This window comes from Neltuma alba, unplaced genomic scaffold, assembly GCF_004799145.2.
Source record: "Neltuma alba isolate B1F8T4 unplaced genomic scaffold, ASM479914v2 tig00010901_pilon, whole genome shotgun sequence".
Taxonomy (NCBI): domain Eukaryota; kingdom Viridiplantae; phylum Streptophyta; class Magnoliopsida; order Fabales; family Fabaceae; genus Neltuma; species Neltuma alba.
The window spans coordinates 1,032,472-1,176,650 of record NW_021635684.1 but is presented as its reverse complement, the minus strand read 5'-3'; the positions used below and the strand labels follow the sequence as shown (position 1 = coordinate 1,176,650).

Genomic DNA, 144,179 nt, shown 5'->3' with positions numbered 1-144,179 from the left:
ACTGAACCCATGAGCTAGTACTGACCCACGTAACTAGTAGCTCAACACAATAAACTCACTAATCAAGTGATGTGAACTGGCCAAAATTCACAGAGCACAAGATTGAACCATGGGTTCTCCTTCTAGTCCGCTAATGGCGTGTCATACGCCCTACAACACACGAAAGGCCCAAAGGATCAACCAGTGTACATCTGGCATCCTACTACCTTATTACCTCTATAATATGTGCAAAATTCACCCCCTTATTTCCTCTTTAATATGCCTCCCATCAATCAATATTCACCATCCTCTCTCATATTTATACTCATGAGATTTATAAAATAATCATTTACTAGTAACATAATAACTTTCACCTTTACCAAAATTAAAATTTTTAAATTTCAATCATCAACATCAATTCTCAAAACCATTTCTCAATAAATTCATGTTCCACATGACAAGTTTATAAATTCATAAAGTCATGACTATTTTTTAATAACAGGAAGTATCTCAAGGCAATTTCAACAATAATATACTTCATTACTCAAATCATAGCCCAATAGCATTTCAAGAATCTCATGTAATTCCAAACCACTTACAAACATCCTACAAGCATACATAACAAATGGAAAGTGGTTACCTTTCACCAAAGCTATAAAAAGGATTACTATAAAGTCAACCCTATGCTCAAACCAATAATCCAATAATTAATTTATACAATTAATATAACCACATATTAATATAAGCTAATTAATTAATTAAGCTTATATATATTATTTCAACTTCTAATTTTATTTTATTTAATTTAATTTTTATTCTAAATTGCCACAACTCTCATAATCCAAGATTAACTATTTTAGAATTAATTTATAATTTCTAATAAGCCAAATCATGCATTTACATCCTCCAGATTATTTAGTTTAATAAAAAAGAATTTTGAAAAATTTCTAAATATGAAATTATTATATTTTAAATTCTAAAAAATCTGATTTGAAGTTTAAATCTCAAAAACAAACCATCAAAAATTCAATAGTACTTCATTTTTGGCCAACATAGGGAAACATAGGGAGGGAAGGTTTTGCTCTTGAGTCAAAGGGAAAAGGAAGAAAAAAAGGAAGAAGGGAACCAAGTCATTTTGAAGGCAACATGCAAGGTAAGTTAAAAATTCTTTTAAGGGATTAATTGCCTTGATTAGTGATTGATTTAGATTTAATTTGATGAAGAAAAATAACTAAAAACCCTATGATATCTTACTGCCCAAAATGGTATAAGTCTTGATATAAATGATCAAATGGTGGCCTAGGGATTAAAGGATAGAAAAAGGTTGAAAACTTATACTGAGACTTAGGGTTTGTTTGGTTGGAGGGGAGAGGAGGGGAGGGAAAATGAGCCCCTCCCCTCATTTGGTTAAAAATTTTGGAGGGGAGGGGAGCTAAAATGTCCCCTCCCTTCCCCTCCCTCCCCCCATTTTAGCTCCCTTCCAAATTGGGGGTTTTTGGAGGGGAGCCAAATTTTTGGACCATTATACCCTTATAGAATTTTTAATATTCCACTTCTACCCATAAAATATATTATTATAATATTTATTTTAAATGAAAAATATATTATCCTAAGTAAAAAATAAAAAAAATACATTATTATAATTAAAAATATATTATAAAAAATTATTTAAAATAAAAAGTTATTTAATAAAAAATTATAATATTATAAAATTAATTGTTTTTTAATAAATATATTATTTATTAAATATATTTTAAAGCTGAAAGAAAAGATAGCCTAAAGAAAATAAAATTTTATTTTTCTTAGAGCATATAAAATTTGTTAATTTGATTATTTTAAATATATTATTATATTAATTAGAATAAAAAATTACTGTACCAATTTTTTAATACAATATTAACATGATAAGACTAAATTTTTATTAAATTATATAATTTAAATTAAGATGTAAATTAATTTATATAATATATCAATAAAAAACATAAACTAATATGTAAGGGTAAAATGGTAAATTGATTATTACTATCCCTCCCCTCCCCTCCTTGAACCAAACAAGGGATCATTAAATATCCTCCCCTCCCTTCCATTTTAATCAAACCAAACAAGATGAGGATAAAACCTCCCCTCCCCTCCCTCCCCTACCCTCCCCTCAAACCAAACAGGCCCTTAGAATGCCCCTATTGTTTATTTGATAGGCATTGTCTATTGGCAAGAAAAGCTGCATGGATAAAAGAAAGGAAGAATGAGTCAAGATTGAAAGAGGTAGCAAGAACTTACAACTTGGATGTTAACTTGCATTATTTGTTTGGTTGCTATATGTATGTATGCCATGAGGTGGTTGAGCTAGATATGATGTGATGTATTGAACTCCTTGCATTTGATACCTTGACAATATGCATAGTTGAGTTATGGAATGGTATGATGATGTGCTCCCTTTTCATTGCATAATGATGAAAATGATAATGAATGAGAATGTGCATGAGAACAATGATTGATCTATGTGTAGCATGACATAACATTGTATTGTTAGCATTTTTATTGTGGTTTATTGCTATTGAGATTTCTATAAAATCCCCTTCTATATTTAAAATGATACAACTAAGTGGCTAGCTCACCAAGAAGCAAAGGCAAAGAAATGAAGATGCCACGAAGAGTTCAGGCAATGCTATAGAGTTGTGAACCTTTGCCTTAGTTTATGTATAATTGAAATGATTATGGATGAAAGTATAAAGTGGTAACCTTGCTATATATAACTTATGTTCATATTATGATATGGATGGATATGTATGATGGATAAGGTTATATGATTGTCTATGGCTCAAAATGTCTTAGAAAAGACAGTAAGAGAGGATAGTAATTAACTTGAAATACCATAATATAGTGAGCATGATTTTTTAGGCAAATGAATGAATTTGACCATGACATTGGTCAGGCTAAGAGTGGTCATCCTAAGCTTCAAGTAAAGTGGTAGACCACTTAATTTGGAGTTATCTATGAAAAGTTATGAATTTTAGAAATTATAGCAGGAATCTAAAAGGTAAAGTTTTGACTAAATGAACAGTAAATTTTGGCGAATTAATTGTGTGAATTGAGATGGTTTAAGTCCATATTTATATTTGTCCTATGTAGACAATTGAAATAGCTTCAAATAGAAATAGGAACCACTTTGTTTTGAGTTTTGTAGAATTAGTTATGAATTTTTGAATTTGGTTTAAATTTTAAGGTTACTTTATGAATAATAATCCAAGTAGAGAGTTTTTGAAAACTTGATTTTCTAATCTTAAGACCATGAAATGTTATTCTTTTTGCTTCTATTTGATAACTTATATGGTACAAAAGAGAGAAGTTACTCTTTCTTTTACAAATCCTTTCCTTATAAACTCATCCACTTATCACTAAATTTCTCTAATTTCCTCAAGATTGGCTCTATAAGTAAAGAAGTTTCAAGAATAAAATTAGTCCTATGAACAGTCCCTCTCAAGGGTGGAAGCCTATCAGTATCCCCTCTGAGAATAAATCACCAAATTCCTGTGACAACAACATAACACCAAAGGACAAAGAGGGGTTAAGATTGTTAGTGGAAAAATAAGTATTCTTGCATACAAGCACCAAGACTTGCTCACTTAGCAATGCTCTCTTAACCTTATTTTATTTTTCAGAAAATAAACTCTATCTTTTTTCTACTTTTCTCATTTTCTTTCTTTTTATTTTCTCTCTCTTTATTTTCTTTCTTTACCATCCTCTCTTTTTGTCTCAACTCATTCATTTTTTTGCACTCTCGGTCAATCCCCACATGATCCCCATAAGCTTCTTTTATACTAAAAGGCTTTAATACAATGATTTTTTTTCTATTGAATCGTATAGGATATCAATTGTTGTAACAGTTATGATAAGCTTTACTATCAAATTGCCATAACCTTCCAAGTAAGAGATGTCTAGCAAGCATTGGAACTACATCATATAGAACTTCAACATGCTAGTTTCTAATAGGAAAAGAAACCAAAACCTGCTTAGTGACTTTGGCCTTAGCACTATCATTCAACCATTACAATTTATAAGGCTTAAGATGCTTCATAGTAAAGCTCTGATACCACTTGATATAAGGGAACATACGGACTAGCTAGAATCAAGTAACAAACAAACGGATGATCTAGATAGGATCTTAAGAGAATTTGTCTCTTACAACTCTAACCATGAAGACATCACAAGATTGATCAATTCCTTGATACTATCAAGTATTTAGATAAAAATACAGGGATACAAGCAAAATCCATACAAAGAGAAATAAACTCAATTCTCATACATCTAAATATGAAATTCAAGTACAAAAATGTAGCCTATACATAGGCAACTATAAAACACTCTAAAATTAGCATCCTAAGACATAAATGGTAGGTGATGAGAGCCTTCGTCATTCACCTTGGGGTTCCCAATAAAAAATAAATTCAAGCAATACAATATAGTGCAAAACTCGGGTTGTTTCACTTTAAGCAGCCTTTATTTGAAATCCTAAGCAAACTAAGTATCAAAAATAAAGAATTGACTTGGAAAAGAGATTGATTTTCTTTTTAACTAACCACTTGGCAAAATTTAAAAGGATGCAAAATAAGTAAATAATTTTTAGATTTTTAGTTTATAAAATAGATATGAATGAAATAAACAAAGAGAATTAACAAGTGACAAAAAATTGGAAAAGCAATCCTCTAGCACAATAATTAAGGCTATCATTACTTTAATGAATTTGGGAGTTAGCTAAATTCAAAAGACTCTAAGGGTCACTCTTTAGACTTGGTTTAATTAGAATAATCAAACACCAAGCCACCTTGCATATTAATTACTCACAATTAAACTGTTTCAGCACAATTAGCCAAAGAGAATCAAAGAAAAGCAATTAACATTTTTAGTCCAATAACCAAGCCACCTCGAATTACCACTGAATATTCACAATAATTTCAAAACACAGTCTAACCAAGTACAATGTAAAGAAATTAAAGTTAATCACAGCATAATGTCAAATGCTAATCAAAGACTCCAACAACTACAACCAATCTCAATACAAATATAAGTCATCATAACACAATCAAATATTGTAAAATTCATTCTAAGACTTAGAAATCACAATTACAATAAAAGAAGTAAAGATTGGAAGAGCTGAAACTCTCCTTTGAAGCTCTAAGTTCAAGCCATAACCATTGCTCTGGACAATTGGAAGGATTTAGCTACTCCTAAGCATCACTACAGCTCGACCAAAATTCCAATTCGGTTCAGCCATAAAAAACAATGAAGATGGAGTCTGGAGGTGCAATTTCGTCATGGAAGCCCACCGTTTTCTGGTCTCTTCTTTTTCTCTGCCGTCATTGATCTGTCTCTAGCTTGCCCCTGCTGATTCTAGACAGAGGAGAAGAAGAAGATGAAGATGATGGTGATGAAGGGGGGTTCTGCCATGCTGTCGCGCCTCTGTTCACTCACACTCCGGTTCACTATTGCTGAATCCCCTTCTGTCGTCGCCCCCTTGTGCTTTCTTTCTATTTTTTTTCCCTTGCCGTCAGCTCACGCCTCTCTGCTCACCCCCGTCTCCCTTCATGCCTCTTTGTTGAAGATGATAATGATTTAAATAATTTAGGGCAGGTAGTAAAGTTTTACTACTTGACCCTCTTATTATTACTTTTTTTTTTATTTCATGTATTTCTTTCCCTTTTTTCTTTTTTTTAATTTTTAATTCTTCAACAAACTTGCAACCAAAATTAAAGAATAAGGTAGCATTAATTGTCCCTAAAAATCAATCAATCACAATTATAACAATTTTACCCCTATTATGCACTAATTCAAGTTAAAGCACTCTAATATAAATTATGCACAAATAATGCAATTAAGGACCAATAATAATGACAAAAACCTACCAAAAATATATAAAAGTGCATGTAAAAACATAGGTTTGTCAGTAGGGATGATGCCTCATTAATGATTATTTGACTATGGAAGTCACCTTTTGTTACATAGAGATAAAAGGAAATGAGTTAAACTTCAAGAACAAGTCTACTATCTAAAAATAAGAAACTAAAGCAAAAAATAATCTTTTGGAGCAATCCTTGACCAAAAAGCCTTATTGAAAGCAAATAAAAAAGAAAAAGTTCCTAAAAGCAAATTTAAGTCCTAACTATTGCATAATGATACCTTTTGATGTTCCTTAAAGGTTCTTAGATGTCACTTTTGCTCCTCCTCCAAGGCATATGCTTGTCACGAGCCTTGTACATTATCTTGTTTGGCTTCTAATAATGTGATCACTATTCTTAGACTCTTTTTAGACTCACTAAAATGTGCTTCCTCCAAATAAATAAGCTCTAACTCTTTTAGCTCTCTTATTAAACAATTTATGCCTCCTTTATAGTTTTGATCCTTACTCTTGTGATTAGGCATCTAATGCCTTGTAATAAATCTTTTAAAATGTTGGACTTCAGTCTATCTGTTTGGGCTTCTTGATCTTTCTTTGAAGCTTGATTTTGATCACACCATGCTCGTCTATCATTCAAGGTTCGTCTTCTCAAGTTATGCTGTATTATTTCTCACGCAATCAATTTTGAACTCACTTCTGACTTTTTAATGCTTTATCATGTTTGGATGATCATATACTTTCTTTGTATTAATGTGCTATAAGTTTGTTTGAATTGTTTTTAATAATTTAAATCATTTGCTAGTCTTTTAATTTTTGATTATTTATAACTTAGTGTTAACATATAAAGAAAAGGGAAAAAAAGTATAATTCTGGCGGGTTTGTCAGTTGGCCCGCAAACCCATTTTGGTGGGTTAGGGTTGGCTGAAAACTAACTTGCCAGTACATGAGCCTTTTCAACCTACACAAAGTAACTCATAACCTATGGGTTGGCCCGTATTACCAATCATATCCAAGTAGAGGAAGAAAGGGCTAGTTAGTCCAAAGAAAGTGCCATTTTATGGGCATGGCTAAATATTCAGGATGATGGTTAATTAATGTGTTAAAGTGCGAATTTGTCTATGAAGTTTTCACTTAGGAGTACTGGACATCTAGAATTTTTTTTGAATGCAAATTTGTCATGAAAGTTTAAAATCATAATAATATTACCCCATACCATTGAAAAGATTAACTGTCAATGTTGCTATTTTAATAATCAAATTACTTTTTAATGGTGAGGCCAATATTATTATGATTTTAAATCTTCAGGACAAATTTGCAGCCAAAAAGAATTTTGGGTATCCAACACTTTTGAGTGAAAATGTCCAGAGTAAATGTACACCTTAACCCTTAATTAATTAAGTATTTTATTTACCATGCATGAGCTGTAAAGTAGTGGATCAATGGAGGGCAAATGAACGAGTTGGATCCTGAAATTTGGTAGATACAAAGTATACATCCTAATTAATGAAAAATCATTTAATAATGTTTATGTTTAAATTAAAAAAAATGATAGAGACAGTAATGATGTGTAACATTCAAGAAGGCTTAGATAAAATCTTGGGAAAAATGGTAAAAAAAAAAAAATTCATGTTTGAAAATTTAATTGGCTAAAAGGTATTCGTGAGTGTAATATGTCATCTGCTATAAAATATATTGTAGATAACAAAAGATATGTTGCACTCACGATCATATTTACATATCCTTAAATTCAGGTCCTTTTAGCTAATTAAATTTTCAAACAGGGATTTTTAAGTAAAATTCAAGGGGATTGTGAATTAACATTTGAGTATGTAACCAAAAATGTTTTCAAATTTAAATATCGTAAGAATTCAAATTAAGGATTACTTTTCAAATTATGCTTTTACTCAAAGTGTAGCATAATATTTTATTTAAAATTTTGAAATGATTAATTTAATTCGAATAAACCACAGTTTAGATAAATTTTTAATAGTTAATTTTGAAAATAAATAGATAAACATGCCTGCATGGATCTTTTGTGGCTAAATTTGATTGGGAATCTGATAAGTGTATTAAAAAAATGTAGGGACTAAACTGACCAAGCGCCAGTAATTTTAAATTATATTAAAATTTAAATTTATAGTTTATAAACTTAACAAATCTCTTTTAAGGATTAGGGATGTAATATATTATGCTATTTTTAAGAGTTATATATAGTAAATGGTAATATAATTTTTACATTAATTGGAAGATTTTCTTTTTTATCTCTAATGAACTACACATTTCAATATATCAAAAAATGAATAAGATATTACATCTGCACAGCAGAAATTCCTTCAATATCGATTATAATTCAACTTCAATAGCTTTATATATTAATTTATACCTTTGAGCTAATAAATATTAATTGAGTTTATTCAAAAAATATATAAAAATTTTGAAAAATTAGAATGAGGGACATAAAAATTATATTTATTACTATTAAAAAAATCTAATTATTTAGAATCATATATTAAAATATAAATTTATAAATACTAAATTCTCCCTAATTAATTAGGATATTTTCAAGGGGAGGGGTCAATGAGTATTTATTAATTTGGTTCTTAGCATGTGGATTCAGCCAAGATAATTAATCCAATCTCTTTTTCCTTCGGATTTATCTCTGTTTTATGCATCCTGCTGTTTGGGGAACTAGAAAGTTTTCCCTAGAAAATTTCATAGATGTGATAAATAAATTTGGAATCGCTCGACTATTGATGGTGACTTCTCAATTTATCTAATATTATTTTTTTCAATATAAGGAAGAAGACGGATTTTTTACTGGGGGCAATTTTGTATTTTCAAATTTAACCAATAAATATTATTTCCTCTAAGTCCTTCTCGCTAATTTTCTCTAAAATATTTCCCTTATCAAAAGAATTCAAATATACCGATAAGTGTGTGTGTGTATTAAAAAATAATATTCTGAGTTTGATTCATTCATTTTTATTTATCTATTCTTTCGAGGGCACCTTACTATTCTATTTTGTTTTATCTCCTTACAAATCAAACCCCATCCTTTATCTTTTGTCAAGATCTTGCAGGTTTTAAAATTTTAATCATTATCATTATCCTAATTCTTCTACCCGTCTGGGCCTCTACTGATGCTTTATAAATTTAGCTCTCCCCAGCCCCACAGATTTTTTTTTTTTTAATTATTATCTCTGTCAGTCTGTAAGCGTTAAGTTTCAAGCGCTCCCAATAAGTGTTTGTTTTAGTTTTGAATTTGCATTCTCTTTCTTAAGGTGGTAAGACCGTTTATATCATCATGGACATAATGTCGAATGCTTATCATGTTGAGTTCAATTTGATAAGAGTTTATCCAATGGACACAATCATTCCTTCCTCTCCTAACTATGTCCCGATTGATCCTCCTCCGAGTGATGATCGATATTTCAATATCAGAGTTACCGAGATAAACTGTCAATGGCGGGAAGCTAATTTTATTGGACATTATAGCAGTATATATGATATCTTCAATTTGTCAAAGATGTCCATGGGGCCAATGATAACGCCAATTATTGAGACTATTCTTTTTGATTATTTTTGTATGGTTGTTCACATCTCCAGCTCCTTCACAAGAACGATCTTAGATCTTGTACAAAACATGGCTGATGTAACCCACAAAGACCACAGGACTTTGTACCTGGGTATGGATATTAATGTTGACGCTTATTATGAAAATTATTATATTGATCAAGGCATGGAAGCATTTATGGAATGGCATAATCCTCCAAGTGAATTATCTGTTCAGAGATTGGAAAGAGTAGAGGTTAATGAACAAAAAGGGTTAACTCATTGTACGATTTGTTTGGAAGATTTTAGAGTCGATAATATAGAAGTTGTTCGTATGCCTTGCTCGCATGTATTTCATGAAAGTTGTATTTTTAATTGGTTGCTGCGTAAGAATAATTGTCCCTTATGTCACTTTCAATTATCTTCTCAGGACAGTTCGTTAATAAAAATTACTTAGTTCACCCCCCCAACAATTTAGTGAATTACTTTGTCGATTTCTTTATGGATTCCTACGTAGCCGTTGCCCGTATATAATTGTATTATTTTTTTCCTTGATAGTTTTATATAATACGCAGATAAAATCCGTGAGAAAATACTTTCTCACAAGTTTTCTCACAGCATAACCCTGTGACAAGTCCCTCAAAAGCAATAAGTGCTTTGTTTTGTTTTAACAATCCACTCAACATAAATGATGTTCAAATAAACAAAATAAACATTTCTCCAACCAAATAATCAAAATAAAACCAGTTTAAATTTCATAAATTTCATTGAAGCATTACAGTTCTAAATATCAAAAGTATCATAGTTGTCATAAAGACAAGTAATAGTATTATAAGGTTATAATTCATATTTTAACGCGCAAAAATTTAGCTAAAGCTTGAGGTTAATGTTAGCTTGGCCGGCAACATCCAGCTAGCTTGTAAATTTCTTTTTCTTTGTTCATTTAAAAACGAAAAGAAGAAAAGAGCATAGCATAAAATAAGATGAAAATAGATCAAGTCAAGCCAGACTTTAATTTGTCAAATAAGCTTGAACTTGTAACAAGAGTCTAAAGCCTAAATCTGCATAAAAACTTTTTTCAGACTCAAGTTTAAGCCTTTGAAAGGCTTAGTGGGCCTGAAGTCATCTTAAAAGTTTATTTACAATATAGACATTTAAAAAAACCTATGTTTCAGGCTTTGAAGATTGCAAATAGGCTTTTGAGCCGAATAGAGCCTATGCAGATGTAGACTTAGTATACTTCGAAGCGTACATATTTTAGTATATATTAATAAAATAAATTTTTAAAAAAATTAATTAGGCTAAGCCCACATCTGTGTAAGCTTTATTAGGCCAAACTTGAAATTAAAAAACCTAGCATATTTACTTTAAAAGAGCTCTAAATAGGTCTTAAGCCTAGCTTATTTGCCAAACAGGCCAGCTAAACTAGGGCTCAGTCAGGCTAGGCTGTAGACCCTAATTTCCATGCCTTAAGAACGAAAAACAGAAATGAGATTACTTAGATTCAACCAAAGAAAATAGGATTCGTTTCTTACAATAATAAAAAAATAAAAGGGATTCCTCTCACTTAGATTCAACCAAAGAAAGCCTGTAAGCATGAATGATTATGCCACATGTAAGGCTGGAATCCATGAAGATAGTAAGAACATGACAATGGTACGAACATTATACCAACTTTACTTTATCTTATCTATAAAGGAAATAGCTTATGTCTTCTGTGCTTTCTCGTCCTAGACTGTGCGTTTTGCTACTTCTCTCTAGAAACCAATTTACTTTTTGGCTTCAATTTTAAGTGACGGGAAACTTATGCTGCCTTTGGTTTTTAATATAAAAGCTACATAATAAATTTGTAATATTAAAAAAATTAGTTAAGTTAGTTATTTGTACCAGTATTGGCTTTTCTGAATTATCTTATTTAATTATGTGCATTAGAACTATCTCTTAGTGAGAATCTCCTTAATATGTACAATCAATAGAGTATTTTGGGAAAAAATTATAAATTTGAGAGATAAAGTTAACGGATTCTTATATTTAAGATCAAATTCAACCTCCAACTAGCTCTTATATTAAGAAAGTTTGGATCTCGCATGACTTACACACATTGGTGTACATCGCCCATGGGACCCTTCTTTAACTTCTTTAGAGCATTCTCCACCGCCACAAGCTTCCTTGCTTGTTTTTTCCCTCGGGACAACTCCTCATGTTCTTGTTCAGTTTTTAGTTTTCACCCATGGGATCCTTAAATTATCCATAATATTTTTTATATTTTCCATTTTTTCTTGAAATTTTCTGAAAATTTGAACATATTTTTCATAATGATCCTTCACGATCTTAAACTTTTCAAAATTATGCTTTTGCTCCAATTGGGGATTAAACCTACATGATGTCTTATTTGTATTTTTATTTTATTTTATTTGGCACTTATCCAAATTTTGTTCTCATGTTTTACTTAGGAAGGCCGAATATCACAATAATCGTGTGAATGAACAATTTTTGAAAGTAACAAATTTTACACAATAACATGACATATTACAAAGATTGAAATGATGATACATTGAACACAGAACAATAAACATAATAAAAGAAAGGGCAAACTAGATGTCAATACTTTCAATCTTATTTATATAATAGTTGGTGATAAACCTATATTTTTTCTATGATATTTTATATCTTTTAACGGGTTTTTATCAACTAAAATGAGCTAAATTGCAGTTGTTATGATTGATTTAAATTGGGGATTAATTTTATTATAATAGAGCCAAAAATGGGGTAATTTTGTCACATTTTTACGTTAGCTCTTAAATAATTTATTTTGGAGCTTCATGATATTACATATTGTTAAATTATTTTGTAGGCCCAAATCGAATTTAGAATTACTATATCTGTGGGAGATCATTATATGCATTTTAACATTAAAGATTGTATGAACATAATTCATTGTTTGGTGTTAGTGTTGTTGATGCCTTGATTGATGATGCTTCTAGTGAACATGGGTTATCTCTTACACATACTCATGCTAATGGTTATATGCTACCCCCCATTTCTTCACCCCATTCTTCTCCCTTCCCCATTTATGGTGATGACGTGAAGTACTCCATAGTTGCTCATATGGATTATACTCTTTTCATACCATGTACTTATAAGGTTACCACATTAGATATTGCTCTTGTTTCTAACTTAATTTGGCTTCAGAAAGCTACTGTGGGTGTTAATGTTGCAGGAACCACTGAAAATACTGAGAACTCATTTGAACTTACAATGTAATTGATCACGGAGATCAAGTCCATGCAAGAAATTATAACAGCTCTTGCCCATTCCAAAGCCAACAGGAAGAAGAATAAGAAGCAAAAGAAAGCCATACTTGTTGAATTCATCTTGCAAGCTAATCCTGGCTCATCTAGTGACTCTGATAGATAGTGTTGAAGCAGAAAGGGTAGAGTCTCAAGAAACAAAGACAAAAGAAAGAAAGTATAGACTCACATCTTTTGACATTAGCCACCTTATTGGCCATCTCCAAATACTTGACATTCCTATTGATGACCCAAAGTTCAAAAAAGATGAAGGAGCAAAATCATTGACTATTGATGAGTCAGTTTGGGTCTAGTTCTCTAAATTTGAGACCCCAGACCATGAGAAGAAAGCAAGATGTATTGGACCTGTGGTATCACTTCTAATTGTCCATATGAAAAGAAAGCAGTGGTAAAGATTGCTAAAGGTAGCAGATGTGAGTGAAGTTGGACTGGCTCTGACTTTACTATTCGAGATATAAGCCTCCATAACTCATTACCTTGTCCCCTTCCTTCCCTTGATTCTTTTTGCTTGGATTGGATTTGAGTGAAAATTATACCAATGAGGTGAGTAAAACACTATTATTCTCTCTCATTTGTTTATTTTCATGGTTGATTGCATACTTAGCTGAACCTTTGCATTGATTGTAACTATGAATTTTGCTAACTTGTTGGATATCATTGATTGGACTATTATATTTCTTTCATGAATTTGTTTGACTTCTTAATTGTTTGTAGTGCGTGACAATTGGTTTTATTGTGATTGATTCTATTGGCTAGGAGTGCAAAAGTCTAAGTGTGGGAGAGTTGATAAACCTATATTTTCACCATGATATTTTATATCTTTTCAAGGGTTTTTATCAACTAAAATAAGCTAAATTGCAGTTGTTATGATTAATTTAAATTGGAGATTGATTTTATTAAAATAGTGACTTGGTTGTCATTGACTCTACCTGCCAGTGGATAGAAGTGAGTTAGAGTCTCAGACAATGACTTCTTTAGCCTCAAACGCCCGTCGTTAGCAAACTTATTTTCAATATTGGGATAGGAAAATAGAATTCGAGAGTGCATTACAGGAGCAAGCTGGTCAATGAAAGACAGCTTAAAAGTTCTGAGGTTCTGGGGTGTCCCAGAAGATGGCTTTATGCATGACTTCCTTGGACACAAACTCAACCTTCATCTTGTGGCCTAACACTCGTTTGAATTTTGTAATGGCTTAAAATCTCAAGGCTCTAATTCCTTTGCATGTACACTGATATAATCATATATATACTAGCGAGCCAGCCAGTTTAATGGATTAATTTATCTTGTAACTGTTGGTTTAATAAGTCACAGGAGTACGCGCGAAATGAATGAACTAATTTAAAAATGACGAGTCAAATATATTTACACATGTGAAAGAATATAACGGGCAGGATTTTGATGAGAAGAAGTAATTATAAAGTCCAGTAGATAGATTCTAAAGAGGTTCGGTGAATTAAAAATAGCTGAAGAATAGTACAGCTCAGGCATGCGACTCGCGAGGGGTGTGTGTGTGTGTGAAATGGCCAATCAGATTCAATCTTGCACCAGAAGTGTTGGTTATGATCGACTAGAAGTGAGATTTCTAAGATCATTTGGTGCCTTAGAATAGCAGAAAAGAACTATAGTTCAGGTCACGACATAAGTTAGCCACAGGCACCAGGCAAAAGCCGACGCAATACTTGGGTGTATGACTGCGAATGTCATGATGGTGCTTTTTCCCATGCGAATGGTAGAGTGGCCTGCGGAGGAGTAATAAAACCCAGCGATAAAATTGTCCGAGAAGCGTTCGTCCTCCGAGTGGAAGAAGAAGATGAGCTAACGGCAGAACTCTGGGACATCTTAATGGGACTCAGAAGAGCCTGGGATAACGGCCATCGAAATTTAATCGTGCCGTGTGACTATAGGGAAGCAATTACGTTATCTCGTACGCCTGTAAAAGACCTGCATGAGGACCGCAAACTCATTACTGAAATTCAGAGTATATTAAACGGGGTCTGGTGCGAGATGTTTCAGCACATTGACAGGCATCTAAACCAAAGGGCTGACGCGTTGGCTAAAAAGGCTCTCAACATTGGTATTGGCTGCAATCTGGGAGGTTTTCAAAGGGATTGTGGACCCTGAGTAGTTTGCTGGCTTTGTTTTTCTTTTCTTTCCCTTGTATTGAAAAAAAAAAAAAAAAAAAGCTTAGTACACATGCTAACAAAAACGAGGAGAAATATGGGGAAAATAGAAAGAAGAAACTTACTTTATGCTTATTAGTTCTTAACATAGTATTAAAACCTTGCCCAGCTGAGGCAATCAAATGTACATATTGCTAAACCAGTTCCCTGATCAAGAATTTGAAATGGGTCAAGCGGGTTGGATTTTATATTCTTTTTCTCTCCTTGTCGTGGCGAAAATTAATGCTTTTCATTTAAGTATCACTCTTTTTAGGGTTACATATAAATATTTTTATATTTTTAATTAAATTAAATTATTTTAATTATGATTGGGTTGACTAACCTAATAACCAATCTAATTTCCAATAACTTTGATGGCGTGGAATAGTAAAATTATTGTTGGGTTAATTAGGTGGAAGGATTACGCTATTTAAATAATGAAATGACATGTCTCGATACAGTTTACTCCATATTTTAAATTATAAGAATTATGTCAATTATATCCTAGCATATACAAACTGCCATACACATCCCCATTCGCGGAATGAACTTTCCCATTAGAATAAAGTAGAATTTAACGCCACCAGCCTAATAAGATACATATGATTGGAATTCAACTCTAATTCCTTTCTTCTTCTTTTTCTTTTTTTTTTTTCCCTCCTCTGAACTCTAATTCCTTTCTCTACATTGGTAATTGTCATCAACCAAAGATATATGATTAGTCATGTTAGATATGAATGAAAGAACTTTTAAGAAGGAAAATGAAGAGAGAATTTCATAATTAACATGTTTGTCACCCATTATTTAACTTACCAAGAAATTGACCCTCGTAGAAGATTAGTGAGTCCCTTTTACTTGATTGAGCTAAAAAAAATGTGCTTCTTATTAAAAACAAAAAAAGATAATGCATTGTTAATTTTGCCAGCAGTTATAAAATTCTTAATCCTTTTTCATCTCTTTCATTAAAATACTTTAATTATTAAATTTTTTATAAATATTTAAATGTTGTTACTCTTAAAAATATTGGCCTCCTATTTTATGTTTAGTTAGTACGCATGATTTTGAAAACTCAACACGAGTATTTTTAATGAGGATCATTCATATCACTTGGTCACTTTTAATCCTTCCTTTCCTTTCTTAATTACTTCCTTTCAAAAATTCCAATGCAAGAATTTCTTTCTACTTACCAAACATGTGTGGGTGTGTAATATGTTTAACCCAAAAATAATTTTTTTCCATAGAAGCACCTTCCTCCCCTCTTCCCCCTTCAATTCCCCTGAAAACTGGTTTCACCCTACTGAATACTACATATGTTCAATGATAAATTGAAAGGGTTTAGATAAATTATATATGGTTATCATGTGAAAATCTTTATATAGGGTATATTGTTATAAAATAAACGAAATACAAGGAATTGAGATGAGAGATATATAGAAGATATATAAGAGAATTGGAGGAGGAATATGAAGTAATCTTTTATTGATTTCGAGCTTACAATCACTTGGTACATATCTACTATTTATAGGCCACAAGTCCTTAAATTCTTTTCAAGAGTAACTTAAATATGCTTAGACGTGGGGTGTTCTCACCATTTTTGAGGGATTTGTGACGAGGTCTGGTGCACGTCGATGCAAACTAGGCAAAGAGACAAGGTTGAGGGTAAGTTTTGGTATGGTGTTCTATATAAGAGATCCATTTTCTGTTAGATTTAAGGTTTTGATGATAACAAGTTAAGTTATTTCTGGTTTAGTAAGTTGATTGATCACCTAATCGATCAAAGGTTAATCGATCATGTATCAGATAAACTGTCTTTGTATTTTAGTAACTTAGCACTAAGTTTGATCGATAACATGATAGATAATTCAAAATTTATGAGTTGATTGATAATTGATAACACTGTTCAACGTAAAAGCTTACAGAAAATTATCGATAAATTGATTGATAATTTAGTGTTTGATTAACTGACAGAAAAAGCAACAGAATCTTGGTAAGTGTTTAGCGATCACCTGATCAATCAACTAATTATTGATGAGAACATAGATAAATGGTAAAGTCTTCCTACTTATTTTATATTCTATTTAATTCACCATTTATCGATCACTTTATCAATTAGACCTTAATTGATAATCTGTTCAAACATTGCATGATAACTTACTGGTTTATTGATAATATGTTCTGTTTAAGTATTCTGTCAAGATCTTTAATCGATCAATTGATCGATTATCAATTACATTCACTGCACATATCTGTTTTGAGCTATTTTCATATTACCTAATTGATCATTCATTTATCGATAAAATGATCGATCATCCAAACCTTTGTATCTCCTTTTCACATAACATGATCAATCAAAGTCTTTTTCCTAATCTTTTTTAAAAACAAATTTCAACAACCATTTATCGATCACATAATCGATTAATCATTAATCGATCACTTACTCGATCATCATCTATTCTATAACTTCACTGTGAAAATCTCTTTGAAATCTTTTATTGATCTTTTTTCCTATCAACCATTTATCGATAAAGTATTTGATCAACACACTTTGAAAATATATTTCACTCATCTTTATTAATAATATGATTGATCAATCAGTTTTTGATCATTGAACCAATTCATTTCATAACAACCTTTCACGATGATCTTTCTAAATTTCCTATCTCTTTACCTTTAAGCTTTTCTCAGCCTTCTTTTTAGACTTAAATCTCTATTGAAAGAATTCTAAGGCAAACATAACTTAAAGAGTTTATTCTTGCATAATCTATTTAGAGCTCACTGTATTTATGTTTCATCATTTATCGATCATGTGTTCGATCATCTGTTGATCCATAAATCTACTTGATAAATGTATATACCTATTTTAATTCTTTTTCCTAGTATTTAATTGATAACCTGATCGATCAACTATTCATCGATCAAGACATCGATCAAGCAGGTTCAGATTACATTTGAAATATCTGATGATTGATTCTATGCTCTCCAAACTATTATATCAATATCAATGATCATCATTTATTCTGTTATCTTTACAAAATTTCTTCAAAAAGAAGACTTACTTGTATCAAAGTTTTTTTTCATATTACAAAGCTCAATGGTTATTTAGTAGCCCTTAACCTACAGTGTCAGAAGCATTAATGGCGAACTACTATTGTATCTGCCGAACACATACAAGCGATCTTCTAACAGCTAAAAGGTCTTCAGTCTAACAGATAATTAAACTTATCTAACTATAAAAGGCACGAAGGGCATTGAATGAAGTATTGAATACGCGAGGTACCATCTGTCGAGAAATTTATTGTTGCATTCAACACCCTGTTTTTTACTGAGCTTTAGTGTTTAATATTCATGTACTTTGTAAGAGAGTTTGATACACCTTTCTTTACTCATTTTCTGAGAGTAACTCAAGATTGTAGCCTTACAGGTAGTAAGGGGGAGTGATTGAGAAAACCACTTACTGTACTGAGGTACCAAGAGCTTGTTTAATCTTAGAAAACATAGTGGAAATCTCTGAGGTGTTCTGAGGACTGGACATAGGTCAAGAGGTTAAGACCGAACCAGTATAAACTTTGTGTCTTCGTTCCTCAATACATCAAGAAGCTACCACTAACATTTGGTATCAGAGAAGATCTCTTCATTTAAAGACTTAATCGTTTGAAGAGAGATCCTATGGCAAGTTTCAGAGACAACATGCTACCCGAAGGTTATTCAACATCAAAACCGCCAGGCTTCAATGGAGAAAACTATACTTTTTAGAAGATGAGGATGAAGATCATTATCAAAGCTACTGAGTATGGGTTATGGAACGTGATCGAGCATGGCAACTATGTTCCAATGAAAACGGTTGATAATCAGTAAGTTCCTAAGAGTCTTGGGGAATTCGATGAAGAAGATAAGAGGCTGGTGCTGTTGAACGATAAAGCCATCAACATGTTGATTTTTGCCTTAACCCAAAAAGAATACTTCTGAGTTTCTAGTTTGGAAACTGTAAAGGAAATATGAGAGGCACTGGAGATTGCGCACAAGGGGACAACCGGTGTAAAATAAAGTAGAATAACACTCTCACCACAAAATTCGAATTATTCAGAACGAAGGATGGAGAGAGCATTCGGGACATAGAAGTTACATTCTCACACCTCATCAATCACCTCACTACACTGGGCAAGAAGTACAGTCAAGAAGACCAAGTGTGGAAAATACTAAGTAGTCTCACGAAGGAATGGGAGCCGAAGGTGACAGCTATTGAGGAGACAAAGGGAAAATCAATCAGCTCTATTGCGATACTATTTGGAAGCTTAGCAGAATATGAAAGCAAACCGTACAAGAAGGAGATGAATGAGAAAAATTGTAAGGGCATCGCTCTTAAGATGCAGGAGAGTGAAGATAATGATGAAGGGGACCTAGAGGATGATGAAATGGGTCTCATAGTTAGAAGATACAAAAAGTTCTATAGCAACAAAGTTGGAAGGAGATTCCAATAAAAACGCAAAGCTTCCGCATCTCAAAACAAGCCCAAAGATTTGATCATCTGCTTCAAATGCAAGAAGCCAAGACACATCAAAGCAGAGTGTCCTCAATTGTCCAAGATAAAGGACAAAGACAAAAAGAAAGAAAAGTTCAGGAAGAAGAAGGCCTTTGTAATGTCAATCTGGGGAGATGGCTCTTCAGAAAAAGAAGACAGCGATGACAAAAAAATAGCTAATATCTGTCTCGTGGTGCAAGAAGACAAAGATTCAGAGACAGATGAGGTAATCACTTCTGAATCCTCTTATGATGAATTACAATCTGAATATAATACATTACATTCAAAACTAATAAGAATTACAAAGGAGTTGGTAAGCTCTAAAAAGAAGATAAAACTTCTGGAGGAATGACAAGCAAAGCAGATAGACACCACACCTTCAGTTTGTATAGAATGTGAGTAGAACAAAAAGAAAGTCAAGGAGCTCACTAAAACTCTAGAGAAATTTACTAGGAGTAGTGAAATGCTCAAAGTGATTCTGGGAGCCCAACGATGCTCGATGGATAAATCAGGAATAAGATATGATCCTACTCAAGATAAGAGGAAAAAAGAGAAGAAAAGTGGTGGTCAGTCATATCTTACATTCTTTAGAAATACTGTTCATTCTTCTAATCCTTTTGCATTATGTTTTTATTGCAACTGTAAAGGTCATACAACCTGTTCTTGTCATCACAAGAAGAAAGGGACTTATGGGACATTAAAACAGGTGCCCAAAGGTACTTATGTACCTAGGACAAACAATACTAACTAAAAAAGACCCAAGAAGGTATGGGTACCTAAAATGTGATTTTTCTATTGCAGGCATGTCTTAAAGTGTCTAGAACAAACAAGTGGTACACCAACAGTGGAAGCTCCAGACACATAACGGGTGATACTGAGGAGTTCTCATCATTTAAACCAAAAAAAGGAGGCAAAGTGAGCTTGGGTAGAAATCAGTCTAGGAGAATTGCTAGAATTGAAGATATAGGAAGTGACAAGGGAATGAAAGTTAAAGACGCCTACTACGTTGAAGGCCTATGTCACAACCTACTCAGTGTCAGTCAGAGTACTGACAAAAACAATTGGGTGATCTTCGATTCAGAGGAATGCTTAATTATCAGCAAAGAACGAAGAGTTGAAAGTAAAGCTGAGAGCTCCAAGAAATGATAACTTCTATAGTATTCAAATTGATTCCAAACTTTCTAAAAGCTATTTTGTTAGCAAAAATGAGGAAAGTTGGCTTTGGCATAAACGTCTTGCTCATGTTAATATGAATTAGCTTTCAAAATTAACGAAAAGGGATTTAGTTATTGGTTTACCCAAAATTCAATTTGAACATGATATTCTTTGCGATGCCTGTTAGAAGGGTAAACAAACAAAGTCATTGTTTAAATCAAAGAAGACAGTCTCAACTGAAAGACCACTCCAAATGCTTCACATGGATTTGGTTGGTCTATTAAGAGTCAAGAGTTTTGGTAGAAACCTATATACTTTTGTGACAGTTGATGACTATTCGAGATTTACCTAGACTCTATTTCTTTCCTCTAAAGATGAGACATTTAGTGCATTCATCATTTTTGCTAAAACAAGTCCAAAATAAGAAAAGTATTTCTATTATGTCAATCAGGACTGATCATGGAGGAGAATTCGAGAACAATGAGTTTGCGGACTATTGTGATGAGTATGGAATTGACCACAACTTCTCAGTATCGAGAACTTCTTAAAAGAATGAAGTTGTAGAAAGAAAGAACAAAATACTCACGGAGATGGCTAGAGCAATGCTGAATGAAAAAGGAATCTATTAAGTGCTTTGGGCAAAAGCTATAAGCACGGCTTGTTATATCTCCAATAGAGCTTACATCAGAACACTACTCGGGAAGACTTCGTATGAGCTATACAAAGGGAGGAAGCCTAACTTCGCTCATCTAAAGATCTTTAGGAGCAAATGCTACATTCACAACAACAACAACAAAAATCTCAGTAAATTCGATCCTAAAGCTAATGAAGGACTATTTCTTGGTTATTCTAACCGTAGTAAAGCCTATAGAGTTTTCAACAAACAAACTTTTACTATTAAAGAGTCAATACATGTTGTATTTCTTGAAACTGAGTCGATTTCGAAACCTCTAGATGATGACGCTGAGGTCATTTAAAGTTTTGAAAAACTAAATTTGAATAAATCTTCAAACAAAGTGTCTTCAGAAGAAACTTTAGAAAATAAAGATGATTCAAATGAACTCTTTTCTCAAGAAAACCTAGAACAACCTAAGGCTTGAAGGTATAGCAGAAACCATCCTCTAGAACAAGTCATTGGTGAAGTCAATGAAGGGGTCAAAACCAAGAGACAAGTGTTCAATAAAGTGTGTTTCTCTGTATTTATTTCATATATTGAACCAACCAATATTGACAAAGCTTTATCTGATGAATTCTAGATAGTAGCAATGCAGGAAGAGCTGAACCAATTTGAGAGGAATTAAGTTTGGGATTTGGTACCTCGATATAATGACCATCTAGTGATAGGCACCAAATAGGTATTCAAAAATAAGCTCGATGAGTCTATGGAAATTGTTAGAAACAAAGCCAGATTAGTGGCTAAAGGCTATAATCAGGAAAAAGGTATTGATTATAAGGAAACATATGCTCCAGTAGCTAGATTGGAAGCTATACGAGTACTCTTAGCCTTTGCTTGCATAAAAGATTTTAAACTATATCAAACGGGTGTTAAAAGTGCATTTTTGAATGGTTATATTATGGAAGAAGTTTTCATTGAACAACCTCCTGGTTTTGAAGATCCAAATTTCCTTGATCATGTTTACAAACTGAAAAAGGCTTTATATGGTTTAAAACAAGCACCTAGAGCATGGTATGAACGACTTAGCAATTTTCTGATAGAAAAAAGTTTTGAAAGAGGCAAAATGGATGCTACACTTTTTATCAAAAGAAATAGAAAAGAACTGTTAATTATTCAAATTTATGTGGATGATATTATATTTAGAGCTACTAATGAGGATCTGTGCCAAGAGTTTGCTAAGTTAATGCAGGGTGAATTCGAGATGTCAATGATGGGAGAATTGAACTTCTTCCTGGGATTGCAAATCAAGCAGAAGAAAAATGAAATATTCATATCCCAAACAAAATATCTTAAAGAGCTGCTAAAGAAATATGGGTTGGAAAATGCAAAAAGTGTAAACACTCCTATGAGTTCAACCATCTTACTGGACACAGACGAGAAAGGCAAAGACGTGAATCTGACCAAATATAGAGAAATGATTGGGTCACTACTCTACCTCACGACAAGTAGACCAGACATTCAATTTAGTGTGGGAATGTGTGAAAGATACTAATCAGCTCCCAAGCAATCACATAAAGAAGCCGTCAAGAGAATCCTTAGATATCTTGTCAGAATACCAAATTTGGGAATATGATATCCAAAAAAAGGAGTAGAATATCTAATGGGATACTCAGATACTGATCATAGAGGTTATAAAATATATAGGAAAAGTACTAGTAGACAATGTCAATTTTTGGGAGTTTGCCTTGTCTTGTAGTTGAGCAAAAAGCAAAACACTGTGGCGGTATCCTCGACAGAATCAGAATATGTCGCTACTACCAACTGTTGTACTCAGATCTTATTGTTAAAGCAACAATTATAAGATTTGGGAATCAACTTAAAGGAAATTCCAATCTTGTGTGACAATACAAGCATAATAAGTTTGTCTAAGAATCCAGTTCATAATACCCGAAAGAAGCACATTGATGTTCGACATCACTTCATTTGGGACCACGTCTAAAAGAAAGACGTGAAGGTAGAATTTATTCCCACTGAATATCAAATAGTAGACATATTCACAAAGCCTCTTGATCAACAGAAATTCAATTATTTCAGAAGAGAATTGAGAATGGTAAATCCCAATGAGTTGTAAGAAATCTCACATTACTTCTTCAGTTTGAGCATTTGGATTTAATGTTTTGATGATTAGAAGACTAGATTAAGCATTAGAGTGGATAGAAATTTGTTTTGCAGGAAGCTCTGTTTGGACGCTGGAAAACAGAGGTGAACAGAGTATTGTGTGATCGATGAAGGCATCAATAATTATGTATTAAAGATGGCATAATTTATTGATCACCTGATCAATAAACCCAGATTTTGGATCAGCTGATCGATAAACAAGGCATATGGAATTGACCAGAGATGATAGGAGGAGAATTATCAATAAGCTTGATGCACTATCTCCCTTCAACCCTTTGAGCGAAATGCGGCAAAAGGAAAGATTAATCACTCAATTATCAATCAACTCATCGATCAATAACAGAATGGAACTGATGGTCAAATTATTCAAATGGGTGAGAATTATTGATAAATTGTTAATCGATCAAATGATCGATAAACCAAATTAGGTATGACTTTTACTTAATATTTATAGATAATGTGATCGATTATTCATTGTTTGATGACTTGATTGATAATTGCTTTCAGTGTTCTTGTTTGTTCTTCATATTTATCAAACACGTGATTTATTATGATTGATCGATAACTTGATCGATCATTTTTAAGTTTATAATGTTTAGAATTTGAAAAACCCTATCAGTTTTTAGAACCCTAACTCAATAAACCGTTCTTCCCTATTTCACGTAACAGTAAAAAATCCACTGTTCCATTAAATTGCCCACTCTATTTCACTTGAAATCACTCCTTAAGCCCTCTCGATCACTACCAAACTCTTCAAACACTTAAATCATTGAACAATCTCTCAGAATCCTTTCATGTAATGAGAAATGATGGGAGTCAAACAAGCAAGATGTGACCGAGAAGAAAGCACTGAGAAACAAGCACAGTCCAAGGAGATTAATCCTTTAACCATAAAGAAGAGGTACAGACTGAAGGTGAGACAAGAACCTTTAAAGAAAAGAGGGGTGCTTAAAATCAGAGAGAGCCAAGCTAAAAGCAGTGAACAACCCACACCACAGAGGAGGTCCCCACTGTCAAAATCCAAATTGCCAGTAGTAACTAAGGAATCTGAGACTGAGTCTGATGAAGAGGTCTTAGTTTAGAAAGCTGTGGACACTACCTTAAGCATTCCCATACCTAGGCAATCAAGACACAAGAAACAGAGAGCACGTGAAGGTGTGTCTCAACAACCTCTTGCCCAAGGTATTCCCTATGAACCATCTGAATTTTTAGTTGGGAATCTGGATAGGGATGTCAATATGATTAAGTACAAGGCTGATTTTGCCACTCGGAAGCTGTGTCTTGTGGTCTTTGTAAATTTGGAGAGTCTAAAGAACAATGAGAAAATACGGTTGGACCTACGCAACCCCCTATAGTACTATGCTAATTGGTTAAGCATTAGTGGGGAGTACTGTCCTGAAGTGGTAAAGAGATTCTATTGTAATATGGAGTCTGTTGAGGAGTATGATGAACAAGATAATCTAGTAAGTGATTATCTCACTACTACAAATTTATTAATATTTGACACATAATACTTGACGATTGAAAAAATAAGGGAAAATTGAGGAGAAGGACCTAAAAAAATTAGTATTTATGGAGAGGGATCTTAAAAATTGTAATTAATTTGAAGGACCAAAAATTAAAATATGAATTTATAATTACGAAATTATCCCTAGCCAAATCCCTACATTATCTCCAAGACCCATCTCAATATTTGACTATCAGTTATCAATTGAAATATAAATTTATAATTACTAAATTGCCCCCCATTAAAATTAAAAACTAAATACAGCAATTAACTAAAAATAGAGTCCTATTTTTCAGTCATTCATATCTACATCTACTAGCCTTTCATTCTAATATGGCTGGAAAAATTTCCAGCTTGCGCAACTGTGATTTTGCCCCTCATTCCGATGTGGTTGGAAAAATTATTAGTCAAGTTTAGGTTACAAAGGGGTACTATTTACTTGATTTTCATATTTTGGTTAACACAAAGAACTATATTTATATTCATCTAAGAAGCTTTGTATAGGTAGTGTGATTGTGTTCATATGTATGTATGGTTGGGATTGAATGAAGGTACAAATATATACTTTTATATTCATCCAAAAAGTCTTTATATAGAGGCCATGAGAAAATTAGAAAACATTCGGTACAAATAAACTAAAGGAGAGAAAGTAATGTTCAGAATATACATACCGTCTAATAAATAGTCTGCTAGTAAAAACTTTGGGTGCATCAAAAAGAGATACAGAGAGAGAGATAGAGAAATCAAGTTCAATTGATAATTAACTGTTAAATTGAAATAGGAGGGTGTTGGAGATAACATAGGGATTTGATAAGGGATAATTTGGTAATTGTAAAATTTTATTTTAATTTTTGGTCTTTCAAATTAATTACAATTTTTAAGATCCCTCTTAATAAATACTAATTTTTTTAGGTCCTTCTCCCTAATTTTCCCAAAAAATAAAAGTCAAATATGATGAGGCGGAGATGTAAGTAATAATTATTTGACGGTTACAATATCAAACCGTCAAATATTGGATAAGCAAACTTGACGGTTAAATATAAAAACCGTTAAATATTTATATGCGAGTATTTATTAAATGGTTCTTGTTATTAACCGACAAGTTTCGTCACTCTTCTTTTAACCCTCTTTGCCGTGTTATTTCATTCATTCCTTCTCAATCACTGATCGGCCCCTCATTCCCTTCTTCACTTTCACTCAACCCTCTCGCCTTAGGTCTCATAAGTTCTTGACGAATCTCCTGCTGCCGACTCTTGCGCTTAGCTTCTTTGGTCATGTTCTCATCAGATTCATTTTTCGCTCAGCCGTGGGTTGCCATTCTTCATTTGTTCAGTCTTTCTTCCTCCTCGTTCTTCCTTTGCATTTGTCTTCCATTGTTTTCAGTCGTTGGTCTCCCTTCCTTTTTATTAAGGTTTGTTTTTCATTGTTTTGATTGTTTTCATATTTCTCTTTTGTTCATACTCCTCAATGAGATCAAAACGCAAACACTAGCGAATCCCAATCTCTATTGTCTTAGGTGCACAGTGTCGCCAAGAAACCCACTCCACTACTACCAACAAAGCTCACCTTACCTCTGTCTAAGCAGTAATGATGAACTATCAACTTCTCAAAATTGAACCCAAGGAACTGCAACTTTTATGTGAGTATATGATTTCTGGGTTGTTTAAAGTCATTCATTCTATATATGTTTATTTTTAATAGCGATATTGGTTTTGTGTAGACTGGTGGGAATAGAAAAAATTGAGAGAAGAGAGTAAGGTTAAAGGAAGATGCAAGGAAAACTGATAGAAAATTGGAGGCAAAGTTGGAGAGAGAGGAGACCATGAAAGAGAGTGAAAGAGACATGAAGGAGGATATAGAGAGAGATAGTGTGAGAGTGAGATTGAGAGGCTGAGAAATAGAAATAAACAGAGTTGAAAGAAATAAAGGCACAGAGGCGTGTGAGCTTTAAAAGTAACATTAAACTATTTAGAACATTGAGCTTGTCTTTCATGAAGGTAAAGGAGCAAAAAAAAAAAAAGCCAATCATGTTTAATATTTTTGCCCAAGTGTTGGGTGAATGCCTGAATGAGGCACACTTGTTTATATTGTATTTCTTTGAGTACAAAGAATATAAGCATTGCCTTTACTCTTATATTATCCTGTATCTTTCATTACTTAGCCCTCCTTGACCGGCTTGCTGGCTATTATTAATATCATAACCAATATTGGCTATGGGTTTGATGTTTGGACCTTGTTAATACTCAAGATTGAATGATTTGGGTTATAACCTTTGCTTGTTTGCTTGCTCTGTATTCTTATCTAATTTTTCTACTGAGGTTGTAACATGTTTGAAACAAGAGATAATCAACTTTTTTAATCTAGCTGCAACATGTTTCATCACCTTACTTTTGGCCTTCTTTCACTGCTTCACTACCATACTTAGCATCAATGTAATTATGAATATTGGCTATGGGTTTAATGCTTGGACCTTGATAGCAGTAGCACTCTTAGGTATAGAATAATATCAACCAAATATGATGTTGCTTTGAAAGTCCAAGCAGGTCTATATATGCAGCCAATTGATGATCATATATAAATGACCGTGCAACTATAATTGGATCTTCTAATATTAATAGGAGTTTGCTAGGTTCAAGAGACTCTGAAATATTATTCATATTTGAGGCATTGCTAAACTTCTTGTTTTCAGTGCTTTGTAATAGGTTTCCATGAGGAGCAGCAAATTACTTTGAGTCTTATTCATACACACACACACACATAATCCGCATTGGAGTGGTAATTGAAGACAAAGAGCATGTCAATTCATTGATGAATGGAAAACCATGGAAGGTTGGGAAACTTTTTAACCTCGGTTGCTTCTTATGGTCTGAGCACGCACCTTGGTCTAAATACTGAAGGGTTAAATAAAATTAGGGATCTAGTAGTAGATACAAGCTCTTTTTACAGTGTCTTCTTTTGTTGCCAATAAATCTATGATTTTATCACTAATGAAATTGCAGGTTCCTTCACTCAACTAATTTTGTGCGTCTTAGAACATTCCCCCCTTTTCTGCTGTAACTTATGTTCAGTAACTTAAACCAGTTGATTCATTTATTATTTATTATTTTGACAGCTTCAACCCAGGAATTATAAGCTTGAAGCAATTGCTAGCGGGAACAATTTGAAGGTAATTGAAAGACGACGTGCAGCGGAAACTAAATTTTAAAACTTCAATCCCTTGCTCGGATCTACCGATTGTGTTTAAGTCAAGTAGTAAGAAGCATTACCTTCGATGTTCGATTTCTTGGTGGCTCGGTGATTTCGCCGTTCAGGATGCCTCTGCTCGCGTCCTTCGTCGTTCGAAGTCGACAACTCCGGTCGGCCTCCTCTACTGGTATCCACACGAATAGCTCTCCAGTCACGAACCGCGTGCTAGCGCCTCTTTGTCCGTCTAGGGTTTTTTTTCAGAGAATCCGTCCACTCTTATCTATTTTAGGCCGTCTCTTATCTGCAAGTGCTTTCACCCTCACACACAAAACCCTAGCTCCTAGTCTCAAATATATAGGATGCTATAGGTATTATGAATGATATTTAATTTCGAAATTAATCCTAAATTAATTCTAAAATTAATGCAATATCAAATATTGCCTAATCAGATAAGAGAACAATTAAATAAATACGGTTTATATTAAATCCGTCTCACAGATTTAATTCACCTATTTATTTAATTCAAAATAAAGATATGACAGAATTAATTTACATAGATCTAATTTATCCTTATAAATTAAATCTAACAATTAATATCTCTTATATTTATATAATATGTATATATATATACGAATTTATATATATATACACGTCCACCCTATATTATTCATTGAATCTGGATATATCTTAGATTCAATGAATCCGGATATCATAACTCGTGTTGGGCTATTTTGTGTGCGACCTTGTAGGCCAATATGAAGTTGGCAGTAGGCCATTAACTATAATGACTCACAAGTCGTAAGCGGTCTCTAGCAAGACATCACGACTACCCAAATCATATGAGGATCGTTGAACGATGTAACCTTTCATACAACCATATGACGTCCCTTTTGTCACACGACATTTTGGTCATGGATGAGGCATGGAGAATGTCATCCTCCTATTCATGACCGTTACTTTCTCGATCCCTGAGTAGCTGAGTATAGAAATGGAACTACCTTTCCATTATAGTATGGCCATACATTTCTCAGACTCACTCATCGAGGGGCCCAGTAATATCTCTCTACGAATGTGAGGGACAAATTCCATCTTGACCATTCACATTCCTCCGCATGAAAAACCACTAAGCCTGAACATAGTCTTTATGATCACTCGGTCAAAAGTGACTTTTGACTAGGTCAAAGTCGAGCGTTTCTCATGTAGGAATCCATGATGATCTCAGGTCAAAGGGCACAGTGACATGGTTTGTATATGAGAGAAGCTTATGACTTAACCCATGCAGCTCTCTCATAGCGGGTCGGTCCAACACCTTGTACTCTTACATGTGCCTATGACTTTAATTTATATCTCTATATATCTTTAAAGTCATACTGGTCTTATTTCATCTTTGCTCCCACATAGATGACCGACCAGGGACATTTAGGATAAATCATGAGTTATTCAAGGATGGTTATCACAGTAAACATGCAAATAATATGATAACGTAATTAATAAATTCATAAATCAACAATGCTCATAACATAATGATTGGCCCCTAGGGCACAATTTCCAACACAATTTTGCTGTTTCGCAACAAGAGGAAAGCATTGAGGCATCTTTACAGTGTACAATAAAGGCATTGAAAATATAGTGACAATGTTCTTCAAGATGGTGGAATTTTTTTAATAAAATTTCTTTTTATATAGGGAGTGTTCAAGTGATATTTTTTTTTTGTATAGGGAGTGCGTGCTCTGATTAATTTCTTAAATTGTACTATGCTTATTTATAATTTATTAAATGTATTGGATTTTGAATTTCATAAATATAATTTTTATAGTGTTATTCTCCTGTTAGCATTCAAATTAATTATATTGTGCATTATAATAAATATTAACAGTAAAAATAAATAAAAACAAATAATAAAAATAACTATATATAATAAAAAAATTAAAGCCACCTCATTTGACGGTTCTTTATTAAGAACAGTCAAATAAGGTGTGAAATAAGGTGTGACTTTTCACTCCTTATTTGACGGTTCTTAACAAAGAACCGTCAAATAAGGTGACAGAATATTTGATGGTTTGGAACCGTCAAATATTTTGCTCTGAGAATATATGACGGGTTCTTATTTGACGGTTCAAAACGGTCAAATATAGATAAAAATAACCGTCAAATATTAACAATTTTGTAGTAGTGTCTCCAGACAAAATCTAGAGGTAGAACTTTCATACTCACTCCTGTTAAGTTGAATGAGCTTCTGGGGACTCAAGATCATGTGAGAGGAGGTGATATAAATGACATAAAGGCGCAGAGTGACAATTATCCTAGCAAGCTGAACTTCCCTCCTAAGCAAATGTGTGATTATTATAGAATAATCCACTACATTTACTCAAGGAGCATAGTTAACAAATTTGGCAGTTCCTCCTACCAGAACCAGGACGATTACCTCCTTTTGGCCAAAATCATCAATGGAGAAAAGATTAACATAGGAGCACTAATTACAGTGAGATAAAGGACTTTGTTCTCAACAAGTCCAAGTCTACACCTATTCCATATCCTTAATTGGCCACCTATTTATTTCAGGTGCACAAAATTACACCACTGGAGCTTGGAGAAGTCAAAGTGAAGGTATCCACTTTTGGCATCAATCAACTCAATAAGATGAGGATATCAGTGCCATTTAGATCCTTACAGAAACGACACAAAAAGAAAAGGGGAAACAGCCAGTTGCTAGCACCTCTAGAGCCCAAGATGAGGCTGAATCCACTACAGCTCCCTCTCACACTTCTAGACCATCATTTTTAGGAAACATAATTAAGGAGATGTTCTAAGCAGAACTTCAAGACTTTGAGAGAAGAGTGTATGCCACTTCCAAGGACTATGGGGAAATATCATATAGGAAATTTGAGGGTCTATACACTATATTAGATCTACACCATCAAGTCATGGAAGTCCTGGAAAAGGAGGTCTCCCAAAAATTTCACCTTATGGAAAAAGAGATCAAAGAACTCAAAGGAATGGTCGCCTCTCTCTGCACAAACTTCTATACTCCTCGCACTTCTTTCAGTTTTGAGGACCTTCTTCTTTCTCATCCACCCTCTCCTCCTTACCCTGATCCTAAACCACCATCCTCTCCTATCCCTACCTCTCCTACTTCTGTTTCTCCTTCTGTTCCACATACATCCTCTCCTTCTTCTCATTCTACCATTTAGCCATTGTTCCAGTTCCTTAGCCTAGTCCTTCCATTTCTCTACCACCTATTTCTCAAGCTCTCTCTCCTATTTCTTAGCTTCCTCCTCTACCTATTCCTCTCACCTTGCCTACTTTGCTTTTCCTTCCACTTCCTCTGATGCTGACAAAAAGGGGGAGAAGAACAATTCTGGTTAGTTTTACTATTTTACTTATGTTTTAAATTTACTGCCTTGTTTATATAATTGTACAACTAATTCTGTATTTTAACAGTTTGATGATTTTCTATAACTGCTTCTGTATTCTGACAATTTGGTGATTTTTTGGGGTATTGAATTTTTCTGTTCATCATTTTATTCTTCTGCTATTTCTTTTCTTTCTTACTTATGCATTTCTATCAAATTTTTAATTTTTTCACATTTGGTTCAATTGAAAATTTATCTGATAGAATATGTTGCTCTTTGTTAAACTTTACACCTATGTTTTGTCATCATCAAAAAGGAGGAGAATGTTAGATTTAAGGTTTTGATGATAACAAGTTAAGTTATTTCTAGTTTAGTAAGTTGATCGATCACCTGATTGATCAAAGGTTAATCGATCATGTATCAGATAAACTGTCTCTATATTTTAGTAACTTAGCACTAATTTTGATCGATAATATGATAGATAATTCAAAATTTATGAGTTGATCAATCAATTGATCAATCATTGATAACACTGTTCAACACAAAAGCTTGGAGAAAATTATCGATCAACTGATCGATAATTTAGTGTTCGATCAACTGACAAAAAAAGCCACAGAATCTTAGTAAGTGTTTATCGATCAACTAGTTATCGATGAGAACACTAATAAATGGTAAAGTCTTCCTACTTATTTTATATTCTATTTAATTCACCATTTATCAATTACTTTATCGATCAGACCTTAATCGATAACCTATTCAAACATTGCATGATAACTTACTGGCATATTGATAATATGTTTTGTTTAAATATTCTGTCAAGATCTTTAATCGACCAATTGATTGATCAATCATTTATCGATCAAATGATTGATCATTAATTACATTCACTGCACATATCTGTTTTGAGCTATTTTCAGATTACCTAATCGATCATTCATTTATCGATAAAATGATCAATCATCCAGACCTCTGCATCTCCTTTTCACATAACATGATCGATCAAAGTCTCTTTCCTGATCTTTTCAAAAAAAATTTCAACAACCATTTATTGATCACATAATTAATTAATCATTAATCGATCACTTACTCGATCATCATCTATTTTGTGACTTTACTGTGAAAATTTCTTTGAAATCTTTGATCGATCTTTTTTCCTATCAACTGTTTATCGATAAAGTATTCGATCAACACACTTTGAACATATATTTCACTCATACTTAGCTTTATCGATAATATGATCAGTCAAACAGTTTTCAATCATTTGTTCGATCATTAAACCAATTCATTTCATAACAACTTTTCATGATAATCTTTCTAAATCTTCTATCTCTTTACCTTTAAGCTTTTCTCAGCCTTCTTCTTAGACTTAAATCTCTATTGAAAGAATTCTAAGGCAAACATAACTTAAAGAGTTTATTCTTGCATAATCTATTTAGAGCTCACTGTATTTATGTTTCATCATTTATCGATCATGTGTTCGATCATCTGTTGATCCATAATCTACTTGATAAATATATATACCTGTTTTAATTCTTTTTCCTAGTATTTAATCGATAACCTAATCAATCAACCATTCATCGATCAAGACATCGATCAAGTTCAAATTACATTTGAAATATCTGATGATTGATTCTATGCTCTCCAAACTATCATATCAATATCAATGATCATCATTTATTCTGTTATCTTTACAAAATTTCTTCAAAAAGAAGACTTACTTGTATCAAACTTTTTTTCAGATTACGAAGCTCAATGGTTATTTAGTAGCCTTTAACCTACCGTGTCAGAAGCATTAATGGCGAACTACCATTATAACTGCCAAACACACGCAAGCGATCTTCCAATGACTAGAAGCTCTTCAATCTAACAGATAATTAAACTTCTCTAACTATAAAAGGTGCGAAGGGCATTGAATGAAGTATTAAATATGCGAGCTATCATCTATCAAGAAATTTACTGTTGCATTCAACACCCTGTTTTTTACTGAGCTTTAGTGTTTAATATTCATTTACTCTATAAGAGAGTTTGACACACCTTTCTTTACTCATTTTCTGAGAGTAACTCAAGAGTGTGAACTCTTAAGGGGATTGTAGCCTTACACGTAGTAAGGGGAAGTGATTGAGAAAACCACTTACTGTACTGAGGCACCAAGAGCTCGTTTAATCTTGGAAAACATAGTGGAAATCTCAGAGGTGTTTTGAGGACTGGACATAGATTAATCGGTTAAGACCGAATCAGTATAAACTCTGTGTCTTTGTTCCTCGGTGAAATCTTCCTAACTCAATCTCCTCTGTTTAATTTGGTTTACTGTTTTATTACGTCAAATTTTTATACCTCACCCAATTCACCTCCCTCTTGGGTGAAGCTACTACTAACATTTTTGTGGGCTCTGTTCTACTACTTCTATGCTTTCTTGCTGCCGTCTGTGTATTAAGTTTGTAATGTTGAACCTTTCTCTCTTCTATGCTACTTATATGATAACAGAGTCACTACCAGGTTAATAGCGTGACACATGGCATTTGTCAAGCTAGAGGATTCTACGGTATTCCAAAAGGGACACATGTCATATGGTTTATATTTTCCCATTTTTGTAAAACCTTGAATTTCCTGCGCACTACTCCCATGGTATATGATATATCTACTTCGAACTTCCAAATATTTGCTTAATTATTAACTTCCATAAATATTTAAAGACTCCCATGATATCCGATATAAATTTTCAAACTCAAAGGTAAAATCTTAATAATTATCTCAGAAATTTTCAAATAACTTCCATACATATTTAAACACTCCCATGATATCCGATATAAATTCAAATTTAAATATTTGCTTAATAATTAGCTTCCATAAATATTTAAAGACTCCCATAATATAATATCCGATATAAATTTTCAAATTCCCATATAAAATCCTAATAATTATCTTAGAAATTTTCAAATAACTTCCATAAATATTTAAACACTCTCATGATATCCGATATAAATTTTCAAACTCCCAAATAAAATCCTAATAATTATCCTAGAAATTTTTGAATAACTTCCATAGATATTTAAAAGAGTTGCTTAAATATGCTCAGATGTGGGGTGTTCTAACCTTTTTTTAGGGATTTATGACGAGCTCCGCTGCACATCGATGCACTATGGGCAAACTGGGCAAAGAGACAAGGTTGAGGGTAAGCTTTGGTGTGGTTTTCTATAAAAGAGATCTATTTTCATGGGCTCTATTCCACTGCTTCTGTGCTTTCTTACTGCCCTCTATGTATTAAGTCTGTAACATTGAATCTTCCCCTCTTCTTTGCTACTGTGGCCTATACCATGTTCGATGTTGCACGTGCGATTAATCCGGCCAAGATGTATTGGCATATTCATGTGCGTATTGTTCGATTGTGGAAGATAAGTATTGTCACAACTTACTTTATTACCCAATTTTACATCAAGTGTGAGTATTTGGAACCATTTCTCAAGTTATTAAGTTTAAGAAATTTGAATTTTTAATTTTCTTTTCTATGATTACTATTCATTGTAACTTTAGATTTTTCCAAACTTTGAAAAATCATAACTAATTCTAGAAAAATTGAAATGACATGATTCTAAGTCCTACTTGAAGCTTGTAATGAGATCTTTAAGGGAAAAATAGTTTGAGCATGAATCCAGCTCATGTGCGCCCAGTTTCAACGTCAAGATGTACTCTTCATTTGGTTATTTTTTCTATTTTTTAAACTTTATGCCCAATTTCAAAAGGGCATAACTCTTCGTACAAAACTCCAAATTTCATAAAATACCACTCATTTTAAAGCTAAAATATAATCTATTAGACTGTCAAGTTTTAGCTCCAAATTCCATCATTTACTCAAATTTTTGCATGGTCAAAATTTTGTCCTTACAAAGTCAACTTTTATCCTTTTCATGCCAAAACTTAACCAATGAAACCACAACCATTCCAACATGGTTTAGCCACAAATTATAGCATATAATAAGTCATTCTTCATAATTTACAATTTTTAAAAGTCATCCAACACATAGTCATAAATTTTACAAAACTTGTACATAATGTTCAACATAAATTCAATATAAATTCATAACATATTTCCTTCATAGAAATACCACTTCCTTAGCTTGGTCACATCACTTAAGAGTCCTATTGGATGTTTATACATAGAGAGGAATGAGATTTCATAGAAATCTCAGTAGTAATGAATCATAATCATTATGCTTATCATGCTATACAAAAATGTGACATGCTACATTGAAGCTAAAAATATCATGCAATATTTCATGTGCATTTTTTTTTTTTGCTATAGGAAGAGAGCAACAACCATGCAAGCCATTGAATTATTTCCACATAACATATTACCAATGCATATTTGACACAGAATTCCACACATAATCACATAATTTGCTCAATCATATCATGACAATATAAACTAAATAACACATACACATTTAAACAAGTAAGAATGCAATCAAATTATGAGTTCAATGCTACCTGTTGATTAACTACACAATTCAGCCTCCTTAGGAAATTGGTGCTCCTCTTTGTTTTCTTGTACAATTCCTATCAATCCAAGTATAAACACATTTCAAATTACTAATAATTAAAGCATAAACACCATTGCTCAACAATAAACTCAATTATGCCCATTTTTCCTTGATTTTTGACAAATTATTTTCTCTTTGTTTGAATCAATCTCTTAGGCCATTTCGACACAATTTTTTATGTAGAATCAAAATATCAAATTAGATTTAACAACATTACACTCCTTCCCCTTCAAACTGATTTGGCCAAATAGTATGCTTTGAAATTCCAAAATTTTTATTTTTGATTCTAATGATTTTAAACACTTTTTCTTGGTATTTTCCTACACAAAACCACCTTTTAAACTCATTAGAATCATCAATTCACATTGAAACAATTTCTAGCTTCAAAAATTCATGGCGACTAAGTAGGGTGCATAAAACCCTAACTTTGGTTTTCTTCCAAAATTCAATCCAAACATCAATTAAACATACTATTCCAAACTCATATTCATGATTTCTATCTTTCCTAATGCCTTCTCAACTGTACCAAAATTGGAAAGCATAAAGACTTAGACTTTGTGATGAAATTTCAATAAAACAACTCTTAAATCTAACCAAAATCAAGCTCAGACATACCTTAATGGATCCTTGCTTGAAGCTTGATAATTTTCCTTTGATTTGGAAGGTTTTAGGTGCTGTTTTAAGGGTAAGATTTTGGTTGGATAGAATTTTCTCTCTTTTTCTCTATTTTGGCCAAATTCGTATAATTAGAAGGGTATTTATAGAGCTCAAGATCTAACCATAACCCCTACAAAATGGCACCATTTTTTTCCATATAAGAGGACATGTGTCCCTCTTCTTATGTCTCAAATTTCAACTCATGCTAAGTGGCCCTTTTTTTTCATTTTTCTTTTAGATTTTGGGTTTAAATTAGGCTTAAACTCTCTCTATATAACAGAGCAAGGCTGCATGAAATTTTTGGGCTTTCTTGGCCCAATATGAAGCCCAAAACTAATTAGAAAAGAAGAATGTGGCCCAATCACAATTATCAATTTCTAACCAAAACTCACTATTTTGGTTCCTATTTTCACAAATAGTTTTAGGCCTCCAAAAAATTCATTTCTCCCTTCTGAAAATTTTTGAAATTTATCTCAACATATAACTATTTATTTTGAATTTTCTCTAAAATCAGGCTTTACTGGTAAGATTTTAGTAATAAACGTTTTAAAATTAATTCTTGCACTTTAGGGCATGCAAATAAATTTATAAACTCAAATAAATTCTCAAATAATTTTTTTCATATTTTTTTAGAATTATTGAGGCCTCCATATATTTAAAATAATTGTTTCGGTCTAATTTTTCACTATTTTTCCCAAAAACCTCTCTTTATAGAAAATTCTGTAATAATTTATTTTTATGCCATTTCTACCTTCAGGGCCTCAAATAAGGTTCTAAAAATTTTAATTTACCTTTTTACTATTTTTTGTGAATTTTTAGGAATTTTTCTCAAATTTTGTCATTTTACCGTTCCTCGACTGATAATTTCAAAAATATCAGTCCAAATAAAAGTTAGATCGCAACCCAAGAGATGTTCCACTTCTGAGTCTACTTTACCACTTGACTCTCTATCTAATTTATTATTCACATACCCAGGGTCAAATTTAGCAAGATGTGACAAGTATCAATGATTCTTCTCGGGATACAGCCTCCGTGGAGATGATCTTGCGAGACCCGGAGGTTTCTGAAGTGATTTTATTATATATTTGTTGTTCTGGGTTACTCTCACTTCTTTTGTTTATGATAGGGTAATAATATCCATGTAACGATGAAACCTACTTTTGTGGGTCGCCACTCATAGTACTTGGAGGAGGGTAACACTATTATTATTTACTACTTTAATGTCAGCTGTAATACCGGTTCATGTAGGACCATAGAGCATGCCTATAGGATTAACATTTTTTATGAATCTCTGTCAGACCATTTGTTGATGATGGGAGAGTAGGCATGTATGGATTTGCTCTTCGTTCCTTCACCCAAATTCTTAATCCTCAGTTCGATAACTATTATTTAGTAGGTAAGCATAGAGTTCTACCACTTAAGTTGGATGGCTGTGGTTTGGGCGATGTCTATAAGTTTTGTTTATGCCAATCAACCTTTCTTGTAGAAGTCATTGGAAATTTGACTGGCTTGAGTGAGATCAAGCCGTGCATGGTGAATGGTTAAAGCCAGCAATAGATTGATATATCTCTCATTGATGAAGAGTGGGTCTAGCATGGTTTGGTCTATTGTTATATTAATATGTAGTACCCTTTTTTGTTAGATGCAAGGTTAAATTTTTCTATTTTGTTTTGCTAAGTGATTTTATAGGATGGAGCGGCTGGAGTGCACTTTATGAGGGAGGTTTGCTAAGGAAGTGGTGGATTTTATGGGGAAGTATCAAGTTGGGCCTGTTATTGTGATAATCTAGTCTTGTAAAGCTAGAAAATTTAGCGATTAGCAATATAAGTTCTCATAGTTCTATCTTATTCCTTATACCTTCCATATGGGATGTTGAAAGTTGTTTTGTTATTGTGTTTTCTATAGGTGAGACCAAAGCTATCCAACTAAATGTTTCCCTCATGTTTGCTTAACAATCTAGATATTTTAGAGGCTGCGTATTTTATCAACAAGTATGTTGCTGGCATTATTATAGTAGCTATGTTTGAAACTTCACATGTGGTGGCTTATTAACTTAGATTCAAATTGTTTGTAGACTATGAGCTATTGGGATTGATATGGACCATAAATCAGAATGACTGGCATCGTATTCAACACTAACTATATTCACCTTTTGAAATTGATGGTGTTAACAGGGCGTCTTCAAGTGTAGGAACTTGAGGTGACAGTGTTGGCTGATTTAGTGGACTTATGTGCAGACCATGAGTGGATTATGTGCAGACCATGAGTGGACTTACCTTGCATGCAAGCGTTGCAATAACAAGGCTTCTTTAGATGGCCATAGGTATTTCTGTGAGAAATGCGAGATGGTGGTTAAGTTTGTTATTCCTAGGTAAGTCTTAATAGTCTAGCAATAGAGGTGATCATCATTTGGATGTCCCTATGGTCATGGCCTCTTTATATAGTTTGTTGGTCTTTTTCTGCTAGATGCATGGTCACAGTAGAAGTCATAGATGACTCCAGATCACGTCACTTTTTGATCTTTGATCTGAGCTCAAGGAGCGTGCCTACCAATAGAATGTAAGATTTCTCATAATATTACTGTTCCTCAATGGGGAGGTTTTTGAGTTGCCTGTTGTGATCCAATCTTTGATATGTTCTAAGTGTTGACTTGGCTTTATGTGACTAAATATAGCTTGGGAATGTTCTTCCTGAAGATGTGGTCAAAAGGATTGTTAGGCGGTAGTATCTTTTTAAGGTTAAGGTTCTATTAGACTATGTAGGTGGGTCATCATTTTCATGCTAGATTATGCATATGACTGATGATGGAGATGTCATAGATGCATATCTTGCTTCTTTGAATGACAGCCACGATGGCTTTGCCTATAATCCCGACAGTGCTGTTAAGGAGTAAGTTTGCTATCATAGCTCATGTCGCTTATCATTGTGCTTTTCTCTATATAACTTGAAGAGTTAACCCTTTTAGAAGTTCTTTCAAGATGCAGATTTGTCAATGTTGGATTCGTAGGGTACCAGCTCATTAGTGGTCAGTGGTAGTGACAAGAGTGTTAATACTATGATAACCTATAAGATAGATGTGGATGAGGTTGCTGGGGACCCATAGCCTTCGGCTAAGAAGAAGCTCAAATTTGTTGTGGAGGAGTAGAAGCTGTGAAGGTTTCGCTTATGCAGTCCAGGGATATTAAGTTATGTTAGCCATGGGGTGTTTTATTTGTGTTTTGGCTTATGTGTCATTTTTTAGTTTGTTTGTGTCTTAGTCTAATGCTGTTTACTGTCTATTAGTTTGGTTTTTATTCTTTGTTTGTTTTAGTGTCTTTATAGGGAACTAATGTATTTTACTTTTATTCAATACATCTATATTAATGGGTTTCTTATTAATGAATTTTGAGCATACCTGGAATCTACAACGATATCAGATAGCCACGCAGAGGTCCGATCATGGTGATAAAGTCGGATCAGTGTTTCACAGTAAATACACCAAGGGAGAAAGAGAGCAGCCAAAGAAAAAAAGAATGAACCACATACTGTGAATTGAAGGAGGGAATCAATGAATATTCATGCGGCAGTTTTTTGATTATAACTACCTCCACTTATTCACATTTCTCATAACCATGCAATTAAAAAATAAGAAGGGGAAAATCATAACTAAAGACCCATATTTCTTGTTATTTTCACTAGAACCCCAAACTTAATGGGCTTAGGTCCAATCTACTAAGGATGAACTGGCCTATTTTCCTACATCTCCTACTCACACTTGGTGGATTAGATGCTGTGGGTCTAGTCTCTCTCTCTCCCCCTTTAATTTCATACTTAGTGCTTTGTTGTGACCGCGTAGACATGACATCTTTACTGAGGAGCCTGCATTAGAAATCTTTTTATAGGATTAGCACAAGTCACCCTCTCCTTCATGTAGCTTGAATTTTAAAGTTGTGCCTCAGATGTCCTAGATTTACCTGTATACACTTTTAATGGCAAATCTAATCCCTTTCGAGTCAATACTTGACTCCGATCACCTTTCTCGTATGTCTAGTGCCCACACTTATGACAACAAAAATGTCACAAGGGACATTCACAGACATTAGCATAGATGTGTATATTGTAGTTAATCTTCCTTTCGCCCAAACATCACTTTGATATGAATTAGTCGCTTTCCCAGCATAATACCTTAGATCGCATCTATCATGGCCCTAGGACACATGCCAAAGTAGCAGTCACTGAAACATATCTTTGTGATAGTGTCAAAGTCAAAGGACACCAACGGGAGGATAATTCTTCCCTGGGACTCACACAGCAATGAAGCAGGGATCATTTACTGGCTTCCCTTTTGTGGTTCTCTCAGCACATGTGGTATGAAACACATGCTAGAGTGTTACCCTTTCACAATAAGAGCGCATGTCATTTATCATTAACACTGTACAGACTTAAGTCTAGATATACTCAGTATCTAAATCCAAATTTTTTAGCTCTGCTCATATCGACAACGTCGACGTTGAAGAGTTTGTTATCTAGCTACAGGTATTATGGAAGTGGGATTCCAAACTTTGATCCAACTTTATCAACGTGGATCTCATCTTGACTTGCTACACTTTAGTCAAGGCGACATAAATTTTGTATTTCTTCCCTACCATATCAGCATTCTTTGCTGCTTTACTGGTAAACACAAATGTTTCATCTTTGCTCACTCTACCTGAGTGTCAAAGGCGGTTGTCGGTGTGAGAGAGCCAACCTTTTTGACCTATACGACATACTAGACATTGTATACTTTCAGACAGCCGCATAAAGTGATGATAGAAAGATATAATTTCATTAATGAGGTTTACATATTACACTTTACGCATGCCAAGGGCTTGCACATGTTCTTTAAAAACTTTTTTGCCTATTGGCTTTGTCAGGGGATCTACTACTATACATTTGGTTGAAATGTATTGTACAGTAACAATGTTTTGTGCTATATAATCTCTAACAAAATTATACTTGATGTCAATGTGCTTGGTCTTACTGTGATACTTAGGATCTTTAGTATAGGCTATGGCTACAGTATTGTCACAGTGTACTACTACCAGATTGGTACTCTTGTTTCCAAATCCAAGGTGTTCTATAAACCTTTTTAGCCATAAAGCCTCTTGCACTGCTGTGGTGCATGCCACAAACTCAGCTTCTATTGAATGTAAGGCAATGCACGTTTGCTTCTTGCTGCTCCAACATATAGCACCATTGTTTAGCAAGAACGCATAACCTAAAGTTGACCTTTGTTCTTCTTCATCTCTGCTTACATCAGCATCGGAGTATCCAACAAGGCACAGGTCGCTTCCTTCGTAGCACAGTGCATAATTAAAAGTGCCCTTTAAGTATCTCAAGATCCTCTTCACTGCTTTCTAATGCTTTTTACCGGGGTTAGATTAGAATCTGCTTACCAGTCCCACTGCATAACAAATGTTTGGTCCTCTACACATCATTATGTACATCAGACTGCCAACAACATTGGCATATGAAACTTTTTCCATCTTTTTTTTTGCCAGACTCGGTTTTGGGACACATGTTAGGACTCAAAGCCACTCCAGTAGCAACAAGGGTACTCATGGGATTGCAGTCTGTCATGTTAAATCGCTCAAGAATCTTGTTGATGTAATTCTCTTGTGAAAGAGAGAGGATTCATTTTGAACGATTTCTTTAGATCTTAACTCCAAGTATATACTCTGCTTCGCCCATATCTTTCATCTCAAAATTCAACGAAAGCCATTCTTTAATAGCCACCATTGAATCTAGACTATTTTTGGCCAATAGTATATCATCCACATATAAGGATAATATAACAAAATTACCCTCAAACCGCTTAATGTAGACGCAGTGGTCTTCCTCTATCATCTGGAAGTCATATGAGGTTATTGCTTTGTGAAACCTCAAATACCACTGTCTGGATGATTGTTTCAATCTATAAATGGATTTTTAAGTTTACAAACTTTGTTCTCCTTTCCTTTTTCAATGAAACCTAATAGTTGTTTCATATAGATTTTTTTAATCTAGATCACCATTTAGGAATACGGTTTTTACATCCATTTGATGTAATTCTAGGTCTAAACTGTTTACTATTGCCAGACTAAGTCTAATAGAGTTGAAACACACAACAGGTGAGAATGTATCTTCATAATCTATGCCTTCCTGTTGTGTGTATCCCTTTGCCACTAATCGAGCCTTATATTTGTCAATTGATCTATCCACTTTTCTTTTAATATTGAGAACCCACTTGTTCCCAATGGCTTTATGCCCTTTTAAAGGATCAACTAACACCCAAACTTTGTTCTTTTTCATTGAGTCCATTTCTTCTTCCATCGCTTTCATCCATTCCTCCTTCGCAAGACTTGACAAGGTTTCTTGTATAGAACGGGGCTCCTTATCCCCTCCTGGAGTAACTAAGAAAGATTCGCCTTCAATTTGAAAGTGTCTTTTGGGAATACTTTCCTTGTTACTCCTTCTGACGGGAGCTACTTGTTTGTCTTTCTTTCTTTGTTCAGGTCTCGGTGTTGACCTTTCTTGACTCTCACTCAGATTGACACACCTAGACAATTCTAGTTTGTCAATATGTTTTGCATTGTCTTGTTTTTGTGTCTCATAAAGAGAAATAGTGTGGTCAATATCTCCTCTATCAGGAAATTCAGTCTCAATGAACGTTACATCTCTTGATTCTATTTCAGTCACCATTCCATCTTCATTTTCACCTATGAAAACGTATCCCTTTGATTGTTCAGAGTACCTTATGAAGATACATTTCTTTCCTCTAGGACCTAATTTTCCATACTTATAGGAACCGTTATGGATATACGCCACTGACCCCCAGGGTCTTAGGATGCTCAAATCTGGTTTGCGTTTTGTCCATAACTCGTAGGTTGTGGAAGTGACTGATTTTAAGGGCACACAGTTAAGTATGAAGATTGCCGTTAACAGAGCTTCACCCCAATATGAAATTGGCAAGTTTGCTTGGGCCATCATAGACCTAACCATGTCCAAAAGAGTTCAGTTTCTTCTTTCATCAACTCTATTTTGTTGTAGAGTGCCAAGGATAGTCAGTTGTCTAATTATCCCTTTCACTACACAGAGCTGTTTGAACTGTTCAGATAAGTATTCACGACCTCAATCAGTGCGTAATGCTTTAATTTCATTGTCCATTTGATTCTCTACCTCGTTATGTATCGTTTAAAGCACTCAAGAGCTTTAGACTTATGCAAGATCAAATAGACATGACCATATCATGAAAAATCATCAATAAAGGTAATAAAATACCAAGCTCCATGTCTCACCCTCACACCCATTGGATTACATATGTCAGAATGAATTAATTGCAATGGATTTTTAGCTCTTGTTCTCTTATCAAAAGGCTTTCTTGTTGCCTTACCAGTGAGACAATTCTCACATAGTGACATTTCCATATTCAGAATGGCACCTAACAACCCTTCTTTGGCTAATTTAATCATTCTATTTTGACTAATGTTCCTAGTCTAGCATGCTAGGTGTTTATGTCAACATTACTCGAAGAAATAGCAAAGCATTCATTATGATTAAAATCACCAACAATATCCAAAACAAAGAACTTTTTAAACAAGAAGACTAAACCACCAATGACTGAGTTGCTTAAAATGTCTGTAACTTTACCATGAAAGTTTACATCAAACCCAAACTCTAAAAGGCATAAAACAGAAACCAAGTTTCATTGGATGTTGGGAGCGTGAAGTACATCATGGAGTATCAAGGTCTTCCCACCATGCAAAGTAAATTTGCAGGTACCTAGACCTTTAACCTCGATCCTCACGTTGTTCCCAATGTAAAGCCACTTGTTTTGATACGGTAATTGGTAGTACTCGATAAAGGATCCTTGATCCCTGGTTACGTGGTCTGTGGAGCCTAAGTCTATAATCCAAGAAGAAGAAAAAGGTTTTGCTAGTAAAACAGTGCTAGAAGCATATGAAACATATGAATTCACATAATTCACTAATACCTTTTCCCTCTCAGTCTGTTTTGAACAGTCACATGTGAAATGGCCTATTCTCTAGCAGGCTAAGTATTTAACCTTTTTTAGGTCTAGCTTCTTCTTCCCACCTTTCTTTCCCTTCTTCTTGAATTGCTTCTTTCCCTTTTTGGGTTAAGGACCACTATTCTTCCCTTTCTTTTGGAACTTCTTGCCCTTCTTGGAATCAGGCCTTGATTGAGAAGTGCCAACATCCTCAGTGTAATAAGCTTGTCCAAAGGTCTTGTAAGCCTCTAAATGTTCATCCTCTAGCTCCAAGTGCTTAGTTATATCGTTAAAAGTAACGATGTTTTCATTATGGGTCATATTAACCTTCATATGCTCCCAACTAGCTAGGAGCGATCTAATAATAGCCTGCACCTGCTATTCATCAGACAGAACATGTCCAGCTTCCTTAAGTTCTCTGATCATGTTGCCTATTTCCCTCAGATGTTGCTTTATAGGATTGTTTGGCTTGAGTTTGTAGGTGTCAAACTTAATCATTAACCTCCTTAGTTTACTAATAGAAGTACCACCAAACTTATCCTTCAATGCTATCCACATAGCTTGTGCAGTTTTGTGCCTCTCAAATTTGCACATTATGTCATCAGCCATTGCACTCAGAAGTGTGATTCTTGCTATGCTGTTTTTCTTCTTCCAAGCTTGGCAAGCTTCATGGTCTCTCCTATGTTGGGCTGTGTTCCCAGCTTCAGGTTCAACTATAGTAGTTGTTAGAGGTTCAATAGCATCTTATTCCTCTAAGATATATTGGACCTTTCGGTACCAAATATCCCAGTTATCCCTATTAAGCTTTTCCCCTTTATTAAGCTCAGCAATTATGTTCTTGGTTGCCATTTTCAATTCTGTGACAAATTTATCCCACATTATTCTACGTTCTCTCTAAAAGAGAGACGTACCATAAAACATTTCAGTTATACAATGTCATGTACTTATAATGTTCTTGATCAGAAAATAATAACACTACAAGATCCATGATCAAGAGCGTATGTTTGTATCTCCCATCACACAGATACAAGCAATAATCATTATGCTCTATCAAGAATTCTATATAAGTACTTCTATGACTCTTAGAAGTTTTATCTCCTAAAAGCTCCCACTTACAAAAAGCATGCATATATTATTCACAAAATAATCATTTAACAATAATTTAAGTAATTAAATGAAATAAGACACTTAGTCTGTTTACAATGCATGAAACCAAAAGCTTAACATAACAAATATTAATCAAGCAAATACAAATATTACATCATTTGATATGAATATGGTCATCAAGCATTACTTTCCTCAGTTTCTTAAGTTTGCGTGTTTTGGTCATAAAGGAGGATAATAAATCTATAGTCCAAATCCAGTAAAACTTCCTCATGGGTTTTCCTTTAGGTTCGCCTCTAACCCTTATTGCTCTTATGTATTCCATTATGACTTTAAGGTAGAATTTGGTATTCTTCTCATCAGTCATGTATTGGACGTAACTGGCAAGCATACCATTGATGCCTTTTATGTTTGTCAATTTGGCTGCATCTCTTTTAGCTATACTCATAGAACTCCATCATTAAAGACCAAGTGAGGTTCGGCACGGAGGGGTTCAATAGGGAATAAAGTTTCCGACTCAGGTCCAGAATCCATTAACTCCTTCGGGTCTTCTTGAGGAACCTCTTTAGGGTCCTCCTCAGGTTCATATTCTAGAACTCCATCATCCATGTATGAGTATTCCAATAAACCATGTTCGATATTTTTAGTGCTATCAGAAGCCTCTTGCTTCATTTTCACCTAAAACAAAATAATATAAATTATTTTGAATATTCTGAAATTTTTATTCGTATAAAAATACCAGAAAAAGCATTGAACTACTCACAAAAGGATCCTTAATTGTCTCAAAAATTAGCAAATTATATATCAAAATGAAGACCTTGATTTTAGGGATTTTTAGAGACAAATCGCACCTTAAACAAAGCTCCCACACACCTACACGGGCCCTTAGAAGAATAAATACTACAAAAATAAAAAGAATTTTTGAAGCCCACTTGTGGGCACAATGCCTGTACTCCACGCACCGCCATGGAGCACCTTCTGTATCACATGCCGTTCCGGCAGCCTCCACATGTCGCCACCTTTTTGGAGGTGATGTCCACGTATGAAGGGGGTACGCCACGTGGCGGCACGCGCGTCATGTGGCAGTCGTGGGGTTTTTGTTTTTTATTTTAAAAATTCCCTTTTTTATTAAATTTTTTTTATAATGGATTTGGACTGGTGACTGGTTGGGCTCGGTCCAGCTTTGGCCCAACCGGTTCCCTCCACCCATTATTTTTTAATGGACCGGTTTTTTTTACCAGAAAACCTTTTTTTTTTTTGCAGTGATCAAAACGATGCTGTTTTGATCACTATTCACTGTCTTCTACCTCCAGTTGGGTCAACCCGACCTAGCTAGAGCAATGGGTCAGGTCTGACAGACCCATTGGACCCAGAATCTACTCTCCTCCATATCTCTGCCGTCTGGTGTCTATTTTTTTGTGCATTTTATATTGTTTTCTTCGTTTTCATCCTCTACACAATGGGATAGGTTTTGGGGGCTAAAAAATTGATTTTAAGCATACCCAAAAATAAAAAGAGGATGCGGCCGAAAAAACGTTTTAAAAAACATTGAGTTCATAGAGGCAAAGACCAACCGAGTATGTCTAGTCACAATTATAAGACACAGAAAACTATTATACTAAAAATAAAGTAGAGGATTTGCATAATATATAATGAAGCAAATCACAGAACCAAATTATCCAATGGAGAAGTAAGAAAAATAAAATGCAAGCTTCATACACAGATAGAGCAATAGAAAAATGTAAGCCACAGATAACTAGGCTCTGATACCAATAATGGATTTCAGGCATACCTAGAATCTACAATGATATCAGATAGCCACGCGAAGGTTTGATCACGGTGATGGAGTTGGATCAGTGTTTCACGGCGAATACACCAAGAGAGAAAGAGAGCAGTCAAAGAAAAAAAGAATGAACCACACACTGCGAATTAAAAGAAGGAATCAATGAATATTTGTGCGGTAGTTTTTTGAGTATAACTACCTCCACTTATCCACAATTCAAAAACAAGAAGGGGAAAATCGCAACTAAAGACCCAGATTTCTTGTTATTTTCACTAGAACCCCAAACTTAATGGGCTTGGGTCCAATCTACTAAAGGTGGACTGGTTTATTTTCCTATGCTTATGATATCTTGTAGCTTTTTCTAGTTGTGCGAGTTCGTGGCTCTATTTGTAGTTTAAAATGGGGTCAATCATGGAAGTTAAATAACTAACAAGAAAAAGTAAAATTGACGATTAAAAAATCTATACAAATTGAAATTTAAATATTAATGGAAGTTAAAGTTGAAAATTTTAAATATTAATGGAAGCCAAAATTGAAATTTAAATATTAATTAATGGAAGTTAATTTAAAATTTTGAAATTTAAATATTTATGGAACTTATTTGAAATTTTCTAAGATAATTATTAAGATTTTATTTGGGAGTTTGAAAATTTATATCGGATATTATGGGAATGTTTAACTATTTATGGAGGTTAATTATTAAGTTTTTATTTGGGAGTTTGAATCACATATATTGGATATCATTTATCCTTTTTTTTATCTACCTTCCCATGATCTCTGCTTATTTCTATTATAACTATTTTGGAAGTTATCCGTGAATTTGCATATTCCTACTTATTCCCACTATTTATCTCTTTTTTGTGGTAAAATCGGTTAGTTATCTCTTAATGCATTATTTTTATTTAAATTCTTTTAGTTGAATTGTTAGGATGAATTGTTTATTTATATTTTTAGTTGAATTGTTCAGATGTATTGTTTATATCCTATAATGTATTGTTTATTCTACTTAAAAGATATTCAGAATATTTTATTTTGTATCTTTATTTTATTTTTGATTTTTCTAAATTTAAGATTGCATAATTTTTTGTAACTACCTTCCTATTATCTAACTTTATGTCTAAATATAATTATTTTGAAAATATTTTGTTTTATATCTTTATTTTATTTTCCACAATTTGAATTAAGATTTTTGTACCTACCTTCCCATGATCTTTGCTTATTTCTCTTATAACTATTTTGATAAGGTATTTGTTTAATTTTCTGCATTCCAAATTTTAGATACAACTTAACCACGTTGGCCGATCGAGCAAGGGTCAGGCTTCATTATTTCCGAGTGATGGTGCGAGGTAGACTCCGAGTTGTTGGGTTGACATAGACAAAAAGCCAGAACGACTGGCACCACATTCAACACTAACTATGGCACAGAAAGAGTGGGCTTTAAATTTTAATCTTAGATACTGATGGTAAAGCTACTAATAGAACAAATAATGTTGTTTACAAAGAGGTTTTCCATAATATTTATGTTTAGATTATAGCAGTATTGTTGACATCATCTCATTAGTTAGACTCTGGGCGCCTTTGTTTATTCATATTGGGAATGGATTGAGTTATCTATTTTATCGTAACTATCATATACCAAGAGATATTGGAATATATATTTGGTGCATATTACTCTGAATGCGCTATTGATGCGTGGGGTTCTAAACTAGTTTTATATAAGTTCAGATGCATCGTATTTTTTGGCAATTTGTTAAACAAAATTTTAAAGTAATAAGATTAAAACCCTTGACCGGTAATTCTTTTGGCTTTATTATTATTATTATTATTGCTATTGCCGTTCCTGTTGTTTTTTTCATTTTGCTGATTACATATGTCTGTAACATGATGTGATAAGATTTAATAATTTATTATGTAAAATGGGTTAAATGAGTCCACTTGATTAGGAATTCTATTTGAAATGTATTGAGTACGATGTTTAATTCTGCATTGGTTTATTTTGATTTTGCTGTTAAATAATCCATCACATAACAACAGGATACACAATTTATAGGCCTTATTCAACTCTCAACGATTTCCCATGTTTGTAGCATAATAATGTAACACTTAATAATTTCACTATTTACATAGGTTAAATGAGTTATTTAATTAGAAATTATGTTTAAACTCATCAATGCGTTTTAATTAAAATATTACATTATCCAAGCATTTAAATGGATTTATATGCATTTCAGTTAGGATCTCATTATTTTGTTAGGATTTTGTGTTATTGGAGTCTGAATGTCTAGATTATGTGCATTAGTTTATTAGATTAGTGGACTTGAAATTCTGCCTATACATTTAAAAAAAACTAAATCACAATTACAAATATTTACAAATCACAATCATTTGAAAGGATCAAGCACTATACATTAGACCATCTAAAACGTGGAGTCGACCATGGATTATGTATAGTCAAATCATAAAACTATCCGTATTTCTTGTAATCCTGATTTCACTGTGATGATACACTGATAGATGCAGGCCTTCTCTCATAGCCAACCAAGTAACTATATTATAGAAAATGTGTAATGCACCCTTCATTACCTGTATGTATTTTGTGATTATAGTTGCTGTAAGAAAATTAGAGGAAAAACTGACATTCTTAAATGGCATGATCAGTAGTGCATTAAAATTCAAAAATATTTGAAAGCATTTTTTATTATTGGAGATCAACATCGATTGTGGTTGCACTCTACAAAAACTAAAACACACACAAGATTCACCCAAGCTAAGATACTCATCAAAAAGTAGAGAGAGAGACACCAGCAAGAGTGCCACTATCTCTCCATGTCCCATATCACCAAAATTGCTCTCAACAAAACACCACAGTCGTAAATCAATGCTTTTCAAACTAATATAGCTCTCAGCAAACTCATTGCAATATCCTTGGGGAAAGATCAATTAGATGTGTCAATTTATGTGCGTAGAGAGACTTGCACTAAGAAAATCAAAAGAAAAGAAATAGGATAAATAGTTTTACTCACAATATTGACCGAGGGGAAGAAATCCGGTTCAACCTCTTCTTTCTTTTCCTCAGATACGACCCAATCATCCATTCTCTCCTTAACCATATAGCCAGCGAGCCCAAGCCACAAGATATTTACGAAGGTGAGAGAGAGAGAGAGAACATGAATGGAGTTGTCGCCATCGAGAGATAGGGAGGCAGTGACACCGAGAAGGATAGAGACACAACAATCTAGGAAGCTTTGACGCTTGGGTGAAAGAAGAGGGAAACATCGAGTACGGTGGAACGTTGACGTCATCGTCGTGCAAGCAGACAGCTCTGGGGCTGCAAGATTAGAGCTTCCCTGCGGCTGAACCTCCAAGACAAAGCGAGAAAGTTGGAAATTGCTGTCAACCGCGCCTTTAGAGGGTGAGAAAAGAGAAGCTTTCTGCTATAGTTTGAAACTGCTGTAAACCCTCTTCAGTGCAAACCATCAAGCAAACAATAACGTACAAACCCCTATCGATATAATGCTTGCCACAGTCCCTAGTGATATAAGAAGCCCGAGTCCATCCCAAAATTGGCGCTGGTAAAGAATGATATGCGTGCCATGTTGAAAGGGGAAAACGACTGCAACCTGTCTCCATCAGAACGGGTAACTGCTACAATGAAAACACGGGTAACCGTTGGAAGCACTCACACTAAGGGCCTGTTTGGTTTGAGGGGAGGGGAGGGTAGGGAAGGGGAGGGGAGGTTTTATCCTCACCATATACCAGGCTTCATATACAGATAGAACATCTGAAAAAATATAGGCTCTGATACCAATAATGACTTTCGGGCATACCTGGAGTGTCTCAAGCCTCTTCAGATAGCCACACAGGGGTCCGATTATGGTAGGAACTCAGATCTTGATACACAGCAAATACACTAAGGGGAAGATGAAGAACAGAGAACGGAGGGAGGAGTCTGGAGAAAAAGAAAAACGTTGTCGCACAACTGATCCTTCAATTACGAATTTAACTTCATGTTTTTGAAAATGAAAAACTGCCTCCTCCGTAACTGCCTCCTCTGTCCAACCTTTCCCTCCTTTTTGCAAATTATATAAAAAGGAAAAAATTGCAGTTAGAGACCCACAAGTTTTGCTATTCATATCAGGACCCCAAATGTCAATAGGCTTGGGTCCAATCCACCAAGGATGGACTAACTCATTTTCTTACAGGATAGAAAAATAAAATTGGAGCGTGAGCTACAGGAGCAAGCTAATTCATGAAAGACATCTTAAAAGTTCCAAGGTTTTGGGGTGTTGGAGAAGATGGCTTTATGGCTTGTTTGGACACCAATTCAACCTTCATCTTTTGTGGCTTGATAAAACTTGTTTGAGTTTTGCAATGGCACAAAATCTCAGTGCACCAACCCTTCAATTAATAAGCATCCTGAAATATCAATATATAGTTAGAGTGCCATTGGTCTTATGATCTAGTGGCATGAAAGCTCCCCTATAAATAGGAGATTGTGGGTCCAGTCTCACTTATAACCTTATGCCGTGCCAATTTAATTTTTAAAAAAAAAAAAGTAGTTAGAGTGTGTACTCAATATGCATATCTTCTTCTTCTTTTTTGCCAGAGAGTACTCAATATGCATATCAATGTCAATGACATTGCGAAATTCAAACTTTTACAAAGACAACTATAACGTCATTAATTAGAGTACTAAATCTGTTGTTAATAGATAGATAGAGTTATCTCAGTACGTACTATAACCCCTTCTTGAATTATGAAATATCATTAATGTCATTTGAGATAAGTAGAAAAAAAGGAAAAGGACTACTATACCACGTTTGTTATTACCTTCCCCTACCACCTTTCTACCAATCATTTTCTTGTATGCTCTCTCCTATACTCTTTCCTTATATACCCGAAACCAAGAATCACATCTATGAATGACACAATCAAATACTATTCTTTTATTACCTGCACTTTAAATATGCATATCCCAGGAAGTGTATCAGCTCTCCCATACCACCTTTCCATCAATCACATTCTTTTATGCTCTCTTCTATACTCCTCCCTTCTATATGCGAAACCAAGACTCGCATCTATTAATGGCACAATCAAATCCTCTTCTTTTATTAGTACTTTAAATATGCATATCCCAATAAGTGTGTCAGATCATAATTCATTAATTAATCCCTCCCTTACTTTATATAAAAGACAATTAACCGAATCATGTTGATAGAAAGTAGGTTAAAATTAGTTTTAGGTACTAAAATATAACTTATTTTCCAAAACACCTTTATCTATGGAAAAATGGGTGGGATAGAGAATGAATAGAAAAAGAACTAAGAGAGAATGAATGGGAAAAAGATATGAGAGAGACATGTAATTAATTGAGAGTAAAAATGAAAAAGAAATGCAATCACAAAAAAAAAAAAAAAAACTTTTAGCGATGACTGTCACTACTTGCGTGGACTTATATTTTGCCCATTGAACTAACTTGTAATCATTCCCTATATACTTGTTGAATTGGATTTGTGGTTACCTAGTCCATGTGACTAACCTCGTAGTTTATTATTATTTTCCAGGCGAGGTTTTAAATGGGTTGCATTTAAGGACTGCTATAGAGGTTTAGGCTTGCATTGCGCCTTGTAAACCCTCCTTTGTTTAGTTATTTAGTGTTGACTTTATATGTTCCCACCTAACTCTACGAAAAAAAATGTAAATATATGTCGGTTAAATTTTGCTAGAATGGCAGCTTACCCAAAATGGGGGTGAATTTGTTGACATTGAAAAATTTCAAGCTAAATTTAAATTGCAACAAGTTAAACAAGAACAAGTTAGAAGGATTTCAACAAAGAAGTTAAGAGAAGAGCAGGACATAGGTGAATTATACGGGTTTGGGCTCCTAGTTAACCTTTGTCAAGTCTCTAGAGCACTTGAGTTTTTCACTATAACATCCAAGACTGAATAGGCTTTTGTGCCTTAGTACGCTAGGCAATTTGATCACTCGCTCCCCCTTACTACTCGTAAGAGTACATTCTATAACACCCCAAATTTTAAGGCTTTGAAAAATAGGGGGTTAATATAATCTTTGGTCCCTCAAGTTTGTCCTTATTTTAGTTTTGGTCCTTGAAGAAGCAAAATGATCCAAGTTTTTTTTGGTTTATAAGGACCAATGTTAAAAATGAAAAAAAAAAAGAAGAAGTTAAGGGACCAAAACTTATAGTTTGAAATTTACGAGATCAAAATCAAAATAAGGGTAAACTTGAGGGACTAAGGTTTGAATTGACCCAAAAATAGGCTATTAAAGAAGTATCAAATTCAAAGAAATTATTTTAAGGATTAGAGCCTCAAAATTATTTTATTGGCCAACAAAAAGACTTTTTTGTGATGAAATTTTAAAGACATTAAGGAGAAAAGAAAGTATTTTGCCTAAGAAGATTTGGGGAACATTATGGAATGTTATTTTGAAAATATAAAAATTTGATAGAGAGGTTTATTTCCTAAAAAAAAACACTTAAATAATTTTAAAGCTAATTTCTAGAGATAAGGGCCTATTTTTCCTAAAAATTAAAAAAAAAGTTAGAGGTCAATTTTTGAGCCAAGATTTTTACGATAAGCATTTTGTAAGGTAAATAAGTTCATTGAGGAACAAAATCCTTATAAAGTATTAGGGATTAATTTTCAGAACTTATTTGGTAAGTTCAGCACCACTAAAAAGAGGGGTAAAAATGTAATTTCACTACCTCGAGTTCAAAAATGAAATTGAAGCCAGGGTTAAGCCAAAAACTAAAGCCAAAAATGTGCTGCCATTACTAAGAAGATTAGGCTTCACATTTTGTAAAGATTTGGCCCAATAAATGCTTAAAATTTAGGCTTATGGGATTAGCTTCCATATGTGAGAGACCAAGTTAAATAACTCTCTCCATCCACTTAACCATCTTACCTTTACTCTCATTCCTCATTTTTTATCAATAGAAGAAAAGTTTAGAGTGAGGGAGAGTTTAGACCAAGAAAAAGAAGAGGGAATGAGGAAGAACCAGAATACTCAAAATTTTACATGCAAACTTGAATCTAGATAGAAGTGTATCACACCTTACTTTTATACCACATATTATCTTAAATGGAACCATTTTGGATCATTTGTTATGGCCTTAAGTTGGAAAAAGTTGAACTTTAAAATTTCTTAAATTCGAATTACTATTCATTGTAACCCTTACAAAGGCCAAATTTTGAAAATTCATAATTACTTTTAGAAAAATCAAAACAAGATGGTTCCTAGTTTTATGGAAAGCTCTTGACATGCTCTATAAAGAAAAATTACTAATTGGCATCCAGAACTTATGCATCAATCCTAGATTTCATTCAAAGTGGTACTATTTATTTAGTCTTTTTCAAATTTTCAGGATTTATGCCTAATTTTGGAAGGGTATAACTTTCTGTGCAAAACTCTAAATTTGATGAAATATCACTTGTTTTAAATCTAAAAATATGATCTATAAAACTACCAAGTTTCAATTCAAAATTCAACATATTGCACAAAATTTTGTTGGTCAAATTTGGCCCTTAAAAAGTCAACTTTCATCCCTTTTTCATACACTTCTTGGTTTCTCTTTTCTTTTCCTTTCACATAACATTCCTAATCATATGACACATACTTAAATATGATTCCTTAATCAATTGCTCACATATAAGCATCCCCAATCTTTAATACAATGTTCCAACATAATTCATAAATATATATAGCAATACATAACAATGTGTAATAATTACAAAGCATAACTTCAATAACATTAAGCTCAATCATCCTCCAAAATAAATCCCTTTCCTTTCTCCTTACTTGATCCAACCCCTAGTGGGTGAATAGTGGATTATAAAGAAATGAGATTTCATAGAAATCTTAGTGGGAATGAATCATAATCATTTTGTTGATCAAGTTTTGCATAATACATTACGTTACAATACTCGAGAACATTTTCAAGTCACATGTCATGCGTTATGCTATGAGATAAAACAAGCTCATAATCATGTTGGCATATCATTATGCATGTGGCCAAAGCATATCAATTATCATAAAATCGACCATTACCATAACATAATTCAATCAACATAAAAACAAGCAACATAAACACATTAAGCAAGCAAGATAAACAATCAAATTATAGATTCAATGCTATCTCTTATACTTGAACCAATTCGGTTTCTTGAAGGTTTAGTGTTCTCCTTGGTTCTTCTCCATAAAGCCTATTAATTCAAGCATAATTACAAGCTACATTAACAACCATTCAAGTTTGAACACAAACACTTAGCCTTAAACCTTATTAAATCCCCCTTTTCTTTGATTTTTGACATAATTATTCCTCTTTTGATTCCAATAATCTCTTAGCTCACTCTTATATAATTTTTTATGTAAAATCCAAATATCTATTTAGATTTATCAAAATCACACTCATTTCCTTTCAATTAGACTTGGCCGAATAGGGGGTATTATGTTCTAAAATTTTTATTTTTGATTCCAATGATTTTAAAAACTTTTTCTTGGTGTTTCCCTACACCAAAAACACATTTTAAACTCATTAGAATCATCAAATTACATTGAAACAAACTCCTACACCAAGAACACAAGGTGGCCGAATTGTATACATAAAACCCCTAACTTGGTTTTCTTCCAAAAATCCATTCAAACATCACTTAAACATGATAATTCTAACTCATTTTCAAGGCTTCTATCCTTCCCTAAGTCGTGCTTCACTTGACCGAATTAGATAGCATAGAACCTTAAGATTATGTCATGAAATTTTAACCAAAACAAGATTGAATCTTAACCAAAACAAAGCTCAAACATACCCTGATGAATCCTTGACTAAAGCTTGGTATTTCCTCCCTCAATTGCACTAATTAAGACTCATTTTCAGGTTCAAGAAATCAATTTGGCAGCACCTCCCCAAGGTTTTCCAATTTAACAGAATTTTGAATATTTTAGGGGGTATTTATAGAGCAAAAATCTGACCTCTCCCCTCTTCCATTTAGACGTGTGATTTGGCCACCTAAGAGGCCACTTGGCTATAATCAAATACTCCAAATTTTCTGATCATGTCATGTGTAAAATTCTAAGAATATTCCATTGATTTTTATATGAAAATTGGGCTTAAATCTATTTAAATATTGGGCCATGGACTTGCACAAATTTTTAGGCTTTCTTGGCCCAATGTGGGGCCCACTTTTGGGCTAAAATGGTCCAAAAAGGATGGCCTACCATTTAAATATTAATTCCAACCAATATGGAAGTTTATCGGTTACTATTCACTTGCAACTTTTCATAATTTTTCTAGGCCTCCAAAATCACATTTTTCTTCATAAAAAAAATCCTATTTTAATATACAAATACAATATGGAAAATTTTACAATTTTTCTCCACCTTTAACTATTTATTTTGAATTTCCTCCGAATAGGACCTTATCGTTAAGCCTTTTGGAAATAAATTCCATAAAATTAATTCCCATACTTTTAGGGCTTGAAACCAGTTTTATAAATTCAATCAAATATTTAGATAATTATTCTATATTTTTTTTGGAATTATTGAGGCCTCTAAATATTTAAAATAATTGTTTTTCTCCAATTTCCACTATTTTTTTTTGAAAAATCTCTGTTTTTGAGAAATTCCATAATAAACTATTTTCATACCATTTTGACCTTTAGGGCCTCTATTGAAGTTTCAAAACCTCTAATTTACCTTTTTACCATTGATTTGACCAGTTTTACTGTATTAATTCATGTCCAATTATATGTTTTTAGAGGAATTAGTTGGTTTAAAATGCATGTTTTGATGTGAATTGTAGTAATCTATAATTGTAGATTTAAATTCTCATTAAGCACTTTGTAGGGGCAAAACTATCAAATTGTGCATCATTTTAATTAATCATCATTTACAAAATTGATTTGGATAATACAAGTACTTAAATTGATTTTTAGGTGAAGGGTCAAGCGAAAAATATCTCCAAAGGACCTAAGTTCTAGGAAATTGCAGTTAAGGCCCAACAAATTGCAGGAATTCCAGAAAAGGCCCAACTAAATGCAGCTGTTCGTTTTGACCATTTAGTCGAGATGAAATGTATGTTTGGTCACGATAAAAAAGATGCTAACACAGAATCATGTTTTAAACCTCAAATTACAATTTTGGGAAGAATATACCATAAGAGCCAACCGCCATTCGCCATTCAGACACTCCCATTTTCGTCTTCTAGGGTTCTTCAAGGGTTTTTTGGGATTCTACTATTGATTCCCACCAATTTTCACCTCTTTCCCACATCATTCCATCAGTTTTCTACATCATCAATCATCCACCTTCATTTGTTATGGCTGGTGCTGTGATTTCAGAGCTTGGAGGAGCTATTTCTGAGGTCATTAGAGGCTAGAACGTTTTGCCCTGAGGAGTTTTAATGAGGGCCTAAGCTTGGGACTTAATTTAGGGAGTTTTACTTCATCTTTTCCATTACTTTAATAACATTTCAGTTGTTCTTAGTTAGAAATTCTGTGTTGTTATTACAGTTAAACTTCAATATTATTATCTTGTTATTCATGCCTTGGTATTCGTTTTGTAATGAGAATTATGTATTTAGTCTTGTGAATTTGATTGGTTTCAATCCAAGTTCGGTTTTGATTAATTGTGGTACCTTGCTAGCAAAATTGGTTATTGTGTTCAAGTTGTTGTTACCATTGCATTAGTCTCACCAAGTGTTCATTCATGAAGGTTGTTAGTTTTGTTGTGAGTCTTTAGGTCAAAGGTTTCATTAACATACTAATTTACCTAAGTTTAGAAGGTTTTCTAAACTAGCTAAGATTGGTTTTAAAGTAAACTCCCAACACATTTTGAAGTAATGAAGGCTTAATCAATTCTCCAAGGAGCATATTATCAATTAAGTTTACAACTTATCCTTTTGATTGTTTTCTTCTTCACTAAAAGGAAAAAAAAGACCAAAAAGACTTTTCTACTTCCTTTTTGATTTCATTGGAATTTAATTTAGTTTTAAATCTCCTAATTTTATCTTTCTGCACGGTTTTGTCACTAAGATTGCATAGGAACAAGTCAGGCTCCTCGAAATGAACACGACCTGGATTGTGCCTCTATAGTGCATTCTTATCCGAAACTAATTGTTTTTGAGAGCCCATAACAACTAAGACTTCATCAACCATTTTTCAAGAATTTTTTGGAATTTTTTCCAAAATTTTTCATTTTGCCCTTCATGGACCAATAGTTTCAAAAATATTGATTCGAACCCTATCCAGATTTTATGTTATGCCTAGCTTCATTGGCCAATCAACCTTCCATATTGGCCCTTGACTTAATTTTTTATATCTATTGCCAGGGTTAATTTTTATAGGATGTGAAATTTCCTCCCCCATTAGATAAATTTCGTCCTCGAAATTTAAATATATCTTAAATAAAGAGCTCTGAGTAATTGCTCTTCATGTCGTCTGCCTTTTCCCCATGTTCCTTCCTCTTGTGTTGAACCTTTCCAGATCACCTTTGACCATTGAAATGGTCTTATTTTGCAGTTGCTTAATTCGTCGATCCATGATCTTTACTTTGAAAGTCAAGTTGTCTTGCAGCACGATATCTTCATATTCCAAAATGTGAGAGGGATCTGGCTGGTACTTATTCAATTAGAAACATAGAAGACATCATGTATCTGATCAAGATTAGGGGATAGGGCCAATTCATAAGCTACTGGCTTAACTTTTAACAAAATTTGGAAGGGTCTTGGGCATTAACTATTTCGCCTTAAGGGTTTGACCCATTCCGATGGTTAGCATCTCTAACCACAACCTTTAATAGCTTCCTTCTTATGTCTGCATAGCTTTTCCACCTATTTTGTGATGTTGAGAATCTTTGTCGATTCATCTTTATTTATCCTCAAGCTTGATTTATCATCCTTGAATTGTAAACTCTTCTTAGCTTAGTTCACTACAGTGGTGATCGGCACTTCCTGCCATATAAGGCTTCACACAAAGCCATCTGTATGGTGGAATAGTAACCATTATCACAAGTAACGTGTGCCGTTAATGGCTATGTTAGCACATTCAGTCATCCTTCTCTTTACCTTAAAGGTCTATTTTCTTTCTTTTACCTTCTTAGTTCACAATTAGCTTGCTTGAATGCACATTGTCTAGGAATTATAGCTTTTGGCCTGATCGACAACAATGGTATCCGTGAAAAAGTCAAAGGTACTCTCTCTGTACTAGTTAACCATTGGAAGGGACTTTTATATCTTAAACTCATCCCTGGTCATCCCGTTATCAAACCTAAAGAGGAATCACCCTCAAGGCTTAATATGTCATCTCATGCTCATACCTCGAGAGGTATCACCCTCTCAGCTTAGCATCTTCCCTTTAGGCTTGGTCTAATGTGACCTTGGGATCTACTATGCTCCATTGTAAACCTCTTCAGGATTTACTTTGACCTAGGAATATCATCCTTGTCATCCTTATTGTCGTCATCATCACCACCATTATTTGCCATATTAAGATCTCTAGGAGATCCTGGACCACAAGACTAAGTAATAAAATAAGTCACCTCCACTCCATGGATAACTTAACTGATCATTCCCCAAGATTGATCACAAGCACCAATATTGTCTTCTTAGACCTTACTTAGTACTTCTTGTCAACTTCAAAATTCTTAGCCTTTCCTTATTTCCTTAACCCTTAAGTTTAGCTACTTTAGGTCACTTTTCCTTTGTGATATCTCTTGACTCTTCAGGCACTAGCTCATTTGTAAAGCTTATTAGCTTGTCATCATGTCAATATTGATATGCCTTGCCTTAGGACTTTGTAGTCCTTACTGCCTCTTATCAATTCTAAATAATATTAGGAGAGGATGTATATTATCATGTTCTCATTACTCATCACTATACTACAGATACTGTTAAGTTCGAAGAGTCTCATTGTTTACCTTATAATACCTTCCTATTACTCTTGAACAGTTTTGCTCTCCTCAGGGTAAGATCTACTCCGTGCCTTGCCTCGGCTGCTTCCCATTATCCTCATTAGAGGATTTGCCCTTATAGGTAAATGTAGTGCTCATACTAGCATACTTGTAGTCCCCATTTCCAAATTATCGATGGAGGATATATCACTATTAACTCTATTTAGGCTATTCACTATACTCTCTATTGAGGATGGCTCGCTTAGAGAGGTACATAATTAAGTCTACGACGAAGGATCACATCCACTCTTAGAGAGATACTTCATGGCCAAGACCTTTCTTATATTCAATCTTTGCCAAAGTGCACTCCTCGATTACCATATCCCTATCAAAGGGAGCCTCTCCACTAAAATTATTTAATTCCATAGGTAGTGACCTTCATCAGTGGGGATTTCATCTCTTAGGTTCCATATTGGCCTGGGTGCTGTGGTTGCACACTCTTAAACACCTTAGGGATATAAAAGAGTACTATACAGTCGCTAACTTTATCAAATATCTTAGCATTATCAGGTTTTAGGTATCATCGAGAATTTCCTCATCCTTCATTACACATCAATTCCCAGTGCAACCCTTAACTATTACATTTTTATCTATCTTTATCCAACTCCATCCTCAAGAGGGATCTTGCCTGACACAACTTTTCTAACTTCTTTACCTTCTAACCAATCATTCATATGGTAATATATTAATTATCACATGCTAATCGCATTATATAGTAATGATTTAATCACCTTGTTGTGTCGTATCTAGCCATCATCAATTCTTTATTCAACATAATCCAAAATTTCCCTCTTAGTTTATTATTCCTTAGGAATTTCTACTACTTCTCAGGGATTTAGCAAACCTTAAACATTTTGTCCTATTACCTTGCCTCCTTCGATGTTACGTCGATTACTTAAGGTTTAAGTTATCACTCTGCTTTCTTACTAGGGCATAGACTCATATTTCTGTTAGGCCTACTACATTCTCAGTCATTTCATTGGGGTTCATGCAATAAGAAGCCTTTGATAATCAGACCCGTTTCGGCATCAACTTAATTGCAATTCTATTTCCTTTTTCTAGTGGAAGTTCATTAATCTTCTTTGTGAATTTCTCTGAACATTCCCTTATTATTGGCATTTCCTCTACTACCTCTTCTATCTCTGCCTTCACCAAGAATTTACCACGTATCCTTGGCAATCCTACCTTAACATTTCTCTGTCTAGGCCTCATTAGTGAAATTCAATCTAAACTCTAAGCAAAAGACAAGTTCCTTATGAGGGAAGATTAAATTTTTATTTTTGTAGTCAAGGAGAACATTATTAAATAAAAACCAATTCAGGCCAATTTTCGAGACGGCATACATATTAGGTTGAGAATGGTTTAGCAAGATGCATACCGGATAGCAAAATTTAAACACACACCAGAGGGTACCACTCTAATGCCAGTGGGAGTGAAAATACATAAATCGCATGGCAATATATCACAGTAAAGCCCAATTGCTTGTTATAATCGTGTAATATAAACAATGGTCGGTGCCTGAATCAAATATTGTACCCCGTGCAATTATTTATACGAATCATATCTCAAGTCACCTCGGGTGACTTACGACTTTCCTCCTTCGTCAAGGCAACACTCTCTCACAAAGTGTCCGGGTTTTCCACAATCATAGAATAATTTCTTACTTGTCGTGTATGGCCAGTTTCCATGATTTCTACTACAAGTTTCACAAATCTAGGCTTATCTAAAAAAAAAAAATGTCTGGTCCTCCTTGACACATGCTCTTCTCGAGCTATTGGAAAAATTGAAATTTCTTTTCCTCTTGCTATGGAAGCTCCCTCGGTCATCGTCCTTGCCTGAGGTTTATCGACCCTTGACATTATTCTGATACGGCCATAATGATTCTAACTACTCTCTGTGATTTAGTAGGCTTTCACCGTTTTATTGAAATTTTCAATTTACTTTGAGGCTACCTTTTCTCTCAATTCCAGTCTTAGGCCCCTAATCATTTTCTCTGTGAACCCACCATTCGTCATTCATATGTTGCAGATAGATGGGGTACCGAGATAACTTAATGTATCTGCCAATTATTCATCAAAAGGTTCATCTTCTGCTTGCTTTACAATGAGGAATTCAGCTTACTTCTAGAAGAAGGAATAATTGATCTCAGGAAATACTTCTAGAAGAATTAATCCTTGAATAATTCCCAAGAGATCGGGGTTTCATCAACTTAAAGGACTATCTCTATGTTCTTTCACCACCTATCAGCTTTCCTTCTAACTTATAAATTGCCATCTATACTTTGGTCTCAGATGGGCAATATATCCCTTTAAAGCTTTTCTCTAGTGAGTAATCTAATCTTTGGCTATTTGCACATTTAATGTGTCCTCAACAGCTAGTGGATTATGCTTGCAAAAGCGCATAATCCACTGTTGCAAATTATTTGATTCCTTTGTAGGCCTTGCCTGCTATACTATTGGTTCGTAGGTTTGGGGTTGGATTGGTTGAACTATCCCGGCTACTTTTTGCCTGGGTTATTATAACTGCACTATGGCTACTATTATTGCTGTTATCGTAGCATCCCTTTCTTCTTCCCATTGAGCTTGGGTTACTCGTAACTCTAACATCATTTTTTGTTGTTTCTTTAATCAATTCATTACTATTTGAATTAGGTCAGCCAGGGTTTGTCCTATTCTTCCTCTCCTTGTACATCACGTCTTGTCCTCACCATACTTGTTATCTCCACTTAACCTTAAAAGGAACAACATTACTATATAACCTTTACTTTTACATATAACGCTTTCACATACAAAACAACAGTGTAGTTCTATCAATTACAACCAGTCATATTAAAAGTCACTCACCTACTACAACTATCTAAGACTAGCAAGGAAAGGGAAAAGTAGAAATAACAAAATCTTCTAAGACATCCAGTATCTGCTCAAAAGTATATCTGTACACTTTGTCGTAGATAGACGGTATGGATTCCTCCTAGATCCATGTATTTGGAAGAGTAGATAGCAATGCTGCGCCCCATAAGTCTGCATCCAAGGTTTGGCTTTCCTTGTTAACTGTCGTATATAACTACCTAACCTGATAAAAGAAGTTAAGGCAAACTATAGCATACTAATCTTTATTCCTCTTGATGTACCTTCTTAGGTATTTGAATTCCTTAATTAGATCATCCATTGTATTAAACTCCTTAGGCATTGATAATGATCTCTTCTTTGGAGGTAGTATTCTACTAGGACCTACCTCACCATCAAAATTCCTTGGTCTAGGTACTGGCTGTGAACATAATGTTGACTGTATATCTGTCACTAGCTATGTACAAGACCCTACCTCACCCCTGGAATGAATGTCCTCAGTCTCATTAGGGAATTGGTAGTATCTTGATAGGGGAGCAGGATCATTGGGATTCTCTACCAAAGGGTGATACCAATCTGGGTACAGTACTCCAGGCATCCTCTGGTTAACAACTTCTATTGAGCAATTGCTTTCACAGCATGCTATACTTTCTAACTTTTGTTCTTTCCTCATAACATAGCAAACTAGACAAATGATATAAATCAAAGTTGCACAATGCAACATGCTACCATATAGTACCACACAGTGCATTACCAGCATAACATTCATCAAACAATAGTCAAAACCCTTATCCATGACAGTCCTAGCACATAATCAAGGCACTTCACACATTGCCAACACCTTTATTCACAACAACCTTAACTTATAACACATTCACCGCGAAGCATATTATAGTAAGCCAAAACCTTGCTTTAATACCAAAAATGTCCCACTTTACTTTTATACCACATATTATCTTAATTGGAACCATTTTGGATCATTTGCTATGGCCTTAAGTTAGAAAAAGGTGAACCTTAAAATTTCTTAAATTCGGGTTACTATTCATTATAACCCTTATAAAGGTCAAACTTTGAAAATTCATAATTAATTCTAAAAAATTCAAAATGAGATGATTCCAAGTTCTATGAAAATCTCTTGACATGCTCTTTAAAGGAAAATTATTCATTGGCATCTAGAACTTATGCATCAATCCCAAATTTCCTTCAAAGTGATATTGTTTATGTGGTTATTTTTTAATTTTCCAAGATTTATTCCCTACTTTGGAAGCCCATAACTTTTTGTGTAAAACTCTAAATCTGATGAAATACTTCTTGTTTTAAATCTAAAAATATGATCTATAAGTCTGTTAAGTTTCAATTCAAAATTCAACCAATTGCACAAAATTTTGTTGGTCTTCTTGACCATTAAAAAGTCAACTTTCATCCCTTTTTCACACACTTCTTGGTTTCTCTTTTCTTTTCCTTTCACATAACCTTCCCAGTCATATGACACAAACTTAAATATGATTCCTTAATCAATTGCTCACATATAAGCATCCCAATCTTTAATACAATGTTCCAACATAATTCATAAATATACATAACAATACATGACAATGTGTAATAATTGCAAAGCATAACTTCAATAACATTAAGCTCAATCATCCTCCAAAATGAAACCCTTTCCTTTCTCTTTGCTTGATCCAACCCCTAGTTGGTGAATAGTGGATTATAAAGGAATGAGATTTCATAGAAATCTCAGTAGTAATGAATCATAATTATCATGTTGATTAAGCTTTGCATAATGCATCATGTTACCATACTCCAAAACATTCTCATGTCACATGTCATGCATTATGCCATGAAATAAAACAAGCTCATAATCATGTTGGCATATCATTATGCATGTGGCCAAAGCATATCAAGTATCATAAAATCAACCATTCTCATATTAATTGTGCATTGGTTATTGCATGTGCATTTGTTTTTATTATGCATATGTGATTATATGATTGTTTATGAAATATGCATAAATTTTAAATATATACATTATAGGTTGTAAATTAAGCTCCTAAAGTGGAGAAAGAAAGGGCTAGTTACCCAAAAGTAAGTTACTACAAAGAAACAGCAAATTATTGACAGAAATTTCATCACTAATCAAAATTAGTGATGGAATTTAGTACCACATGGTAACCGCTACCTTACTGCCACTGCTTCCTATTTCTCTCATACCACTACGTCATCCTCTTATCCACGTTATCACTACAAGTTTGTGACCGCTACCTCACCACCTTCTCTCCCTCTCATACTGCCACATAATCCCCTCATCCACGTCATCATCATATGTCGGTTATTATGAGTTGCCACATCATCACTGTTTATGTCATCACCGCATCACAAGTTGAGCCAATTTTGTGAAGGAGTAGTGGTTCAAACCCAGGACTTCTTCTGTGAATTGCTAAATCCTTTGTCAGTTGAGCTACAAAATACCTGTGAAATTTTTATGCAAATATATATATATATAATATTTCTCATGGCAAGTACAAATATATATAATAAATATTATATATATAATTTAACATAGTATTATTTACTTCAATTTAATTTTTGTATTTTATTAAAAATTAACTAATTATTAATATTTTATTCAAATATTTAATAAAATATAAGTAAATTATATTTTTTATTTTTAGTTATAATATTTTTATTATTTATTTATATAATATGTTTTTGAAAAATTATCATATATTATATATTTATTTTAATAATAAATATTAAAAACAATTATTCTATTTTTATATTGTAATGTAATATGATGGATTAGTGACAAAATAGCGATAGAAATTAGTGACAAAATTTTCCTGTCACTAATTCCATCACAAAATGTTTTGTGATGTTAGTTAGTGACAAATTAATCAAAAAAATTAGTGACAGAAAGTTCCATTACTGATCCCTTTATAATAGAATCAATGACGAGTAGTGATGAAGTTCAGTGACGAATAAAGTTCCATTACTAGTCCTTTTACAAATATTAGTGATGGATTAATGATGAAATTAATAATGGAAGAAAGTTTAGTCTCTCCATTTTAGTGACAAAATTTCATTCTGTCACTAATTCATTGCAAATTTAGTGACAAAAATTTTCTATCACTAAATTATGTTACTAACTTTAATGATAGAATTTGCCACAAATTAGCCATGGATAAATTTTGTCACCAATTTCCTATTTTTGGTGGTGAGTCCCATATTACAGGCATGCTAACACTACAAAAAAAAAAAAGACTTTGGTCATCGGTGAAAGTCAACTTCTAGCGGCAACACTAGAAAGTCATTGTTGAAAGTATGATTTTTGGCACGGACAAAAATGTCACCGCTGAAAATCATCACTAAAAGTATCTTTTAGTGGTGATACAAAAAGTCACTACTGAATGTCTTTAGAGGGCATACATTTAGTGGTGACATTCTATAGTCACCGCCAAAGGACTCATTTTTAGCGGTGATATTTTTTGTTGCTGTTGAAAAGCATATTTTCAGTGGCGACTTTCTAAGGTCATTGCTAAAAGTTGATTTTCAGTTGCAATTATTAGTATCGCCAAAAGTCTTTGGGGTCTTCATTCAGCTTTAGACTTTTAATGGCAACTTTAGAAAGTCACCATTGAAGGTCAGACTTTAAGTGGTGACTTTTTAATGTTGTCGCCGAAAATATAATATGATAATATATATTTTATTTTATTATAATAATTAGAAAATTCAATCCTGCTCTATAACAAGAAGATTGGACACAAAAGAGGTGGTCACAAGTTTAAACCTTGAAGAAGACATATTTAAGCTGAAAATATTTGGGCGGTAGCATGGCATGAGATGGTAATATAGTATAACATCCTGAATTTTTAGGCTCTAAAGTACAGGAAGTAGTCTAAGAGTGGAAGGCTATTCGACTGCTTTTGGCAGAAGTTCCAGAAGTTCCTTAGACGGATGAGAAGATTCCTAAGGACTAAATTGCAAAGTAAGAATTTTTTGGAACCATGAAACAAACAAGTTAAAGACTCCAGTAAAGTCTCTGGGGCTCGAGTATGGGGATTGGAGATGATTAAGGTCCAAAGGTTGTGCTGGGAATCTCTATGAGAAGATTCCTGAGATTAAACCTAAGCAAGGACCTAATCATAAATTGAAAAGTTTCAGGAACAGAAAAGGCAATAATGAAAAGTATGCCCAAAAATTCTACAAAAATTCCATAAAAATAGGAATGAGGCCCAAAGGCTCGCATGAGCTAAAAATGATGAAAATACCGCTAGAAGGAATTTGTGGGATTCCCAGGGTTTGGCTAACTATGAATATTAGTAGAAATTAAATTATTTAAAATGCGAAGAGGGCTTAGATAATTAGAGAAAAATGAGGAATAATACTTGAGGAATTATCACAGGTTTCAAAAATAATTTTGCCTCTAGAAAGTAAAGAGATTGGCTTTAACAGAATTAAACGCCTATTTATACATTATCGGGAAAGTCAAAATAAATAGTTCATGTGTTGATTTTTGACTTGAGAAAAATTAGAGAAATTCCCCATGAAGAATCAATATTATTGGTACCTAGGGACAGATTCTTAGACTTGTGAACCGATAGAAAGTGTTAGGTCAAGTTTACCCCAAAATAAATACTATTAATTATTTTCATGAAAGAACAAGGGAAGAGCATCAATCCCTCTTTAGGCATGTTATATAATGCCATGTGAGGTTAATTGTGATGGAAAAAGGGTACCAGAATATGTCCCAGGATTGGGGGGTAAGTTAAGACTCGAAAAAGTACCCGATATGGTGCAAAATGACAAGATACATAGAGAAATACCTAGGAACTATATTTTGCACGAAGTTCCTGGTAATTTCCTCCCTATTTTAATACCAAAATGATAAAGGGAAATGAATGGAAGAATACACTTTATTAAGGGTTAAGTTTGGAAGGATGGAATTATGTAATAAAATATTGCTTATGATCACATGTAGAATTATGTATCCCTTAAGGTGGCATTTATATTAAATGAAGAGGACACCTAAGAGGGCTAGGTGTCAAGAATCAAGATGACAAGGGACACATGGCAATTAGATTAAATTGTTAGATATGATTAGGTTTGATAATGTCAAATAATAGAGCAAAAAGTTTGCATAAATTATTTACCTCACATTTTGACTAATTATCATACTTAATATCCTGTGTAGTTTCCTCAAGAAAAGAAAGGAGTTATTATGTTGAACTTTGAGTTGTGGAGAATAATCAAGAGGAAGAAGAAGAAGAGAGATTGAGAAAAGAAGAACTTCCAAGACTAAATAGAAATATAAAGATTCAAGTTCATAGATTTGATGTTAAAGATTGCTATGCTCAATCAAAAGTTTGAATGGCTCAATCAGAAGCTAAAATGCACAAACCGGAAGTTATATAATCATATATTGAATCACCCTTCATATAAACATGGAAAATAAGCTTCAGAGGTGATTTTCATGGGCATTTATCGATCACTTGATTGATCATCCACTTATCGATCAAGTAATCGATAAAACACATACTCTGTTATGCTCTGTTCTTCATTCAGCTCTGACATAAGTTCGGTATTTCTCTAATATCTCTTAAAACACAAATCCGTTTGAGGTGAAACTTAATTCAAATGAAACTAGACTCATAACACGGTTCATAGACACAAATATCAACTTCAAAGAGTTTCATATGAGGGAGATATGCTGTTCGAAACATTGAAGTAAGGATTAATGCCTTGATTCCAACCTTCAGTCACTGTGATGAAGATAACTTTGTAACTACAACGAGTTTTGGGGTGATTCTTGTTGCATTAGAAAGTAGACTCAAAGAGATTTTTGGAGATAGGTCATTTGCAAAATTTGGAGTTGAATTGGAAGAGTTATGATCACTCAAAGTTGACCTTCGTTCTGCTTGAATCAGAATTCGAATTTATTGAGGCAAAGACCAAAAGTTCTACATGATTGATTAAGCTCTCGAGCAACATGCTACTCAAACATGTTATTGAGTAAAAACACTGGAAGAAATGAGGAAATGAAAAGCCATTATTAGATGTTACTTGAGCCTAATCAAGCAACTACATACTCGATCACTTTATCGAGTTCCTGGTACTATTTCTTCAATTCTTCTCTTTTATCTTCATATGCATTATTGAGGTTTTATAACCTGTTGGATCGATCAGTAAATTATCGATCACATGATCGATAATTAGCACATCGCTTTTAAACCATGATTCTTCGATCACGAGATCGATAATCTCATTATCGATAATATGATCGATCACCGCACTTCATGTTTATCTTGTTTTTCGCATAACGTGATCGATAATTCAGTTCTTTGACTATGTAGGATTAAACCTCTTTGTCGATCACTTGATCAATCATTACTTAATCAATCACCTATTCGATTAACCTACATAGCCTGTGTTTTCACTGAATATACTTTTGCTTATTGTTTATCGATAAGGTCATCCATCATTAATTTATCGATAATGTGTTAGATCATTATTGCTTTAATATCTATTACTATAACACCTTGTTCATCGATAGCATGATCGATCAACAAGTGTTCGATCACTTGTTTGATCATTGTACAAGTTCATTTCATAACAACATTTCACAATAATTTCGAAATATTTTATCTTTTTATCTTTAAGCTTTTCTCAGCCTTCTTTTTACCTATAACTCTCTATTGAAAGGATAAGAAGGCAAACGTAACTTGAAAAAGATTATCCTTGCATAATTCATTTAAAGCTAACTGTATCCATGTTTCATCAGTTATCGATCATCTGTTCGATCATCATATGATCCATAATCTATTCGATAATTGCATATATCTGCTATATCTTTTCTTCATGTAATTAATCGATAATATGATCGATCAAAGCTTTATCGATCAAGACATCGATCAAGTAAGTTCATCTTACTTTCTGAATATCTGAATATCTGATGATTGATTCTATGTTTTCCAACTTATTGTTTCTAAGATTATCAGATACTTATCACTTGATCTGAGGAAGATTATTTTAGGTAAAGAGCCACAACAAATTGATGATGTGAAGAATCGACTTTTGTCAGAAGCTTCCAATGGCTAGTTTCAACGGTCATATTCTTCAAGCCAAACGGGAAGAAAATGCTCAATGATCAAGTACCCAACATCATCTATAAACAGAAGAGCATTCAAAACAAGAAAAAAAAAAGGAGAAGAGTCTGAGCTTACAACATCAAATGCTAAAATGATGAATCAACATATTCTCTTTTAGAGCTTTGAGAGAAAACTCCCTATCTCTGTACTTCATAGACAAAAACATATGTATTCGTAAGATAGAGAGGAGAGTTTCCCAAACGTGCTTAAGATTCATCTATCACTTCATTGAGAGAAGAAATATTCAATCTTCTTTATCATTATCAGATTGTATCCTTACAGTGTGTAAGGGGGAGTATTACCTCAGTGAGAGGTTGTTGTTGAATTAGACTGGTTAGTATAAGGATTGTAAGTGGCGACACAAGTGCCCGGATCAAACTTGTGGTTGTAGTGGTTCTCAAGTACCCGTGTTAAACTTGAGGGAGATAGTAGATTGAAAATCTCAGGGGGAGCCTGAGGACTGGACGTAGGTCGGTGAGGACGGAACCAGGATAAATCACAGTTTGCATCTTCTCTTCCCTTACTTCTTATATTTCCAGCTAAACCATTTTACTACTGTGATTATGCTTATGTTGATTCATTGTTTTTATACTCAGAATTTCTTATGAATTTTATTATATTGCGAAAAGGTTTTTAATTTTAATTAACACCCAATTCACCCCCCTCTTAGGTGATCAGCCATTCTTACATAAATGAATGGCTAAGATCAAGCCACATACACAAGATCAAGAGGTAGGATTGGAGCAAAACTTTTATAAATATCTTCCCTCCCTATTTAGGCCAAGTTTTGGCCAACATAGAGAAAGGAGAGAGAGGGGCCGAATTAAAGAGGAAGAAGGAGAAGAGAAAGAGCAAGGGAAACCAAGCAAGATCAGGCTCCAAAACAAGGTATGTTCTTGGTTTGTGATGTAGTTTTCATTACCCTTATTGTTGTTGAGCTTGGTTATGAGTTTTTATTGGATTTTAGGAAGCTTAAAACTCTAGGGTATGGTGCTGGAAGAAATTGATTGAGTGAGAAAAAGATGAAATTGATGTTATAATAATGTTTAAGGCTTGAATGAAATACGAATCAAGTGGTTTCTCGATGAGTTTGCAAGAAATCTAACTTCTCCTAACTTAGGTGAATTTCAACCAGACCTAGGGTTTTTTCTAGGATTAGATTTTGATGATTTTGACACTTCCAATGAGTTTAGAAGAAAAAATTATGCTGGGATAAAGGTGAGAAAGTAAGTTTAGAAGCACTAGAATTGAAAATAGAATTTTGCCCTAAAACCCTATAGTGATCAACCACATTGAGTTTAAGGGAACAGAGTTAGATTTTGTTTAATTTGAGCATGAAAATGAATTCTACATGCAAAATTATGGGGGAATAGCATGTGAAATTAAATTTAGAAAGATTGGAAACCAAGCTCAATAATTAGAAGTTAATGTGAAGTTAAAGAGGATTAAGTATGAATGTGTTGATTTGGATTGTGATTGAGAATGCCTTTCTAAATGTTTGATAGGAATTTAGCATTTTCAAGAGGAAAGATCCAAAGAGCAGGGAAGGGAAGCAAAGGTTAAATCTTGAAAGAGGTAGCTAGAACTTACAATTTTTATGTTAACTTGCTTTGTTGTTGTGGTTGAGCTTGATATAATATGTTGTGTTGAACTCCTTGCATTTGATGACTTGGCAATATGAAAAGTTGAGCTGTGGAGTGGCATGACAGCGTGCTCTTTTTCTATGGCATGATATTGATAATGATTATGCATGAGATGTGCATAATTATGAACATGTATGAGGTGTGCATGATAAATGTATAGCATGAGATAGCATTGCATGTTTAGCATAATTGTTATGATTCATTACTACTAAGATTTCTCCCAAAATCTCATCCTTTCCATGTTTAAATTATACTATCTAGGGCTAAAAATTCAAGTAGCAAAGGAAAGAACATAGAGTTGGCTTGAGCTTGTAACAAGAGTCTAAAGCCTAACATAATAAAAAAAAAATGACTTTCAATGACAACTTTCAATAATGACATTTAGCGTCACTACTGAAAGTCTTACTTTTAGGAGTGACCCTCAATATCGCCACTAAATGTGTGACTTTCAATGACAACTTTTCAAAGTGGCTGTTGAAAATCAACTTTTGAAAAATTAAACTTTTAGCAGTGACGCCTAACGTCACCGCTGAAAGTGACTTTCAGAGACGACTCTGAAAAGTCACCATTGAAAGTCAATTTTTAATAATGAAACTTTCAACAGTGACATCTAATGTTGCTATTGTAGGGACCTTTTTCTCTGACAATACTTTTAGAGGCAACTCTTTGTCACAACTAAAAATGCTTTCAGTGGTGACATATTAGTCACTGTTGAAGGGTCTTTTAGTAATGACTTGTTTGTCCTTACAGAAGGGTCTTTCAAACTATACTTTCAGTGGTGACTCACTTTGTCACTGTTGAAAAGTATCAGTGATAGTCACTATGATAACGACTTAGCGATGATTTTTTGGTGACCATTGTTTAGTGACAAGTTTTTTATAGTGTGAGTTTGTACACAAACTTTTTTTCAAATTTAGGTTTGAGCTTTTGAAAGGCTTAACAAGCCTAAAGTCTTTTTAAAAGCCTACTTATAATGTAGGCCTTAAAAAACCTTATGTTTGAAACTCTAAGGATTATGAATAGGCTTTGAGCCAAATAAAGCCTAGACAAATATAGGCTTAGCACACTTAAAAGTCTACATATTTTAATATATATTAATAAAATAATTTTTTAAAAAAATTAATTAGGCTAGGCCTATAGGCTTTTAGGCTAAACTTGAAATTAAAATATCCTTATTAATCATATATATTGAAAGTACCATTTGATATTATGATATGCAATTACTATAGGGACTACTAAAGAAAAAATGAATAAATATGGGAAACAAGATGAATTGAAGTTTTATATTTAAGACCAAACTGAATCTTCAATTAGCTCTTATATTAAGAACTAAATGTAGTATTTATATAATTAATTAATAATTAATATGTGTATATACCCTTAAAGTATCAAATCATGGTTTTATACTCCCAAACCATAGTTTTCAACCCAAAAGCAATTTTACAAAAAATCATGTGCCTTTTGTCACTTCTCTCTTGAAGCCAATTTAATCTTGGGCTTCATTTTAACTGATGGGAAAATTTGTACTACCTTTGATTCTTAATATATAAAAGCCAAAACAAATTGGGAATATTAAGAGAATTAGTTAGGTTAGTTACTTATAACAAATATGCAGTGTTAGCTTTTCTAAATTATCTTATTTAGTCATATGTAATAGAACTATCTCTTGGTGGGAACCTTCTTAATATGTACAATCAATAGAGTGTTTTGGGGAAAAATTATAAATTTTAGAGTCAAAATGGATTGTGTCTTATATTTAAGATCAAATTTAACCTCCAACTAGTTCTAATATTTAGATAGTTTAGATCTGTCATGACTTTCCACACATTGATGTATATCGCCTATGGGACCCTTCTTTAACTTCTTTAAAGCACTACAAAAAAGAACTCAAATATCGACGGAATTACTGATGGAATTAGCAAGGGAAGTCAAAATTACTGATGGATTTGTGACAGACAAATATTACTCATGAAATTTTCAATAGACTATAGTTTGTTTGAATTTTTTTTGTCACTAATTTCATTTATGATGGAATTTCAAATTTCGTTGATAATTTCTAAAAGATTTCTGACAAAAATTCCATCAAAAATTTTTAATTTTTGATAGATAATGCCCGTCACAAATTTCGTAACGGAATTTTCTATTAGAAATTTGCCACTTAATTAACAACGGAATCTTCCACGAAAATCAGCCACAGAGTATTTTGTAAGAAATTCCTCTATCAGTAATTTCACAGCTTATTAGCAAGGGAAAATTTCGTAGCAATTTCTGTGGCTAATTTTTGACAAAACATTCTATCGGTAATTTTGTGGCTAATCCTTTTTTTTTTTGGCTTTTGTTATATTTTACTATTTTAATTTGATTAATTGTCTAGTTTTTAAAGAGGAAGCAAAGGACAATTGAATTTGTTCAAAATCAAACATGCTGTAATTAAAAATATATAGTCTTTCACAAATCCTTGACACTTCAAATGTCAAATGTCAACTAAAAGCCAGAAATAATAACCCAACTGTCAAATAATAATAAGTCTCAACTATATTTTCTAAATTTATACTACTACTATAGGGTATAGATAATCTAATTCCTATTCCTTCCAATATAGACATGATTTTGTTATAATTTTATGTCATCTCTTGATGCTCTTATTAATTTGTTGATTCTCTTGTGTAAGCTATGTTATCCTCATACGCAGTTCAATTTCAACATTAGTATTGATGCTTATGCTATTGATAGAAGGATAAGATCTTTGTGTACAAATATCATCATCAGCCTTATATCCAAATCCACAGATACAACTCTTCTTGTTCTTACCACCTATAACCTCTAACCATATGTTAAATTCTCCTTGATTAGATTGCACACTTGGAGAGCCTCTTTTAGAACTTAATTATGCCTTTCTCCTTATGAACTCATCCTATAAACAAAAGGTAATAAAAATACATGAGATAAGTGCATTTTTTTAAAATAAGAATTTATAATCATGTGCTACCAAAAAGAAAGAATTCATTATCACGTAATAGAAATTTAGCAGTAATGACAAGAAAAACCATAATCAGTAAAAAAGAAATAAAAATATCCCATTCTTGTATAATGGGAAAAAAAATTGAATCTAATGCCATAACACATATTGAAGGTTATTCTAGAATATATGTTGATTTAGTAACCAATTTCAACACATGTTCACTTTAAAACTATAAATTTTCCTTTTAGCAAATTAGTACAATAGAAAATGAATGCCTCGTGTGTTTTTTTTTTTTTTGAAGGCAAGATTCAACTTAATCCCAACAACAACAAGAAGTCAAGTCTAAACAAAATAGGAGTATTTTTTTAAGAAAACCAATTACCAAAAATAAAATTGCTCCATGAATAAGAAAGGACACCATAATTCACTAATTCAATAGATAATGACATATTCACCAATGCTATCAAATTAAACAATATGCAAATGCAACCCAAGTTTAGCAACAAAGCAACGTAGATTGGAGAATATCATGTTTATTGTCACATCTTGTCGATTTTGACCCTGAAAATATGAATAATAAATTAGACAGGGAGTCAAGTAGTAAAGTAGGCTCAAAGGCAAAACAACTTTTGAGTTGAGATCTGAATCTTATCCTGACTGATATTTTTTTAAATTATCGATCCAGAAAGGACAAAATAGAAAAATTGAAGAAAAATTCCAGAAAATCTCCAAAAAAATAGTAAAAAGGTAAATTAGATGTTTTGGAACCTTATTTGAGGCCTTGAAGGTTGAAGTAGCATGAGAATAATTTATGACAAAGTTTTCTGTAAACAGAAGCTTTCACAGAAAAATAAAAAAATTAGCGTAAAATAATTATTTTAAATATGTAAAGGCCTCAATAATTTAAGAAAAATAAGAAAAAATTATTTAAGGATTTATTGGAATTTATAAAATTATTTCCAGGTCCTAAAAGTAAAAGAATTAATTTTAGAATATTTATAACCAAAATCTTATTAATAAAACCCGATTTTGGAGAAAATTTAAAAGAAATAGTTAGAGGTTGGGATAAATTTCAAACCTTTTCAGGGCACTTTCCTATATTAAAATATTATTTTTTCTGGGAAGAAATAAATTTTTAGAGGTCCAAAAATATTTTTGAAAATTAGAAAGGAATTTTAGCCAATATGACGAAATCGGGTGGAAAATTTTTTGGAGATGCAAGGTGATACTTCTTCCTTCTTTCTCCATCCCATTGGACATTATTTTGGGCTAGGAATGAACAGTAATTTCATGGCCCAAGTGGTGCACATGGTTATGGAATAAAATAATGCAAAATATTACCTGATTTTATCTAAAACCTTGTCCCTTAAGGGACACTTGTATACTCTCATATTTCTGCAGCATCTAAGGTGTCCACATGGCCATAATATCTCAGATTTTTAAGGGACACTTGGAAGCAAGAGGAGGCCACTTTAAGGTCTATAAATATCCCATTTTACACCTTTAATTTTTAGTTTTTGGGCATTTGAAGGGGGAGATTTTGTTGCAGAAAAACTGAGTTTGAGAGGTCAAGAACACACTAAAAATAGCCCAAAAATTTCAAGCAAGAATCAATAATCAATTAAGGTATGTTTAAGCTTTAATTTGACTATGTTTTTGGCTTGTTTCAAGTGAGATTTGGTGATAAAATCCCAAGGTAATATGCTGTCAAATTTTCAAAATAATGAGGAATGGTTAGGGAAGGGTAGAAACTATGATTTAGAGCTTGGAATGGCTTGCTTGGCTGATATTTGGATTGATTTTTGGAAGAAATTTCATGTTCCCTAATTATTGCATTGATTCGGCCAAACTTAGCTCATAGGGTTAGGAATTGTTTCAGTTTAATTTGAAGATTCCAATGAGTTTAGAATACGTTTTTATGTAGGAATATGTCAAGAGAAAGTATTTAAAAGCAGTGGAATCAAAAATGAAAATTCTAACCCTAATTTAAATTCAATTTGGCCAAGCTCATATGGATAGGGAGGAGTTTGATTTTGATAAAACTAAGTTGATATTTGGATTCTACATGAAAAATTGTGTAGGATTGGCCTAAGAGATTGATGGAAACAAAGATGAAAATTAAAGTCAAACAGTCAAAGAAAAGAGAGTGATAGAGTTATGTTGATACCTAATGGTATTTCATGTGATATGGTTGATAATTTGGCATGTATTTATGCATGGATTGACAGCCATTGAGCAAGAGAACAAGGAGGAACAACAAGGAATCAAAGAGGCTGAAATTCTTGGATTAGAAAGAGGTAGCATGGAATTTATAATTTTAATGTTAATTTGCTTGGTTATTACATGATATGACCCTATAAATATATGCTACCTGGTATTTGAAATTGTTTGATGGTAAAGTGGTTGTTTTCTTTACATGATATGCTTGGCATAGTGCATTAATTTATTGACTTGGAATGATTTGATATGGTTTTCATATGGCAAAGAGGTAGATAAATGTTTTATGGAATTGATTGTAATATATCTTGCATGTTTAACATTATTCCTCTTGATGTTCAAATAACACCAATAAGGCAAGCAAGTGGTGTGGATAAAGGCAATATGTTCAAATAACACCAATAGGGCAAGCAAGTGGTGTGGATAAAGGCAAGGAAGTGATGCCATCTTGAAGAAGAATATTGTGAGAGTTAGATAGAATTATGTTGAACTTTATGTACAAGTTTTGTAATGTTTGAATATATGCATGGATGACCATAGTGGCTTGTAGATTATGTTAGATGACTTATCATATGATGGGACATATGGCTGGTTCATGCCGAAATGATTATGGTTTATTTTGGATAAGTTTTGCATGAAAAAAATAAAAGTTGACTTTTTAAGTGCAAAGTTTGACTATGCAAAACTTTGAGCAAATGATAGAGTTTGGATCTGAAACTTAACAGTCTAATAGATCATATTTTTATCTTTAAAATGAGTGGTATTTTATGAAATTTAGAGTTTTGTACAAAGAGTTATGCTCTTCCAAATTTGGGCATAAATTTTGAAAAATTGAAAAATTTACCAAACGACTTGACGTTGAAACTGGGCATACATGAGCTGGATTCATACTTTGATTATTTTCCCTCAAAGAGCTCATTGCAATCTTCAAATAAGACTTGGAACCATATCATTTTTATTTTTCTAGAATTAGTTATGATTTTTCAAAGTTTGAAAATTTTAAGGATTACAATGAATAGTAATCCGAGAGGGAAGTTTTAAAAGTTCAAATTTTTCTAACTTAAAGCCATAAGATGTGATTTCAAATGGTTCCAATTGCTCCTACTTGATATAAAATTGGTATTAAAGTATGGCGTAATATTTTTGTCATCAGAGCAAATGTTCTGGCTTACTATAGTATGCTCTTATTATGTGGTAAGTGTGCTATGAATAAATGTGCTAGACTGTTGTTTGATGATCAATTATTATGTTAGTAAAATATTGAATCGTACTATACTATGTGCCTAGTTTTATATTTGTTTGTTTGGTTTGATGCATTATGAGGAAAGTACAGAAACTAAAAGTGATGGGTTACCTAGATTGGCCCAATTAAAGCTGAGAATTTAAGGTGATTACTCTAGGGGAAGTAGTCACAGAGGAGAAGTAAGGAATGATATAGAGTAACTGAGAGATAGGTAACTATTATTTGAGAGACTCCCCTCTAGAAAACAATGACTGAATTGAAAAAGCTTGAATAGTATATGAGTCAAAGTTAAGAAATTTTCCCAATAAAGATAGCATTAGTAGAGCAAAACAGATAGGGGATGTTAGTCTATGCCTTAGTATGTTAATGCAGTGACAACCTAAGCCCAAATATTTGATGAGGCCTCCATAGGGGTGAGGTGATAGGAAAAGAGATTACTCAAATCCTGAGAGGATAGCTAGAAATTACTTGGAAAAGCAATAGTACCGAGTGATTGGCTATTTATTTTGACATAAAGGTGACATTATTATGACTCATATGCCATGATAGTAATAAATGGAAAGGGATATAATGTTAAGAATGTGATCTCTTTATTTCTTTAAATACTAAGGAAGATATCAAGATGTATAGATTCAATGCTAACGTTCAGACGAGAACACAACAAGAAAAGCAGGCTAGGTCCTCTGCTAATCCAGTAGAAGCTCTAGTAAAACATCTAGAGGAACAGCAGAGGATGATGGAGCGATTCATGGCAATATAGGCTAGACAAGATAGAGGAGCTGCAATGGCAGTAGTAGCAACTTGCCTCTATTGATTGCATCTAGAACTAGGGATCACAGGGTTCCTTGAGATACCAATACAATCTCAAATCCTTTTGTCAAAACAAGATGGGATAGCTGCGGAACAATATTTAAGGCAGCAATGGACTACAAAATTTTATGGCTATAACCCTCCTACTTTTGAAGGAAATACTGATATCCAAACAGTAGAGGATTGGATTATGTACCTTGGGACAATTTTTCAAAATATGAATTGTCCTTATGAACAGAGAGTACAACTGGCTGTTTTGGGATTGAAAGGAGATACTGAACAATAGTAGCAGGATATGAAGTCAAATCTAGAGGCAAGAAATACCCCAATAATTTGGGAAGTATTCTTGGACCAATTTTATGCAAAATATATTCCCCAAGCTAAGAGAGATAAGAAGGCAATGGAGTTTCTTACTCTAAAGCAGGCTAAAGATGAGTCCTTTGAGGGCTCTCTAGCTAGACACATGTATCTGTCATATTATTCCACTTACTTATAGGAAGTTGCAAAATAGAATACAAAAAAGTTAATCAAAGGTCTTAAGCCTATTCTCAAGGAATGCATAGCCCGATGCAACTAATGAATTTCAATATGGTAGTAGAAGTCTGTAGAATGATTGAAAGTGGCTAAGATCACCAAGTTATGATGGAAGATACCCTTGGGAACAGAAAAATTCAAGCTAGGAAGTACTTCTAAAAGGAAAAGATTTGGAAAGAGTAAGTAGACTAGAGGAAGCCGTAAACAAACGAGATTCAATATGCAAAGAGGGGCAAAAGGATGTAAACTATGTGGGAAACAGCATGGGAGCAAGCCTTGTCTGGCAGGATCAGATATCTGCTGCAAATATGGTGAAACTAGACACTATGTGGGGCAATGTCATCGAAAGACAGATGTCTTGATACTTTATGATGGGGAAAGAATTTCTACTCTTCCACAAAATGAGATTCAAGAGCCACCCAATATAACTCAAGGTGCGATTCAAATAATAGTTATTGCTTGGATATAATATTTAAAGTAAATATGAGCTATCTATTTATATTATCTAGTAATGGACGGTAAGAGCTGAGTATTGATACATCTTTTCATGATTTAATTGCTCCTAGCAAACTTTATGTTATCTTTATCAATATGTGCTTAAGTTATGCATTATATTGCATGCCATATGAATTTGATAGAAAGGAAATTGATGTTGAAATTGTGTTTTGTATGGATGGTAATATAAAGTCTGAGGTTGACTTTAATAGAATGTAAAGCCTATTTATACACTATTCAGAGAAAGCCAAAGTAAACCGTTTAGAGAAATTTTTTGTGAGGAATAGACAGTATTGGTAATCATAGATAGATTCTTCAAGTCGTGGACTAGTAGAGAGAATTCAGTCAAACTACTTTGAAATAAATATTATTAACTATTTTAATGGAAGAATGACGCATGTATGGTTATATTAAGAATATATGGTATGATGATGTAAGTATGATGTCATGAAGACACATGTCATCACAAGACAAAGAGGAAAATGAAAGACCGAATATTTTAGTGAATTGATTTCTGATGATCTATCTAAGGCAATAATTGAATTGTCTTATCTTTAACAAGGCTTACTGAGGAAAAATAGGATCAAGTGTCTTAGATAATGTTCAACTTAGGTTGTAGCCCAAACATGTGAGACTGATGATTATGAATAAAGGTGATGGGTCAAAAATTAGAGATCTTGGTTAGAGAATGTCTCAATAGAGGCCTTTTAACTAGAATTAAAATGAGGAGACTACTAATGAATTAAATACATGACCTAGATACCATATAATAGAGACATTAAAGGATTATGTGTCACACCTCTCTTTATATCCTATTATACATTAATTGGAACCAATATAAGTTGTTTCATAACATATCCGAATGAAAAATTTAAAATTCAAAATTTTACTGTTCATCCTGTCCTTACACTATTCATCCTAAAATGGGCCAACTTTAAAAATCCATAACGAAATCTAGAAAAATAGAAATGATCTAGTTCTAATTTTCATGCGAAGCTTGCTAAGATTTCTATGGAGAAAAAATAGTCATTAGGTCCAATTCCATCCAGAATAATTCCAGGAAATTCATCAAAATATACTGTTTATTTGGTAAATTTTTGAATTTCTAATATTTTTGCCCAATTTTAGAAAGGTATAACTCTTAGCACACAACTCCAAATTTAACGAACTACCAGTTGTTTTAAAGCTAAAAATGAGATATTTTAGCCTGCAAAATCTCAAATTTAAACTTCAACAATTCCTCATTATTTTATGTGCCACAAGTTTGGCACATTTTAGGGAATTTCTATCCCCTAATTACCAATTTCTTGATTTACTTCCTCTTTCTCCTTCATCCACATTCTTTTCACAATGCATCAAGTATAATTCCAACATTGGAACATGGAATAACAATATAATTTACGTCAAAATGTCATCTATAACTTATCATAAAGTTAACATAAAGCTTGATACACTTGATAAAAGTTTTCTAACATAACATAATATTCATAAAGCCATTTCATGCCAAGGCCAATTCTTTCCCTTGCTCCACGCTTGGTCCACTTCCTAATTAGTGCATAAAATGACATAGGAAGAATGAGATTTCAAAGAAATCTCAGTAGCATATGAATTATAATTATCATGTAAATCAATACAAGTTTAATTGTGAAATGTCATGCAATCCAAACCATTCCCAACTCATAGGAATTCATACCAAATATCATGCAAGGAGAGGAACATCATATTATCCACATTGACATACCACAAAGCATTTGGCCAAAGCATAACCAATGCCAATCAAACAATCAAAATCATGATACAATTCCTCCAATCCAAGCAAAAAACAAATTACAACAAACAAGCAAGATAAACAATCAAATTATAATTTGAAGCTACCTTTTTAAAGCTTGTCCAATTAATTCCTTCAAGGAGCAATACTTCTCCTTAATTCCTCCTCTCAATGCCTATTAAACCAAGCATAAATATAGGCTACATTAATCACTAAACAACTTGATTCCAACATTTTAATATTAACTTAACAATTTCCTCCTTTTTTCTTTGATTTTTAACAAATTGATTCCTTCTTGAGAATCAATCATCTCATGACTCAATCCTACACAATTTTTCATGAGGAATCCAATGGTGCAATCATATTTTTTAAATTCATACTCCTTCCCCATGAACTTCACTTGGCTGAATAGGGGGTTTTTAACTTCCAAAAATTCTATTTTTGATTCCAATGATTTTAAACACTCCCCAACAACATATCCCTACACAAAAACATGTTTTAAAGCCATTGGAATCATCAAATCAAGAAAAATCAATCAGCTCCTGCATGAACAGTGCTAACCAAGTTGCTTCCTCCAAAACCTTAATCTTGATTTCATCCAAAACTCAATCCATACACCACTTAATCTCCATTATTCCACTTGATTATTAAGGTTTTTATCCTTTTCTAAGCATCACACATCTCAACCGAAAATTTCAGAATTTTCTAGCATTTTTCCAAGCAAGATTCCTTATTTAACCAATGTGAAACTTAGGGAGAATGATGCTTAGACATACCTTAATGTTTTTCTGGTGTATGTTGGATGATTTCTTGCCTAAGACACCTCAAAATTTTTGGAAAATAGGACTGGATGAACAGTGGCAATGTCTCCCCTTCTTTTCCCCAATTTTCTAACATTTTTTATGTATTTTCTAAGGGGTATATATAGAAAAATTCAACTCTGCCCCTTGCCTCCTGATTTGGCTAAATTGAGACACCTCAAGGGTGTAGGTGGCAGTCATCAAGTGTCCAAAATATTCAGATCACTCCATGTGGCTTTTCTCTAGATTTTTCCACAAATATCCCTTAATTTTTTTTTTTTCTTTAACTAATTGAAGCCTCCAGATTCTGCATGAAATTGGGCCCTTATTGGGCTCAATGTGGGCCCCATAAAAGGTTGGGCTGACCCAAAAAGATGGCTTACAAACCAAATCATTATCTCAAACCAATTTAAAACTTTATCGGTTACTATTCACTAGTAACATTCTATAATTTTTCCAAACATCCAAAAATTCATTTCTCTCAATGACAATTCACCTTTTTTAACATGGGAATATGATCTAGAATTTTTCTCCACCTCTAGGTATTTATTTTGAATTTTCTCCTATTAGGCCTCTATCGGTGTCACTATGGAAAAGTAAATTCCCTAAAATTAATTTCTGAACTTTAAAGGCACAAAACCAATTTTATAAATTCAAATAAATATTTATATGAATTTTCCATCAATCTCCCAAATTTATTGAGGCCTCTAACTAATTAAAATAATTATTTTTCTCTGATTTTCTAATATTTTCCTGAAAAACCTTTGTTTACGGGAAATTCTATAATAAATCATTTTCACCAAAATTCCATCTTTTGGGCCTCAACCAAGTTTCCAAAACCTCTACTCTACACTTTTCTCATTTTTTGAGGATTTTCTGGAATTTTTTCCAAATTTTCCCCTTTTTCCCTTCCTAAACCGATAATTACGGAAATGCCAGCCCGGACCTTATCGGGGTTTCACATCAAAAGTTGTTTCATTTCCCCGTCTAGTTCCTACATTGCTCCTCATCCCAATTTTTAATCTTTTATAGCCAGATGAAAATTTTTGGGATGTGACATTATGCCTGTTGGATGATGTGATGACCAATACAAAATCATGTAAGTGACTAGTCAAGGAATAAGACACAATAGAGGGAACAAGGTACATGTAATGTTATTGAGGATAAGGAAGATGAGAAATAGATAAGAACATTATAGACGATGATTGCATTGGCAATCATAAGAGATAAATAAAGATGTTTCCAATGATGTTTCAATATTTAATAGTGCTTGGAATTAGATAAAATCCTTTGGACTTTAAGGCATCTATGAGGAATATGATTGTAGCCTCAAGTTAATAAGAAATCTGGGATAGAGATTCTTCCAGATGATTGCCACTGCCCACACAATTGAAGAAGTCCAGTAGAAAGACTCCCTTTAATAAAGGTATGGCATATAAAGCAGGTACCCTAATAGAGATTGAATATAAGGGAATGTCTTGACCATGAGAGTACCTCTCTTAAATTGGGGATAGTCATCTTATTCGGAATTAGTGCTGCTCTATCAAGAGCGAGCTATCCTCCATCATTAACTGTGTAAATGATGGGTTGACAGTTGTCTCCCACAAAAGCAGTTGAGGCTGAATGTGCTAAGTTGACCTTACCCCAAAGAGAATGAAACCGATCAAGAATGACGGAATAGTATATAGCAGCAATACAGGAGGTAGAATTTCCCTCGAGTTTAACAAGGTACTAAAGGAGAATTGATAATGAGGACTGTAAAGTCCAAAAATAAGGTAGGTTGGCATTAGTACAAGGGGGAGTTAAAAGCCATAGAGATGAACAATTGGCCTAAAGAACTAAAGAGGCATAATAAGATGAGAAATGACATAAAAAAACTAAAGAGTTAAAGGTTATGAGATACTTGGTAGTGAATGATTTCAAAGTTCAAGGAAGGATTGAGCAAGGCCTAAAGAGGCAATACTAGCATCTATGAACAATCTTGGGGAATGATCAGTCAGGTTACCAACTGAGGATAGGCGAATTACTCTTTAACTCAGTCTAGTACTCTAAATATGAATATGAATAATACTTATGATTGAACATAGCCTGGGCAAAATGTGAATCTAGGATTACAGGGAATCCTAAAAAGGCTTACGATGGAGTGCAGGAGCCTAAGGTCGCAGTAGACCAAGCCTAAAGGGAAGCTGCTAAGCCGTGAGGGTGATACCTCTTAAGGCATGAGAATGAGATGACTATGGAGGAGTTAAGATGTAAAAGCCTCCCCATAATGGTTAACTAGAACCAAGAGAGTACCTTTGACTTTTTCATAGATACCATTATGTTAATTAGACCGATAGCTCAATTATATTCTAGTCCACAAAGGACAATGTAAAAGTAAGAGCTAAAGGGGCTGAGAGCTATAAGTCCTAAATAGTAGGAATTTAGGCAAGCTAAATATGAAATGAGAATGGAAGAGAAAAGAGATAGACCCTTAAGGTAAAGATAAAGTAAAGAGAAAAATGGCAGAATATGCCAAAGCACCTAATAAAGGTATCAAAAGATAGGTATACTATTATGGTATTATCATGAGACAATGTGCCTAAGTAATAAGAAGAATACGAACAGTGATAATAAAGTACTTAAAGGCAAGAGCTGTGCTTGTGTGATTGACAGGTGAAACAGACTACTCAAACATTAAAAGATATGCTATTAGCCTATGTATTAAATTTTAAGGAAACTGAGATGAATACTTATTGTTGGCAAATTTTGCTTATAACAATAGTTATCATTCTAGTATACAGATGGCTTAATATGAAGCCTTCTATGGCAGAAGGTGCCAATTGCTACTATATTGAACTGAACTAGGTAAAAGAAAAGCATACAATCCAAAGATAGTGGGTTAAACCTCGAGGCAAATAAAGATGATTCGACAGAGGTTGTTAACAACATGAAGAAGACAAAAAAGCTATGCGGATGTAAAAAGGAAGCTGTTAGATTTATGGTTGGAGATAGTAACCATGAGAATGGGTCAAACCCTTAAAGTGAAGAAATTAACACCGAAGACCCTTCCAAATTCAGTCAAAAATTGGACCAATAGCTTATAAATTGGCCCTACCCCGTAATCTTAGTTAGTTACATAATGTCTTCCATGTTTCTTAGTAAAAGAAGCATCGACTAGATCCTACCCATATCATAGAGTATAATGATATCACATTGCGAAATGACTTGATGTTTGAAGTACAACCATAGAAGATTGAGGATCGGAAGGTTAAGCAGTTGCGAAATAAGTCTATACTAATAGTTAAGGTGATAAAAAAGGATTTGACACAAGAAGAAGCAATCTGGGAAAAAGGAGAACGAAATGAAGAGCAGCTACCCAAAGCTCTTTTCCCAAGATATGTATCAAATTTCAAGGATGAAATTTATTTTAACGGGGGGAGAAATGTCTCATCCTGCTAATTTTGACCTCGTGTAACACCCTTCTTTCACAATGATCACAATGACTTAAAGTTGTGTAATTACAAGAAAGATAACTTCAAAAAAGATCTACCATGGTAGAAAAGTTTAAAACCTGATTGATAAGAGTTAATCATGGTAGAAAAGATAAAACTAGAGTGATAAAAGTCTACCATGGTTAAAAGAAAAATGTATAGTTAACAGGCAAAAATAAAACTTCCTTAAGACTGAGATCGAGATGTAAATAGAAGAATTTTAAATAATAAATGGGCAGGATCATCATGTAAATCGAGTGTGGTTTTTTTTTTAATGAATAGAAAAGAAATATCCTAGAGCCATGGCAAAATTAAATATACGTGAAGGAAGCACGTACCTCACATGAGGAGTACAATAGAGCCTTTCTGTCTCATACTTTGTGAAGAGTATTTTTGTCTCATACTTCGTGCTTAACTCATCTTTATAAGGTGAATTGATCATAACTATACGTATATTTTCATCTAGTTGACCCTGTACTTTGCTTTGCCATATAAGTCTTCATCTAAGAATCCCCCTTCTTGTACTAATAACCTTAATAGATAATCCATTTACTATTTCTAATTATTTTACTCCATCTATAAGATTTTATCATCAGCGCATCTAGTCAGCTTTGAATTCTTTCTCTACAATCCACTAAGTACTTATACATGATCACAGCCAGCTAACCACTATTTTATTCTGACGCCCATTCTATCATTGTTTTTTCCCCCCTTTTTCACTTTGATATTTATCATTGTCGCTATTAATACTACGAATCTTGTTTTCAAAACACAGCTCCTCAAAGGATTCCCTTCCAAATCTACTATAAAAGTCAACTAAAGATTTTAATGAACAAAATTTTCCCAATGCATCACAAGAGGATGAGAGATACATGACACACATTATTATTATTATTATTATTATTATTATTATTATTATTATTATTATTATTATTATTATTATTATTATTATTTTACAATTCACAGGCAACAACTTAAATCCTTAACCATCCGTGACATTTAATTTTTTTTTTCACTTTCTAATAATGAACTTCACCCTATGATAATTTAATAAAATCCAAAAATTTAAGCCGGGGTCACAAAAAAAAAAAACACCACCACCAACCAAAAACACTCCCAAGCACAAAGGCACATGAAAACTAATAATGTATACTCAAACATCTCTTAGTTAAATATAATAAGGTATTATCCACAATCCTATGCTAATTCTATAATCTCAAATAATAAGTGTGCTTCTAATTTCCGTGTCTCAATACTAATTACTACCTACAAAACTTTAAATGTCGCTTGTACTTTCAAACTTGACCCTTTTTTTTTTCCTTTTAACGTTTCTACATGCTACTTCTTACACTTGTGTCATTCCCAAAATAATCATAATTTTAATCATCAAATTAGTTAAACCGTTATTTGAGTTTCGACCTCTAGTATCATGGTTTCGCAAGTGTTGATTCATTTTCTTTGTACGATTTTTGAAGATTTAATTACTCTTTATCAACCCCTCATGAAGTTCCTAAATAATTGGCGAGGAGCGTGCCATAGACTTCCAATAATTAATTTTCCTACGAGAGGGCATCTGCTAACGAATTTCATTTTCCTTCTGTAATTAAATCCTTCTGCAATTAAATTCTTCCTGATGTGATGAATTGGGTTTCACTATATCATATATACGCACACATCTCTCTATCACTTTTTTTTTTTTCCCTTTTTCATACCACCGGAAGATAATCATATTTTAGTTATCGTCGTGCCAAACCGTATCGTAGGCTCCTAATCCTATCACCATCCCAAGCTGGTTAATCACTCCTTTTTCATAATATTCCGCAGTTGTCTTGATTCACACAATTTACTTCCATAATATCTCGCTTCCTAAATTTCTTTGAACTCTTTAAATGTATATTCCCTGTTATCCATAACAATCGTAGCATTCTAATTTCTCATAGCTTTAATACTGTACTCTTGTTTAATCATAGTTTTCATAACATGATGATCAAAAGTTATATTATTACGAACCATATAAGTTGTTACCACAACTACTACTCTCGTTATTTCACCGAGTCAAAATACAATTCTTAATTCTCTTCCTTAGGAAAAGGAGGTACTGAATAATATCTTTAGTCAATCACTACCTTGGTTTGTTTAATCTCTAAGGCAGACCATATGGAGGAAAATAATATAATCTATCTCTCGTTCTTTGTTTTTTTGAACACCTAACTTGACACGTCAAATCCCTACTCACAATCTTCTGCTTCTCTTAGTAACCCATATACTTTAATTAGTGGCTCCATAGATCTTTCAAACTCTAGCCTAAAGTTCCAACAAAACCTGTATGTAGTCCTGTACAACTTTCAATTCAAGGCTAAAGTTTGGACAAGTACAATCTTCGCAAGATCACCCATATGTGCAAAAACATTTACATTAAAAAGCATCTTTAGTTTAAATGAATTTCATCATAAAGCACTGTAAATATATGAAATTTGACCACAATACAATCCAAATAAATTAAACATGCATGTATAGTCCTGAATCTTTTATATATACTGCCTTTAACAAATATTGTTGTAATAACACTACCACAATTACTACTATTTTTTTTTTTCAAACTTAAAATTATTAAGTGACCTCATAATATACTTGGGCGATGAGCTTCTACTTCTACCTCTACGCTTCAAGAAAAATCAACCTTTTTTTTTCCCAACACCCTGTCTCATGTATGGTTACTTGCTAAAATTGTTAAATATCTCTATGGGGTTGTTTATCTTAGCCTCACTCTATTTTTTTTTTTTTATTACAAACATTCTCCTCTTTATGATTCCTGACTTATCCAAGTAATTCATCATTTTAGCTTCCTACACTTGATTTTTCTTCTGTTAACTCTTTAATTATTCATTCTAGCTACTTTCTTCTCAAATTTTATATCCTCTATTTGAAATTTAAATAATATATTCCTTGTGCTACAAAATTTCACTATCTTTGATATAAATGCCTATCACTAAAGAGTTGGATCTCTTTATCTAACACCCTTTCTCCCCTCCTTTAAAAAAAAACACCACAAGAACATATGAAGTTAAAATTATTTTTTTGAAAGATGTAACAATTTATCAATAATAATTGAAACCAATAAGGGAAGTGCACCACTTATATTTAAATTGCCATAACTTCTAAGAATTTTAAGAAACAAAAATTGTTGGACAATATTTTTCAAAAACATCAAATAAATGGCCACAGAACAACCAGGCTCTGATATTAAAAATGTAACACCCTTCTTTCACAATGATCATAATGACTTAAAGTTGTGTAATTGCAAGAAAGATGACTTCAAAAGACATCAACTATGGTAGAAAAGTTTAAAACTTGACTGATAAAAGTTAACCATGGTACAAAAGATAAAACTAGAGTGATAAAAGTCTACCATGGTTAAAAGAAAAATGTATACTTAACAGGCAAAAATAAAACTTCTTTAAGACTGAGGTTGAGATGTAAATAGAAGAATTTTAAATAATAAATGGGCAGGGTCATCATGTAAATTGAGTGTGGTTTTTTTTTTTAATGAATAGAAAAGAAATATCCTAGAGCCATGGCAAAATTAAATATACGTGAAGGAAGCACGTACCACACATGAGGAGTACAACAGAGCCTTCAAACTCACTCTTCTTGTACCTTCCCTTGCTTTGTACCTTTTCCTAGAAATGTTTAATTAAAGGGGTGAGCACTAACATCTTAGTAACCTAGAGTTTAATCATGCGCATACAAACCTTCACCCACAAGTGATTAATATCAGTTATATAAGCAACTAACGAAACAACTTAAATAATCATTTGCCAATAATATAACTAATTTTATAAAAATCACAAGTATATCCTATTCATATGCAATGGATGCTTCCTCTCTTATTGCTCCATCTAATCTTATTCCACTGACTGGAACCATAGGTTTATTCACAGCCTGACCCACATACTGGACCGACCAAAGCTACTCCAGTACTTAGAATGTACCGGGCCAAAGGTACAGAGCCTAAGCCTAGACAATGTCTCGCCTCCTTAAACAATAAAAACCAGAGGTGTCACTGTCCCACATTCCTCTTCTACAAACCTAGCTAGGTGAGTATTAAGGAACGAGGCCCTAAAAAGGCCAACCACTGTGCGCTAAGTGGAGGCAAACCACGTGGTCATAGTATATCTCATATATCAATATCATAAACTTCCCATCTTAACCACCAATGCATATCATGCATATGCAACAACTTTAGTACATACAAGCATGCTTGAAAGAAATAAATCACCACAAAGTTTCTAGAGCAGTAGTCATGACATAGCCATGCTTAAAAATAGAAAATAGTACCATTATATCAAGTCACCTTTTCATAGTGTCAACCCTTTACTTGCATCATCACTTAAGCAGATAAATTTTATACATTAAAAGGAAATCTATATTCATTTAATCATGACAAATAAGCTTGCATACACATGAAAAAACCCCGAGTTACCTGTTCTCCTTTAGTTCACAAGCAGTCAATAACATATCCAACCAATCAAAGCTCTTAGTGATAGTCTACAAGAATTACACACATACAGATATATTAATATATAACTCAAAGTTGCAAAAGAATTATCCTAAACCTATCTCAGCACTATTCTATAAAATTATCCTACGACAAAGTTACCCTAACTCCTTTTTTAAATTCATATCCTTGTATGTGGTTTGTGTAACTTTAATTAACAAAATGTTATATTTTATTCATCTATTATTATTTTTAAGTTATAAGTTGGACTCAAATAATATATGTTAAATGAATAATAATGTATTTGAATATCTAACACCCATGATCAATTGTAACACCTTCTTTATTACCCATTATACATCAATTAGAACCATTATTGGGTGCTTTCTAGCGTTTCCGGATGAAAAATTTCAGTTTCAAAATTTCACATTTTATTCTGTCCGTATACTATTCATCTAAAGTTGGACCAACTTTGAAAATTTATAACTAAGTCTAAAAAAATTGAAATGAGGTGGTTCTAATTTTCATGCAAAGCTTGCTAAGAGTTCTATAGTGAAAATATTCATTGGGCTCAATTCCATCTAGAACAACACCAGAAAATTTGAGAAGATACACCGTTCATATGGTCAATTTTCAAATTTCCAGTATTTTAGCCCAACTTTAGAAGGGCATAACTCTTAGCACAAAACTCCAATTTTAATGGTTTACCACTTGATTTAAAGCTAAAAATGATATCTATTTGCCTTCAAAATCTCAGGTCCAAATTCCAACAATTGCTTATTATGTTATGTATCACAATTTTAGCCTCTTTTTAGGGTATTTTCATCCCCTAATTCTATTTTCTTAAATTCTTTTCCCATTTTCCTCTTTCCACATCCTCTTAGCATTATACCATTCAAAATTCCAGCATTATGTTATTTCATATAGATCTATATTACATCATATTACTCTTCATAATTCATTACAAACTTAACGTAAAGTTTGATATCACATTACACAATAGTCCAAGTCAACATAATATTCACAATACTCTTTCATCCTAGCACCAATTCCTTGCCTTGATCTATGGATGGGCCATTCCCTATTTGAGACATAATTTAGCATAGGAGAAATGAGATTTCTATGAAATATCGGTAGCATTTGAATTACAATGATCATGCAAATCTAGCAAGTTACAATGTGACATGTTATAGAACTTCAAGACATCCTCAAGTCACATAAAATCATGCTTAGTCTCATGCTAGGAGAGCACTTCTACATTAACACAATTCAATACATTTGGGCAAAGCATAAACCAAGGTTATTCAACCAACCAAAATCACAACTCAAGTTCCTCAATCCAAGCAAACAACAAATCACATTAAACAAGCAAGATATACAATCAAATTATAATTCAAAGCTACTTTTTGCTACTTGTTCAATTTGATAACTTTAAGGGATAATGATTCTCCTTGTCTTCTGCTCACAAAGCCTATTAAATCAAGCATAAATATAGGCTATATTAATAACCAAAAGACTTAAACATAATCCTTAAACTTAACTTAACATTTTCTCCCCTTTTCTTTGATTTTTAATGAAATGATTCCTCCTTTAGAATCAATAATCTCATCACTCATTCCTACACAATTTTTTATGAGAAATTCAAATATGGAATCAGATTTTCAAAAATCAAACTCCTTCCATATAAACAGTAACTGGCTAACTAGGGGGTATTATCTTCCAAAATTTTCATTTTTGATTCCAATGATTTTAAACACTTTCCAAAAGCATATCCCTACACAAAAACACATTCTAAACCTATTGAAATCATCAAATTCATGAAAAAAAAAGTTGCTGCTTCATGAACAGTGCTTGGCCGAATTAGACATATAGAACCCTAGGTGTAATTTCTTCCAAAAACCAAACTATACACCACTTATACATGCTTATTCCACTTGGTATTTAAAGTTTCTATCCTTTCCTAAACATCACATGGTCCAGCGAAATTTTGGCAACATTTTTCTTAATTTTTTAAGCCAAAAACCTCAACTAACCAAGCTTGAAACTTAGGAATAGGGATGCTTAAACATACCTTGATGCTTCCTTGATGTAAGTTGAATGATTCTTGTCCAAAACCCTTCAAATTTTTGGTCCTCAAGTTCTGGATCTACAGTGACATAACCTCTCCTTGTTTTTCTATTTTTCCAACAATTTTTTTGTATTTTAGAAGGGAGTATTTATAGAAAAACCAAGCTGCCTTTCCCCTCTAATTTTTGAACATCCAAAATGGCTGAAATAAGGAGAGTTGGAAGCCATCAAATGCCTCATAACTCCAGATCTAACCATGTGTCCAAGCTCTAGATTATCCCAACATTTATTCCTTAATTTTTGCATTTATTTAATTAATTATGTGGAGTAACCAGCAAGCAACGAAATTGGGCCCTTATTGGGGTCAATGTGGGCCCCACAAATCCAAAACAAAATCCTAAACCAATTTGAAACTATATCGATTACTATTCACTAGTAACATTCCATAATTTTTTTAGACCTCCAAAAATTCATTTCTCTCCATAATAATTTACCTTTTAATATGAGAACTTGATCTGGAAATTTTCAGAATTTTTCACCACCTCTAGGTATTTATTTTGAATGTTCTCCAATTAGGCCTTTATCGGTGTCAATACGGGAAAATAAATTTTCTAAAATTAATTCCTAAACTTTCAAGGCCTAAAAAAAATTTTATAAATTCAAATAAATATTTATATGATTTATTCATCTTTTTTCCAAATTTATTGAGGCCTCTAACTAATTAAAATAATTATTTTCTTCTAATTTTCTAATATTTTCTAGAAAAACCTCCTTTTACAGGAAATTTCATAATAATTTATTTTCACTGTAATTCCACCTTTTGGGCCTCAACCAAGTTTTCAAACCTCTAATTCACACTTTTCCTATTTTTCAGGAATTTTCTAGAATTTTTTTCAAATTTTCCCGTTTTGCCATTTCTAGACTAATAACTACGAAAATGCCAGCCCGAACCTTATCGGGGTTTCACATTAAAAGTTATTTCATTTTCCAGTCTAGTTCCTACATTGACCATCATCCCAATTTTTAATTTCTTATATCCAAGTAAATTTTTTTGGGATATGACATCAATTAATAGAAAAAGCCAATAATATAGTTGCGTTATCGATGCCTTGGTTAACACACAATTACTTGTTAGTGTCTACATACATACATACATATATATATATATATATATATATATATATAGAGTTTCTAGAGGTGAGCTATGAGGCTGTGGTTATATCCTCTTTCATTTAACAAATATGAATCGATATATATATATATATTTATAGGTGTGTCTATATGTATAGGATTATTAATTACGCAGATAAGAAAGGCGTCAAGATCAATAGTTTTTTTTTTTTTTTAACACTCCAGAGACAAGGTTCAATGTTTATGGAGTTGAAAGTACATACACACACTACGAGTTTTAATTGAGGAACAACTCACATAAAGTATGGTATACTCATCTAAAATACTATATAAATATATGATTAAATTGAAAGCCAAAAGCAATTGTACCTGGGAAAAGAAGCCCCTGTGAACATGATTCAACAATGGGAAAAAGGACAAAACGTCAAGAGAAGGAAAGGGAAGCCGAATTGGGGAAAGAAAAACAAGAAGGAAGGTGGATGGAGGAGGTCACGGATGCTTATGGGAGAGAATTAAAAAAAAAAAAAAACAAGAAGAGGAAGAGGAAGAAGCTAAGACGAGAGGGAGGGTGATTTAGAGTGGCGGCTCATAAAAACGTTGAAAATTGTGATCACATTTAGGTTTTGGTTACTAAATCTTTAAAATTTATAAAGCTAAATTAAATTTCCATATCTCACTTTGACTCATTATTATTTTTTGTTGTTGTTGTTATTGTTGTTGTTGTTATTATTATTATTATTATTATTTAAATATCATCTTAAATATGAAATTGATTTCAAGATAGTCTTTAAGATAATTTGAAGTATCCTAAACAATTTGACTAAAATTTCCAATTTTTATCCTTTTGTTTAAAAATGAACTTTAGACGTATTTATTTAAGAATTATATGTATTTTAAAACTTAATTTAATATAGATAATTTTTATGATTCAATCTTTCAAAATCTTAAAATTTGCTAGTTATTATTTACTTCTCATGATACTACTTAATTTGAACCAAATAATAATCCTAACAATAATATTTTTATATGTACATACACATATATATATTCAAAACAATTATTTTAAGGGTTTTTTTTTTCACTTGAGGCTCGTTAATTTTTCTTCCCTAATGTGCACAAATAAATTTTAAAGCATATGATTTTTATCATAAATCACAATTTTTTTATATACTCTGCAATGCATCTAAGTTCCAAAAAAAAAGAGGATGTTACGCCTTGGAAATGTGAATAATAAATTAGGCAGAGGGTCAAGTAGTGAAATAGACTCAGAGGCGAAACAACTTTTGAGTTGAGATCCAACTCTTGTCTGGACTGATATTTTTGAAATTATTGGTCTAAGAAGGGCAAAATGCAAAAATTAGAGAAAAATTTCAGAAAATTTCTAAAAACTAGTAAAAAGGTAAATTAGAAGTTTTGAAACCCTATTTGAAGCCTTGAAGGTAGAAATAGTATAAGAATAATTTATTACAAAATTTTCTGTAAACAAAAGTTTTTTCAGGAAAAAACAATGAAAAGTTAGCACAAAATAATTATTTTAAATATGTAGAGGCCTCAATAATTTTATAAAAAATAAGAGAAAATTATTTAAGGATTTATTGGAATTTATAAAATTATTTCCAGGTCCTAAAAGTAAAAGAATTAATTTTAGAATATTTATAACCAAAATCTTATTAGTAAAACCCGATTTTGGAGAAAATTTAAAATAAATAATTTGAGGCTTAGATAAATTTCAAATTTTTTCAAAAGACTTTCCTATATTAAAATATGATTTTTTATGGGAACAAAAAAAATTTTGGAGGTCTAGAAATATTTTTAAAAATTAGAAAGGGATTTTAGTTAATATGGTGAAATCAGGTGGAAAAATGTTTGGATATGCAAGGTGATACTTCTTCCTTCTTTCTCCAGCCCATTGGACATTATTTTGGGCCATAAATAAACAGTAATTTTGTGGCCCAAGTGGTGCACATGGTTATGGAATAAAATAATGCAAAATATTACATGATTTTATCTAAAACCTTATCCCTTAAGGGACACTTGTATACTCTCATATTTCTGCAGCATCTAGGGTGTCCACGTGGCCATAATATCTCATATTTTTAAGGAACACTTGGATGGAAGAGGAGGCTACATTAAGGTCTATAAATACCCCCTTTTACACCTTCAATTTTCAGTTTTTGACCAGTTGAAGGGGGGAGATTTTGTTGTAGAATAACCGAGTTTGGGAGGTCAAGAACACTTTAAAAATATCCTAAAAATTTCAAACAAGAATCAAGGATAAATCAAGGTATGTTCAAGCTTTAATTTGACTATGTTTTTGGCTTTTTCCATTGAGATTTGGTGACAAAATCCCAAGGTAATATGCTGTCAAATTTTCAAAATAATGAGGAATGGTTAGGGAAGGATAGAAACTTTCAAAATAATGAGGAATGGTTAGGGAAGGATAGAAACTATGATTTAGAGCTTGGAATACCTTGCTTGGCTGATGTTTGGATTGATTTTTTGAAGAAATTCCAAGTTCCCTAATTATTGCATTGATTCGGCCAAGCTTAGCTCATGGGGATAGGAATTGTTTCAGTTTAATTTGATGATTCCAATGAGTTTAGAATATGTTTTTGTGTGGGACTATGTCAAGAGAAAGTGTTTAAAAGCATTGGAATCAAAAATGAAAATTCTAACCCTAATTTACATTCAATTTGGCCAAGCTCATATGGATAGGGAGAAGTTTGATTTTGATAAAACTAAGTTGACATTTGGATTCTACATGAAAAATTATGTAGAAGTGGCACAAGAGATTGATGGTAACAAAGATGAAAATTAAAGTCAAAAAGTCAAAGAATAGAGCGTGATAGAGTTATGTTGATACCTAATGGTATTTCATGTGATATGGTTGATAATTTGGCATGTATTTATGCATGGATTGATAGGAATTAAGCAAGAGAACAAGGAGGAACACAAGGAATCAAAGAGGCTGAAATTCTTGGATTAAAAAGAGGTAGCATGGAATTTACAATTTTAATGTTAACTTGCTTGGTTATTACATGAGATGACCCTATAAATATATGCCACATGGTATTTGAAATTGTTTGATAGTAATGTAATTGATTTCTTTGCATGATATGCCTTGACATAATACATTAATTTATTGACTTGGAATGATTTGATATGGTTTTTATATGACAAAGAGGTAGAGAAATGTTTTGTGGAATTGATTGTAATATATCTTGCATGTTTAATATTATTGTTATAATTTCTTTGCTATTGAGATTTCTATGAAATCTCATTCCTCTCTATGTTCAAATAACACTAATAGGGCAAGCAAGTGGTGTGGATAAAGGCAAGGAAGTGATGCCATCTTAAAGAAGAATATTGTGAAAGTTAGATGGAATTATGTTGAACTTTATGTACAAGTTTTGTAATATGTATGAATATATGTATGGATGATCATAGTGGCTTGTAGATTAAATGACTTATCATATGATGGGACATATGGCTGGTTCATGCTAGAATGGTTATGGTTTACTTTGGATAAGTTTTGCATTAAAAGAATAAAGGTTGACTTTTTAAGGGCAAAGTTTGACCATGCGAAACTTTGAGCAAATGATAGAGTTTGGATCTGAAACTTAACAATCTAATAGGTCATATTTTTTCCTTTAAAATAAGTGATATTTCATGAAATTTAGAGTTTTGTACAAAGAGCTATGCTCTTCCAAAGTTGGACATAAATTCTGAAAAATTAGAATTTACGAAATGAACAGCGCGACTTGACATTGAAACTAGGCATACATGAGCTATATTCATACTTTGATTATATTTTTCCCTAAAAGAGCTCATTGCAAGCTTGGAACCGTATCATTTTTATTTTTCTAGAATTAGTTATGATTTTTTAAAGTTTTGAAAATTTAAGGATTACAATGAATAGTAACCCGAGAGGGAAGTTTTAAAAGTTCAAATTTTTTAACTTAAGGCCATAAGATGTGATTCCAAATGGTTCCAATTGCTCCCACTTGATATAAAATTGGGTATTAAAGTAAAGTGTGACATTTATAAGTTATATAACTGTTAGATTTAAGGTTTTGATGATAACCAATTGAGTAATCTATGCTTTAGTAAGTTGATCGATCAAGGGTTTATTGATCACATGACAGATAAAATTCCTATGAAAACAAGTAAATGATAATCGATAACTTGATAGATAATCCAAATTGTATGTGTTGATCGATCAATTCATCGATCATTGTTAACACTATTTTGTATAGAAGTATGTAGAAAATTATTGATCAATTGATCAATAATCTAATGATCGAACAACTGACAGATAATGGAACACAATTTTGGTAAGTGTCTATTGATCACATGATCGATAAATAAGTCATCAATGAGAAGACAAATAAATAGTAAAGCTTTTCATTCTCGTTGTATTTTGTTTTAATCACCATTTATCGATCACCTTATTAATCAAATCTTTATCGATAACTTATTCTATCATTACATAATAATTTACCCATTTATTGATATTCTTCTTTATGTTTAAGTGTTTTGATAAGTTTTTAATCGATCACTTGATCAATTAGTGGTTTATCGATTAAATGATCGATCATCACCTTTTCACTGGATTAAACTGTTTTAAGTTTTTCTTCGATCACTTGATCGATTATTGATTTATCGATGAAATGATCGATCATCCAATCTTTCAAATATTCTGTTTTTACATAATGTGATCGATCAAACATTTTCCTGGCATTTCAGAACTAAGTCTCTTGACTATCTTTTTATCGATCACTTGATCGATCAATCCTTAATCAATCACTTACTCGATCATCATAGGATTTGTGCTCTTTGTGAAAATCTTTGTTAAACCTTTTTATCGATTAAATTTTCTATCATCTATTTATTGATAAAATGTTCAATCAATGTTCTTTAAAAGTAACTTCTGACTTGCTTAGCTTTATCGATAACCTGATCGATCAAACATTTTTCTATCACTTATTCGATCAATGATCCAGTTCTTTCAATAACAAGAAGCTATAGTGAGATTTAAAAAATTTCTGAAATATTTCTCTTTAAGCTTTTCTCAGCCTTACTGGTTATCTTAATTCTCTATTTTAAGGGATTCAAAATCATAGGTGACCATCAAGCCTTTTCTCTAGATAATCTTTCTGAAATCACTCTTTTCATTTATCGATCACTTGATAGATCATTAGTTAATCCATAACCTGATCGAAAAATAAAGTTATCTGTTTCAAATCAGAAATCATAAAATCCTATAATTTACGATCAATTCATTCAATATTTCCTTTTTTTGAGGAAAAATTTCCATATTTAAATTATGTGTCAAATGTACAAATACCCTACCCTATCCATCTGGAAATCTTGATTCAAAGCCTCTTTCATTTTAATTAATCGATAAACCAGTTATCGATCATGATTTCGATCAAGGATGTTCAGTTTATAGCTAATGCATCTAGTGTTTGATTGATTCTCTTTCCAACTACCACATGAATGTTCATTATTATCACTTGATCAATTATCTTCATAAGTTTCATTCTGAAAGAAAAACTTATTAGATTGAAGTATTGTTACAAAATACGAAGCAAGCTCAACGGTTATTTAGTAGCCTGTAACCTACCATGTCAGAAGCATTAATGGCGAATACCATTGCAACTGGGAAGACACGCAACCGAACTCCCAACGGCTAGAAGCTCTTCCATCTAACGGTTATTAAACTTCAACTATAAAAGGCGCGAAGAAGCATTGAATGTGGATTTGAATACAAGAGCTACCTTCTGCAAAAACTCTTACTGTTGTATTCAATACTCTGTTTTTCTTCTTTACTGAGCTTCAGTGTTCACTTTTATTCACTTTGTGAGAGAGACTAATACACTTTCTTTACTCACTTTCTAAGAGTAACTCAAGAGTGTGGACTCTTGAGAGGGATTGTAACCTTACGGGTAGTAAGGGGGAGTGATTGAGAAAATAAATTGCTGTACTGAGGCACCAAGAGCCTGTTTAATCTTGGATCATAATGAAAATCCCAGAGCTATTTTGAGGACTAGACATAGGTCAAGTGGTTAAAACCGAACCAGTATAAATCCTGTGTCTTTATTCTGTGGTGAAATCTTTCTAACTCAAAGCTCTCTGTTTTTATTAAGTTCACTGTTTCAATTCGGTTAAGTTTTGATAACTCACCCAATTCACCTCCTCTTGGGTGAGACTGCCACTAACAATAACTTCCAACAAATCAAGAGCAATAAATTTTTGCTTAACACTAGTATGGCCTTAGATAGTTAGCATAATCCAAATGATTTATTATGACTAACATTTAATAAGACTCACACCACAACTAGTCAGACCTCTAGCTGTTAGCACAATTTCAGTGATCCTATGTGACAAACATTAAAAACATATATTGATATGAGCTAATTTCACTCACTTGTATGCAAATTTTCCATTTTTATCATTTAAATGTGTCCTCTTGAGCAATTCAAACATAAAAGGGTAACCTGCAATTATTTACAAGGATGTATTATATATGCATTAAATAAATGATGATTTAATTTGAAGATAAGTTCTTATCAACCTCCTTTTATGATCAGTATTAGGAATACTCCCACCTTTGTGTTAAGTGCTTCTTGTGGTTGAAGCTCGATTGGCTTTACCAATCTCATACTTAGCCTTATAATTCTCTTGATACCCATATTCTCTCTAACTCATTCATTACTTGACGTGGAATCCACTTAGTCCTAACTTGTTTTTGATACAAGTCTTGCCTAACAGTATGCATTGTATTTCTTAAAATTTTCCCACAATTTGTATTCCAAATTTTGTTAATAGTATCATCATATTGTGATAACAATTTATATTTTTGCTGTATAAATGAGAAAGCAAAAAAAATATAAACTACACATGATGAGAGAAAAAAATTGAAGATGCAAAACAAATATAATTAAAGATAAGATTTACTACCCATTCGTCAAACCACATTTTCTTATACCTAGGGGTTGTCAATTTCCAGCTAGAACATGCATGGTCAAATTTTTCTTGAATAACAGGAAGAATATTCTGTACAGAGGATTAAACTTGATAAAATTTTGTACAAAAGGTCACTATAAATGTTGTTAGAATGGCTTTAATATACTAAATGAAGACGTGAAATAATATAAGGTTGGTGGTGACTTATGATTTCTTTTCAGGATATATCCATGGTCAACTATCTGAACAATCATAACCAGATAGTGAAAAACTAGTAAGAGGAACCTGTGGAGTGGGGGGATATGAGTTTTTAGTCCTAGGAGATGGGATCTGAGGAGATGATGCTTGAGGTGATAATGAAGGTCTACTATCTGATTGAATTATAATTAGAGATAATGCAAGTGATAATGAAGGTATGCTACATTCTTCATTTATAGCTAGAGACCTAGTGGATGTTTCACTCATAGGTAGAGAAGATGTAGGAATAGGAAATTTGTTGAGTTGATCAGACAATTGTGAAGAAGATGAAATGTTCCAATGTGCTCTATTAAGCTTTGAACCTCAACCTACCATTTGCATATTCAAGCACCTTGAGTTAATAATAAATAATCATCACAAAATAAATCACAATAAAAATTAAATCAATTAAAAGTCGATGCAATCAAACTTAAGCTCAACTAAATAAGAGTGGAACATCACTGTAATTTATGTATCATTATCATCATCTTCTTTTTCATCTTCATCTTCATCCACATAAGAATCTTTTTTACTACCTTTCTGTATCTTCATCATCATCATCATCTTCTTCGCCATCCTCCTCCTCCTCCTCCTCTTCTTCTTCATAAACCAATTATGAGTTAATTGGTATATCTACTTCTTCATAACGAATCTCAAAGACACTTTGGTTATTCGATTCATCATCATCAAGAACAATTACCAGTAGAATGACTTCTAGTCCATCCACTTGAAATGCTTTTATATTTGTTTCCGATGCAGAGTCTCAATTACAGTAGGTGCCTTATTATTAATAATAGGTAACTAATTGGCCTTCTCAGGACAAGGATAAGTTTTGGATTTTTATGACTTTGTGTTTTTTTTCCCTATCTTTTTTATTCCTTTGCAATATAATATAATAACCCAAAATCAATTCCTTTGTCCCTAGTGACCCGTAAAATAATGAGATAATAGCATAAAATCCCAAAAATCATTATTTAAGAGCAAAGACAAAAATACCCTATTAAGCTCTATTTTAATAAACTCAATCTTTAATTCAAATTAATCACAATAAAAGTAATTTAGCTCATTTTAGTATCCCTTAAAAGATATAAAATAACAAGGTAAAACATGGATTTATCAGCCTTACAAAAGGAGGGTGAACCGCTGGAAGAAATGGGAGAGGAAAATGAAAGTTTTTGTCAGAAATAAAGTGTCAGATTAAACAGGCTGATGGAGGAAAGGTGAAAATCTTTGGACGAAGAATAAATTTAGCCTTCTAATAAATGAAATATGATTTTTTCACAAAAAAAACATTTGTCAAAATTTGCTTTATAAGTTATAAGTCCAAATTTAAGTCTTACTATTTTTCACACACAAGAATAATTATATTATATTTAGAATAATATTATAATATTTGGCCAATTTTTTTCAATCAATATCTAGCCAATTTGATATTAATGTTGATATATTTTGTTGATATAATTTGATTTATGTTTGGATGTTAGCTATGGTGGACTAACTTTAAAAAAAAAACAAGGAAAAAAAAAGAATAAGCTATTTTGATATTTACTTTTTTTTAATTTAGATAAGGTTCTAATTCTTATTTATTAGTAATTCATTAAATATATTTCAATTTATGGTTTGAGTTATAGTGAAACCTTCAAATTGTATGATTTGTAAACATTTATTAATATTAATTTTTCAAATTAATATACTATTGTATGATCTTTCAAATATCAGTTTAATTTTTTTTTCAATATAATTTGAAATAATTTGATATTTTTCAGTCTAAAAATGTCCATATCTTTCCAAAAAAGATAAGATATGACATATCATATAACACTGACAAGATCAAATTACATAAAGATGTGGAGTAAAAAACAAGAATAATACTGTCATGAATAAATTACAAGAGATGATACTTAGGATTCATACATCTCTTACATTATAATGAGGATTACTATAAACTACTATAATGTACAATAAAATCATTAAGCACTTTGTTTAATTTATAGGAGTTTGTAATTTTTTAATTAAAAGTGTCGAGTCCAAATCCTAAAACTATAACCATGTTAAATATTTGGTAAGGCAATTTTATTTTTGTTTACCGTTCTAACAAACTCAATATTAATAAGTTAGTAATATTGTTATACACCATTCTATATAAATATTTACCTTGCGCTCATTATATTCTTCATGTTTATTCTCTCAAGATTAGTAAAATTCAATTTTGTCTCTAAAATTTATTCTTCTACAGTAGGATCAATAATATTCAATTAATTTGAGATAGTCACAATCAACTAATAAGTCAAAAAAAAATTTTAATTTTTCCATACTTAGGTCAATCAAGTGCATAGATTGAGTTAGTATAGTTCACCAGTGCCTCCAGGATTTCACTATGTACTTTTACCAGAGTTTCATTTGTTTCTTTCTTACATAAAGTAGTCTTTTACCTCATGAAAAAATAAAATGACTACTTTGTATAAGACTAAAGTTATAAAATTTTTAATTACATGGTACCTTGGAGGAAAAGAAATTAACTTTTCTCATGGAATAATCTACGGAAAGTATTCTGTCGGTAATTTCCATTGGAAATCTGTTGAAAATTCTGTGCGTAGATATTTCAACAGAATTTGCCATGGATTTCCAATGGAAATTATCGATGGAATTTTTTTTGGCTAATTTCGTCAGAAAATGAAGTTATCAACAACTTACTAACGAAAAAATTTCATCAAAAATCCATAGCAAATTCTATCAGTGATATTTTTTATGGAATTTGCCACGGATTTCTGATGGAGTTTTGCAATAGAAATTATTTTGTCGATAAGTCATTCAGTGATTTGGTTTTCTTTTTTGTAGTGAAGCATTCTCTACTACTATAGGCTTCTTTGCCTATTTTTTTTCCTAGGACAACTCCTTAGGTATTTGTTCAGTTTTCACCCATGGGATCCTCAAATTATCCATAATATTTTAAATATTTTCCATTTTCTTTTAAAAATTTTGAAATTTTGAGCATATTTTTCAAAATGATCCTTTATGATCTTAAACTTTTCAAAATTATGTTTTTGCCTCAATTGGGGGTTCAACTTATATGATGTCTCATTTGTAACACCTCCTTTATTACCCCATTGTACGTCAATTAGAACCATTAGAACCCATTTCCCAATGTCTCCTGATGAAAAATTTTAATTTTAAAATCTCACATTTTATTCTGTCAACACACTATTCATCTGAATTTGGACTAATTTTGAAAATCCATAACTAATTCTAGAAAAATTGAAACGGGATGGTTCTAATTTTCACACAAAGCTTGCTAAGAGTTCTATAGAGGAAAAATATTCATTAGACTCAATTCCACCCAAAACAACACCAGAAAATTTGATAATGTACACTGTTCATATGATCAATTTTTGATTTTTCAGGATTTTAGCCCAACTTTGAAAGGGCATAACTCTTAGCACAAAACTCCAAATTTAATGGTTTACCACTTTTTTTAAAGCTAAAAATGAGATCTATTTACCTACAAAATCTTAGGTCCAGATTCCATCATTTTCTTATTATTTTATGCGTCACAAGATTAGCCTCTTTTAGGGTATTATTGTCCCCTAATTCCATTCTTCTTGAATTTCTTTCCCTTTTTCCTCTTTCCACATCCTTTTTACATTGCACCATCCAATATTCCAGCACTTGATAAGTCATACCAATATAATTTACCGTATATTATCATTCATAATCCATTACAAACTCAACATAAAGTGTGTTAGCAAATTACATAACATTCCAAATTAATGTAACATTCACAAAGCCCTTTCATCCTAGCACCAATTCCTTGTCTTGATCCATGGATGAGCCATTTCCTAAATGATAAATAAATTGACATAGGAGGAATGAGATTTCAAAGAAATCCAGTAGCCATTGAACTATAATTATCATGCAAATCAAGCAAGTTAAAATGTGACATGTCATAAATCTTTAAGACATCCTTAAGTCACATAAAATCATGCTTAGTTTCATGTTAGGGGAGGAACATCAACACTTCCACATTAACACAATTCAATGCATTTGGCAAACCAAGGCTAAACAACTAACCAAAATCACAACACAAATTCCTCAATCCAAGCAATGCCAAATCACATTAAACAAACAAGATAAACAATCAAATTATAATTCAAAGCTACCTTTTATCACTTGATTAATTTGGTCTCCTCAAGGAACAACGATCCTCCTTGACTCCTCTTCACAAAGCCTATTAAATCAAGCATAGACATAACCTACATCAATAGCCAAACCACTTAAACATAACACTTTATCTTTAACTTAACATTCCCCCCCTTTTCCTTTGATTTTTAACAAAATAATTCCTCCTTTAGAATCAATAACCTCATAACTCATTTCCACATAATTTTTCATGAGGAATCCAAATATGAAATCATATTTTTAAAAATCAAAATCCTTCCCTTTCAAGTTGAGTTAGCCGAATAGGCGGTTTAAGCTTCCAAAAATTTCATTTTTTATTCCAATGATTTTAAACACTTTCCAATAGTATAGCCCTACACAAAAACACATTTTAAACCCATTGGAGTCATCAAATCAATGAAAAACAATTTCCTACCCCATGAACAGTACCTGGCTGAATTGAAGCTTAGGAATCCTAGGTTGGTTTTCTTCCAAAAATCAATCCATACACTACTTAATCTTGCTTATTCCAATTGATATTTAGCGTTTCTATCCTTTCCTAAGTATCACATGATCCACCGAAATTTGGCAGCATTTTTCTTAATTTTTCAAGCCAAAAACCCTTATTAACCAGGCTTGAAACTTAGGAATAGGGGTGCTTAACTATACCTTGATGTTCTCTTGATAAAAACTGAGTGATTCCTTGCCTAAATACCTCAATATTTTTGGTTGACTAGAGCTGGAACCAAAGTGACAGAACCTCCCCCTATTTTTTCTATTTTTCCAACATTTTTTTTGTATTTTAGGAGGGGGTATTTATAGAAAATTTAATCTGTCCCCTCCTCCCCTTAATTGGCCGAATTTGGGACACCTAATGGGGGTTATGTGGTAGCCATTTACAGTAAAATAAATCAGATTAATCCAAGTGGCAATTCTAGACTTTTCCAAACATTTATCCCTTAATTTGCATTTTATTCAATTATGCTGTGGAGTGGGCAGCAATCAACGAAATTGGACTCTTATTGGGCTCAATGTGGGCCCTATAAATGGCTTGGGCTGGCCCCAAAAGATGGCCCACATCCAAACAAAAAAATCTCAAACCAATTTGACACTTTATCGGTTACTATTCACTAGTAACATTTCATAATTTTTTCATACCTCTAAAAAATTATTTCTCTTCATGATAATTCACCTTTTAATATAAGGACATGATATGAAAATTTTCAGATTTTTTTGCCACCTCTAGGTATTTATTTTAAATTTTCTCCGATTAGGCCTTTATCGGTATTACTGCAGGAAAATAAATTTTCTAAAATTAATTCCTGAGCTTTCAAGGCCTAAAAATAATTTTATAAATTCAAATAAATATTTATATGATTTATAAAAAAATTTTCAAATTTATTGAAGCCTCTAACTAATTAAAATAATTTTTTTTCTCTCTGATTTTCTAATAATTTCCTGAAAATTAAACCTCAGTTTACAGGAAATTCTATAATAATTTATTTTCACAATAATTCTACCTTTTGGACCTCAACTGAGCTTTTTAAAACCTTTACCTTACATTTTTCTCATTTTTAGAAATTTTTTAAAATTTTTCTCAAAATTTTCCGTTTTACCCTTCATAAACTGATAATTACGAAGATGTCAGTCTAGACCTTATCGAGGTTTTACATAAAAAAACTATCTTGTTTTTATGTTGGCCCTTGTCCCAATTTTTAATTCCATATGTCCAAGTGAAATTTTCTTGGATGTGACATCATTTGTTTTTTTTTTTTTCCTATTTTATTTGGCCCTTATCCAAATTTATTCTCATGTTTCACTCATGAAGGCCGAATGACAGAATTTGCCACGGAGTTTTGCAACGGAAATTATTCGGTCGATAAGTCATCAGTGATTTGGCATTTTCTTTTGTAGTGAAGCACTTTCTACTTCTACAGGCTTCCTTGCTTCTTCTTCTTTTTCCCCTAGGGAAAATCCTCAGGTTTTTGTCCAGTTTTTAGTTTTCACCCATGGCATCCTCAAATTATTCATAATATTTTAAATATTTTCAATTTTTTCCAAAATTTTTTGGAATTTTGAGCATATTTTTCAAAATGATCCGTCATGATCTTAAACCATTCAAAGTTACTTTTTTGCCTCAATGGGGATTAAACCTATATGATGTCTCATTTGTGTTTTTTTCTATTTTATTTGGCCCTTATCCAAATTTTATTCTCATGTTTCACTCAGGAAGGCCGAATATCACAATAATCGTGTGAATGAACAATTTGCGAAAGTAACAAATTCTACACAATAACATGACATATTACAAAGATTGAAACGATGATACATTGAACACAGAACAACTAACATAATAAAGAAGGCGCAAACTATATGTCGATACTTTAAATCTTATTTATATGATAGTTGGATTCAAGGATGCAAATTCAAGCAGTTCAAGGTTACTCTCCATTAAGGCCATATCTTGTTCGTTCAAAGTGACCCATGCTTCTATTCCTTTTTCATCACTCGTATCCATGAGAATAAAAGAATTCTTTATCTTCGTATGGAATACTTACCCATTTGGGTTTTCCCCACCCAAAATCTGCTTCATAAAACTCGAAACGGCACCAACTTGTACAACCATAGAAATCAATACCCTCTTTGTACAACAGTTCCATGTCCTTCAATCCCTCATACACCGTCATGAAAGCATTTCCTTCTTGAAGTTTTTGGACATGAACCTTTGAGAAATGTTCGAGACCTTTCCTCAGATGAATTACTAGCCCTTGTAAGTTCATTTCACTGTCACTAGAAGAATTTTCTGGTTTTGCTATGAAGTGACCTACGAAGTTTCCTACACAGGTGTTAGGTAACGGTGGGCTTGTCCTTTTTCGAATGTCTACTATTTGGGATACCATAGAGGGTCTTTTGGTTATTCCTAGGTTTGTTCTAGATGCTGTTGTGGCACACTTCCAAATTAGTGCCAATACTGCCTCCACTCGTGTTGGATTCTCCACCGTTTTGCTTGCAGCTTCAGCCTTCAGTTTTGTTATCTTTGAGGAATCAAACACGTACCTGTATCATGCACTCCATTAGAAATTATTTTAATTTAATGAGAATGTGCGATCCAGGTTACTGAAGTCAATATTGTATTATATATAATTTTTGATCGAGGAAAAAAGGTAAACTTTCCTACACAGATACAATTGGACTAGAAGGTAAATTTTTTGACGTAATTCTTTCATATATGCTACTGTGATAGTTGACCTCTACATTCTCAAGCTCAATCAAAGGTGGCTCTCAAACTTCATTTTTTTCCCATGGATGCTCAACTACACAGATTTTTCAGTTAATTATTTCACTACTATAGATTTTCTAGTATCTAAAAACAAGACACTTCACAGTTTTTAAAAGGAATTTTGGCCGTGGGTGTTGAAATTTTCTAAATGAAAATTTGTACTACTTTCCTGTGTAAACTCTATCAGAAACTTGCATGAATATTACCTTCTAGTAGTGTAATCGAAGTGCCTGAACTCAACAGGAGGAAGAACAGTCGGAAAATCCATGGAAGGGTGGTAAAGAGTTCCTAGAACATACTTAGGAAGCATCGACTCAGTGATGCACCCAACAGCCGCAAAAGACCATGCCCTGATGAACGAACCAATCGTTGAAGCATCAGCAATCTTGTGAGAAAAAGACACACCAATAGCCAAACCTCGACAATCAAACAGATTCACTTGAACTTTCATTAGAAACCCACTTCCTAAATGGGCATCATCGACTGGCACAAACTGGTGTACAACGTCAGCATCAGGTTGTTTAAGGATGTCGGAGAGGAAGCTATGGACACAAGTCTCACAAAACTCGACACCTTCATCGTTACACTCAATCACTTTGTTGTCTTTGACTCTACCTGCCAGTGGGTAGAAGTGGGTTAGAGTCTTAGACAATGACTTCTTTAGGCTGTCAAACCTGTCGTGATTAGCAACACTATCGTTTTCAACATTGGGATAAGAAAATAGAATTCGAGTGTGCATTACAGGAGCAAGCTGGTCAATGAAAGACAGCTTAAAAGTTCTGAGGCTTTGTGGTGTTGGAGAAGATGGCTTTACGATTTGTTTGGACACAAACTCAACCTTCATCTTGTGGCTTGAAACTAGTTTGAATTTTCCTAAGGCTCAAAAACTCAAGCCTCTTCTGATTTTTTGGAGTCAGTGATCTCGAGGCTCAAATAATGCCTTTGCATGTACATTGATATAATTATATATATACCAGCAAGCTAGTGAGTTTAACGGATAAATATATCCTGAAACTGTTGGATTAGTAAGTCACAAGAGTACGCGCGAAAGGAATGAACTAATTTAAAAATGAGAAGTCAAATATATGGATACATGTGAAAGAATATAACAGGTAGGATTTTGATGAGAAGAATTAATATTATAGTCCAGCACACAGATTCTAAAGAGGTTCGGTGAATTGAAAATAGCTGAAGAAAAGTACAGCTCAGGCACGCGACTCGCGAGGTATATATCTCATGGCCAATCAGATTCAATCTTTCACGAGAAGTGTTGGCTTTGACTAACTAGAAGTGAGATTTCTAAGATGATTTGATGCCTTAGAATAGCGGAAAAGAATTATAGTTCATGTCACGACGTGGGTTAGCCAGATGAATAATTAGCTGTTGAAGATTGTCTATGATACATATAAGTATAATTAAATGCTTGCTTGACATTCTAACAAAAAAGAAAAGAGCGGAAAAAAGGAAAAAAATTGAGGAGAAACTTGCTTCGTGCTCATTAGTTCTTAACATGGTATTTAAGATCCAACCCAAAAGCAATCATATTAGTAAACTAGTAAACAGGTCAATATAATTTTTAATCCTTTAAGTTTATTTTTATTTTGGTTTTAATTTCTCAAGTCTTAAACCATAGGTTTTGTTCTCTTAAGTTTCTTTCCATTAAAAATATTAGTCATTATAATTTAATAAAAACTTGAACCATTTTATTCCTTAAAAGACTAAAACTTATGGTTTGAAACTCACTACCAGAAAAAAGGCCTTTCACGGCGGTTAATAGTGGCTTTTCACGGCGGTTTTGAAGGCAAAGTTAATAAAGGCGACGTTGAAAGGTAAAGAAAACACGGCGGTTCGAAACCGCCGTTGAAAGTTGATTTTCCACGGCGGTTCGAAACCGCCATTGAAAGTCGATTTTCCACGGCAGTTTTCTATTTAACCGCCGTGGAAACTCAATTTTCCACGGCGGTTTTATATTCGACCGCCGTGGAAAATGGCGGTTAAAAAAAAACCGCCGTTGAAATTTGACTTTCAACGGCGGTTTTTTATAAACCGTCGTGGAATATACTTTTAACGGCGATTATATATATAACCGCCGTTAAAAATACATATTTTTTTTATAAAATTCTGCTTGATTTTCATTTTTACCACCTTGCAGTTTACAGTTCCAAATAAATGTAGGCAGTGCATATCACGCAAAACAAGATCAATTAGCTAGTTAATATATATACAGCAATGAAATTTCTTTTACACAATTCGAAAATAGGGAAACCGGCCAATATAATAGAACTAAGTGGTTAATTAAGACCAAGGAACACGTATTGGCTAGGTCCAACAATTCTGAAATAGAAGTAACTACTTCTCTATACAATGGAAATCATGAACATGTACATATAAGAGGGAACCGAGAGAAAACATCTAACAATGAATTTTTTAAGAAATAACCTATCTATTTGAAAGCTAAATTTCAATAGTTTCTACTAATGTTATTGACAAAGTGTCCCTCATCAAGTTGATGTCATCCATGAGATATGACGCAGTATTTTGAAATATCTGTTAATCAAAAATAACATAGTAAAGTTAGTCAAAAATGTGAAATGAATTGAAGAACGTCATGCAACGTAACTCATCTTTATCTCGTCTAATTTCTCAGTCGTTCCTGTCTCAATTATGTCATTCATGTAGCGGATGACATAATATCCACACTCAACATGTCCTTGTTGACAATGGTACTAAAAAAATAAGATATAAAATTGAATATTAGATATTATTGATTATAAACATTAACTTTAATTCATCCAAAAATGTTTAAAAGTTAGTTCAAAACAACATATACCTTTGGAAGAATCCATGTTGGTGCTTGTCTATTTTGTTTAATCGCCACAACATTAAAAGTATGAAAAGCCCTATCAACATTATAAGAGAAAATGATATTAGAGCATGCTTGTATAAACTTCACAAGTAATATATAAATAAAAACTAACGTGTCAATGACATCTTTGGTTTCTTCGGATGGACTTCCACAGAGTGAATCAAACCAGTAAACTTTGTTGTCAAAAGGGGCACAAACAATTAGAGTCCAATGATAACTGCAAAAGGCAAACCATGTTAATTATAACCCGACACATACAACTTGTATATCTCAAATACAATAATACACTTACCCTTCCACATAAGGTGCAAAATATATTAGCTTTCTAGTCTGAGTCATTGTGGTCATAATGTAGATTGACCTTGCTTCCACAGTATTAAATTCTTTCTGCACCCTTTGAGGACACATAAAGCCATATGTTCCTTCAAGTCCTCCGTTTCGACAGATTTGATTAAAGTGCCTGTTGTTTAAGTAAAAAACATTAGGACATGCATGAAGTATAATATGTAATAAGAAAATGATATTGTAACTTACAAAATAGCAAGCTGCATGAAGGCTATATCAAGCTCCTCAAAGTTGAGGAACTGAACGAGGTCCCTCTTGTCAATGGTGAAGTCGTATGTTATATCTGAACCCACAACCCCCAACGGCATCTTGAAAGTCACAGGCTTATCCATGTTTGGCACCATGGAATGAAGAACCTCCAAACTGGAATACATAAGCGCAACATCACCAGGAAGAGGCAAGAGTACAGGATCAGATGATGCGCTCGTTGTGGCCTTCTTGGCTGCCGCCTTCTTCACCATTGGCTTTGCAATAAGTCTCTTTGGCCACAAAATGAAATGTCCTTTAGCTTGGGCCAAGAGTCGAACCTCATCAGTAGGATTGGGCACTGGTGTACCCCCTGACCATGAAAAATCCTCTCCACTGTCACCCTTGCTTGATTGCTCGGAATTTTGTTGCTGTGAATTGTTGTGCCCATGAATGCTCGACCACTAGCAACATGAACAGGTGAATTTTCATAATCCACATAGAGAGAACACGGCATCCCATTGTCTTCGACAGGGTCAGGGCTAGGGTCAGGGTCAGACACTGTCAGTGGCTGTGTCTGATTATTACTGCCCTTTCCGCTTTTTATCACAGGTGAACCCTGAAACATAATATAAAATTAGTTAAGAAACATTAAATAAGTTTAAATGGATCAAATGAATCTTTAGAAGATTTAAAAAGATGTGTGATTATTACCTGGGAAGGTTTAGATACTCGAGGCATCTGGAATCCACTTGTACCCATCATCATCAGAGTCTATTGAAACTTGGCATCAAATTTGTCACGTATCTTTTGCATCTCTGCCATGTGTTGTTCACTTAGTTCAGCTCGAACTCTCTCTGTTTCTTTCTGTAGTCGTTAGTCGAGCTCCTCTTTAGATACCATGTTAGCGGAGGATGATCTAGTGCTTCTTCGTGAAGCAGAGCCAAAAAATTCTTTAATACCAATCCCTTTAGGGGTCCCTCGGACTCTTCCGGGATGGTCTGCCTTTCCAATAGCAGTGGCCAAGATATCCATCCGTCTTTGAGGGATGAATGTACCTTGAGATAATTGCTCCTCAAGTGTATCCTATATCATTAAAGCAACAAATTCAATTTAAGATAATTGAAAAAAAAATTAATGAAGCATAATTCTTAAATATTACTTACAATCCTCTCAGCAACAGCAGCAGACTGTGGAGTAATGTATTGACACTTTTTAATCCTCGCCACCTTCCATTTTTCTTGGCGAGACGGATGCTAATAGGTGGCATGTAGCCAGTAGGATCTAAAGCAGCAGCCATCTGTGCATTCTTCAGCCGTTCCTCCATCATACTTCTTTCCAACCCACCATACCCTGCACGAGACATGGTATGTGGGTATACATTATGCTCAGATATTTGTTTGTTCTTCTGACTCAATGCCTATGACAATGAAACCAAATCGACAAAATTAGTTTAGTTAAATAAAATATGACCTGATTAAAAATTAAGTTTGAAGAAACCAAACCTGAAATGCAGGGTCTTCACGTTGCTTCACAAAACTCTCCCATGCCTCTTCACTAATAAATGAATATCGTTCCTTAGGATGCTCACCCTTTCTTTTCCACGAATATAATGTTTTGTAAGCGTGGCCTTAAAATCCCTCCACCGTTCATCAAGTTGCTTCAACAGACGGTCTCTCATTTGCTTAGTGGCAAGAATATCAAATGTCAGCTGCAATACAATAATAGCATAGAGTTATAAAGTAAATAAGCAACTATAATTGAAACAAGTAGAGAAAACAATGCACAATATACCAATATATCCTCCCAAAGGTTTTTCTTCAAATCTTTGTCCACCTTCTTCCAGCTAGGAATGTCAATGCTAATCTTACTGCGTGTGAGATAACCCACATAACTAGTAAATTGAACCCCAGCCTTTCCTATAGGCTTCAGATCATCATCAAACTCCACTGTAATCCTTATAGGCTGTGTGCTCTCATCATGTAAAGCTAAATGCCTCATATGGGTTGGCCCTCTACCCTTTCTCCGGCTAGTAAAAGAGCTGTCGTCACTAGAACCCTGTTAACCGGATCCATCTATTTCTTGTTTAAAGAACAACAAATTAATAAATGTAAGAATAAGAAATATCAAGTTAATATAAAACATTATATTATTAAGTATATTTAGCAAAAAAAAATCAAATAATTCATTTAAGGCTTATAACGATTATCCTCCCAAATTCCTTCACAATGATCATCTCTAACAGCACAGTCATCATCTACCAAATCTAATTCAACTGCTTTAGGTCGAGTAGCTGTGAAAGGCGGGGTTAAATCAAGATTAAGCTCTAAGTCACCATCATCTCCACCAACTCCTTGCCTTTTACCTTGAAGCACGATAGACAATTTCTTTTTTGCTAGATCGGGAACGAAGAACACTTGTTTTGCTTGACTTGCCAAAATAAATGGCTCATCTCCATATCCAAACCTCTCAAGATCAACCGAAACAAATCCAAATTCTTCATCCACTTGCACAACATTACTATTAACCCACTTACATTTGAAGACGGGAACTTTAAACTTGGTATAACTAACCTCCCATATATTTTCTATTATTCCATAATAGGACATTGCCGCCAACATTGGGTTTCTGTCTTTAGAACTAGCAAAATGCATGGCTTCCGCTACTACCATCACCCCACTATTCTACATAGTACTCTTATCGTCTTGGGTTTTTGTATAAAAAGAATAACCATTTATATCATATCCACCCCAACACAAAACCTCAAAAGAAGGCCCTGCAGCTAGCCTCTGTATTGTCTCAGAAGGATTGCCATCTTTTAACACTTCTCGCTTGAACCACTCTGCAAATGACTTATTATGTTCATTAGCTAGTTGCATATCACTCTTTCTTGGATTCAAGTTCCTCAGCATATTCTTGTGAGCATTTAAGTAAGGAAAAACTTCATCCGTGTTGTTTAAAATGTATAGATGTGCCTGCATTACAGCTTCTCTTGACATAGACCTCATTATGACACCCCGTGTTCCCTTGCTTCTTCTCCCCAGATCATGTCGAGATTGAGGAAGACCAACTGCCTTTACCCTATCAAGATATGCGTTACAAAACTCAACTGCCTCCTCAGCTACATATCTCTCAACAATTGATGCCTCAGGCCGATAAGGATTCTTAGAGTACCCTTTTAGGATTTTCATGTATCTCTCAAAAGGGTACATCCATCTTAAACACACAGGGCCACAAAGTCTTATCTCTCGCACAAGATGTGTAACGTTCTGAGTTTTATTGGGTTTTAATAACCTCGTTTGGTTGATTTTGAGGATAGATTAGTGATTTAATGTTGACCTTGGTGTTTGGGTTGGATTTGAGGTATGTTGGAGGAATAGGTGAACGTACCCCTCTCAGGGTATGTTCAACTTCGCCGCGGCGCACCAGGAGTTCTAGGGGAGAGTATCCTTTCGGGAATGTTTCGCTGCGGCGAAGGTGAGGGCATGCCGCGGCGAAGTTTTTCTAGGTGAGCGAGAGTTTCCTTTCGGGAAGCTTTTGCCGCGGCGAAGTAGGGTTTTCAGGCGAGTAATCCCTCTCGAGATTAGTTCCCCGCGGCGAAGATATGGGTTCGCTGCGGCGAAAGGTGTCGAATCTATATAAACGCTGGAGGTTTTAGTTGTGCGAAAATTAGAAAATCTGAAGGAGGAGAGGAGCTCTGCCAGGGTTTCGGTGTGGAGGCTTGGGAAAGACATTTCTAAGGATCCATTACCTCAAGTAAGTGATTTTAACCTCTAATCTACTTTCTTTCTTAGAATTTCTGAGGATTTTTAGTGGAACCCTAGGATTTTCTAGGTTGTGATGGAACTGGGGTTTTTGACCGATTGTTTTGAGTTTTAATTGATGATTGCTTTGGATTAGTCTAAGTTTTTAATCGATGTAGTTTCCTTGGATTTGAAGAACTTTGAGTTTTTGAAGCTAGGGTTTATGGAAATGGGAGGTTTGTGATTGAGGTTGATAATGTAGAGGTTGATTCTGAGTTTTGTGAATTGGGTTATGTTAAGGAGGGTTAAATTAGATGTTTAATCGGTTTAGATTGTGGTTAAGACTTCAATTGTTCAAATGGGATGTTTGGATGTAGAATTCTTATAGTGGGTCCTTGAGGTTTGAATCCTAAATTGATATTTGGAGAGGAATTAAGGTTTTAATGGACTTTTATGACTTTGGAGTGTTGTTTGAATGGTTATACCCTTTGAGTTGGTAGAGTTTTGGTTGAAGCTAGGAATTTTGTGTCCCCAAATGTTGTTTTGGCCACATTATTAGTTTGAAAGCTAATACATGATGGTTGTGTGTTTGTGTGCTTGTGTAGACCGATTGTGAGTCTTGGTGGTGCACGGGGCCACATTGTTGGTTTATTATTCCTTGCTCAGGCGAGAGGTAACCACTTTCCAATCCTTAGTACATGCTTCTGTGGTATTGTGAGTTGATTTACGTTTTGTGCTCCGAGTAACAATTATGTTCAAAGTGTATGTTATATATATAAAAAGGAAAACCGTCTTGTGGGGTTTCGATTGATGATGAATGAATCTTGGAATTGTGAAAGTTATGCCACTGAAGAAGTTACTTATGAAATGTTCAATTACTATTTGATTATGGGTTGAGATGATGCATGAATTGGGAATTGGTGAGAGTTTTTGATAGTTACTACCACGTGGTAAGGCCTCCATTAATGCATGATGGTTGGCTCTTTACGTCCCCCATAGTGAGGGATAGGCCTTTTTGGCTCCCTACGTCCCCCAGAGTGAGGGATAGGCCTTTTATGGCTCCCTACGTCGCCCATAGTGAGGGATAGGCCAGGTTCGGCTCTTGAAAATCCCCCAAAGTGAGGGATATGGTTGATGGGAATTACATCATTGCACTTGCATGAGTTGTTGTGGCTATCATTTATTATATTACTTGTGAAATGCCCTACTTAACACCTCACGAGCACCTATTTAGTAGTACCTTGAATTGAAATGGTTGGTTACTGGGACTTTGTCTCACCTCGTGGTTTACAATGTTTTCAGGCGAAGGTTCTAGGCGTGCGCCTTCGGGAAGAGACGCAGAGGCTTGAGCTTGGTTAGCTTTAGGCCTCTAGCCTTTGTATATGTATGGCTAGTATATATATTGCCACATTTAGGATCTTTTGAGATATTTTAATTGTTGATTTTATTGTAAATTGGAGAATATGTTATCTCCTTGTTTTAGTTGGCCGGAGGCCATTTCTATTGTTTTATGAAACTTTGTTATATGGTTGAAAACTAATTGGATGGGCTGATTTTGATATATGTTGTTACCCGGGCCGGAGGCTCGGAGGCCCAATGGACATGAATGAATGATTTTAGTTGCATGCAATGGAGTTTGGGTTTGACCCGAGTTTGAAAGTCAATTTCAAAAAAAATATGCAAGTTTCTTTCTACTATGGTAGTTCATTTTAACAGATTTTCTTTTCTACCATAGTAGTGGTTCTATGGCGAGTTATAATGTTTTGGGGTAAGGGTTTTACAAGATGAGCTATCAAGTGGACCATAATATCAAAAAATGATGGAGGAAAATGCATTTCCAATTGAGAGAGGATCACATAACCTTCATTTTCTAATTCATCCAACTCAGCAGGATCAATGACTTTGCTGCAAATGGCACTAAAAAACATACAAAGTCTTGTAATAGTATTTCTCACATCGGTTTTCATAATGCCTCGAATAGCAAGTGGAAGTAATTGTTGCATCAACACATGACAATCATAAGACTTCATTCCCGTTATCTTCAAATCTTGCATTGAAACAAGTTTGCTTAAATTAGAAGAATAACCTTGTGGCACCTTAATACTATTGACAAAACCACAGAAACTTCTTTTCTCTTCTTTTGATAATGTGTGCACAGGTGGATGTAAATAAGCCCTCTTACCATCTCTTTCTTGTGGGTGAAGGACATTTCTTATTCCAATTTCGACTAAGTCTCGTCTAGTATTGATTCCATTTTAGTCTTTCCACTTATATGCAAAAGTGTACCAACAAGGCTCTCACATACATTCTTCTCCACATGCATTACATCTAGACTATGCCTCACGTCAAGACTTTGCCAATATGGAAAATCAAAAAAGACAGATCTTTTTTTCCATATATTTCTCTAACGAGCAGTCTTCTTCTTCTTCTTCTTCTTATCGAAGACCACATTAATTCCCTCCACCCTCTGATAAACTTCTTCTCCAGTTAATGGTCTTGGAGCCATTTCATATTCTTGTGAGCCAGTAAATGCCTTTTTCAATCTACGGTAAGGGTGATACCGACTAAGAAACCTTCAGTGACCAAGGTATATTGTCTTCCTGCCATGTTTAAGTTGCATATAGTGGGTGCCTTCTTCGCATATCGGGCATGCTTTATGCCCCTTAATACTGTATCCTGACAAATTTCCATATGCTGGAAAGTCATTTATTGTGGTGAAGATCATGGCACGTAAATTGAAGGTCTCTTGTTTATATGCATCAAACACATCAACACCTTCCTCCCATAATTTCTTCAGATCTTCAATCAAAGGTGCCAAATACACATCAATATCGTTTCCCGGTTGTTTTGGCCCTGAGATCATCAAAGATAGCATGATATACTTTCTTTTCATACATAACCAAGGAGGCAAGTTGTAAATTACGAGGAGCACTGGCCAAGCACTGTGTGTGCTACTAAGATTACCATATGGGTTAATTCCATTCGTACAAAGCCCTAGCCGAAGGTTTCTTGGCTCGCCACCAAATTGAGAAAATTTTTGATCTATTGTTTTCCATTGAGGAGAATCTGCTGGGTGATGAAACTTTCCATCACATATTTTCTCATCGAAATGCCATCTCAAGTTCTTTGCATCTGTGGCATTAGCAAATAGACACTTAAATCGTGGTATTATTGGAAGATACCACAGAACTTTTAAAGGAGAACCTTTGGTCATCTCATTATAATCACCATCATCTTTCTTCATTTTGTATCTTGAAGTCCCACATTTAGGGCACTTATTCAACCCTTCATAATCATTTCTGAATAATATGCGGTCATTAGGACACGCATGTATCTTCTCATATTCCAAACCCATCGGATACAAAATCTTTTTTGCCTCATACATTCATTTCGGAAGTGAATTCCCTTTGGGAAGAATATCACTCAGCAATTCAAGCAATTCCGTAAAACTAGCATCGGTCCAACCATTTCTTGCCTTCAAATTCATCAGTTTCAATACGGTTGTCAATCTTGTGTAATCATCTTTGCACCCCGAGTATAAAGGTGTCTCTGCATCACTACACAAAGTTTCAAAGGTGAAAGAGAACTATGTAGAGGATTCGGACCTTCTATCACGAAACATATCCGAAATTCTATCACCAAAGTCTTCATTCACAACCTTCTCATTTGCAGACAGTGTAGTCTTTCTAATTTCTCCATGCCATATCCAATTTGTATACCTCAAATATATCCCATCACAGATAAGATGCTCTTTTATCTCAGAAATACTCTATCGACTATTGTTTAAACATTTGACACAAGGACAATAGTACAATCCATCTCTTTTACTAGGGGTATTTCTCTGAGTAAACTCAAGAAGCTTTTCAACCCCATCCTTATATTCCTTGCTAATTCTCTTAGCTTTCATCCAACTACGATCCATTGTTCTACAGATTATTTAAACAACACTTTACTATCAATCAAAATTCATAACGAAGAAAAAAAAAAACACAAAATAACAAACAGATTGTTTATTACTAAATTCTTATATTTATTACAAAAAAATTACCAAAAATTCGAAATAAATATCAAAAAATTATAAAAAAATTTAAAAACTTCACAACTAATCAACTCCAAACATTTAAACATGTTTCTAATACAGTATAAAAGAAGGAATTAAGGTTTTCTCACATCAATGCCCACCAATCAACACCAATCAACAGTTCAACCACATAAAAAATGCAAAATGAACAATACAAGCCAACCACAACGTAAAACTAACAAACCTATTTCATATATAATAGATTTTCATGGCCAAAATGCAACACCTCACTTTTATATACTAATAGGATCATTTTAACGTCTGTGAATCACTAACGCCAGGTTTCCGTCCTGGGAAAAAACAGGGAATTTTTTTTTTCTTTAACATTGGAATCCGTTGATCAAATATTTCAAACCTTCAGATAACTGATTAGTGATCCAATATCAACCCTGCTTTCAACTCAATCTATTATCACCTAAAATAATTTCATACTATACAATCTTATAATATTATATTAAAAATAAAGCAACGCTCTTGGTTGACAGCATATACGTGCACTTGGCAATGCTCACCTCCTTCTTCTAGAGGATACAAAATAATATTTCCATAAAGCAAGTAAAGTTACTTGCCCAAATATTTTACTATACAATTTACAGAATTATAACAGGTATCTCTGCTCTTCAATCAGCCCATCTTCTTCTTAAACAACCTCCTTGTCCTTCGGGCTACTAGCTTTCACTGTTCATCATAAATTGGAGGGTGAGATTCCGAAGAATCCCCGTAGTAGTAATTTCCATCAAACAAATGTGCAGATCACATAAAACATGCAAAACAAGCCAAAGTGGAACATAACCTTGCAAGCTAATGCAATTAAGCATTTATGCGCAATGACAGATAGAAAAGCTGAATAAATAATGCGCAAATACCTGGCAATCACTGCCCCATGTCTATTAGACAAGCTGAATAAATAATATGCTAATAATTGGCAATCACTGCTGCGCATATAATTGGCAATCACTGCCGCGCATATAATTGGCAATCACTGCCGCGCATATAATTGGCAATCACTGCCGCGCAAATAATTGGCAATCACTGCCGCGCATATAATTGGCAATCACTGCCGCGCAAATAATTGGCAATCACTGCCGCGCAAATAATTGGCAATCACTGCCCCATGTTTATCAGCTGCACATGGTCACGGCTAAAAATCCATGCAAGGAATTAAGGATTACATGTTCTCATGCTTTAGAAAAGTAATATGGCACAAACAGACATGCAGCAATCATACACAAGTGTAAGGTAGGAAAGAACTACTACCTGGACGGCCTCCCTCCAAATCAAACCTTACCGTTCTCCTTTCTTTCTGCTTCTTGGTGGGCTTGAGCAGATATCAAAACCTATTATTTTAGTAAGGGTAGGTTAATGCTTGATCCAACTAAAATTCATAAATTAGAAATCTCTCTTTAAATCCCAATCCTTTTTCAATCTCTACCCTTACTTAGTAGTTGGTCATTCTGGACAATTTTTTTCTTATTTAATACACTTACCGTGGAGAGTTTCTCTCTTTATCTCAGCCCAAATAGTTACCTTTCTTAGTAACTGATCATCTTGGTCAAAAATAATATATTATATACACCCACAAGTCTTCTATCTTTAAAATATTTTCTATTAACACTTCATATTAAATCTCAATTATTCTCCAGTTTTGAAAATCATCGTCACTGCACTTTGATAAATTTCTAACCATATTCCAAAACAACTATATATAACAACTCTATTAGCCTTTAATTACTCTTATCCCCTTGCCTTACAAGCTTACTAATTGAAAGTGTGTACACATACACAAATATATACTTTATAGCACTTCCCATGCCAAACACCCAACATATCGCCTATTCCTACTTCCTAACACCCTTCGGACATCACTAATAATATATATACCTGTATATATTGATTTGCCTTCACTTCTTTGCCTTTTATAGAAACAGAGCCTATTAACCCCACACTTCTATGGCATCAGCGTATAAATATATACGTTTACACTATCTTAGATTCTAAAATTTCACCCCCACCGTCACACTCGTGCAAGCAAACATATATATAATCACCTTCTTTCATCGTTCCACACCCAAAATAAGACGCCATTATTAGAAATCATTCAACCCCTGTTTCGAAGGCCACAAACCGACATGCAACCAGAAAATATATACATATATATATTCATCACTTCAATTCCACAGAACCCGACGCCAACCCCTAAACTATTAAACCCAGATTCGTCGGTCAACCCAGCAACTCCACTCCTAACAGCGTCGTATTAACGTTTCTATAACCCAAGAATTGAGGTTTATTATCTGGTTACCCAGGAATAATGAAGCCACAGCCATGAATATATAAATCTCTGTTTCGGCTATCACAAAACAGAACCACCCTTCACTTACAGCAACAATAATCGACATATAATGGACATGCAAGCTAAAAATCATACTCCATTATCATCAACAAGCACTACTCTTTCATCATCATCAAGTTCCAGCCTTCATTGGGAGTTTCTCTCACTAAAACGTATCTCTCTCTCTCTCCTCAACAGCACCGGAGATATGACCGAAACCAGAAAGAAAGACAGCAGTGGACACGTGAAGCTCACCTGATTCAGAATCCAAGTTTGCATGCAAGTGTAGCTCCTCCGATCACCACCTCCGTCACCAACTTCTTCCTCTCGGTCTTTCCCTCTCTCGAGTTCTCTCACTGCCGCGGATGGAAGGAAATGAAAGAATGCCATGGTGATCAGTTATGTAATGAAGAAGTGAATCAGGTGGCTAATGGAGAAGGAAGCACGTGTGTTACATAGTTGCTGGACCATTTTGCCCTCCAAAATAATTATTTCTCCAATCTTATCCTTCTCCTATTTTTCTGAAATATAAGATATATCCAGAAATTAAACCAAAATATCATAAATGGATTTTTCTTATCCATTAGCTTCTTTGACCTATAAAATAATTTTCCTAAGAAAATAACCCATTTTGCTATGAAAATAGCTTTAAAATCATTTAAGCCAGTTTTTTGGGCATGAACTTTTCCAAAATATTTCTAAACCTTGAAAAATCAATATTCCATAATTTTCCCCAATTGTGATTGAGCTATTAAATAATTTTAATGAACTTTCTCTTTTCTACTCATCCTGAGTCAGAAAATTCGGGATGTTACACAAAACATTCAACAAACCAAGAAAAATTGAAAAGAATGAAAGAAGAGGATACTCACAGAGCAGAGAAGCTTTAAACGCGAAGTGAGGACGGCGGCGAACGGCGGCAACGCACCACAAGCTCAATGTAGGAGTTTCAACGGTGGGATAGTGGGGGGTATGACTGGTTTTCGATGATGGGACAGAGGGGACCACGGCTGAGCAAGAACGACGCGAAATGGGAGGCGTTCGAACCACGGCGGACGGCGGCAAGGCACCACAAGCTCAATGGAGGAGTTTAAACGGTTGGATAATGGCGAGAATGGCCGATAATGGCAGTTTTTCGGTGGTGGGGCAGAGGGGGACCACAGCGCACTGAAGAAATGAGAAAGAAAGTGACCGAAGTCGAAGCGGAGAAAGGTAAAAAGACATGCTTTCCACGGCAGTTTTCTTAAAAGCCGCCGTGGACAATGTAGGCCCTCTTCAACTTATTTACAAAAATGCCACTGCGTTTTTTTTCACGTCGTTTTTCTTCTTAACCGCCGTTATTTTGCGACGTTAAAAGTCTTTTTTCTAGTAGTGACTCAAGGGACTAAAACCAAAATTGGTGCAAACTTGTAGAATCAAAGATTACATTAACCTTTTTGTATATTAACTAAATTATATTAATCAATTCATGATTAGTCATGTTAGATATGAATGAAAGAACTTTAAGAAGGAAAATGAGAGAGACTTTGTTGGTGATATGTTTGGTACTCCTTATTTGACTTACCAATGATTTTCTCGTAGAAAAGAAGTGGGTCCTTTTTACTTGATCGAATGAAAGAAATGTGCTTCTTATGAAAAACAAACAAAAATATATTATTAATTTTGCCCTAAGCTATAGAACTTTTTACTATTTTTTCATCTCAAACACTAAAGTGCTTTAATTTCCAATTTTTTGATACAACTTTGATTTTCAATTTTTACAGATAAGCATTATTTTATATAAATATTTAAATGTCATTTCTCTTAAAAATTATTAGCCTCCTATTTTATATTTAGTTAGTACGCTTGATTTTGAAAACTCCAATTGGGCATTTTATATTCATTTGGTCACTTCCTTTCCAAAATTCCAATGCAAGAAAACAAAAAATCGTTGATTTCTTTCTACTTACCAAACACACACACACACAGACAATACATTTGTGCGTGTGTGTGTGTGTCTAGCCCAAAAAATCGTTGGTTCATGCAGGAAAAGCCACCAAATGTATTGTCTCAACCTTTCTCAAAGTTTGTCGCAGTCAACTTTTATTTTTTTATATTATAATAATCAATTATGAGTGTTAACAAATTATACACACTTATTACTATTGAATACATACATGCATAAATGCATATATGAGTATTGAAAAAACTAATATTAAATAATGAAAAATATTTCAAATAAATGAATACTGAAAAAAACTAAAGTCATCAGAAGGAGCGCATTTTTATCAGCTCAAAAAAATTTCAATTCCAACCAAGGATTCACTTGGTTCCTTGTAATTTCTGAACTTTGTGGTCTAATTAACGTTCTTAGAAGACATTTAGCGCAAGGGAGTCCAATGATGAGCGGGCAGGCTTTTGATGCGTTTTTTCTTTCTTTCTTTCTTTCTTTCTTTAACTAAGCATAGGTATTCTTTTATTGAAGGCAACCTATTTGAGACATTATTATGTATTAAATGTAGACACTTTTTCCCACATAGATTCAAATATTGGCTCGTTATATTATGAGAGACTGACCTTTCCGCTTGACTCAACTTATTGGTGCAGGCTTTTGATATTAAAAGAGGCTAATTAGCTAGCATATATTTCAATGTATTAATAGCCTCGGCCAATTTCTCATAAAACCCAAATGCATGTTGTAATGAGCTCAGAGAGAGAATGTGCAGGTCCAAATTCAAGATCTCAGCTCGAGTAGGGAGCCCAAATTCAATTTTTTGTTATTTTAATATTTTTGATTAAGGCCTTTCTAGTCAATGACCGAAGATCAAGTTTTGATTTAATTTCATAGGTAGATTACTGATTTATGCACGTAATTCCCTTTCCCCCCCTTTATGTGACAAGTGGTGCTCCCCAAATTTTTTCATTACAATGTATAACTCTCAGCATTTCACCAAGATTAAACCAATTAAGTAGAAGCAACGTAACAATATTTACTAATAATTGGAATTTTCAGTTAATACTCAACTTATAGAAACCCATTTCCAACAAGCACCCCAAAATCATCAATTTTCAATATTTCATATTACAATAAAGAAAGAAGAAAAAGAAATGCCCAAGAAAAATCACAATCAATTTCTGAATATCTCGTATTACAACCAAGAAAAGGGGGGAAAAATGAAATACCCAAGCAAGCTCGCAATCAATTTTTCAATATTTCAGCAAGCATTCAAACAATGTGGCATGAAGATCAAAATTGAACCAAATAGAGAATGAGATTTGAAATATGCATTTAAAATACTCAAACATCTGGGGAAAAAAAAAACTCGTGACCTATAACAACGAGAACAAGAACTGCTGAAGCATAGACACACCCACAAGAAAACAAACAGAGACGAGCCCACAGGTGAGGACAATCGAAAAATGGAGGGGGTGTTAGAGAGGATAAATGTGTCATTAGCTAACTAAAATAGAGTTCATATAAAAGGTCTAATGAGATGTGGGCTGTGTGTGTGGGAAGTGAGGGATTCAGTTAGAGGATTGTTGAATTTTTATTGATCATTATTGACACTTTATAGTCTTTATTCTCATTGAATTATTGGGAGAATGGCCGGAAAATGAAAGAAAACAGTGGTGAAGAGTTGCTGGTGTGGGCACGTCTCTGGTGGCCGGTGAGGAGGTGCGAAGTGAAAAGTTCGCACTACTTAAAAATTTCTGAAGACTTATTGACATATTTATGACAATCTACATTTATTTTGGGTATAACTGCTATAAATAACTTTAACCCGCTTTTTTCAAATTTTTTGATGCAAACTCAGTATCCCTAAATCACTTTGAATTTGATACTAGTCTTTTCAAGCTGAGAATGTTAAGTTTAAAGTCTTCTCCATAAATGCGCTTCCCAAAATCTGACCCAAGACCTAAAGTTGTGTTCTTTTCTTTATAAAAATAAGATTGCTTGCCATCTCAACTAATAACTTGTTGGTATTTTCAATTTAAAATAACTTTTCTATGTCGGATTACAATTAACTTGCATATAATACTCTTACAATGTGGATTAGTTATGAAACAAATGTAGATTAGCCAATAACCTTACAAAATAATTACAAAATTGTCACTACCTTTTAAGGTTGGTTTTGAATCACTTAAAAAACACGTGATTAGTGACAAAATTTAGCGACGGAATTTTTTATTCAGCGACGAAATTAGCGGCAAAGCAAGTCTTCTGTCATTAATTGGATTAGCGACAGAATTTTTCTGTCACTACTCCATCACTAATTTATGACAAAAAATTTCTGTCCCTAATTAGCGATGGAAAAATTTGGTTGCTAATCCAATTTTTTTGAAAAAAAAATTAAAATGCCACATTGCACCTTCATCAACCGCCACCACATCACCGATGATAATCGCCAACCACCACATAGTTCCTCCTCAAACTGACTTCTTCACAGCTGGAACTAGGGACCTCGGGTATGCATGCTTGCATCTTCACCAGTTGAGCTACAATAAATTTACTAACATTTTACGTAAAATTATACATATATATTATTCTTTTATATAAACAATTATCTATACATATATATTATTAAAACATAAAAAATAAATTATATAATAATTTTAATTTTAACCATTTTTATGACAAAATCACTTTTAAATATTTGTGTTACTATGTATTTTATAATGTTTTATTTCTTCTAAAAATTATTTTTAATATAATATTAATTTCTAATGAAACTAATTTTGAATTTTAAATTGTAATAATTTTTTCATAAATATATTTCTAAAGTTTAATTTTTTTTGTAGAGTTTGGTGGTAAAAATTTAGAGACCTCATCCTCTCCTTCTCTTCTCTCTCTCTCTCTCTCTTTGTCATTCTCTTTCCTCCTCCTTTCCTTCCTCTTCCTTCTCCTTCTCCCCCAACCCCACCCTCATTCCTCGATGCCACCACCACCTCCACCCCACTTCTTTCATCCTCTCTTCTCTCTCAGTCATCTTCTTTGCTTTTATGTCTGCCTTCTTTGTCTTTGCATTATTCACAGTATGACATGACAAGCATAGAGGTGTCGACCCCTCACTTGGGTGAAAGAAAGGTTCCTTCAATGAGGCAAAAGGAGGAATCATCATTGGCGGAGGTAGGGAAGGAATCATTGATGGTGAAGTTGAATATGGAATCAGCTAGGTTCTTGATTTATGTAGGGTTGTTGAAGCTGTAAGTTTAGTCAGCAATTTGGCCAAGTTTATCCAGGTTCTTGATTTGTGTAAGGGTTGCTTGTAAATATCAGTAAGCTAAACTTTTTAGTTTTCCCTATATTTTAAAATAGAAGGTGATATATGTCACTTGCAACTCTCTGTGTTAATGCTCTTAATTATCAATGAATACTACCTTTGCTCCTAAATATAAGAGCAAGTTAAAGGTTCTAAATATAAGACCTTAATCCTGTTTGTTTCTCAAATTTATAATGTGTTCTAAAAAAATACCCCTATTGATTATAAGATATTTTCACCTAAGTGTAGTTCCAATGTACATGATTTAATGAGTGTGATTTTGAAAAGTTAACATATATTTGTTATAAATAACTAATTTAACTAATTTCTTTAATCTTCCTAAATTAGTTGTCTAGCTCTTATATTAAGGATCGAAAGTAATACTTCCTTGCATGTATTTAGGACTTCTTAAGGAATAAACTGATTACGGAAGATCATTTTTGGTTATACAGGTGTCCAGACCTATTAGTGATGCGTATCTTGAAAGACTTGACTTTTATAGAGACTCAGTTTTTCAACAGTTTGGAAACCTAGTTCATTTGAAGCGTCTAATAATGATAGCTAAACCATCAATCCTTATTGGGGGCTTGAGCTGGAAGATTTATTCTTGATATATTTGCATCATGTGGCCTTTAGGAACAGTTAAGTGATCAAAAAGCAATTGAGATTGTTTTTAAGCATCCAAGAGTTATGAGTGCCCACTCTTACTTATAAGAGGCATATAACCATGGACTTCATAAATTCTTATATAAGTGTAATTATAAATATGTTCCCTATACTTGCAGGGAATCACCAAGAGATTGGTGAGAGTTGCTCTACAAAAAGCTGTAAAGAAGGGAGAGATGAGATATGATGAAATAAAGAAAATTGACAAGGGAATGAGAAGATATTTTCATAACCATATCATTGTTATCTTTATATATCTTGATCACTAAAGTTCCCCTTATGATAGATAGATCACCAAATGCTATGATGCTTTAGTTTCAAGTAGTGTAGCCACTGCGGTAATATTGTAATATTTATGTTTGGGGTGTTGGTGGGACTGTTTAATGTGTCTTATTTTGGGATTAGTGGCAGTATAGCTAGTAGTTATTGCTACTAGAAAATCTTATTGTAATTTTATCAATGTCAATGTACTCTACCTCTATTATAAATATATGTAAGTTGTGTTGTGTTATTTTGGAATCTTATTTATCTTATTCATGCTATACGTAAGTTACTACACAATAATTTGGTCAAATGATCTATCACATGATATACAATCAAATTTTTTATTAAATTAATGATTTCTATTAAGTAAAATCTCATCAGACATGTGAGTAAATAACAGGGGCAGTATGTTCTATTTGCCCCATCTTCAAATGAATAAAAAAGTGAAGATTGTATAGTATGTGAGGTGGGGAGCATTTAATAGAAGAAGAAGACAAACATTATCAGATAGAGATAGGAAGGCATACATAAAACCTCTTAACCTACTGAGCGTAAAACCTCTCCCTAGTGAGAGAAAGAAACCCATTTTGTAGACTTCGATAATGGTGTGTGAGTAATCTAGAGCCTTTTTTTCTTTATCTTAATTTTAGCTTCTTTTTCTCTACCCTCTTTAATTTTTTTCTCTAATTTGAGAAGTTTTTCGCTAGCTTCTTTATGCCAGTTTTTTTTTGGGAGGACGTGACTAATGTTGAAATAGAGGCGAAGCTGGAGTTGCCACTTAATTAGAATGATATGAAAGCTAATGTTGGTGGTGAATGGCTTCTGGTTATGAAACTCATCACCTTATGCAATATAAACAGAGGAGCATTTGAGAAATTAGTAAGGAGAGCTTGGTCTCTTAAAGGTAAGGTTAAAATTAATCCTTCGAGTCCTAATTTCTACCTTTTCTCATTTGAGTTGAATCGTGATTGCGTAAGGATAGTCTATGATAGTTCTTGGACAATTTCTAGTTATCTACTTAATCTTTAAAGTTGGGCTTTGCGACTCATGATTGAGGAGGTGAATATGTCCAAATGCCCATTCTGGGTTCAGTTGTTCAATATCCCTAAGATAGCATTAACAAAATAATATTCTTTAAATGGGAGCTCAAATTACGGAGGTGATTTGTTTTGAAGATTCTAAGTTGAATGACACTCTATTTAGAGATTTTGTACGAATTAGAGTGAATATAGATATTTCTAAGCTATTGGTTGCTAGGGTTTACGTCCCTCACCTTGACCATGATAACTCTTAGGGCCAAGTTTGATATGAGAAGTTACAATCCTTTTGTTTTACTTGTAGAATCATCAGACATGATCAAGGTTTATGTGATAGGGAATAGGTAATGACGGCTTTTGATCCTTCTTAATCACTATTTAATACTACTTTAGGAACAAGGACGATAAGAGTAGTGTCAACTATCATACGTATATTTGGTAAAGATAGTGAGAATATGAAAGTAAAGGTGGCATATGAGAGCTCTTCATCAAAGTAGAGCGTAGAAGAGAGCCATTTTTGGGATGTGAATGGCATGTAAACAGTTAAGAGTAATAATGATATTTATGGTTTGGGGTATTCAAAAAGGGATGCAATGGAAATTGCATTGCCCAAAAATGATCATGTACATATGGTATTAGAGGCTTAGTTGAATAAAGAGGAGGTCACTAGCCTAATTAAGAAAAATCTAGGCCCAACCTTTGAAAAGGAAAAAAGAGTTGCTATGAGTTTTGGTACTGCAAGAGTTGTGGGCCAAAATAGTGCTATATACGCATTGAAAGAAAAGGTCCACTTTGTGAGCTTGATTAGAAAGCTCTCAAGTTAAAAGTTTAGGTGAAAGGTCACTGGTAAGTGATGGAACCCAATTCTTATATGTTATTTCATATCATTTTAAGGGTTTTAATAATGAGTTATTAGCTATTTTGTGTGGAACGGTACGTAATTTGGATTAAGAGCGCTTGTATGGAATGAAGCTTAACTTAAGGCTAAAATTTTCGTGATTAGTTATTAATTATATTCAATTGAATTCTAGGACAATTGATACTTTAAATAGTTGGTTTTCACTGTAAAGACACTTGAGAATTAAAGTTAAGATCAAAGACTAAGGGATTATGCAACACAAAATCTAAGAAATTGCTCTAGGTCATTGGTTGCAAGTTTGCCTTAACAAACTAATAGTCAATTCATCTTTGTTTCATTCACCATGGGTTTGCCGTAGCTAACTAGCAACGAAACGCCTCATATCAGTAAAACCAAATTTGGATCCAAAATGTAAAAATAGAGTACTCACTCAGTTATTCTGATCCAGTTCAAGCCATTAAACCTCCAAAAACCCTATTTTTGAATTATCACTTCATTCACTCACTTCCTACACCTCTCTTAACCCCTCTTCTTGTCTTTCCATCTCCATTTCTCTTTCCTTCTATTTTTGTCACTCTTCCTTTATTTTTATTCACTTTTTTCTACCTCCAATCATTATGGTCGATGGATTTACTCTAGTTGGATTAAATCTTGAAGTCATGCATGGTTAGGAGCTTCAACTCTTGAGAAGAGTGATGGTGGCATGAGTTTCTAAGTTTCAAAGGGGAGTTTAGCTTTGTTCCTTAGTTTTCAACTATTTATGATTTCTTAGGTCTTAAGAGTTGTATTTCTTAGTTGGATACTTGGATTATTGTTGTAATCATTATTGAATGACTAACTTTGTGATTTGGATTGGTTAATGTTAAACATTGTGCTTTGTCACACCTTACTATTGGATCCACCTAGGGTTTAATAAAAACTATTTTAGACCACATTGGATGGTCTTGGGCTCAAAAACTCTTGAAAAACGCTGATTTTCGGATTTTTACTGTTCATTGGGTAAAAATCCAGTTTTTCTGGCCCAACTTCAAAAATTCATAACTTATTCCATAAAAATTGAAATGAGGTGGTTCAGAATTATATTTAAAGCTCTTTAAGTCCTCTTTCAAGAAAAAATAATATCATTATCCAATTCCTTATAAAAAAGTGTCAGGTTTTTGTGAAAGGTAACATTATCCATTTGCTAAAAGCTCTTTTTCCAGATTCTGAACCTCAACTTTGAAAAATCATTAAAAACTGTATAATTAGCCATTTTTAACGTGCTGCCTATCAATTTGAAGCTCAGGATGTCATCTATAACCATGCTAAATTTCGTGCAGAGATTCGCTTCGTAACTAAATAAAACGTGGCTCTAAACTAACGTCCTGCTTAAGGGTTACAGCACCAACCATAGATAATTATACATAACCAAATGTCCACGAAAATTTTATGGTATGACACCATAATTAGCCTCCATTCTGCAGCTTGCTCTTGAGAGTTACAGGCCCTAAAATGTTACATTATAATTGGGGGGATGAGATTTTTGAAAATCCCAGTAGCAAGATCAATCAACCAAAACATTACATGCATCAATTACAAGCATTTCAACCTTTTGCTATTAATAGGGAACTACTTTACCTCATACATGTAGCACTCTAACATGCAATAGCCAAGGCATATAAAGCAAGGAGTATAGCTACACAATCATCATCATCATCATCATTTAGTTCAACCACATAATAGCACATGAAATTGCATAGCAATTAATGCAACATTCAACATTAAGGCTAATTAAATCTTACTACCTTAATCCAATGCTCTTTGATTTTTCTTGTTCTTCTTTCTTGCTTCCACAAATGCCAAACCCTAACATGGCAATCCACAAAAATGGCAGTAATAATCATCAACCATTCCTCATGAAAAATTAACAACATGAATCAAGTAACCTCTAATCCCTTAAAGCTTCCATCTTTGTTCTTGAATTTTTAGAGTTATTTTCCATAAACCCTAAAAATTCCCTCTTGACCTTTTCCTACATAGTTTTTCATGTAGATTCCAAATATCTACTTGGATTTAACAAAATAAATCTCCTTCTTTTAGTTTCAGATTGACCGAACCCTTAGGGTTTAAAACTCAAAAATTGCAACTTTGCTTCTATGGCTTCCAACACTTGTTCTTTAGGTTTACCCTACACCATTTTTCATTTTGAACACAATGAAAGTCTCAAAACTTTGAAAAACACATCCTAGGGTTCAGATCTTGTCTTGGCCGAAAATGACACTCAAGGAAGTAACCATGGAAAATGCTTCAAAACCAACTATAATCACTTGCAAACACTAGAATCTAGCTTGTGTTATAGTATTTTAACAAGTGTGATGAGCAAAACTCCCTTTCCCCTTAAACAACCAGTTCAGCCAGCATCAAAAGAGGGAGAGAAGACATATTTTCAACCATAAAAGAGAAAGAAAACAAGGCAAGAACACATCTAGAGCCAAGAACTCACCTTGAACCTTGATTGTATGACCAAAGTTGATGCCTTTCTCTTGGTTTTCCCTCAAAACTCTCTCTTTTTCCCTCTCTTCATGCCTTGCACGAAATTCCCATCTGATTTAGGGGAGAGATGAGCTCATCAATGCTATCAAAATATCCCATCTACCACAATTAATGAAGAGCCAAGTGTCATAAGCCTACTTAGTCTTGCATTTTCTCTTTAATTAACGTAATTCACATTGTAATTAAATTCCAAAGTCAAGATCCTCTCCATTGGTAGCTTGACACTTGGAAAGCTCTAATTATCATCCATTAAAGGCTTGACAAGTGGTAGCTTATGGGCCAAGTAAAGTGCAAGGCTCTAATCAACACTTTATCGGTGCACTTTTACTCCGGGTTTAACTTCTTTTCTAAAATTACAGTGCTCTGGCCTCTGTAATTATTTTCTCTCAGATCCATAAATTATTCTCCTTATTTTTATCTTCCCAAATTGCCCTCTTTGTCTCAAATTTAATTTCCCAATAATTAAATAAAAAGAAAAACTATTTTCCTTCTCTTTAGTGATTTTTCCACTTTTCCAAAGAATTGGGAAAAAAATCCTGGATACTTGAGGGTCTTCTTTTAATTTCATAATCTCTTATAATTCCTTAGGATTTCATAGGAATTTTCTTGGGATTTTATCCTTCTAAATATATTTATTTGGAATTTTCCAAATAAGGACCTTAAATTAGCTTAAATTGCCCTTAAATTCCTTTGTAATTTCTCTAAGGGCAAATTGGTCATAAAACCAATTTTATAATTCCATATAATTCTCAAGGAACCTTTTCCTTATTTTTTCTTAATTTTCTGAGACTTGGAATTATTTTTCCCTCATTTACTCTTGACCAATTTTCCTTAATTAGTCAAACTTTTCATAATTGGCTTGGAAAATTATAATAATTATTTTCCACCCAAAATTCTTCTATTACTCCTTGTCATTTTTGACCCTTAATTATTTATGAATATTCCTATTTCTCAAATACCATATTTCTGGATGTGACATGCTTCAATATATGTTGTTACAAATATGTTTCATTATGGCTTTTTTGATTCTCTCTTATCTTGCATGGTTATGTATGAGTATGGAGTTGACTTTGAGTTGCAATGGACTAATTGCATTGATCATTTGCAAATGGCACATTAGGAGGGCTTAATGATGTTTTCATTAATGAAATTCATTGATTTAAACATTGGACTCAATGAGTCATTGAGGTTTTTATGCAATAAAGCCTAATGATTTTTATAAAACTCCAATTATCTTAGGTAAATTATGATTGCCATCAAAACCGTTGTTAAGAGATTCCCTATCATCCATTTCCATCTATTGTCCATTTTATATAAAAGTACTAAAAATATAGTAGCTTAGATTTCATTTTATTGTACTCATCTAGTTATAGTTCAAATTAATTTTGAAACCAAAACCATTTTCCTGCATTACATGGCATTTAATCTAGTTTAGGACATCAATAAAGGCTCCTCAAAGTGAGACGACCCAAGGTTGCATTATGTTACATCCCTTGGTTAAATAGTTGATTGAGAACCCTAAAGCGTAGCACGACAAGGTTCTTCTTCAAGTAAGCTTTGACTTATAAAGCCCAATTGAGGACTTTGAAGGTGGGGATATTGACAATACCTTTGTAATTCCTGTAACAAAGATTCACGAACAAACCAGAGGTAATTCAATATTGCCTAAACCAATTTGTCATGTTCTTTTCTCTCCTCAACAAGTGCCTTTTGAGGAAAATAATAGCGAGTCATATATCATGGAACTACTGGTAAAAGAAGAAAATGCCCCTTCTGAAGCTTTAATGCTCTGCAAATTGCAAGGGTGTGAAGGTATCTTAATTGAGAAATTAAAGAAAGCTTCCCTAAAAAGGAAGATGGGAGATGATTGGGATTTTTCTTAAGCCAAGAAAATCAAAGCAAGTGTTGATGAGGAGTATGTTGTGGAAGCAGAGGCCAAGTGTTTTGAGAAAATAAGAAGGGCTAAGCATAGGCACTAGAGTTACAAGGGGTAGATACAACTTAATAAAATTGTAAAGGTGTCTGTGAAGGAAGTTTGTTTTGGTTAGAAGTTTGATTTGCTAGCTTCAATTTCAAAAACTTTTGAATTTGCTGCTAAAGGCCATGAATCTTTTAGGATGGAGCTATAAGGGGTTGGGGTCTCTTATGTTTGGCAGGAATCTCCAATTCATGTGTACTAAGTATAGACCTACTTTGGTTTTCCTTTTAGAAACCAAAGTTAACTTTAAGAAGTTTGATCAGTTGAGACGTGGGCTGAAGTTTAGTAATATGCAATATGTTTTTTTAGTTAGATTAAGTAGAGGTTTGGTTGTTTGGTGGTAGGAGGGATCAAATTGCAAATTTTATTGGCAGAAAAGAACTTGATTCACGTAAGAGTTGTTGGAGGAATGGAGCCAGTAGTGGGATTTATCTCATTGGTTTATAGAGCCCTGAATGATCAGGGTAGAAGGGCCTGGTGTAGAAAGCTAACTTAGCTCAACGAGGGGGTGACTCACCCATGGCTTTGTTTTAGAGAATTTAATGATCTGCTCTTTGATTTTAAGAAAAAAAGGTGGTGTGGCTAGATTAATGTCTTATTTTGACAACTTTCAATGCTTTATGACTTGTTGCAACATGATGGATTTGGGATGCAAAGGAATGCAAGATACCTTGTCAAATGAGCGTTTATTGGAGTAAAATGTAAAGGAGCACTTGGATAGGGTTGTTTCCAATAAATCTTGGCATGAAGTTTGTCCTTCTGTATAGGTCTGTAATCTTGAATCTATAGGCTTTGATCACTCTCCTCTCTTGATTTATCCTTCTTTCTTTAGTGTTAAATGTCCTAGAGATTTTAAATTTGAGATGTTTTGGGTTGAATATACAGATTCTGATTCGTTGTTGTCTACTTACTAGGATAATAGAGAATTGTTGGAGGATAATGTCGTCCAAAGTTTTACTAGAAGCCTTGATAGGATTCGTGAGGTTTTGAAAGAGTGGAGTAAAAAAGAATTCCCCAATAATCATAAAGAACCTGTTATTTCGATGATGAGTCTTAAAGATTGTTATGAAGGTATCCGAATGACTGAGAGGGTTGAGGAGGCTAAGGTTATTATTGATCAAATAGAGGTAATTTGGGTAAAGGAAGAACAATATTGGTATCAACGCTCAGGGCTTAATTGGCTTACGGTTGGGGATATTAATACTAAGTTTCATAATGTCACCAGGCAACATAAAGCAAGGAATAGAGTGGTTCGGTTAAAAGATTCCCTTGATATCTAGACTAATGATATGAAAGAAATAGAGGATTGTTTTATCAATTTTACCATGATTTATTCACCGGTTCAAGCAATAAGGATTTTTGCTTTGTTGGGTTACATTGAGCCTAGTGGTTGAGCGAGATAACCAAATGCTAATTCTTCCTATATCGGATGAGAGATAAGAGTCGCAGTGTTTGAGCTTGGCAAACTCAAGGCTCCAGACCCTAATGGCTTTCTTGGACTCTTCTACCTGCACTCTTGGAAAACCATGGGCCCTTCTCTCTATTATATGGCCAAGGGCTTTTTCAGTGATACTCATGAGCTGGACATGTGTGCTTTAAATCACACTAATCTAGTTTTAATCTCAAAAATTGACTCTCCTGAATTTGTATCCCACTTTAGACCTATTGGCCTTTGCAATTTTTGTTACAAAGTTGTTTCTAAGATAATTGCTAATCGGATGAGGTCAATTATGCCTAAGATTATTTTTGAACAACAACGTGCCTTTGTCCCCGGACGTCTTATCTAGGATAACATTTCATGGTTCATGAGGCTTTCCACCTATTAAAAAGTGCTAGGAGTCATGAGTATGATATGGCTGTGAAAATAGGCATGAATTTTACGAGTTGTAGTATCTTAATGGTTTCAATAACTATATTTATGATTTACTGACATGAATTAGAGCAAGAGACTATATAAATTGAATTCCTATTTTAAACATGTAATTTCCTATTTCAAATTTGTAATTATCTATTCTTCACTTGTAATTTTCTATTTCAAACTTATTATTTCTTATTGCATACTTGTAATTTCCTATTTCATACTTATAATTTCTTATTTGAAACTTGTTATTTTCTATTACAGACTTGTAATTCCTTATTTTAGGCTTGTTACTTCTTATTTTAGACTTGTTATTTTCTATTATAGACTTGTAATTTTCTATTTTAGATTTGTGATTTCCTATTTCAAACTTATTATTTTCTACTGTAGACATGTAAATCCATATTTTAGACTTGTCATTTTTTTATTACAGATTTGTAATTTTCTATTTTAGATTTGTTATTTCCCATTATAGACATGAAATCCTTATTTCAAGCTTGCAATTTACTATTTCAAACTTATTATTTTCTATTACAGACTCTTGATTCTTTATTTCAAATTTGTAATTTTCTATTCTAAACTTATAATTTCTTATTATCGACTTGTAATTTTTTATTTCATATTTGTAATTTTCTATTTCAAGCTTTTTTTTCAAATTCACAAAAAGGCTTTTTTTATCTTTTAGGCAACATTTCATAATTCATATTTAGGACTCAGTTTTTTGCTGTTGTTAGTTCTAGAACTCAGATTGCAATTTCATAATTTTCAAGGTCTTTTATTACAATTTTCTCTAACTGTAAAGCTTGATGGTATAATCATAAATTATATTCCATGTGAGCCTTTTGGCAGGGCAGCTTTTGGTTAATTTACTTAAAATAATTAATAGAACCAAACAGTCCCACCTTGTCTCTTCTAAATCACACTTTTGATCCCTTATTCGTTCACTACAAAAAATTAAAAAATAGTGACAAAATTTTAATTCGTCACAAATTCCATCACTAAAAAAAAAAAAAATCAAAGACTTGAATTTATATTGAGTACTTTTGAAAAAAAATATTTTAGACTTCTGGATATTACTTAATTTCCCTTGAAACTATATTACATTTTCTAATTATGTCTTCATTGAATTTTCTTCTTCTATATATGTAGTTAATACTATGTAATAAAATTCAGGCATTATTACCAAAACTGAATTTTAAATGGAGATAATTTTTCTAAGGATGTTATTTGAATAAAAAACAGAATGAATTCAGTTTTAATCTCAATTGTGTCTTTTGTTTTTCTTCTTCTTTTTGAGATTTCTTAATAATAACCAATTCTTCTGTTATATTATGGCATCTTTATTTGCTTTACAACCTTTTGATTACTCACCCCCTTGGGAATTATTTACATGTGAATATGGGAAAATTAGGAATAAATCCATCATTAAAATTTTAATTGGCAAATGGAACCTAGGATGATTGATTGCACAAGGGAAGACTAGTTGCACACAAAGGATGATAACTTGCACGAAGGGAAGATAGTTTGCACAAATATTATTTGGATATAAGAAATTAGTTTGCACATAGAGAAGATGACTTGCATATAAAAAAAATTTCATTTGCACAAAGAGAAATTGAGTGGCACATCACACAAAGGAAAATTATTGCACACAAGAAAAGATAAGTTGGACACAAAGAAGTTAAGCTACACAAAATCCTTAGGTCCCATTTCCCAATTAAATTTTCAATGGGGGATTTATCACCAATTTTCCCTTTGAATATTTGCTTTTCGCTCAAAAAAAAATTGAATATTTCTTCACTTGTTTAAGGCTTTCTTCTATATATATATATATATCCATAAATTTGTTACTAACTTAAGTCATATCCATTTCAATCGGTCTTTGGTTGTGTCACTATAACTTCAAATCATTGATCAAAGAGCGGTGTTTCAATTTTCATTATTACAGTTTCTCTAAAGATCTTTCTGTGCGTACAAATTTAATCTTCAGTAGATTAAACTAAAAGCATCCTTTCTAGATTTAAATTTAAAATTAAAATAATAAAAACATGCGTTCGTACTCTCTCTCATATATTTAAAGACACACACACACACGATATGTTCAGTAAAAAAGGCCATACTTTCCTAAACATGTGTCGTTGACAAATTTACCCAACTCTACCTTTATTCTTTTCAGCATGACGGAGAAGCCTAATGTTGACCAGTGCATATTTATTATCTTCCGTCCTTAATATAAGATCCAATTGATCAATTGAATAAATTAAAAAATTACTAAATTACTTTAACTTATTTATATTTATCATTTTTTTAAAACTAATTTGTCTCACTTATAAATTGATATATAATCTAATAATTTACATAATTATTTTAGAAAGCTCATATAGCATATGCTATTATTAAATAACTTAGTAACTTCTTTAATCTCTCTAAATTAGTTAATTGGGTTTGGAGAAAAGGAATCAAGTCGAGTAATATATATGACCCATTCCCAATCTCCGTACTTGCTTGCATGTCACTAATATTATGAACATTCCTTATATCATCATTAAATTGAATATCATATAAACAAAAAATGCCGACTTGCATTGTGTCTAGAAACTAATTATATTACTATCTCTAACAACTAAATATACATTAAATAACAACCAAAACATTGTCCCACTAGCGTGTGCTTACGTTGACTTCGTTTCCCTTATTTCAACGATCCAAAAGCTCCAATAGAAAGTGAAATCCCAAGTTTTAAAAAATATATTATTCATATTCACCGACAACCTAATATTGTCCATTAGTAGGTCTTGAAACCGATCGAGTCGTTCCATTTACCAAAACCCTTTGAACATTTCTTCTTGCTAATATAAATATATCTCAGCTTTATATTGTGAAGATCTAGATGTTGCTAGCAAATTAGCATAGAGGAAAATATGACAAGTCCCTCAAGACCTTCTTCTTCATCATCTTTAATGATTTTCCCTGAGAAATTAGTGAGGAGGGAATTGTCTAATATGTCCATTATGGAAGCTTATTATCATGGAGACAAAGCTGCTTCTGTGCCTTTTGAATGGGAATCTGAACCAGGTACTCCTAAGTTCAAATCTAGAGATCCTTCTCTTCCTCCTCTCACTCCTCCTCCTTCTTACTACTACAACAACAAAACTTCTAATAAGTCCAAGAAAAGCAACAAGCCCAATAAGAAAAGCTCTTCTTCTAACCCTAATAATATTCTGCGAACTTTTCTCGTTAGGCGAGCCACCGGGAAACAGCCTCCTCTTCCTTCACATCCTTCATCATCATCATCTACTTCTTCTTCTTCGTTCTCATTGTCATCGCCGGCTTATTTTTCAGCACCATCTTCTCCGGCGATATACCCAAAGAAGAGTGAGGAAGAAGAAGACCTGTATGATGTGGATCTTCACAATACTCCTAAATGGCAAGGAGGGTGTTCTTTCTTGATTAAGAAGGTGCTACACATGGATTTTCTGTGATATATATGTGTATGTATGAGATTTAAGTTTTGAAGGCAGATTTGTACATGCATGCCTTATGCATGAAGGACTGAACAAATGATGCAGCGTTTGATATATTACGGATTACAGATAGTTATTATATCATTGATATTTGTCTCCTATTCTTACTTTCCTACCTCAGAAGATTTTGTTTTTCATTTTAGTCTTCGTCAAGCTTAAATAAATGCGTGTTTGTGTGTGTCTGTAACAGGGATGATTTGTAGTGTTTTGAGAAACACATTCTTAAGTTATGATAGAAATGCGCGCTAAGAAAGAGGTGATTGTAATTTTAAACTTGATTCTTTTGTCAAAAACAAGAAAATGTATTTTCAAAAACATACATTAAATTGTAAAGTAAGGCGTGACATAAAGCTAAAATTGACTAGACATAAAGTAAAACAACATTATTTAAAGCTAAATAAAATGACTTAAAGTAAGGATGACTTATACATGACTTTTTAAAAAAGTTAAATGTACACATAAGATAAAAGATGCATATAAAATAAACTACTCTGTTTTTTGTACAAATGAAAAAAGGAGCCTGAATATTATCTAAGAAAAACTTCTATTCTTATTTAAAACCTATGAGCCAAGGCTATAAGTTAATTTATTGGCCACCGTAGCAGTAATAATATAGCTATACAAACTCTGATTATTAATATAAAAACCAGTTTAACATTCAGTTTGATCCTAAATATAAGAATCTTATTCACTTTATCTCTTATATTTGTACATTTTTTCCCAAGGTAACTTTTGTACTAGTTGCACATATTAAATATTTTATTAAGTGGTAATTCTAACTAATACATATAACAAGCAAGAATGTTTTAAGGAAGACAACACAGATTTATTACAAATAATAAATTTAACTAATTTTTTTAATCTATTCAAATTAGTCAAGTAGCTCTTACAGGGTGTTTGGGGGAAACCAAAATATAGTTTGGAGAGAATAGCTTCCAGAGGAAAGCAATTATTTTGAGAATAGATTTTGTGGGAAAAAAAGTGATTTTAATAAACTGAAAATATTTAGATAGTTGTTATTAGAATCACTTTTATTAGTTGCAAATTAGTAAGAACATAAGTTAATATGATAATTAAATAAAACATATATTTTAATTTATATTTTTGTATGAAATAATAAATTTATAAATAGATATTGCTTACATATCTTCTCGTTTCTTAACATATTCGATTTTGCAAAATTTAATTAATTTAAATTTATTTGGTTAACCACCCAATAGCTTAGATTATCACGCGATTCTTTTTTCTTTTTTTTTTATTCATGAAATTTTTGAAAAGGGGTTGGGTTTACCCACGATCCAAGGGCAGGGCGAAATCTCCTTTCCTCCTAGGTCATAACAATGTTGGGCAAGGTGAGCCGTCAATTACCCTCAGGCGTTTACCTAGGCACCCAAGAGCTGGTCATGTTCTGGATATTTGTAGATTAGGAACCTTTAATGTGTTACTCTATCTTGTTTTTCCTGGGTGTGTTATAATAATTTTAGAAAATTAAATAACCAAATATAAGGCCAATGTTGTACCATATGAGAACCAGATAACTAATTTACAGGTATTAAGAAAATTACTTAAAATAGTTATTTGCAATAAATGGGTATTATTTTCTCCAAAATATCCTTGTTAATTATATGCATTAAAACTACTATTTGATATTGTGATGTGAAATTATTGTGGGGACTTTTTAAGTGAATTGGGGTCTTATATTTAACACAAAATTGAATCTTTAATTTAACTAACTCTTATATTAAGAATAAGTTGATGTGAAGTTATTAATTTAATGTTTTTAGGGTAAAATTAATAACAATATGTAGAATATATTATCAATAAAAATAAATAAAAAATTCTAAAATTAATAATAATTTATGTTTTCAATTTAAATATAATTAATATTTGGGGTGATTATATTTAGATTATCATAATATATAGAAAGGACCCTATAATTTTTATTTTAAAAAAATTAATTTGTTATTTCCCTAGCATAAATATTCATCGTAGTTACGAAGTACAAACATTATGATATCTACATTCAAAGTAAATTTTCTTAGAAAAATTTACAACATGCAAGTTAAAAATAAAAAATAAATTTTAAACTGTAAAAAATTAACAATCCACACAAGAATCAACATCTAGATATATTTTCTATCACCACTTGGGATGTATTAACTCCCGTACTTAATATAACAACTAGATAATTAATTTGTAAATATTAAAAAAATTAGTTAAATTAATTATTTGTAATTATTGTTAATCATGTGCATTAGAATGAAAATCCTTTAACGTGTGATCATTATAGGGGTTACTATGAGAAAAAAGAATAACTATCAAAGATAGAGTAAATTGAAATCTTATATTTATGATTAAATTAAATATCTAATTAGCTCTTATATTTAGAACCGGAATAATATAAAAATTACAAAGTTGTAAGTTGAAAATAACCAATTAACCACTGCCAAAATCTTAACATACGAAGTCAATAAATGAGTGCTAACTCAAATAATTGTAATTATAAGTATAAATAATATACACGTATCATAACGTGAAAGGCATATAGATAGAGTGGAAATCATAAAATATTCTTTGTTCTTCTTCTCTATGTTTTTCTTTTACATATAAATAATATTTTTATTTATGTTTTGCTATATTATTATGAAAAAAGCAAGCTACAAAAGAAAAAAAATCATAAACTAAACTAGTTGAGACAATAGCTCAAGAATTAGTGTTAGACCGAGATTTACTTAGAGTCAAACTAGCTATATTAAAATAATATAATTTAATTGATAATAATAAAATACAAAAATATTAAAAATATTTATTCTTACAATCCTTTGATAATTAAAATAAAAATACTATATTTGGTATAAAATGTATATTTGTTATAAAAATATTTTCATAAAAATAAAATTTAAAATATCCTATTAAACAGGAAAAGTAATACATATTCTTGAAAACAAATTAAAATATCTAGCGCCTTGTTCCATGTGCAGCAGATACGTTTGTTTTCTGTTTCAAAAAAAAACAAAGAAGATTTCTTTTCTCCCAGACAAAAGAGTGTGGAACTAGTACCCTGTGCAAAGCTGAAACCTAGCCCTATTTCCCACGAGTGTCCAACACGGCAACTCATTAGCTTATTTTGCCAAGACCCAACCCAACGTTCACTTCTTCATCACCCTCAACTTGTCCTATCCGATCAATAGGGATTGGATCTACAAAAAAGGTAGTGTTCGGTATTGTAATGAACAAAGATTCAAACTCTCTCCTATGTTCATATTTAATACCTGACAGTGACTCGAATAAGATTGCATTCAATAAAAAAGCATTTGTGCCTACCCAAAAAAACCTTGTCCGATTGGGACCTGGCTTCTCTCCACTGTTAGGTCCATTCATTGCCCTCCTCTACCCAAAACACTAGCCTTTTGGGTGTAAAATGAGGGGTTGATTGTGTGTGTGGGTATTTTAGAGTATTTTTTAGTAGTATTCAGTATCTTAAAATAATTTTTTGATACATTTAGCATACTAAAAATTTTTTTAGAAGCACCTTGTATCCTAGAGTAATTTTTGTTACACTCAGCACCCTAGAATATTTTTTTAGTAACATCTAATATCCTAAAATATATATTTCTTAGTAGCAACAAGCATTCTAAATCTAGGACACTGTGCATTCTAAATCTACGACACTATGAGCTACTTCAAAAATATTTTTGAGGAGCTACTTTATGATATTGGATATTACTAAAAAAATATTCTATGATGCTAGGTGTAGCAAAAGTTATTGTGGGATACTGGATACTACTAAAAAAATATTCTAGTGTGATGGATGTACCATTAAGCATACTAAAAATTATTGTAGGATACTAGGTGCTACTTAAAAATATTTTAGGATGCTGAGTTTTTGTTTTTTTTAACCATACAAGGCACTCCTGAAAGAAACGTTCTAGCTTG

General features: G+C 33.2%; 2 protein-coding genes across 2 annotated transcripts; one reads left to right on the top strand and one right to left on the bottom strand.

Annotated features, from left to right (window-relative positions):
* Positions 1-46,156: 46,156 nt before the first annotated feature.
* On the bottom strand, positions 46,157-109,576 carry LOC114759811 (vinorine synthase-like). Its single transcript, XM_028949060.1, has 4 exons — positions 108,939-109,576; positions 108,011-108,509; positions 50,519-50,926; positions 46,157-46,390 (listed from the first exon to the last, which is right to left on the bottom strand). Exons 1-4 carry the CDS (start codon positions 109,574-109,576, stop codon positions 46,157-46,159), a joined length of 1,779 nt encoding a protein of 592 aa, XP_028804893.1.
* Positions 109,577-139,721: 30,145 nt separating this feature from the next.
* Positions 139,722-140,201, top strand: LOC114759810 (uncharacterized). Its single transcript, XM_028949059.1, has one exon. The coding sequence runs from the start codon at positions 139,722-139,724 to the stop codon at positions 140,199-140,201; it is 480 nt and encodes a 159-aa protein (XP_028804892.1).
* Positions 140,202-144,179: the final 3,978 nt, after the last annotated feature.

What these genes read in the sequence shown, in the direction of transcription:
- LOC114759810 (XM_028949059.1), top strand. Translation starts at nt 139,722, where the DNA reads ATGTCCATTATGGAAGCTTATTATCATGGAGACAAAGCTGCTTCTGTG.
- LOC114759811 (XM_028949060.1), bottom strand. Translation starts at nt 109,576, where the DNA reads ATGAAGGTTGAGTTTGTGTCCAAACAAATCGTAAAGCCATCTTCTCCA. An exon ending in TTCGATTACACTACTAGAAG is followed by an intron (nt 108,510 to 108,938) that starts GTAATATTCATG and finishes TGCATGATACAG; the next exon opens with GTACGTGTTTGATTCCTCAA. An exon ending in TCTTCCCCTCGGTCAATATT is followed by an intron (nt 46,391 to 50,518) that starts GTGAGTAAAACT and finishes ATTTTGTTTTAG; the next exon opens with GTGAAAATGAAGCAAGAGGC.